Raw genomic sequence first — 144,179 nt, forward strand, 5'->3', positions numbered from 1 at the left:
TCTCAGTAACTGAGTCTGATTTCAGTACTATTATCGCCACAGTCACTGGCCATTGTACACACATTCTATGAAAATAAAATATATAAGAGATATTTTGGTTATAAGGTTGACGTATATATTTAATGGAAAAAAATAAATAGTTATTAATATACTGTATATTACGTATACATAGTGGTGTATGATGTCTCAACATTTTTCGCTAGTTTTGAACATAATAATTGGTATTAACCACGCTAATATAATACATTATAATACCACTTCCATATTTCATTTTACATAAATCTTTTGAACATTTACGACGGACTCTAAAGCCTGGGTCGTTGCTACATCGTTGTTTTATGGGGGTTTTCTCCCAGAAAAGAAGAAATAAGTACAGATGTAACTGGTGGTCGCTGTACTTACATGTGTATTCACAGGACCTAATGTCCTAATGGAATCGACAAACGATTGAATATTATTTTACCATTGATATCTGCTCTCACGTCACAGTTCGCGGCTCCCCTTTAACAAAGGCCAATGGTATGTATATCAAGGACCAATTTGATATGCTAAAACAGTATTAGGAAGGAAATTTGTTGTTTTTTTCTGCTTAGTTTTTGTTTCCAGTATTTATTATATTTCTAGTTATTTATCCAGATGTTAATGTTCTCTGGTAATTTTATTTTATTAAAGATGCTCCACTGCTCCGACAGAGCATCAATGATATTCATCAATTTGAACAATAATTGGTGTTTATTATTCGTGTATATATATGTCTATTTAACGCAAAAAATAATATTTAAAATAATTTATTTTGCCTTTGGTACAATGAGCAACATAGTAACACGGATCATAGTGTCACGGAATTTATTTTCGGATGATGCATTTAATTTTATTTCATGTTTTTAACTTGACGTAAAATCTAAGAAGCTCAAACTTTTCAATGGCGGTAATGGTGTAAAATTAAGTAACTTTTGTAAACTGAAGAAAAATACGAAATCGTCTGCTCCTGTTTTTAATAGTTGAAAAAATACATATACATCTGTCAGCGGTGGAGCATCTTCAAGATATCAATATAAACAATGGAACATAATGCAGGAAATACATATTAAGGTATCATACAACAGGTCAGATGCTATTTTGGAGTGGCAGGTGGCGATGACGATGATACAATTTACAAACTAAATTATTTCATAGTTATAAAGATTGTTTTATTCATCTCATTGACTAATTAATACATAATCTTAACTATTATGACAATTATATGTTGAAGTAACAGCTACATAGTCAAGCTAATGATTTCTTTTTCAAGCATTTAATACTTCCATATTTTTAAAAAAGGGACCGAGTGTGATAAATTGAAAACCACATGTTATTTTATCAGTATTCATTGAGTGTAATGAACATTTTCTTAAAGTTAAAGATATCAGAACATTTATACGACCATCCATGTAGGGTATGAATGCACAAAGAATACTGGGACCTACAATAGTCGTGAAGGAACAGTAGTCGTGATTTGAGAAAAACGGCTTTTTCAACAATATAATTTTATTCCCAAGAAAAAAAATACGGCTCATTCAAGGATGTTTATAAAAAAAAAAACCATCAATAAAAAAAATGAAAATTGAAAACCGTGCTTGGTTCTCAAATAATTCGTTAGGAGAAGAATTAATATTTTTAAAAATAAGTTTTAAGCTTGTTTCTAATCCTAGATTTAAATTGATTTGTTTATGAGAGTTTAGCAGATGTCGAAAAAAATATTGTTTAAACTAATAAAAAAATATGCAGAATTACTTGGACCTAACAATAGTCGTGAAGGAACAGCAGTCGTGAATTGGAAAAAACGGGGTTTTTTTTTCATATAATAACGAATCACCACTAATTATTCAAGTGATTCGTCAGCAGCTCCCCGACAATATGGTACACAGTATCAACCTCACTGTTCCATCATGACTAATGCTTGTAACCTAGGCATGCTTATCAAAACATGTTTGCTTTCAGGTACATATAGTGTTGTGTCGACGCAAAGGAAACATCTTAAAATGGTGGTGTTTTGTTCCTAGATAAACCGCAATGACCCAATATAATATGAAAATGCATTATATTAAACGCACATTCTATAATGAAAAGACAAATGGGGAAATAACTCGCGGTAAAATCTTATGAGATTTAATTAATTACGAAAGGTACACCAAAGGGCCCATTCCAACTAAGTAAATTAAAAAATAGACATTACGATATGGCCCCTTCTGTCCATGTAGTATATAAAACATTGACCCCTGGATACAATTTGACCAGATGGACCCGGCATTTGGTTGGCTGATGAATTATTATTTTCAACACAAATAATACTATGTTTTCCCGACATATCATCACCTCTAGATAACCATGTATATGAACCATTGGAAATCTAGGTCAGATTTCAAATAGGCTACATACCACTTGGATGAAGGTTTGAAATATAAGGACCCAAACGTTTTTTCTTATTTTCTATCTACTAGTGTTATAGTTGAGAAACCTATACTTCCAGTAATAGAAATTCAATAAACTAAAATATTCCTTTAGCTGTTTAAGTAATAATTAAACCAAAACCTTTTTACCACTGTTGTCTATGGTAAAACATTTATTTTGTATGGAGTTGGTTGATAATGTGAACGAACGAAAATAACGAATATACAAACGACTTTGCAGCTCTTGAGTATACATTACTACTCCTTACAAATGTATTACTTCTTCTAAAGCGAACATTTACAACCCATCGTCATCAGATTTTTAATATAGCCAGATGTCTGTTAAACACAATGGTGACGTCCATGTTACAGCGTAGCATTAAATAACATTTACATTCGATACAGTCGGTACGTCTTTGTCGGCCTCCATAGGTACATTGTATTTACATCCTATTATATTCGATACACTTCGGACGTTTTTGTCGGCTCTCCAATGGCTGATTAAGATGATAACGACTGGACAAAAAATGTGTTCCATGTGCCACAATGATACCAAAATTGCACAGCCAAAACAAACAAGATCAAAGATTTTCCGAAAAACGCATTCTACTCCGGCATTGGTATTATTTTTCTGTGTTGCCCGGTATTTGCGCTGTTGCCTGGGCTGAGGAGTTACCGGTTGCGGGGATTAACCGGTTGCGGGGTAACCGTTGTTTAGGGAGTGACCAGGTTTGGGAGTGGTCGGGCGTGGTGTACAAATGTGGTAGTGGGTGGTCGTCGTTGTAGTCAGTATGTTGTAGTAAGTTGCTGTTTGTAGTAGTTGTTGTTAGTTGTCGGTGGGGCCAATATGTCTGCTACTAGACTGGTAAGGTTATCCAACCAGATAAATTTATCCGGTTCGGCCATAAGCTCTTTTCTTCGGTCGAGAAACAATATCAAGCTCCAATAGGGAGGCCTTCTCTTTCATAAGTGTATTTTGGCCAAGTGACATTTGTATGTGGGCATCCGTTCGGGTATTTTCTGAAAACAGATACAACTGCAATATTATTGTAGTAATTAATAATGTACTTCTTACTTTTTCTATTTAAGAAAAATATTATTGGTAATTTATGAAATACATGGTCATAGCACAGTTGTAACGCCGCTAATCAATCCATGCAACTAATAAATAGATAATGTAAAAGAGACTGTAATAACAGAGAAGTGTCTTGACACCTTTGGATAGATAACTTGGGAAATTATATTAGATAAAATATTCTTATTGCATAACATTGAAGTTCTACTTTATGCATTCGTCTTCAGGTAATGTCCATGGTTAGTTTGTAAATAAACAAGTGTTATTTTTTTTTTTTGGTCTGTATTTTTTTTTTATAAATTCGAGATCCAGTTTTGATTTGGTCAGTTTGGCGTGACGATGAAGTCAATAAATGGGTAGCATAGTCACGTTCGATTGTGAGCCGTGTGTGTAAACAACATGTTTGGTATTGCTATCTCACACGCGAACACACTCAACTATGAGCCAACTACGGTTCACACGTAATGCTGTTTAGATGTGATCAAATAAACACAAGCGATTCAGAGTCTGCAATTTTACATCTGCACAAGGAACAAGCCCTGAACGGGTCGAATGCGATAAAACTTAATGAATACCAACAGTATCAAAAGCAGACACGGAGCTATAATAGAATAGATAACATATTTTAATCAGAGAGCGCCATATATGCATCATGCAAATATGGACACCCAGAATAATGTCATCGTCCATATCAAAACATTTTCTGTTATAAGGACAAAATGGATCAAGCACACGATTTCTCTAAACAAACTTAACGCAAAAAAAGAACTTAAGTTCAAAATTTTTCATACATAAGTTAACTAGAAGGAAAAACAAGTTTTCTTTGACTAAAGTCTACATATTTGTTTCGAGAAATCGGCACCTACAGCGACCAGTTTATCACAAACATATACTTAACTTTAAGTATTCATTAATTTAAATTTTTCTCATATGAGCATTACAGAATATCAGGAATGTTTCTAACTAACTTATTTTTTTCCCTTAATTTCTGTAATGCTTTTCACATAGAGAATTTTACAGGTAAGCGATTTCTTTAAAGTGTAATGAATATTATCTTTGTGAATTTATGGAAGTGTTTAAAAATATCTGCTAGGATGCATTATTTCCAGCATTCAAGGTAGCATGTCCTGTAATTGATGCGTCCTGAGATTAAAATATTCATCCACTTCCCTATTATTACGACATATCGGTTACTATGCGCTATTGTCAGTCGCCATACCCATAATTCTGTATAATTTCAACTTGAAGATAAAATATTATACTTTATGCATTGATGTCAAGATACTTTTTTATTTTATCGGGGTATGCAAAAAACAACAATGTTTTTTTCCAAACCCCGATAAAATTAAGAATTAGTGACATCAATACTTATAATTAATTTTATACTCTATTTGTAGATAAAATGATGTAAACATTATAGTGGTTGATTTCAAGGAATTCTCTTATTTTTTTTTTTCCAAATCAATACGCAACGTCGAATGTCTCTATTATGACGTCACGAAAACGTCGGGGTTTCGCGCCATTCTCGAATTTTTCTTTTTTTCAATAGTGGGTATGCAAAAAAAATATTGGCCAATCTGAAAGCCAGATTTGGAATGAAAAACAAAGGAAAATAATCAATTATATGATAATGTGAGACATTTTTTGGTCTGTATCCTATGGGTGGAGGAAATATTTCATTGAATACTCGGATTCAGTACCAATAACCATTTAATTAAAACATTGCAAGTATTCTGTCTATATGCATACCGTTTTTAGCAATTAAACATTATTAAAAAATATCTGTAACTACAAACTTCCGCATTCCAATCGTGTATCTGATAATTATAACATGTTAATACTCTTTATATATTGTAAATAACATTATGTATCTTATATATCTTGCTATGTACTAGATTAGTTACTTGAGGGCGAGGACATGTATACGATTATGCATGTTGTTCATTTTTTCAAATAATATTTTGAAATAAAATTTGTTGAAATTGATAGACTAAAAATATTTATGCAGCACTTATTATAATTACCCATTTCGTGCGAAGTGGCAAACCAGGTCAGGTACTTCAAGGACATGTCCAGGTCCTTTTGTACCATCATGACAAGGGGTAGGCGGTAGACATCGAAAAGGTTAGGAAAGATCCTGTCCCCTGCCCCGACACCCACCGTACTGCCGTCACGGCCACACGTCCCAAAGTAATAACCGTAACGGTGTACTCCTTCATAAACACATACTGATTGGGCAGACGTCCTCCTGATTGTCACGTGTGTGTGCACGCAGTCAACTCAACCATTGGGGCCACAAACAGGGCTGTCACCATACATGTTGGAGAACGCCAGACTTTGATTGACGATATTGACGTCATTTCCGCCTGGAACAGTGTAGGCGTCACATATAGCTTTCGTAAGGGCATTCACTGACGTCACATTGTACATCTCGTCGCCAGTACGGTTTTTTGCCAGCTCCGTACACATCATATCAGTAGAGAACTGTATGACCTCTGTGAGGTTCCACTTGACAGCCAGGTCCCCTATCAACAGTACCAGCAACCGTGGAGTGCCTTCCTGTTCCCACATTCCCAACCAAATATATCCAGCGATCGTATCATGTCATAGCCCGCAGACTTTCTGTTCGACATGGTTTTAGATGGATCTTCCGCTATATAATCCACCGTCTATAACAACGGTTATCAAACGGTGTAACCCGAATTACCATTTAGCTGTGTCATCAGTTTCTCGGCATTACGCTGTGAATTCCCTTACAAGCTGTTCAGGGGGCTCTTTTGTTTTATACATTCCATAAATGCCATTGCTGTCAAGTGTATCCTCTGTGAAGTCGCCACATTGCAGCTCTGAATTCAGGGCCACCAGGTCCCTACGTGGATTTGCGCTGTGTTCGATTTTATTCGTGGCAGACACACCCATAAGGATAATACGTTGGAATCGACCGATATTGTCCGGCATCATAGCGTGGTAGGATACAGCTGCGGCCGCCGTGGAGTGCCCGATTAGCGTTATACGGTTCGGATCCCCTCCAAATGCGTCAATGTACTTATGTACCCACTCGATCCCCATCTTTTGGTCCCACAAAGCGAAGTTTCCCGGACATTCGGGCGTCTCCAGTGGAAAGTAGTCCAAACAGGGGCCAAGGCGATAATTCATTGTGACGAAGATTGTGTTGGTCAGAATAATAGGAGGCGACGGAAGGATCTGTGTACCTAGCTCCTCCGAACGCATACCCCGCCCGCCGCCGTGGACCCAGATCATCACGGGAGTCTATTGGAGCTGGACACAATTGTGAGGTAACCCTGACTGTTTAGAGTGAGGCATGTCCATGGCTTCAGGGAACATCTCCGCCCCCGGACTTATTTTTATAACCCTGTACACACAACGGGCCGTCCACGCTAGCGTCACTCTAACCCCAGTCCAAGGACCGTATTTCCACGGGCTTCTTAAAAGCGAGGTCCCCCTCGGGAGATTTAGCGTAAGGGATATTCAAAAAGCTATGGACCACGCGCCCTCATCCTTCCATCGTTTATTTTTGGCGGGACACAGCCGCGAATCCTTTCCAAAGTTCCCATCTTTGTATTACACACTTGAGACGGACACTTGTTGGCAATCTACAAGTGTTTGCCATGGTGACACAGACTAGCCATTGCTAAGTACATGACTCACTGGTCCCTAGTGTGATAAGCTACCATACAAAACAGCAGAATCAGTGTAATGACCAGTACATAGATATCTAATATATTTAAACATAGATTATTTAACTATCATCAGATATTAGCGTGTTTCGTACCAGGCGCTTTCTCTGAAATATGAGTGCGTTATATTTGTTTTACTTCAGGAATTGTGCCCTATATACTATGGCTTGTATAGAATCCAGTATAGCCGTCCTATAAAACTCATATATTTGTACGCTATGGTATTTTATCATTTATTTCTTTAGAAAAGGAAGCGTTTTAATTACCTTTTTAAAAAAAAACCGATAGGCCATGATTTTCTAACCTACAGAATTTCTTATAATAACTGCATCTATACAAATTGTTCTTACATTTATAGATGCTCCGATATACTGAACAATTGAAAACATTCCTATTAAGATTTTAGTATGTAAGTTAGAAATTATTGGCCGCGTGTATTGCAACTAATTTACGCAATCGTCATTTAGCAATATTCCAAAAGGCACACATATAATTTCTAGTAATTCGTCCAGTGGCCGTGCCAAATATCTTCTTATTCTAACTTTCACATTGTCTAGTGATCGTAATTATATAACCATCTCACCTTCATATCAACGACAAATTTCTGTTATCATGAAAATAATATTTAATCATACAAACGATACATAGGCGTCTGACGGCTTAGACTTTGGGTACTCTACATACCAAAGGTGCATCAGCATGGCTGATATTTAAGCAATACACTGTTACCAGATTGGACACACAGTTGATATGATGCCCATCCGGAAGAAAGATAAATAGAATGACGCCCGCTTTATGTCCAAATGGTAACAGTTTATTATTTATATTTCCAATACAATCATTCAAATTCAAAATTATACACGTATACCGTTTGAATTTCCCGCTTATACTTGTTAACGCCACCAAGTTCAATAAATGGAACAGCGATATCATCAGCTCCTGAATATAGTCCAACACAAAATGGTTAGAAACTAGCGAACAAATGCAAACTATGTGATGATGTTTTTCAATACATGCTATTTCAAACACATTTTTATTTTCTTATCGTTGTGTATAGGCGTTAATATACATTATAAACATTGTCAGTGACGCGACGGAAGCGTTAAATATTCATACGCTTGATCAAATAGGATTACGTAGCCCGATATTTGCCCATCTGGTTTAACATATATTAAACGGTAAACTGAAAGTTGAATGGAAATATTTGATTTGATAAACGCTCCCACAAATGTGGACTGAACTGACATGGAGGACATCCTACAAAGTATAACGATTCGTTGTTTTATCGTGTTTTCACATATGTAAACAGTTTGCATTAATGGATAATCAAATTAACTACTGAAAGATATCAAAGTTAAATATCAATGAACACAAAACGTAGTTAACTGAGGACTACATTACTTACCTACTGTGGATAGTACTACCTATAGCCCTTTCTGTGGGCAGACACCCCTTGGACGCTGTGCCGACATTGGCCGGAGTGACCGGTCCAGCCAAAACTACACCTTGTTGGTCAGTGTTAGTGACCCTAATCCGCCCTAATGACCATCCTACCCCGTCCTTGTCCATGATTTGTTAGCCGATTTTCCATCGGTAGAAGCAGTGAAGCTTGATGGTGGCGAGTATGTTTAAGACGTCTATTGTAGCAGCTTTTACTAAGGTGTATGTACTGTGTTAGTGTTATATATAATAGCACGTATGTAACTGATGGCTATCAGAAATACTAGTCTGTACCCCCCCCCCCCCCCCCGTGACTTGTGAGATAATATAACGTACCGATATATGTTAATTAGAATTTAAACCGTTAGTTGTGTCTGTAGAAATATTCAGAAAACATTGAAAAACTTCCTCGTGAAAGATAACCAGCCATTTTAAATTGAAACTATAGACAACTTCAAGTAAAATCTGACCATTAAACTAACCATTCCTTTAACATTGAAGGTGTCCGACCTCATTAAGATGTATCAAGGTGTATGTAGCTTAATATGTGTGTTTATGTTGTACCTACACCACCTATTGTGTTTGATACGTTGGGTGGACAGAGTGATGATTAGGCGGGTACCATTTATATGGAATGTCAGTATCACTAATGGTGTTCATGAGTAGATAATATCCCCAGCCGTCACATGTACGCCTTGGTCATTTTAGATTATCATCATGGCTACGAAACTTGCGTCTAAAAATAATGTTTACGGAATATTGTTTTGGTCGCAGTTTCGGTCTGTGTGAGCAGTTTCACTCAATATCCCAATGATTTCTCCTCGACTTCAGTATCACGCTTCGTCTTTCTTCTAAATAAAAGTACCATTACCTCTTAACAATACGAATTTGAAACCTTAATATTTTCTAAAAGTGTTTTCGTGAATATTGGTTTGTCAGTCAAATCGTACATACTATAGTGGAATTGATAAAGCTAGACGACGTCGAGGCTGTTATTTTCGTACACGAATCTGAAATCATCATCAAATAGAACATCCGTATATGGTATGCTCGTAACGTTTAAGTCATTAACGTCGATGTTTTAAACACAGCCAACAATTCTATATTTTAGGTTCCTCGCAAACAACAAATACAAATGGGAACGAAAGTAAGGATAAAACCCAAAGCTAATGTCATGTGCGGGCGGAACTCATACGAAAACAAAAGCATGGATTACAAGGGAATCCCCATATAAATGTTACACATTTCTTGTTGTCCCCTTATGCTTAACTTCACTGCAAATGAAATAATTTTGTTGGAAGCATTGACTCTATGATATATCTATCAACGCTACAGACTCATTCATCAAACAAAAATATTGATTACTAGTACAGGGATTACCAATACTCCTTAATTTCTTAACCATCAGAGAGAACATTGTTTTGGTGACATTTTGCAAAACAAATAAATGTTTTATTTGATGAAAGAAAAATGTTGCAAAGGTAGCACAGAATTTCTTCTTGAAACACAACTTATTGAACAGTCTATATAAGGAATGGAATTCAAATAGGGATGGGTGTCAGGGACACACAGAAAAAAAACCATAAAACATGACGGGGATCTACATATAATTTGTTTATTGAAAAACACTGTAAGAAACCTGTTTCATTCCCGATAACAAAACAATAGTAGTGTTTATTTGCTGAAGTTAGATTCACACTGCGCTGCATCTGAGATTAATTTCGGTTTTGCATAGTCTCTCCTACTGGTGCCTGTTTTATAGTTCTAACTTACTGAAGTAAATCCCCGAAGTGTGCTTTTACATTTACAACATTTATTTTCCTTGGGAGTAGTCTGTGTGTAACATGTATTAGTACCTCTTTATCCCACTGATGGGATCCCAATCAGTGTGTTACCTGGATAAACTACTGTTGTCACCAATCAGAGACCCGACCCACTACGATGTCACCAATCAGAGGACCCGAAGCCCACTACTGATGTCACCAATCAGAGGACCCAGCCCACTACGATGTCACCAATCAGAGACCCGAGCCCACTACTGATGTCACCAATCAGAGGACCCGAGCCCACTACTGATGTCACCAATCAGAGGACCCGAGCCCACTACTGATGTCACCAATCAGAGGGACCCGAGCCCACTACTGATGTCACCAATCAGAGGACCCGAGCCCACTACTATGATGTCACCAATCAGAGGTCCCGAGCCCACTACTGATGTCACCAATCAGAGGACCGAGCCCACTACTGATGTCACCAATCAGAGGACCCGAGCCCACTACTGATGTCACCAATCCCAGAGGACCCGAGCCCACTACTGATGTCACCAATCAGAGGACCCGAGCCCACTACTGATGTCACCAATCAGAGTGACCTGAGCCCACTACTGGATGTCACCAATCAGAGGACCTGAGCCCACTACTGATGTCACCAATCAGAGGACCCGAGCCCACTACTGATGTCACCAATCAAGAGGACCCTGAGCCCACTACTGATTGTCACCAATCAGAGGACCCGAGCCCACTACTGATGTCACCAATCAGAGGACCCGAGCCCACTACTGATGTCCACCAATCAGAGGACCCGAGCCCACTACTGATGTCACCAATCAGAGGACCCGAGCCCACTACTGATGTCACCAATCAGAGGAGTGCCGAGCCCACTACTGAGATGTCACCAATCAGAGGACCTGGAGCCCACTACTGATGTCACCAATCAGAGGACACCGAGCCCACTACTGATGTCACCAATCAGAGGACCCGAGCCCACTACTGATGTCACCAATCAGAGGACCGAGCCCCACTACTGATGTCACCAATCAGAGGACCCGAGCCCACTACTGATGTCACCAATCAGAGGACCCGAGCCCACTACTGATGTCACAATCATAGGATCAGAGACACCCGAGCCCACTACTGATGTCACCAATCAGAGGACCGAGCCCACTACTGATGTCACCCAATCAGAGGACTGAGCCCACTACTGATTGTCACCAATCAGAGGACCGTGAGCCCACTACTGATGTCACCAATCAGATTGACCTGAGGCCCACTACTGATGCCACCAATCAGAGGACCTGAGCCACACTGATGTCACCAATCAGAGGACCCGAGCCCACTACTGATGTCACCAATCAGAGGACCCGAGCCCACTACTGATGTCACCAATCAGAGGACCCGAGCCCACTACTGATGTCACCAATCAGAGGACCCGAGCCCACTACTGATGTCACCAATCAGAGGACCCGAGCCCACTACTGATGTCACCAATCATTTGGACCCCGAGCCCACTATGTCACCAATCAGAGGACCCGAGCCCACTACTGATGTCACCAATCAGAGGACCCGAGCCCACTACTGATGTCACCAATCAGAGGACCCGAGCCCACTACTGATGTCACCAATCAGAGGACCCGAGCCCACTAATGATGTCACCATATCTACCCGAGCCCACATAATGTATGTCAGAATATTAATCAGGAGGATGTCACCACTAAAAACGAATCAGAGGACATTTGGAAACATTTGGAAGTATTAGGTAAGTATGGTTTAGAATATTAGTATAAACATTTGGAAGTATTAGGTAAGTATGGTGTAGAATATTAGTATAAACATTTGGAAGTGTTAGGTAAGTATGGTTTAGAATATTAGTATAAACATTTGGAAGTATTAGGTAAGTATGGTTTAGAATATTAGTATAAAACATTTGGAAGTGTTAGGTAAGTAAGTATGGTTTAGAATATTAGTATAAACATTTGGAAGTATTAGGTAAGTATGGTTTAGAAATATTAGTATAAACATTTGGAAGTATTAGGTAAGTATGGTTTAGAATATTAGTATAAACATTTGGAAGTATTAGGTAAGTATGGTTTAGAATATTAGTATAAACATTTGGAAGTATTAGGTAAGTATGGTTTAGAATATTAGTATAAACATTTGGAAGTATTAGGTAAGTATGGTTTAGAATATTAGTATAAACATTTGGAAGTATTAGGTAAGTATGGTTTTAGAATATTAGTATAAACATTTGGAAGTATTAGGTAAGTATGGTTTAGAATATTAGTATAAACATTTGGAAGTATTAGGTAAGTATGGTTTAGAATATTAGTATAAACATTTGGAAGTATTAGGTAAGTATGGTTTAGAATATTAGTATAAACATTTGGAAGTATTAGGTAAGTATGGTTTAGAATATTAGTATAAACATTTGGAAGTGTTAGGTAAGTATGGTTTAGAATATTAGTATAAACATTTGGAAGTATTAGGTAAGTATGGTTTAGAATATTAGTATAAACATTTGGAAGTTTAGGTAAGTATGGTTAGGTATTAGTATAAACATTTAGTTAGGTAAGTATGGTTTAGATATTAGTATAAACATTTGGAAGTATTAGGTAAGTATGGTTTAGAATATTAGTATAAACATTTGGAAGTATTAGGTAAGTATGGTTTAGAATATTAGTATAAACATTTGGAAGTATTAGGTAAGTATGGTTTAGAATATTAGTATAAACATTTGGAAGTTTAGGTAAGTATGGTTTAGAATATTAGTATAAACATTTGGAAGTATTAGGTAAGTATGGTTTAGAATATTAGTATAAACAGTATGGTTAGAATATTAGTTAAACATTTGGAAGTATTAGGTAAGTATGGTTTAGAATATTAGTATAAACATTTGGAAGTATTAGGTAAGTATGGTTTAGAATATTAGTATAAACATTTGGAAGTATTAGGTAAGTATGGTTTAGAATATTAGTATAAACATTTGGAAGTATTAGGTAAGTATGGTTTAGAATATTAGTATAAACATTTGGAAGTATTAGGTAAGTATGGTTTAGAATATTAGTATAAACATTTGGAAGTATTAGGTAAGTATGGTTTAGAATATTAGTATAAACATTTGGAAGTATTAGGTAAGTATGGTTTAGAATATTAGTATAAACATTTGGAAGTATTAGGTAAGTATGGTTTAGAATATTAGTATAAACATTTGGAAGTATTAGGTAAGTATGGTTTAGAATATTAGTATAAACATTTGGAAGTATTAGGTAAGTATGGTTTAGAATATTAGTATAAACATTTGGAAGTATTAGGTAAGTATGGTTTAGAATATTAGTATAAACATTTGGAAGTATTAGGTAAGTATGGTTTAGAATATTAGTATAAACATTTGGAAGTATTAGGTAAGTATGGTTTAGAATATTAGTATAAACATTTGGAAGTATTAGGTAAGTATGGTTTAGAATATTAGTATAAACATTTGGAAGTATTAGGTAAGTATGGTTTAGAATATTAGTATAAACATTTGGAAGTATTAGGTAAGTATGGTTTAGAATATTAGTATAAACATTTGGAAGTATTAGGTAAGTATGGTTTAGAATATTAGTATAAACATTTGGAAGTATTAGGTAAGTATGGTTTAGAATATTAGTATAAACATTTGGAAGTATTAGGTAAGTATGGTTTAGAATATTAGTATAAACATTTGGAAGTATTAGGTAAGTATGGTTTAGAATATTAGTATAAACATTTGGAAGTATTAGGTAAGTATGGTTTAGAATATTAGTATAAACATTTGGAAGTATTAGGTAAGTATGGTTTAGAATATTAGTATAAACATTTGGAAGTATTAGGTAAGTATGGTTTAGAATATTAGTATAAACATTTGGAAGTATTAGGTAAGTATGGTTTAGAATATTAGTATAAACATTTGGAAGTATTAGGTAAGTATGGTTTAGAATATTAGTATAAACATTTGGAAGTATTAGGTAAGTATGGTTTAGAATATTAGTATAAACATTTGGAAGTATTAGGTAAGTATGGTTTAGAATATTAGTATAAACATTTGGAAGTATTAGGTAAGTATGGTTTAGAATATTAGTATAAACATTTGGAAGTATTAGGTAAGTATGGTTTAGAATATTAGTATAAACATTTGGAAGTATTAGGTAAGTATGGTTTAGAATATTAGTATAAACATTTGGAAGTATTAGGTAAGTATGGTTTAGAATATTAGTATAAACATTTGGAAGTATTAGGTAAGTATGGTTTAGAATATTAGTATAAACATTTGGAAGTATTAGGTAAGTATGGTTTAGAATATTAGTATAAACATTTGGAAGTATTAGGTAAGTATGGTTTAGAATATTAGTATAAACATTTGGAAGTATTAGGTAAGTATGGTTTAGAATATTAGTATAAACATTTGGAAGTATTAGGTAAGTATGGTTTAGAATATTAGTATAAACATTTGGAAGTATTAGGTAAGTATGGTTTAGAATATTAGTATAAACATTTGGAAGTATTAGGTAAGTATGGTTTAGAATATTAGTATAAACATTTGGAAGTATTAGGTAAGTATGGTTTAGAATTGTTATGGTTTAGAATATTAGTATAAACATTTGGAAGTATTAGGTAAGTATGGTTTAGAATATTAGTATAAACATTTGGAAGTATTAGGTAAGTATGGTTTAGAATATTAGTATAAACATTTGGAAGTATTAGGTAAGTATGGTTTAGAATATTAGTATAAACATTTGGAAGTATTAGGTAAGTATGGTTTAGAATATTAGTATAAACATTTGGAAGTATTAGGTAAGTATGGTTTAGAATATTAGTATAAACATTTGGAAGTATTAGGTAAGTATGGTTTAGAATATTAGTATAAACATTTGGAAGTATTAGGTAAGTATGGTTTAGAATATTAGTATAAACATTTGGAAGTATTAGGTAAGTATGGTTTAGAATATTAGTATAAACATTTGGAAGTATTAGGTAAGTATGGTTTAGAATATTAGTATAAACATTTGGAAGTATTAGGTAAGTATGGTTTAGAATATTAGTATAAACATTTGGAAGTATTAGGTAAGTATGGTTTAGAATATTAGTATAAACATTTGGAAGTATTAGGTAAGTATGGTTTAGAATATTAGTATAAACATTTGGAAGTATTAGGTAAGTATGGTTTAGAATATTAGTATAAACATTTGGAAGTATTAGGTAAGTATGGTTTAGAATATTAGTATAAACATTTGGAAGTATTAGGTAAGTATGGTTTAGAATATTAGTATAAACATTTGGAAGTATTAGGTAAGTATGGTTTAGAATATTAGTATAAACATTTGGAAGTGTTAGGTAAGTATGGTTTAGAATATTAGTATAAACATTTGGAAGTATTAGGTAAGTATGGTTTAGAATATTAGTATAAACATTTGGAAGTATTAGGTAAGTATGGTTTAGAATATTAGTATAAACATTTGGAAGTATTAGGTAAGTATGGTTTAGAATATTAGTATAAACATTTGGAAGTATTAGGTAAGTATGGTTTAGAATATTAGTATAAACATTTGGAAGTGTTAGGTAAGTATGGTTTAGAATATTAGTATAAACATTTGGAAGTATTAGGTAAGTATGGTTTAGAATATTAGTATAAACATTTGGAAGTGTTAGGTAAGTATGGTTTAGAATATTAGTATAAACATTTGGAAGTATTAGGTAAGTATGGTTTAGAATATTAGTATAAACATTTGGAAGTATTAGGTAAGTATGGTTTAGAATATTAGTATAAACATTTGGAAGTATTAGGTAAGTATGGTTTAGAATATTAGTATAAACATTTGGAAGTATTAGGTAAGTATGGTTTAGAATATTAGTATAAACATTTGGAAGTATTAGGTAAGTATGGTTTAGAATATTAGTATAAACATTTGGAAGTATTAGGTAAGTATGGTTTAGAATATTAGTATAAACATTTGGAAGTATTAGGTAAGTATGGTTTAGAATATTAGTATAAACATTTGGAAGTATTAGGTAAGTATGGTTTAGAATATTAGTATAAACATTTGGAAGTATTAGGTAAGTATGGTTTAGAATATTAGTATAAACATTTGGAAGTATTTAGGTAAGTATGGTTTAGAATATTAGTATAAACATTTGGAAGTATTAGGTAAGTATGGTTTAGAATATTAGTATAAACATTTGGAAGTATTAGGTAAGTATGGTTTAGAATATTAGTATAAACATTTGGAAGTATTAGGTAAGTATGGTTTAGAATATTAGTATAAACATTTGGAAGTATTAGGTAAGTATGGTTTAGAATATTAGTATAAACATTTGGAAGTATTAGGTAAGTATGGTTTAGAATATTAGTATAAACATTTGGAAGTGTTAGGTAAGTATGGTTTAGAATATTAGTATAAACATTTGGAAGTATTAGGTAAGTATGGTTTAGAATATTAGTATAAACATTTGGAAGTATTAGGTAAGTATGGTTTAGAATATTAGTATAAACATTTGGAAGTATTAGGTAAGTATGGTTTAGAATATTAGTATAAACATTTGGAAGTATTAGGTAAGTATGGTTTAGAATATTAGTATAAACATTTGGAAGTGTTAGGTAAGTATGGTTTAGAATATTAGTATAAACATTTGGAAGTATTAGGTAAGTATGGTTTAGAATATTAGTATAAACATTTGGAAGTATTAGGTAAGTATGGTTTAGAATATTAGTATAAACATTTGGAAGTGTTAGGTAAGTATGGTTTAGAATATTAGTATAAACATTTGGAAGTATTAGGTAAGTATGGTTTAGAATATTAGTATAAACATTTGGAAGTATTAGGTAAGTATGGTTTAGAATATTAGTATAAACATTTGGAAGTATTAGGTAAGTATGGTGTAGAATATTAGTATAAACATTTGGAAGTGTTAGGTAAGTATGGTTTAGAATATTAGTATAAACATTTGGAAGTATTAGGTAAGTATGGTTTAGAATATTAGTATAAACATTTGGAAGTTTGTGGAGTTAATTAGGTAAGTATGGTTTAGAATATTAGTATAAACATTTGGAAGTATTTAGGTAAGTATGGTTTAGAAGTAGTAAGTGTGGTTTAGTGTACTATATTAAGTAATATAGGGCAATTTGGAGGGTATTGTGGGAAGTTTATGTAGGTAAATTTAAAATGTAGGAATTTGGGGGTGTATAGGTTGTGGTAGTTTAATGTAGGTAAGTTTCGTAGGAATTTGGTGGGTGTAGTTGTGGAGTTTAAACATGGTTAGGTAAGTATGTAGGAATTTGGGGGGTGTAGTTGTGGAGTTTAACAGAGCTGTTTAGGTAAGTTGTAAGGAATTTGGGGGTGTAGTTGTGGAGTTTATCAAAGTTTTTAGGTTACGTTGTAGGAGATTTACTAATGTAGGTAAACTTGGCAGGAGTTTGTATAAACCATTTGGAGTTTAATGTAGGTAAGTTGGTTTAGGAATTTGGGGGGGCTGTAGTTGTGGAGTTTTATATGGTAGTAAGTTTATAGGAACATTTGTTGTAATGTATAAGTTGTTGGGAATTAGTAAGTTCACCTGGGGGTTGTTAGTAACAACACCTGTGGCGTTTATATACTGTCGGTAAAATATACTTACATGAATTTTGGTGGTGTAGTATGGAGTTTAAAATAGGGTACGTTACTAGGACATTTGGGGTAATGGTAGTATGTGGAATATGTGGGGGAGGTGTACCGGAACACTTAAATATTTTGAAGGTTTGTGTTTACATAGGTTATGTTGTAGGAATTTTATACTGTATTACAATGGAGGTTAAATGTAGGAAGTTGTTAGGAATTTGGTAAATGTGTTTTATAAGTATGTAATTGTGTTTACAAGTAATGTAAAATGTAAACCTAGGAATTTGGGGGTGTTTGGCGTTGTGGAGTTTTTACGTGTAGGTTTGTACCATAAAGGGTGTTTATGTGGAGTTTAAACATGTAGGTAATTTTGTTTCATATCTATAACCACTAGCAACGAACCCCTCTGACATACGGTCAATTAAATTGTATAAAACTGTAGTTGTGGAGTTAATGTACGTAGCAGGTCAAATGTTGTAGGAATTTTTTGGGGGGTTGTCTTAAACCATAATTACTGTTTTCAATGTAGGTAAGTTGGGAACATTTAGGACAGGAGGATGTTTAGAATATTTGTAATTTGGACTTACCTACTTGTAGGGTTTTAGTACTTACCTTAGGTTACCTAGTAAGTTCACGGGGGTACAAGTATGACCATATTAATGGTAAGTACATTCCAACTGTTGTATACTTATTATGGTCGTTTGGAGTTTAAGTATGTAAAGTTGTAGGAACTTTAAACCTAATTCCCGTTGTGGTGAAGGTAAGTGTAAACCATTTGGGGTTTTAGGTAGTTGTGTTTAATGAGCTAATTTCTAAACATTTATTTCAAATTGTTTATAAGTTGTGGTATTACCTATACCCAGGTTAGACCGTATGTAGGAACACTTGGGGTGTAGGTTGTGGAGTTTATAATGGGGTAAGTTTGGACACTTTGGGGGTGTAGTTGTGGCGTTTCCTATGTACAAGTGTTAGGGTACTTCCAAAATGTTGTAGGCAAATTTTGGGGGTAGTTGTGGAGTTTCAAATGTAGGTAATATTTTTATGGAGGTATATTTGGGGTGATGTCCTGGAGTTTAAACTATTAGGTATAGTTGTAGGACCATTTTGGGGGTGTCTTGTGGAGTTTTGTATAAATTACCTAATTACTAGGTAAGTGTTTAGGTACTGGTATTTAATAACAAGGATGTTGCCTATTGTGGAAATGTTTAACTGTAGGTTACGAATAGAAATGTATCTTTAATGTAGTTGTGGAAACGTCATTTACCTAATACTTCAAAGGTGATGTACTTTGGGGGGTGTAGTGTAACACTTCAAATGTTTATACTAAGTTTAAATCCATTTTACCTAAGTACTTCCAAATGTTTATACTAGGTTCTTGTACCATTTGGGTTGATAGATTGTTCCAAATGTTTATTTGCTGGTATTTATAACATTTGGGGGTGTAAATGTTGTATACTAATTTCTAAACCATACACTTGTACCTAAATGTTTTACTTCGTTCTAGTTGTGGGAGTTTTAAATGTTTAGGTACGTTCAGGCCATACTTACCATAATAGTTTGTGGGAGTTTAATGTATTCTAAGGTTGTAGGAATTTGGGGGGGTGTTTATACTAATATTCTAAACCATACTTACCTAAATACTTCCAAATGTTTATACTAATATTCTAAACCATACTTACCTAATACTTCCAAATGTTTATACTAATATTCTAAACCATACTTACCTAATACTGTTCCAAATGTTTATACTAATATTTAAACCATACTTACCTAATACTTCCAAATGTTTATACTAATATTCTAAACCATACTTACCTAATACTATCCAAATGTTTATACTAATAATCTGATTCTAAACCATACTTACCTAATACTTCCAAATGTTTATACTAATATTCTAAACCATATACCTAATACTTCCCTAAATTCTAAACCATACTTACCTAAATACTTCCAAATGTTTATACTAATATTCTAAACCATACTTACCTAATACTTCCAAATGTTTATACTAATATTCTAAACCATACTTACCTAATACTTCCAAATGTTTATACTAATATTCTAAACCATACTTACCTAATACTTCCCAAATGTTTATACTAATATTCTAAACCATACTTACCTAATACTTCCAAATGTTTATACTAATATTCTAAACCATACTTACCTAATACTTCCAAATGTTTATACTAATATTCTAAACCATACTTACCTAACACTTCCAAATGTTTATACTAATATTCTAAACCATACTTACCTAATACTTCCAAATGTTTATACTAATATTCTAAACCATACTTACCTAATACTTCCAAATGTTTATACTAATATCTAAACCATACTTACCTAATACTTCCAAATGTTTATACTAATATTCTAAACCATACTTACCTAATACTTCCAAATGTTTATACTAATATTCTAAACCATACTTACCTAAGCTACTTCCAAATGTTTATACTAATATTCTAAACCATACTTACCTAATACTTCCAAATGTTTATACTAATATTCTAAACCATACTTACCTAATACTTCCAAATGTTTATACTAATATTCTAAACCATACTTACCTAATACTTCCAAATGTTTATACTAATATTCTAAACCATACTTACCTAATACTTCCAAATGTTTATACTAATATTCTAAACCATACTTACCTAATACTTCCAAATGTTTTATACTAATATTCTAAACCATACTTACTAATACTTCCTGTTTATACTAATATTCTAAACCATACTTACCTAATACTTCCAAATGTTTATACTAATATTCTAAACCATACTTACCTAATACTTCCAAATGTTTATATACTAATATTCTAAACCATACTTACCTAATACTTCCAAATGTTTATACTAATATTCTAAACCATACTTACCTAATACTTCCAAATGTTTATACTAATATTCTAAACCATACTTACCTAATACTTCCAAATGTTTATACTAATATTCTAAACCATACTTACCTAATACTTCCAAATGTTTATACTAATATTCTAAACCATACTTACCTAATACTTCCAAATGTTTATACTAATATTCTAAACCATACTTACCTAATACTTCCAAATGTTTATTATATTCTAAACCATACTTACCTAAAACTAATATTCTAACATACTTACCTAATACTTCCAAATGTTTTATACTAATATTCTAAACCATACTTACCTAATACTTCCAAATGTTTATACTAATATTCTAAACCATACTTACCTAATACTTCCAAATGTTTATACTAATATTCTAAACCATACTTACCTAATACTTCCAAATGTTTATACTAATATTCTAAACCATACTTACCTAATACTTCCAAATGTTTATACTAATATTCTAAACCATACTTACCTAATACTTCCAAATGTTTATACTAATATTCTAAACCATACTTACCTAATACTTCCAAATGTTTATACTAATATTCTAAACCATACTTACCTAATACTTCCAAATGTTTATACTAATATTCTAAACCATACTTACCTAATACTTCCAAATGTTTATACTAATATTCTAAACCATACTTACCTAATACTTCCAAATGTTTATACTAATATTCTAAACCATACTTACCTAATACTTCCAAATGTTTATACTAATATTCTAAACCATACTTACCTAATACTTCCAAATGTTTATACTAATATTCTAAACCATACTTACCTAATACTTCCAAATGTTTATACTAATATTCTAAACCATACTTACCTAATACTTCCAAATGTTTATACTAATATTCTAAACCATACTTACCTAATACTTCCAAATGTTTATACTAATATTCTAAACCATACTTACCTAATACTTCCAAATGTTTATACTAATATTCTAAACCATACTTACCTAATACTTCCAAATGTTTATACTAATATTCTAAACCATACTTACCTAATACTTCCAAATGTTTATACTAATATTCTAAACCATACTTACCTAATACTTCCAAATGTTTATACTAATATTCTAAACCATACTTACCTAATACTTCCAAATGTTTATACTAATATTCTAAACCATACTTACCTAATACTTCCAAATGTTTATACTAATATTCTAAACCATACTTACCTAATACTTCCAAATGTTTATACTAATATTCTAAACCATACTTACCTAATACTTCCAAATGTTTATACTAATATTCTAAACCATACTTACCTAATACTTCCAAATGTTTATACTAATATTCTAAACCATACTTACCTAATACTTCCAAATGTTTATACTAATATTCTAAACCATACTTACCTAATACTTCCAAATGTTTATACTAATATTCTAAACCATACTTACCTAATACCTCCAAATGTTTATACTAATATTCTAAACCATACTTACCTAATACTTCCTCCAAATGTTTATACTAATATTCTAAACCATACTTACCTAATACTTCCAAATGTTTATACTAATATTCTAAACCATACTTACCTAATACTTCCAAATGTTTATACTAATATTCTAAACCATACTTACCTAATACTTCCAAATGTTTATACTAATATTCTAAACCATACTTACCTAATACTTCCAAATGGTTTATACTAATATTCTAAACCATACTTACCTAATACTTCCAAATGTTTATATACTAATATTCTAAACCATACTTACCTAATACTTCCAAATGTTTATACTAATATTCTAAACCATACTTACCTAATACTTCCAAATGTTTATACTAATATTCTAAACCATACTTACCTAATACTTCCAAATGTTTATACTAATATTCTAAACCATACTTACCTAATACTTCCAAATGTTTATACTAATATTCTAAACCATACTTACCTAATACTTCCAAATGTTTATACTAATATTCTAAACCATACTTACCTAATACTTCCAAATGTTTATACTAATATTCTAAACCATACTTACCTAATACTTCCAAATGTTTATACTAATATTCTAAACCATACTTACCTAATACTTCCAAATGTTTATACTAATATTCTAAACCATACTTACCTAATACTTCCAAATGTTTATACTAATATTCTAAACCATACTTACCTAATACTTCCAAATGTTTATACTAATATTCTAAACCATACTTACCTAATACTTCCAAATGTTTATACTAATATTCTAAACCATACTTACCTAATACTTCCAAATGTTTATACTAATATTCTAAACCATACTTACCTAACACTTCCAAATGTTTATACTAATATTCTAAACCATACTTACCTAACACTTCCAAATGTTTATACTAATATTCTAAACCATACTTACCTAATACTTCCAAATGTTTATACTAATATTCTAAACCATACTTACCTAATACTTCCAAATGTTTATACTAATATTCTAAACCATACTTACCTAATACTTCCAAATGTTTATACTAATATTCTAAACCATACTTACCTAATACTTCCAAATGTTTATACTAATATTCTAAACCATACTTACCTAATACTTCCAAATGTTTATACTAATATTCTAAACCATACTTACCTAATACTTCCAAATGTTTATACTAATATTCTAAACCATACTTACCTAATACTTCCAAATGTTTATACTAATATTCTAAACTATAACTTACCTAATACTTCCAAATGTTTATACTAATATTCTAAAACCATACTTACCTAATACTTCCAAATGTTTATACTAATATTCTAAACCATACTTACCTAATACTTCCAAATGTTTATACTAATATTCTAAACCATACTTACCTAATACCTCCAAATATTTATACTAATATTCTAAACCATACTTACCTAATACCTCCAAATGTTTATACTAATATTCTAAACTATACTTACCTAATACTTCCAAAAGTTTATAGTAACTTATCTTATCTCTGTGTGCGGGTCATCCCAGTTTTAAGGCGTCCAATTTTTAAAAATGTTCAACTTGTTATCGTTTTAATGGCATGCTTTCCCAGCTGGAAAAATAGATTAAATATATATTTACATACAAAGAAATTACCATCAATATTTTAATAGGCGTTGCCAGGGATAGGATTGTCTGAGCTTAACTCCCCGAACAATAAACATGTCCTCACGTTATTGATTAAAGCAGAGAAGCATAAATTCCATTTTTAAACAAGATAGAAAAACAATGACTAAAAACTTGTTATATGGACTTGTTTTCGTTTTTTGGTAGTAAAACCTGCCTGAGGTACACATAAAGTCAGTGCCGATGAATGCCTATTAGGGGGTCCTCTGATTGGTGACATCAGTAGTGGGCTCAGGTCCTCTGATTGGTGGCATCAGTAGTGGGCTCGGGTCCTCTGATTGGTGACATCAGTAGTGGGCTCGGGTCCTCTGATTGGTGACATCAGTAGTGGGCTCGGGTCCTCTGATTGGTGACATCAGTAGTGGGCTCAGGTCATCTGATTGGTGACATCAGTAGTGGGCTCAGGTCCTCTGATTGGTGACATCAGTAGTGGGCTCGGGTCCTCTGATTGGTGACATCAGTAGTGGGCTCGGGTCCTCTGATTGGTGACATCAGTAGTGGGCTCGGGTCCTCTGATTGGTGACATCAGTAGTGGGCTCGGGTCCTCTGATTGGTGACATCAGTAGTGGGCTCGGGTCCTCTGATTGGTGACATCAGTAGTGGGCTCGGGTCCTCTGATTGGTGACATCAGTAGTGGGCTCGGGTCCTCTGATTGGTGACATCATTAGTGGGCTCGGGTCCTCTGATTGGTGACATCAGTAGTGGGCTCGGGTCCTCTGATTGGTGACATCATTAGTGGGCTCGGGTCCTCTGATTGGTGACATCAGTAGTGGGCTCGGGTCCTCTGATTGGTGACATCATTAGTGGGCTCGGGTCCTCTGATTGGTGACATCAGTAGTGGGCTCGGGTCCTCTGATTGGTGACATCAGTAGTGGGCTCGGGTCCTCTGATTGGTGACATCAGTAGTGGGCTCGGGTCCTCTGATTGGTGACATCAGTAGTGGGCTCGGGTCCTCCGATTGGTGACATCAGTAGTGGGCTCGGGTCCTCGGATTGGTGACATCAGTAGTGGGCTCGGGTCCTCTGATTGGTGACATCAGTAGTGGGCTCGGGTCCTCTGATTGGTGACATCAGTAGTGGGCTCGGGTCCTCTGATTGGTGACATCAGTAGTGGGCTCGGGTCCTCTGATTGGTGACATCAGTAGTGGGCTCGGGTCCTCTGATTGGTGACATCAGTAGTGGGCTCGGGTCCTCGGATTGGTGACATCAGTAGTGGGCTCGGGTCCTCGGATTGGTGACATCAGTAGTGGGCTCGGGTCCTCTGATTGGTGACATCAGTAGTGGGCTCGGGTCCTCTGATTGGTGACATCAGTAGTGGGCTCGGGTCCTCTGATTGGTGACATCAGTAGTGGGCTCGGGTCCTCTGATTGGTGACATCAGTAGTGGGCTCGGGTCCTCTGATTGGTGACATCAGTAGTGGGCTCGGGTCCTCTGATTGGTGACATCAGTAGTGGGCTCGGGTCCTCGGATTGGTGACATCAGTAGTGGGCTCGGGTCCTCTGATTGGTGACATCAGTAGTGGGCTCGGGTCCTCTGATTGGTGACATCAGTAGTGGGCTCGGGTCCTCGGATTGGTGACATCAGTAGTTGGCTCGGGTCCTCTGATTGGTGACATCAGTAGTGGGCTCGGGTCCTCGGATTGGTGACATCAGTAGTGGGCTCGGGTCCTCGGATTGGTGACATCAGTAGTGGGCTCGGGTCCTCGGATTGGTGACATCAGTAGTGGGCTCGGGTCCTCGGATTGGTGACATCAGTAGTGGGCTCGGGTCCTCGGATTGGTGACATCAGTAGTAGGCTCGGGTCCTCAGATTGGTGACATCAGTAGTGGGCTCGGGTCCTCTGATTGGTGACATCAGTAGTGGGCTCGGGTCCTCGGATTGGTGACATCAGAAGTGGGCTCGGGTCCTCGGATTGGTGACATCAGTAGTGGGCTCGGGTCCTCTGATTGGTGACATCAGTAGTTGGGCTCGGGTCCTCTGATTGGGACATCAGTAGTGGGCTCGGGTCCTCTGATTGGTGACATCAGTAGTGGGCTCGGGTCCTCTGATTGGTGACATCAGTAGTGGGCTCGGGTCCTCTGAATGGTGACATCAGTAGTGGGCTCGGGTCCTCGGATTGGTGACATCAGTAGTGGGCTCGGGTCCTCGGATTGGTGACATCAGTAGTGGGCTCGGGTCCTCGGATTGGTGACATCAGTAGTGGGCTCGGGTCCTCGGATTGGTGACATCAGTAGTGGGCTCGGGTCCTCTGATTGGTGACATCAGTAGTGGGCTCGGGTCCTCGGATTGGTGACATCAGTAGTTGGCTCGGGTCCTCTGATTGGTGACATCAGTAGTGGGCTTGGGTCCTCTGATTGGTGACATCAGTAGTGGGCACGGGTCACTCGATATTCGAGAAATATCACTTTTATTGTCCCCCTTGACACAATTATTTCCCTCGGCTTCGCCTCGGGAAATAGTTTATGTCTCGGGGGACAATAAAAGTGCTATTTCCCTCATACCCATTCAATAACTGTATACTATAGTTTTGTTATCGGGAATGAAACAGGTTTCTTAAAGTGTTTTTCAAAAAAACAAATTATATGTAGATTCCCCGTCATGTTTTATGGTTTTTATGGTCCCTATTTGAATTCCATTCCTTATATAGATTGTTCAATAAGTTATGTTTCAATGAAGAAATTCTGTGCTACCTTTGAAACATTTTTCTTTCATCAAATAAAACATTTATTTGTTTTGCAAAATGTCACCAAAACAATGTTCTCTCTGATGGTTAAGAAATTAAGGAGTATTAGTAATCCCTGAACTAGTAATCAATATTTTCGTTTGATGAATGAGTCTGTAGCGTTGATAGATATATCATAGAATCAATGCTTCCAACAAAATAATTTCATTTGCAGTGAAGTTAAGCATAAGGGGACAACAAGAAATGTGTAACATTTATATGGGGATTCCCTTGTAATCCATGCTGTTGTTTTCGTATGAGTTCCGCCCGCACATGACATTAGCTTTGGGTTTTATCCTTAGTTCCGTTCACATTTGTGTTTGGTGTTCGCGAAGAAGCTAAAAATAGAATTGTTGACTGTGTTTAAAACATCGACGTTAGTGACTTAAACGTTACGAGCATACCATATACGGATGTTCTATTTGATGATGATTTCAGATTCGTGTACGAAAATAACAGCCTCGACGTCGTCTAGCTTTATCAATTCCACTATAGTATGTACGATTTGACTGACAAACCAATATTCACGAAAACACTACGAGCATACCATATACGGATGTTCAAATTCGTATTGTTAAGAGAAAATTGTACATTTATTTAGAACAACTACGAAGCGTGATACAGAGGTCGAGGAGATATCATTGGGATATTGAGTGAAACTGTTTACCACAGACCAAAACTGCGACCAAAACAATATTCCGTAAACATTATTTTTAGACACAAGTTTCGTAGAAATGATGATAATCTAAAATGACCAAGGCGTACATGTGACGGCTGGGGATATTATCTACTCATAAACACCATTAGTGATACTGACATTCCATATAAATGGTACCCGCCTAATCATCACTCTGTCCACCCAACGTATCAAACACAATAGGTGGTGTAGGTACAACATAAACACACATATTAAGCTACATACACCTTGATACATCTTAATGAGGTCGGACACCTTCAATGTTAAAGGACTGGTTAGTTTAATGGTCAGATTTACTTGAAGTTGTCTCATAGTTTCGATTTAAAATGGCTGGTTATCTTTCACGAGGAAGTTTTTCAATGTTTTCTGAATGTTTCTACAGACACAACTAACGGTTTAAATTCTAATTAACATATATTGGTACGTTATATTATCTCACAAGTCACGGGGAGTACAGACTAGTATTTCTGATAGCCATCAGTTACATACGTGCTATTATATATAACACTAACACAGTACATACACCTTAGTAAGAGCTGCTACAATAGACGTCTTAAACATACTCGCCACCATCAAGCTTGACTGCCTCTACGGATGGACAAGCGGCTAACAAATCATGGGCAAGGACGGGTAGGATGGTCATTAGGGCGGATTAGGGTCACTAACACTGACCACAAGGTGTAGTTTGGCTGGACCGGTCACTCCGGCCAATGTCGGCACAGCGTCAGGGGGTGTCTGCCCACAGAAAGGCTAAAGGTAGTACTATCCACAGTAGGTAAGTAATGTAGTCTCAGTTTACTGCGTTTTGTGTTCATTGATATTTAACTTTGATATTTTTCAGTAGTTAATTTGATTATCCATTAATGCAAACTGTTACATATGTGAAAACACGATAAACAACGAATCGTATACTTTGTAGGATGCCCATGTTAGTTCAGTCCACATTTGTGGGAGCGTTTATAAACAAATATTTCCATTCAACTTTCAGTTTACCGTTTAATATATGTTAGACCAGATGGGCAATATCGGGCTATGAAATCCTATTTGATCAAGCGTATGAATATTTAACGCTTCCGTCGCGTCACTGACAATGTTTATAATGTATATATACGCCTATACAAAACGGTAAGAAAATAAAAAGTTGTTTGAAATAGCATGTATTGAAAAACATCATCACATAGTGTGCATTTGTTCGCTTGTTTCAAACCGTTTTGTGTTGAACCATATTCAGGAGCTGATGATATCGCTGTTCCATTTATTGAACTTGGTGGCGTTAACAAGTACAAGTGGGAAATTCAAACGATATACGTGTATAATTTTGAATTTGAATGATTGTAATGGAAATATAAATAATAAACTGCTACCATTTGGACATACAGCGGGCGCCATTATATTTATCTTTCTTCCGGATGGGCATCATATCAGCTGTATGTCCAATCTGGTAACAGTGTATTGCTTATATATCAGCCATGCTGATGCACCTTTGGTATGTAGAGTACCCAAAGTCTAAGCCGTCAGACGCCTATGTATCGTCTGTATTATTACACATTATTTTCATGATAACAGAAATTTGTCGTTGATATGAAGGTGAGATTGTTATATAATTACGATCACTAGACAATGTGTAAGTTATAGAATAAGAAGATATTTGGCACGGCCACTGGACTAATTACTAGAATGTTATATGTGTGCCTTTTGGAATATTGCTAAATGACGATTGCGTAAATTAGTTGCAATACACGCGGCCAATAATTTCTAACTTACATACTAAAATCTTAATAGGAATGTTTTCAATTGTTCAGTATATCGGAGCATCTATAAATGTAAGAACAATTTGTATAGATGCAGTTATTTAAGAAATTCTGTGGTAGAAAATCATGGCCTATCGGTTTTTTTTTATAAAAGGTAATTAAAACGCTTCCTTTTCTAAAGAAATAATGATAAAATCCATAGCGTACAAATATATGAGTTTTATAGGACGGATATACTGGATTCTATACAAGCCATAGTATAGGGCACATTCCTGAAGTAAAACAAATAACGCACTCATATTTCAGAGAAAAGCGCCTGGTACGAAACACGCTAATATCTGATGATAGTTAAATAATCTATGTTTAAATATATTAGATATCTATGTACTGGTCATTACTGATTCTGCTGTTTTGTATTGTAGCTTATCAACAGGGACCAGTGAGTCATGTACTTCGCAATGCTAGTCTGTGTCACCATGGCAACACTTGTAGATTGCCAACAAGTGTCGTCAATTGTGAATACAAAGATGGGAACTTTGGAAGGATTCGCTGTTCCCGCCAAAAATAACGAAGAAAGGGGCGTGGTCCACAGCTTTTTGAATATCCCTTACGCTAAATCTCCCGAGGGGGACCTCGCTTTTAAGAAGCCCGTGGAATACGGTCCTTGGACTGGGGTTAGAGACGCTAGCGTGGACGGCCCGTTGTGTGTACAGGGTATAAAAATTCCGGGGCCGGAGATGTTCCCTGAAGCCATGGACTGCCTCACTCTAAACATCAGGGTACCTCACAATGTGTCCAGCTCCAATAGACTCCCCGTGATGATCTGGGTCCACGGCGGCGGGTATGCGTTCGGAGGAGCTAGGTACACAGATCCTTCCGTCGCCTCTATTCTGACCAACACAATCTTCGTCACAATGAATTATCGCCTTGGCCTGTTTGGACTACTTTCCACTGGAGACGCCGAATGTCCGGGAAACTTCGCTTTGTGGGACCAAAAGATGGGGATCGAGTGGGTACATAAGTACATTGACGCATTTGGAGGGGATCCGAACCGTATAACGCTAATCGGGCACTCCACGGCGGCCGCAGCTGTATCCTACCACGCTATGATGCCGGACAATATCGGTCGATTCCAACGTATTATCCTTATGGGTGTGTCTGCCACGAATAAAATCGAACACAGCGCAAATCCACGTAGGGACCTGGTGGCCCTGAATTCAGAGCTGCAATGTGGCGACTTCACAGAGGATACACTTGACAGCAAGACATTTATGGAGTGTATAAAACAAAAGAGCCCTGAACAGCTTGTAAGGGAATTCACAGCGTATGCCGAGAAACTGATGACACAGCTAAATGGTATTCGGGTTACACCGTTGATAACCGTTGTTATAGACGGTGATTATATAGCGGAAGATCCATCTAAAACCATGTCGAACAGAAAGTCTGCGGGCTATGACATGATACGATCGCTGGATATATTGGTTGGGAATGTGGAACAGGAAGGCTCCACGGTTGCTGGTCTGTTGATAGGGGACCTGGCTGTCAAGTGGAACCTCACAGAGGTCATACAGTTCTCTACTGATATGATGTGTACGGAGCTGGCACCCGTACTGGCCGACGAGCTGTACAATGTGACGTCAGTGAATGCCACGAAAGCTATATGTGACGCCTACACTGTTCCAGGCGGAAATGACGTCAATATCGTCAATCAAAGTATGGCGTTCTCCAACATGTATGGTGACGCCCTGTTTGTGGCCCCAATGGTTGAGTTGCTGCGTGCACACGCACGTGACAATCTGGAGACGTCTGCCTATCAGTATGTGTTTATGAAGGAGTACCCGTACGGTTATTACTTTGGACGGTGGCCGTGGCAGTACGGTGTCGGGCAGGGACAGGATCTTTCCTACCTTTTCGATGTCTACGCCTACCCCTACATGATGGTACAAAAGGACCTGGACATGTCCTTGAAGTACCTGACCTGGTTTGCCAACTTCGCACGAAATGGGTAATTATATAAGTGCTGCATAAATATTTTATCTATCAATTTCAACAAATTTTATTTCAAAATATTATTTGAAAAATGAACAACAGGCATATCCTATACAAGTCCTCTCCCTAAGTAACAACTAGTACATAGCAAGATATATAAGATACATAATGTTATTTACAATATATAAAAGTATTAACATGTTATAATTATCAGATACACGATTTGAATGCGGAAGTTTGTAGTTACAGATATTTTTTAATAATGTTTAATTGCTAAAAACGGTATGTATATAGAAGATACTTGCAATGTTTTAAAAGGTTATTGGTACTGAATCCAGTATTCAATGAAATATTTCCCTCCACCCATAGGATACAGACCAAAAAATGTACATTATCATATAATTAATTTTCCTTTGTTTTCATACCAAATCTGGCTTTCTGATTGGCCAATATTTTTTTTGCATACCACTATGAAAAAAAGAAAATTCGAGAATGGCGCGAAACCCCGACGTTTTCGTGACGTCATAATAGAGACATTGACGTTGCGTATTGATTTGGAAAAAAAGAATTCCTTGAAAAACCACTATAATGTTACATCATTTTATCAAATAGAGTATAAAATTAATTATAAGTATTGATGTCACTATTTCTTAATTTTATCGGGGTATGGAAAAACATTGTTGTTTTTGCATACCCCGATAAAATTAAAAAGTAGTGACATCAATGCATAAGTATAATATTTTATCTTCAAGTTGAAATATACAGAATAGGGTATTGGACTGACAATAGCGCAAGTAACCGATATGTCGTAATAATAGGGAGTGGATGAATATTTCTCAGGACGCATCAATACAGACAGCTACCTTGAATGCGGAAATAATGCATCCTAGCAGAATTTTAACACTTCCATAAATTCACAAAATAATATTCATTACCTTTAAGAAATCGCTTACCTTAAAATTCTCTATAGAAAAGCATTACAGAAATTAAGGAAAAAATAAGTTAAGAAACATTCCTGATAATCTGTAATGCTCATATGGAAAAATTTAAATTAATGAATTCTTAAAGTTAAGTAATGTTTGTGAAACTGGTCGCTGTAGGTGCCGATTTCTCGAAACAAATATGTAGACTTTAGTCAAAACTTGTTTTCCTTCTTTAACTTATATGAAAAATTATGACTTAAGTCTTTTTTTGCGTTAAGTTTGTTTAGAGAAATCGGTGCTTGATCATTTTGTCCTTATACAGAAAATGTTGATGGACGATGACATTATTCTGGTGTCCATATTGCATGATGCTATATGGCTTCTCTGATTAAAACATGTTATCTATTCTATCTCGTGTCTGCTTTGATACTGTTTGTATTCATTAAGTTTCGCATTCGTACCCGTTCAGGGCTTGTCCTTGTGCAGATAAATTGCAGACTCTGAATCGCTTGTTTATTTGGATCACATCTAAACAGCATTACGTGTGACCGTAGTGAGTGTGTTGGTGTGAGATAGCAATACCAAACATGTTGTTTACAACACACGGCTCACAACGAACGTGACTATGCTACCCTTTATTGACTTCATCGTCACGCCAAACTGACCAATCAAAACTGGATCTCGAATTTATAAAAAAACAGACCAAAAACACTTGTTTATTTACAAACTAACCATGGAATTACCTGAAGACGAATGCATAAAGTAGAACTTCAATGTATCAATAAGAATATTTTATCTAATATAATACCCAAGTTATCTATCCAAAGGTGTCAAACACTTCTCTGTTATTACAGTCTCTTTTACATTATCTATTTATTAGTTTGATTGATTAGCGGGACAACTGTGCATGACCATGTATTTCATAAATTACCAATAATATTTTTCTTAAATAGAAAAATAAGAAGTCATTATTAATTACTATGATATATGTTGTATCTGTTTCAGAAACCCGAACGGCCCACATACAAATGTCACTTGGCCAAAATACACTTATGAAGAGAAGGCCTATTTGGAGCTTGATATTGTTTCTCGACCGAAGAAAGACTTATGGCCGAACCGGATAAATTTCTGGTTGGATAACCTTACCAGTCTAGTAGCAGACATATTGGCCCCACCGACAACTACAACTACTACAACAGCAACTACTACAACAACTACTACAACGACGACCACCACTACCACAACACCACGCCCGACCACTCCCAAACCGGTCACTCCTAAACCGGTTACCCCGCAACCGGTTACCCCGCAACCGGTAACACCTCAGCCCGGCAACAACGTAAATACCGGAAACACAGAAAATAATACCAATGCCGGAGGTAGAATGCGTTTTTCGGAAAATCTTTTCTTGTTTGTGTTTGCTGCAATTTTGGTATCCTTGTGGCACATGTAACACATTTTTGTCCAGTCGTTTGAATCATCTTAATCAGTCATTGGAGGCCGACAAAAACGTCCGAGTGTATCGAATATAAAGGTTGTAATACAATGTACCTTGGAGGCCGACAAAGACGTCCGAGTGTATCGAATGTAAAGGTTTTAATGCAATGTACATGGACGTCACCATTTTGTTACACAGACACTTCTATTAAACATCTGATGACGTGGTGTAATGGTGCTTTAGAAGAGTAATACATTTGTAAGGTTGTAATGTTATCAAGAGCTGCAAGTCTGTTGTATATTTTTTATTTTCGTTCGATCACATCAACAACACCAACAAAATAAATGTTTTACCATAGACAACAGTGTTAATAAGGTTTTGTTAAGTATTATTAAAACAGCTCAATGATATTTTAGTTATTGTATTTCTATAACTGGAGTCTAGGTTCTCATATAACACTAGGTAGAAAAACGTTTGGGTCCTATATTTCAAACTTCAACCAGTGTAGCCATTTTGAAATCTGACCTAGATTTCCAAGTTCATATCATGGTTATCTAGAGGTGATGATATGTCGGAAAACATATTTATTTTTGAAAATTATAATCATCAGCCAACCAATGCCGGGTCCATCTGGTCAAATTGTATCCAGGGGTCAATGTTTTATACACATGGACAGAGGGGCCATATCGAATGTCTATTTTTAATTTAGTTGGATGGTCCCTTTGGTGTACTTTCGTAATTAATTAAATCTCATAAGATTTTACGCGAGTTATTTCCCCATTTGTCTTTTCATTATAGAATGTGCGTATAATTGATTTTCATCTATATTGTGGTCATTGGTTTATCTGGAACAACACCACATGTTAAGTGTTCCTTTTGGTCGACACAACACTATATGTACCGAAAGCAAACCTGTTTTGATATGCATGCTGGTACCAAGCAGTAGTCATGATGGAACAGTAGTTGTTACTGTGTACATATTGTCGGGAGCTGCTGACGAATACTTTATAATAGTGTGTTTCGTTAGATGAAAAAAAAAAAACCCGTTTTTTCCCAAATCACGACTGCTGTTCCTTCACGACTATTGTTAGGTCCAAGTATTCTGCATTTTTTTTATTAGTTTAAACAATATTTTTTCCCGTAAACTCTCATAAACAAATCAATTTAAATCTAGGATTAGAAACAAGCTTAAAACTATTAAAAATATTAATTCTTCTCCTAACGAATTATTTGAACCAAGCACGGTTTTCAATTTTCATTTTTATTGTTGGTTTTTTTTTATAAACATCCTTGAATGAGCGTATTTTTTTCTTGGGAATAAATTATTGTTGAAAAAGCCGTTTTTCTCAAATCACGACTACTGTTCCTTCACGACTATTGGTAGGTCCCAGTATTCTTTGTGCATTCATACCCTACATGATGGTCGTATAAATGTTCTGATATCTTTAAGAAATGTTCATTACATCAATGAATACTGATAAAATATCATGTGGTTTCAATTTATCACACTCGGTCCTTTTTTTAAAAATATGGAAGTATTAAATGCTTGAAAAAGAAATCATTAGCTTGACTATGTAGCTGTTACTTCAACATATAATTGTCATGATAGTTAAGATTATGTATTAATTAGTCAATGAGATGAATAAAACAATCTTTATAACTATGAATAATTTGTTTGTAATTGTATCGCCCACTCCAAAATAGCATCTGACTTGTTGTATGATACCTTATATGTATTTCTGCATTTGTTCCATGTTTATATTGATATCTTGAAGATGCTCCACCGCTGACAGATGGTATTTTTTCACTATTAAAAACAGGAGCAGACGATTTCGTATTTTTCTTCAGTTACAAAAGTTACTTAATTTACACCATTACCGCCATTGAAAAGTTTGAGCTTCTTATTTTACGTCAAGTTAAAAACATGAAATAAAATTAATTGCATCCCGAAAAAAATCCGTGTTACTATATCCTATATGGAATGAAGTACTGTTTGCTCATGTACCAAAGGCAAAATAAATTATTTTAAATAATTTTTTGCGTTAAATAGACATATATATACACGATTAAACACCAATTATTGTTCAAATGATGAATATCATTGATGCTCTGTCGGAGGTGGAGCATCTTTAATAAAATAAATTACCAGGAACATTAACATCTGGATAAATAACTAGAAATAAATAATACTGGAAACAAAACTAAGCAGAAAAAACAACAAATTTCCTTCCTAATCTGTTTTAGCATATCAATTGGTCCTTGAATACATACCATTGGCCTTTGTTAAAGGGGAGCCACTGTGACAGATCTCAATGGTAAAATAATTCAATCGTTTGTCGATTCCATTAGCATTAGGTCCTGTAATACACATGTAAGTACAGCGACCACCAGTTACATCTGTCTTATTTCTTCTTTCTGGGAGAAAACCCCCATATGATGTAGCAACGACCCAGGCTTTAGTCCGTCGTAAATGTTCAAGATTTATGTAAAATGAAATATGGAGTGGTATTATAATGTATTATATGCGTGGTTAATACCATTATTTGTTCAAAACTAGCGAAAAATGTTGACATCATACACCACTATGTATACGTATATACAGTATATTAAAAACTATTATTTTTTCATTAAATATATACGGACCTTATAACCAAAATATCTCTTATTTATTTTATTTTCATAGAATGTGTGTACAATGGCCGTGACTGTGGCGATAATAGTACTGAAATCAGATCAGTACTGAGAACATCTCACTTTCCACAAAATCAGGACGTTTTCAAACTATAACAATAGCAATCGGTCAACAAATAAAATTATAAAAAAGCAATTATGTTGTATGTGTATATACCTAATCCTGATTACTCGAAAAAAAAATAAGGCAAAACCTGAGCCATTGAAGAAAATCTTAAGTTTGCACTTTTGTTTCGAGAAATCAGAGCCAGGTCTACTTTAGAAAAAATAACACACAGAAAAAAAGGCTTTAAAACATACAAGGTATGAACATTATTTTGCAGATGTAGAAAAAGAGCTTTTTCCCTAACACCAGATAGAGAAAAAAGTTCCACTTTTGTTAACTTTTAACTACTGTTGAATGCGGTACAATACATATCATCTTTGACCGGATTTATATAATATTACTTCAGAACACATATGATAGTTCACGTGTTATACTGATAATGTTGTGCCTTAGAGATACCTTCAATACTAAGTTAGTAATATAATCTTGAAATATAAACATTTTGAACAAATTAATGCAATCTGCTTTGTTATCCGAACTGGATACTGTTATCTTCAGCTGTTAGTCAAATGTTCTACTTCATGTCTAGTAAATCAGACACACTATGTATGTAAAACACTTCACAGCGATAATCCTCACTCTGGCTGCATGTTTCAGTGAGATAGCACTAGAAGAGGGCAAGCATTCCACTATCACAAGGAGACACAACACGATTATATATTTGTACTACAACCTCCCAAGGCATACCGATAATCACATACGTTACACATTGTACACAGTGGAGACTATCCTTTACTAAACTCAGCTGTTAATAGGACGTTGAACATATCCAACCAACCAACCAACCAACCAACCAACCAAAATATTTCTCAGCAAGCTAACACCACCACAGATCGGAGATACTGACAAGCATTTCCTTTAATGAAGCAATGTTGGGCTATACACGAGACAAGACAAGACGAAGGTTTTTTACACCGAATATGTTTTTTCTTTATTACACAAACTAAATGTTCTGTACATTTGAGTATTAAGAGGTACATGTCCCCAAAGTGTTCACTATGGGGTTCAAACAGAAAATTACACACGCTCTCTCAAAAACATATTATTATATCAGTTAGATACAACACACAAGTTCACACTCCACTAACGACATTACTCCTCCCAAACCTAATTATCCTGTTTTTGTATAGTACAGAGTTATCTCTCTTGGAAATTTAAACGTATCGATTGTTACGTCATCATTCTGTGAGCATAAACTACATCGTTTTGCCTGTAGAATATGACGTGACGGTCACAAAAGTATAACGTAACAAATGGATACTCACCCCAAGGGCAGGTAACTCTTTAAAATGCAAATTCAGAATTATCCCAATGGAATTATCTCTCTTGAAAAGGAACTACTTTCATGCAAGTTTTATACAAAGGTAAACTGAAGTACTGAGATTTATTTGTTTAGATTATGAATATTTTGTTGAGCATTGCCACAGTGGTTATAGGGCAGCAGACATAGCTGTACTCGTTTGTATGGAGAATACCACCCCAATGGTAGAGACAACGTTATATTGGTGGAGGGTATGTTTGCCGTCAGCTGGAACAACACATACAGGAATCAGTGGTCTTTATTAGAGAAGTACTAAGAAGCAGATCGTTTAGGAAGAGAGATAACTCCATATAGGGGTTTTATTACAAAATGTGCATGCTTGCATAATATATCTTACAATGGTGATTGATTCTAAAGCTACAGTAAGCAGTGAAATGTATACAATTGTACACAAATTATACAATACATGCCTATACAATGGCAGGGGAGACAAACTATACAATACAAGCGTGGTTGGTACAGAACTTTTACAAACGTATGTCACTTTTCCATGATGCTTAATCGTTCAAGACATATAATACTGTATAATGTAGTGCTATCGTAGGCATGCAAACTAATAATTACCAGGAAGCACCTTTTAATGAAGGGATAACACGTTCGGTGTTGGAGAAGTTGGAGAAGAAAAAGTGAGATACGTTGAGTTCATGTATGAATCACTATCACAATATAGCTTCGGTGGCTCCATTACAAATGGCGTTATTTACAAGGGGGACAACTCGTAAGCTTACATGGGAGAGGCAACAAATAAACAGAGGGTATTATTAACTCGTACGATTGCAGGGGGGGGGGGGGGCTAGTTAACATGGGAGCTAACCCGTACAATGGCAGAGAAAGTAATCTAATACACTAGGGCTATAACTCTTATAATGGCAGGGAAAGTGTGGTCACGGATTACACGGACTATGACTAATCAGGTTGGTGAATAACTATATAAAGCAGGTAAATATCTGGTAAAGGAGAATGAAATTAGAGAAATATAATTAAATAGTATTTACAAAATATGGTCGTATATCATGGTAATCCTTAGCTACCGAATGGCGGACGATCATGACTTATACAGAGGGATCCTAGATACTAGGTCGATAATAATATACGATATACGACACTAAAATGATTGGTTACAATTAATATTGTAAGTATATAGGGAGGGGATCTCTGATACACCTTTAGCAGTAATATCCTAACTACGTATTGCACTATGGCCTTGTCAGATATACCTTGTTATGGTATAGTAACATACTATGACATACAATATACACGATGCAAAAAATCAAAATATTAAGGCCGTTAAGACAACCCATCCAAACATACACGCACAAATTTTCACTAGATTCACGCACATCTTCTGTTATCATACAAGCTAAACAAACATTCAATTTCACTTACTAAAATTATTTTACATACACTTTCACTTCAAACAGACTAAAAAAGATTTACTTTCATTTTCATACTAATTAAAATATATTCACTCTCATTTTTCACTGAGTTTTTTTACGCTGACTAAAATAGCATTATTTTGAAATTAATATCATTTTTACCTCTAGAACTGAAATAGATTAAATGTTACTTCCCAGAGTAAGATGTTAATGATAAAAAACATCGTTTGTTTGATATCGCATAAAAAGGCATCCAAAAAAGATAAATCGTTTTAGAAGGTAAATCGACTTTTCTCTTAGACTTGGCACTGCGCGGAACAGACAAATATATTGAAATCAGTGCTATAGTATTTTTCTGTGTGTTTTAGGTAATATAACGGTACACATTTATCCCCCATAACGTTTTCCTTTTATACATAATCCCATTGCTTTGTCCATTGCGTATTAATATAGTTCTTAAATCCATAATTACATCTCTCTCGGGATTTTACTTGTGTGTGAACTGCATATTCTCCTCCAATTTTGCCATCTGACATTCCTTCGGAACAATGAAATCGTTCGGATTCGGAATACCCTCAACCAGATCGAAAAAGTTAGTGGTGACCGAATTAGTGACGTTGCTGTCTGATACTTCAATCATTTTGATAGGATAACAGTTCACCAATGAAAATTGAATGTAGAACATGGCATCTGAAATATAAAAATAATCAATAATAAGGTTTAAAACAAACTCTAAGATGCGCTATTGTTGGGAATGTTTCCACAGAATAAAATCTGACCTGACGCCATCAATGTAAATTTTATTTTTATATTTCTTATTCACAATTATTACACCACCAACGAATGAAAATTTGTATCTATTGAAATCAAATGTTGAAGAAAAGGAATGTTCAGTAAAAAAAGAAAAACAGAAAAAAAACTGCATAGTTGAAACGAATAGCCTAACTGAAAATATCAGTCTATCTTGGTATACTTCATACTAAATAGAAAAAAAAACACTCATTGCATCTCGAAACATCCCCGGTCACACTTTAATTCTGATATAATTATAATGATTATAATAATTGCGATTAAATTATTTCCTTACTTCGACGATATGGGATTTTGTCCGACCATTCTTGAACGACAAAACTCTCTCCTGGACCTCCTAGAGTCATTTCCCCTTCAAAAGTAGCATTTCCGGGAATTTCGACGGGTCTCCATGGCCGCGGCGTGCTCTTGGTACATTCCTTGCTCTTGATGTCAATTTTGTACATCACATTGTCATTGGCGAACTCCATGTACTCATAAAACCTGTACGTGAATGAAAATGTTATTAATATGATCATTTTTTTTTAAAATCTAGTTTTACTATTAAATTGTTTATAACATCTACAGTTGAAATTGTGTAATCTAAATTTTGAAATGGTGAAACCTTTCCTGACTTAGGTTCAACACGACTAAGTTCCGCCTGTGTATACAGTATGGGATTACTTTTGTCTGGAACTATTATTAAAGCAAAGTAAAAGAGATGAAAATTTACAAATACAATTTGACGATTTACCTTTTATTCTTAGAAACAAATTCTAATAATCTGTTAGTAAACTCTATGACTTTATAATGAAATATGGAAAAGTCTCTCTGTGATTGTTATTTTATTTGATTTATTGAAGAACACAAAATCTATGTACTTACTTCTGGCCTGGCATTCCAACATCCGTCTCCTCAAACAATACACGACGCTTATTAACGGCATCGTATATATACAAATAACGGTTCACAAAGTCCCGCTCGTGGTCGAACATGGCTGCTCGGGCCTGGAAGAAAAACATAAGACAAACATTTTTATGTTATTTTCCCTGTCGACTTCAATAATCGTAAATGCTGCTTTCTATGTCTTGATATGTTGCAGGGGCTAATATGAATAATCACAAAAGATGCAAAATACATACGCATGATGGTGCAAAATGTCATTCAACGCGGAGAAAATACATTCGATTTGAAACATAACCCCTAATGGAATGCTGTCAGATCCACTATGCAATGGAGTTGTAAAAAAGTATATTATTTAAATCAGATCGACAGGGTGGAGCTTAAAGGATCATGATATATTTCAGTCAATGTCATTGCTGCAAGGCCAGACAGGGAAATTGGGTACAAATATCAATAAATATATATCCGGCCTATTTCAATGGAATTATTCTTCAGCAATACGCTGATAAGATAAAGAGAAAGTTATTACATTAGTATAAGATATTCTCGTATTTTCAATTGAGGAGAGAAATTTATCGCAGATTGAAATGTATATCAATGTGCAGCGGTCAGTAAGAACCGTTAAACCAACTTGTTATCACGTGCGATAAAATATCTCGAACATGTATCGCCGCGAAACTGTTTTAAATGCAGGCAATGGCAGTAAAATAGAGGTCTCGATCGCGAAATTAGGTCGCTGTGGAAAAATCGTTAGGCATGAAAATGTAATATTAACACGAAAGTAAATGGATTTAAAATAAGCTACGTTATTTTACTTTCAGGAAAATCCAACATTATCCATACACATCAGACGTTAAAACCAATTATGTCTACATTCATAAAAAACCCACAAAAATAACCCAACAAAATAATATTCATGTTTCGAAACAAACACCATTTATGTCTGAGAATTGGTTGAATCATTATACTCTACAAGCCAAATTGCTGAAAACTGAAAATCGCCAAACTTGTTTTTTATTTTTATTTATATTTTTTTCGTGATTAGCTGAAATCGCAAAAAAAAATATTTTGTCGTGTTTAGCTGGAATCGCCAAAATTTCTACTTGCATAAATAACTGACTACACGGTAACCATATAGTTAATACCATTGAAACACGACACAATTAGAGAACAGTAATAAAACTATTTCGTCGGGTGCTTTTGTCATCTACATTTCTGTAGACGTGGACATTTTCGTGAGAGCTTAACTTCGCGATTTATATGTAAAAAAAGTTTGCGTTGCAATAATATTCGCAAGAAATACATCCTCACATGTTTAGAAATAACGAAATCATATTCACAGAATAAAATCGCAAATGGGAATGTTTTGCGATCGAGCGAATTGACATCTGGTTTCCCCATTTACCGAACCTTACACACACGCTGTCCTGGTTTTAAAAGGAAAACCAACATTGGTGATATAAAAAATGTTTTTTTTTTTTTTATATTTTCGTTTGCCCACAAAGAATTTGCTCATACTATGTTCGGATATTACCTAAAGAATAAATCCTTTCGACACGCGTTGTGGTCAATACTTACATGGAACTGTTGCGGAGCGATACATGGTGTTGGGTTTTGTGCTCGAACGTACACAAAGCACATCAAAACGGACAACAAAATAGTCCTCAACATGCTTGTCGTTCTTCAGGTCTAGAAATGAGATAAGATGATAATACATTAATGTTAGAATACAAAGCATTATACTAAATATTACATTTTGTTAATACCTATTCTTGCTTGTAACGAGCTTATGGTATGCCATACAGAACCATAAACAGAAACTGGTGTTGCCGTTAGTAACGTCGCTCCTGATTAGATGAAATAACGGCGTAATTATTTAATAGTTCCTCAATGAATTAGGATGTTTTCGTCATAATGTATTTAGTGAAAAGGATTAATTTGAATATATTTAATGTACTTGCATCCTCGAGGTTTATTCAGATTACTTTAACCGCAAATATTCAATTTGAAAATAAAAAAACACCATAAAAATCAGTTCCTGTCAGAAACAAAAGTGATATTGCCATTTCACAACTATGATCATTGGGGATTTCAAATCAATTGTAGAGGAAAAGGATACGATAAACCATTGTAACAAAGTATAATTTGACGTCAAGTTACAATGAATGAAGCGATGCTAGCTAATTAATGTTTCTTCTCGTAATCGTCTCATTTTCATATATTTGCAATATTTACGGTTATTTACCCAGTCATAGTATGTAGGTTTGAAGTATACATTCAATTAAATCTTCTTCAATAAACTAATTTATCGGAGAAAATACAATACAAAGCCTGGCAATAAACTTGATATATGACAATTGTCATATTATCGACAAAGCTTAAGTGAATAGTGATACAAAACAATAGTACTTACATGGTCGAATGGTGTAATTGTGATAGCTTCTGTGATTCGATGGGGTTGTAGATTTTATACTCACTTCACGTGACTCCCGTAGCCTGACCCTCAGAAACACTAAGGATGAGTCCAGTGGTTATAAGTCTACCCGGGCTGTTTCTGGAGTTATCCATAACGCTCCATATATAAACGACGAGAGGTCACTGATACAATGAAGTGCGTTATCTTGTATCATACGATGCTGAAGTAGCAATTATTATATATACACCTTTTATGATATTGAGTGTATAAACTTTGACCTGATCACAGATTGACAGATTACCCATACTGATGGTTTATCATAGTCGTTCTACCCGATAACGACCCAGACATACAGATTATCGTACCTTTATATAAGGGTACAATCATGATCAGTCGTACGTTCAGTAGGGGCTGGACTGGGTAACCTTTAAGTCCAGTCCTATCAGAGATAGATTATTAGGGGTCTGAGCATGTCCCCTACTCAGTACCGGTCTGGTCGTGTTGGGGGACATGCCCTGTACACAGTGTAAACAGATAGAGGCAATGCTACATCACATATCGCTGTGTCTACATGTGATTCTGTATGTAACTACTGTAGATAAATTCAGGATGTCGATGTGAATTATCTTTGTCGGATCGCACCAGTCCTATATATATGTGGCTCTATTTCTAATCACAATTGTAGTAAACTGGTGATCTACACGTATTTTAACCATTTAACCACTAACACGTGTCTGCAGTATCCAGAATTAGTAAAGTGTAAGAACTACTATAAGGCGGATACAAAACATTCGTTGTATGTGTCTCTGATAATATCCGAGTCGTTTTATTCATACTATATAAACAGTTATTTCCGTGTGGGTGGTGTGTTTTTTTCGATTTCGCGTGATATCGCAATGATCGCGGAAAATTGTTCCGCGAAAATGTTAAGATATTGTTCACTAATACATATGTATATATCATGTTAGCTTGATCGCGATGATTAAATTGAACTAAAACTTAATTATATATCATGTTAGCTTGATCGCGATGATTAAATTGAACTAAAACTTAATTATATATCATGTTAGCTTGATCGCGATGATTAAATTGAACTAAAACTTAATTATATATCATGTTAGCTTGATCGCGATGATTAAATTGAACTAAAACTTAATTATATATCATGTTAGCTTGATCGCGATGATTAAATTGAACTAAAACTTAATTATATATCATGTTAGCTTGATCGCGATAATTAAGAAATGGTTCACTAATATATCATGTTAGCTTGATTGCTATAATGAAGAAGAACTAAAACTTAATTGTATATCAGGTTAGCTTGATCGCGATAATTAAGAAATGGTTCACTAATATATCATGTTAGCTTGATTGCTATAATGAAGAAGAACTAAAACTTAATTGTATGTCATTTTAGCTTGACCGCGATAATTAAGAACTAAAACTTATATATAATTAAATACTTAGTAATATATAATGTTAATCTGATTAAAATACAGATCTTTATAACCACTCCGTTCAATAGAGGATCTGACAACAGATAAGGGGTCATGCTCGGATGACACTGTACTTTTCTACACATTGATTCGTCTATTGATAACGCTATTTCATCCCAGTATCCATAAACATTTAGCTTTGTGGTGCACTTCGGGCGAGATGACTTCGTACACGAAAATAATTCGGAAAACTTTTTCCAACTATTTCGTCCCCAGTCAAGATTTTGGCATTGCCAATTTGATTAGCCATTTCCCAAGGTCTTCTTGACATGACCCCTAATGTGATGTTGTCAGATCCTCTTATCAAGCGTAGTGGTAATAAGGATCTGTATTTTAATCAGATTGATATCATCTTAGCTATACGATTCAACAAACTTAAACTTATGTGTAGATATGTTAGAGGTATTCCGTATTTTTAATGCCTTCGCACAACCTCATTTATTTTGTCATATCTATATGTTAAGAGTTAGATGTAGCAATCAGTATTCAGTATTGCCTTGTTATCTGGGGCTGCGGTGGCCGAGTGGTTAAGATGCCCTCCACCAGTTGCCATGTACTGACTGCTCGATGGTTTTTCTCCGGGTACTCCGGCTTCCTCCACCAACAAATCTGGCACCTGTTTACATGACCCTGGCTGTTAATAGCACGTTAAACTAATAAAACCCAAAACCTACATTGCAGTCTGTTTTTACTTATTAATAACAATGTTACTAGCCGTTGGAATTTTCATTGTATAGAAATACTAATTAAACATTGAAGACAACATGACATAACATTATATAGCCAGAGGACTGAAGTTCACGATAAACGATTGTGCAACATTGCGCTGATAAATCAATAGTTCATGAGAACTAAAATATGTACAAACACGGTATGATCCCGTTCAGTATTGTATCTTACATCAACGAACTTTATAGGTATAGTTTATGTAGTCAGGGTTACCCATCACTGTCGCTCATCACTTTTTATCTTTGTTATCAGCATCCACATTGTATCCTGTCAGCTCGTGACGACAGCTCGTGCTGATAGCTCGTGATGAGATTATATCACGAGACGTGTTATATATAGATACTTTATTATCTTACATGTCCTAATATAGCGTTGTTTGGTAGTCTTTACAGGCTAAAACATTGACACACATTTAAAAGAAGTTTGCCATGAAATTTTTATTATATCAAGAGGTCCACTTAGCTGTTTACTGGATGTTTTCAGATAATTTTTATAAAACTCTGATTTGTTTGTTATTACATGAATGACACGATGCTTTTGTTGATATGTAAAGAAGGGACTTTTTATTTCATAGTTTTAAATAATATTTGTTACATATCCAATTGAAAGCACATTTGACTTATTTGTTTATGTCAATGAAATGTAATAATTTATCCATGCTTTAGGAATCTGGAATGTCCCTGACGACTTCAGTATGACCGACTGGCAGTGCAATTCCGGTTGGAGCTCCTCCTAGATGTATACCTTCATTTCGTTCTTCGGTTACTCTCTGAAAGTAAATGGTAATTCATCGCGAATAGATCAATTAATGTTCATATACATTTTGTATTGCATTGGGCAATGATAATTGTAGATAAAATATCTGTCTTCAACAATGCTTGTGAATACTAATAAAACATATAGGCACTAGATATCGATATGTATTGTCTATGACAAGTATATTCCCTGGCCATCCAGCTGAAAGTGTAGATAAATAACAGGCATTTCAGTTTCATCATTATATCGGGCTGTAGAATTACTAATTGTTCCTTAACTATCAAGGGAAGTTCTAAACATCAACCTCTTCATAGGCACACATAAGCTTACACAAGAAAACGAATTTTAAGTTTAAGGAAACGCTTTAAAGGGGAATATTTTGTGAATGAGTTTCCTAAAGTAAGGGAAGATTAAATATTTTAGTCTTAGTGGACATATCCACACTTCCTTAACACACCAACCACGTCTGGTACCAATGTATGGTAACAACAAGCAGAGAGCTAATAGGTAAACGTATTGTTGGAAATAACTGCTTTATATAATCCCTAATCATTTCCAAATTATGTAATATGCATCCGCTTGTTTGAGAGAAATATGTGGCTAATGCACTTGTCATTATAGAAAACATTAATTTAGAAATTTGAACTACCGTTGATTATGATTGAATAAGTATACAGTAGAAGAGTTTCCTTGATGACATCATTTGCATATTCATTTGAGGGTCATTTGTTTTATTTGTTTTAATGGTTTTAGTTTTACTTTGTAACTCCGTATTCCAAATGACATTTTTTTTGGAAAAAAAAATCATTGGAAAAATGGAGTCTATACCAAACCAGGTGAACTGAGTAGTGAGATCAGTAATATAGTTTCGACATTTCCTTTACACCAGACGTTTAGCAACAATCAACGTTTTTTTACAGTTTTGTTATAGAGTCTAAAGAAAAGATGTGTTGTAGCGTCTTTGGAACGTAGTATTTGACAAGAATCTTTAAAGAAATAAATTAGACAAAGTAATTAAATTGTATCACGAACATAAATGCCTAAGTACCTTCACTATGAATCAATAAAACAGAACATCCAGTAATCAGTAATATAAAACTTTTCAAGGAAAAGCGGTGAGTCGAAACAAATATTTTAGTAATTAAAAAAAATGCTCTTTGGAATCATTATTCATTAATGACAAGTCACTCACCTCCGTGTTCAGGTTATTCATCCTTTCTTTCAAGGCCTTATTCTCTGCTTTCAAGTCCATATTTTCTGCTACCAAGCGCTTAATTTCTGCTTCGAAGTCTCTATTTTCTAAGAAAAAGAAGAATACATAAATATATACACTTCTGACCACAAGATTAACATGGATCAAGGGTAATATTACGAAATCTACCACACTATACTTCCTGTTATTCTCAGTAATTTATGTCGACATTAACCGAATTTTATCTTATTTGGTATGTGCAATGCCGTCTTTCTCAATTTTTGCAGTAATTTGTTTAGAATGATAAGCGCTAATGAAACGTCAATAAATCAGGATAGAGTTTTGGGTAATTTCAATTCAGCTGTAATAGTGTTCTTGCATAGTCACCGATAATAATTTATTTTATATAAAAGGTGTTCAACTTAACAGACATAAAAGGATTAGAACATAGACCGATCAAACCTATTGTTAAAAATCTCGGGTTTTACCAAATCTCTTAGATCTCCTAGGTACCGTAACATGATGTTTATCATGCATGACGTTCGTATTCAAATTGATAAGTTAAATCTTGCAATATCAAACAATTACTTGAAAAGCTAATGAATGATGATTGTACAGAATGATATATATTTTCCCAATGACATACTTTTCATTATTTAGCTTTCCGATAACATTTTCAACATATCTTTCAATGTCCGGAATACTTCTGAAATAATTTATGTCAAAACAATAACACATAGTACAATGTATCTGTTAAGTGAATATTCCGAATTTGCATATTACAGAGTTATCTACACTTGCGGGTAGGTATTGATTGTGACGTGATGTGTTTGCAAGCGTAACGTCATACTTTTCTGAGAAAACGACGTGAACTGCTCTCACAAAACAATGACGTAACAATCGGTACCTACTCACATCACTCTGTAATAGGCAAAGACGGAATAGTGATATTCAAACCAATTAAAGCAATTGCATGAAGGGGGTAAAACCTTCGATCGTCCTTCTCATTGTTTTCTATGTTTTCTTTTCATTTAATTCTTTACTCTTTATTTTAAACTTGTCGTGCAGACTACTTTTTATTTCATGTATTTACTAGGGTCAATAGGAGCATAACACTAAAATCGTTTTGCTTGAATTACTAATTTCAGCAAAACCTGTTTTAGAACAAACCTAAAACTATTATCAGGTTAGAAACTCATAACATGGAGGTATTTACAGGTACCTAGTGTGTATAGAGTATAATAAGGTATCTACATATACATTTTTTTCTTCCTGAAACTTTGCTGAAATAAAATGAAAAAAATAACTACAGTTCGTGTACACTTTTGTTCATGGTCTAATGGAACAGGTGTTGCCAAAATAAATATGACAAAACATCCAATATCGCTATAGTTTTATTAAAGGCCCACTACCTTTCCGAAATGGTTTTTAATGATTTTTAAAATGGGAAAGCGAAACGAGATCGATAAAATTTGTGTAATCACAAAAGTTATGTGTGTTTACCGTTACTACTACACTTACATAATATCATCACCATCTGAACAATTTAGTCAAAACGAATAGCTATATATTATACAATTATAGCATTTTGATGAGGTCGATGCATGTTTTTTATTGACCAAAGAAACATTATCGACCGAGGACGTAGTCTGAGGTTGACAATTTTTTCTTTGGTCATTAAAACAATGCATCGACCGTATTCAAAATGCTATAATTGTTTTATTATTTGACTTGGTTTTTCTTTACATGCAATCACGGATTTAAAAGCGTCACCTAAGTCCTTGATGCAAAACATAAATCAAAGTACTGAAAGTACTGCTGCGGTAAAACTTCTGGATGATAGGAGTTGATTCGAGTGTTAAAGGTTGATAAGTCAATGGTTATATTATCAGTATAACTGCAAATTGGAAAACGATCCAAAGAAAACAGGACTTAAACTAAGGCTGAAAAACTAATACAAATAATTGTTGTTTTATTTGGTCGTAATAATTTATCACATTGATTTATTTTCTCATATTTTGTACAGGTCAAGTTATTCTAAATACACATAATGCATTTCAGTGCAGAACCTTCAATCAAAGAGGAAGTATTTATGTTGTCAAGTTTATATAAAGAAAAGTTTCAGCATTATGGTGACTTGTAATGTCAAATTAAATTGATTTTTTTTTTGTTAAAAACTAAACAGGCATTCTTCAGATATCAAGAAAAAACTTACTGGTTATATTATATAAAATCTCATATAATGTTTAAGCAATACCGTACACGTATTTGACCTTTAATGACTAATATGAATGACATCAAGGATTTCCTGTTTAACAAAAATGTATCTAGCAAGTTTAAGAACACCATACTATCTATAACTACAAAAATTAATGGTTGTCAGACCGTGTAACATATATAACTAACGTATATTGTCATAAAGGATGACTTTCATGCTTCATAACTTCACTAATACTACTTTGACAACATATCAGGGAGAAAGAGGGGAAAGAGAGGGAAAGAGAGAAAAAAATCTCTGTCAGCTATCAGCTGTTTACCGGTATATGCTTTATCAAGTTTCAAGTACATGAATGTATATATATCAACTATAAAACTAAATAACCTGAGTTAATTAACTAAACGACATGTAAATGGCACGAAGGATGTTTTTTGTCAAAACATGTTAATATTTTTTCTCTATGTCTATCAAGTTTGTAGTACATTACAACACATATTCTAACAAACGGTAACTGCACGAGTTACCTAGATGACAAATATTGTAATCAGTGTCCTTTTCTAACTACAATTTGTAAATATCTTCTTATTAAACATTATGGAAAGTTGTTCAGCAAAATTTGGAGCAAGGATAGGTCCAAAATTCGGATCGCAAATTCACTCAGAAATTTTACTTTGACATGATAATTTACTTTGAAGTTTGACTATTGGTTCCAAAACTGTTTTCATAAGGCTTGAACATGATAATTCACTTTGATTGGTAGAAAAACAGTTCTTATAAGGCTTGGTTCAAGAAAAACATAATTGTAGTATATGATTTAATGAAGGATAGTGACACGCTTACTTTTTACTGTTTTGATGAATTGATACAAATCTATCAGATTAGTACTAATTTTGTGGAATATCACGGTTTTATTATCTGCTATCAGAGAATACCTGAATTAGGCTGACTCTGAAATATGTCAAATTTGTTTCCTACTTACATTAAATATTTCATATTGATCTGTACAATGTAATGAAAAAATAACATACTCCTACCGGGAGGAGAAGATGGGAAGACTTAATTAGTTCAGTCCAATCATTTGAAATGGGTTGATATTTCTAAAATTTCCTTTACAGTAACGAAAATTATAAGCTTCAGTGGTTTCAATATATATTATAGCAGATTCACTCAGCAATTTTACTTTGACATGATAATCTACTCTGAAAAAAAACATTGTGTTACAAATTATATAAGTACATTTGCCTAGTACAGAATAGTACGTACATGTAATACAATTTCATTTATATTTTAAACACCTCCGAATTTTTTTCATTTAATTTGCATAAACAACCAAACGATAAGATATCGTTATAAAAATGACACCTTAATCCTCTAAACAATAGAACAGCCAACTCTAGATCACTGCTTATTGTTTTGATGTGGTCATGATCAATGTATCACACCTTCACGCTTGACTGCACACTGCTACAGATACGAAGAGATGTATATATGGGGTGGTTATCTATCCTTTAATCTTTGAAATATTTTTCTCGAAAACCCAGCTCCCTACCGCTCCGAACCGCTGTAAATGAAAATGTGTATGAGCAAGGGACGTCAGAAACATTATATAACATGTGTTGAGAATATGTATAACAGTATTTACATTAAAACCCCTCTATTAAAACCACCCAGTGGTCTGAGTAAAAGTGGTCTTAATAGCGAGGTGGTCTTAATTCTGAGGTGGACCAGGTTTCTTCTATGATCATGACGATCAAGAACAGAAACTCTTTTTTGTTTCAAAATTGAAATTTTATGAAAAATGCAATATACATGTATATATAAATGTATATTATATATATATATATTTTTTTTTATTTTTTTGTTCAATTTTTTGCATTTAACACATTTACAAATACATGGGACATCAACATAAACTTGACATGACATATACATTACATTTATATAAAAAAAAAAACATAAGAAACATAACATAGCATGCTGAGTATGTACATGTACGTGTGGGGAAAAAACCAGTTTGATATATTTTGGTTAAGATAAATTTGCAAATTACTATATTTGATCAATTAGTTTTGTCGGCCATTAGAATCTTAATCATATCATATTTTAATGCATGCGTATCTAATCAAAACCAATAATTTACAAATTTTTTTTAAAGTTTGATAAATTAGGGACATATAATGCTATACCATTTATTTCTAGAGCATAGACATATTGTTTTAAATTAAATAAAGTTAATGGTGTGTGCTTATTTAAATCTTAAACTGAATTTCACTGAAGTAATTGTTGACAATCTAAATGAAAAATACTTTTTCTAGACATTACTTTCTATTATGTTTTAATTATAATTCAAATACATATCGTTAGTTTAATCAGAGATTTAGATAGTTATTAAATTATCTATATCTCTGGTTTAATTATCACATAGTATCACCTGAGGTAAATGAGAATCTATGTGTTTTAAAAATTGGTATTGATCTGTGTAAATTATTATTAATATTTACGTAAATCGATTTTAATTATCCCGCCATGTGCAATGATTGGTCAAATAATAACTTACGATCACAATCGGTAAAGTGTTTGAAAGACTACTGTGCAATAGTCAAGCGTACTTTTAACTAATGCAAAACACCGATTGTTTACCGCAACAAAATAGATGACACATCTATTGAAATGAGATGATTGACGTACGGTACTTCATAAATATCTGAAATAAGATCAATATATATATCATACATTAAAGAATTTTAATTCCATTGGCGTTACACGTATGAGAAAGAACTGCCTAAATCGTTCGATCTCGCCACCAGGGCTATCGAAAGAACGTTGCATTACTTGTGGTTTCGATCACGTCAACTGCCAGTCACAAGTATGCAAATGATGGCGATTAACACTCTCCTAGCACAGGTAGATAATCTGATAATTAGGTCGACGGAAACAAAAGACTGACTGATGTACCTGCGGGTAGTTGTTCACGGGTTGCTGCGTGCGGGAAGGTGAGGCACAGCGAGGTGTGAAGTCACATGTGCCTGTTGTCATAATCAAAGGGTCAATTAGTGTTAATTTAGTGGTCGTTGGGACTATGAAAATCGGTCGTAAAACGGAATAGCGGTGTGATTGTATTTCTGAAGAGAAAAAAAATCGGAAATGAAAATAAGTGGCCGTAATAGTGGGATGTTCGTAATTTAGTGTATATGCTATACAGTACATGTCTATGTTTGGAATAAACTTTTGGAAAATAAAAAATAAAATAAAACAAAAATAAATATAAAGACAAAATAAAGAATATTTTCAAGCATGGTGAATTAACAACAAATAAAAATATGAAATAAAAAAAAAAATAAAAACAATCTGCCTCCGATAAGGGTTGAACCCGGGCCGTCAGCATGGAAAGCTCAGGACTTACCACGACACCACTTGTATCTGTTGAATGCATTGGGAATATTATTTTCTTTATAATCAAATGCAATTCACTATATTTTCTTATTTTCTTCGCAATCCACTTAAAATGATATTGATGCTGCTGAATAAGTTTACAGAATGATTCTAAACTAGTTTATATTGTATCTGGGTGCAAATTACAACTACATATACCACAAATGTGTGGTTATTCAGTTTATTCTTCACGACACCAGCCGGGGGGGGGGGGGGGGGGTAAAAAGCTAGTTCCGGAATTGCGATCCCAATACTGGTAAAACCAAGTTTTACCGTAAAAATCAATATAATTATCTGTCCCTGGCGCCCTTCATAACAAGCTTTGCCTGACAGTCATATAATTATCGTATTGTGTTTAAAAGGAAACAGTGGAGACGTTTAGAAAAGTACGCCGAAAGACTTCCATGGTTTATGAAATTGATGTTCCATTTCAAAGTAAGCGAAAAATAGCAATTCTCAAATGATTATGTGTAATATTGTAACAAGCTGGTTATGAAATATTAATCAGCAGTGAAACAAGCATGTATGGTTAACCTAAATCTATTGTAGATTTGGATGCTTCTGAGTTGGAATACACTTCAGAATTTGATGCAAATAACGCATTAATGAGAAAATTACCGAAAATAAATAAACTACTCAATACGAATTCTGAAAATCGAATTCCGGGAGCATGTCGGAAATTATTGCCGGCCAATTGACCAATGTGTAGGGAAAATGACGTGACAGTTTCCTTAGTGCGTTAGTCACAAAGCTTTTCTGTGACATCGATTGAGACTAAAAATGTTTCCCAGAGTGCCAAGTGCGATTGCTTGAATTCATATAGGAACGTAATAGTAACTTCCGTTCGATGTGAAGTTGAACATCATGTGATGATCGGTGATCGAGTAACTGCTTTTAGATTTGAGATAAGACACAGGTTGAAATAAAACTGTGATATTGTTAAAAAGTGTGAACAAGTGCACTTTTCCCTTAATCTAGGTACAATTTGCAGTGCAGGGAAAATCATAACATTTACTTTCAATTTACATACGTAATTCAGTGTTATGTAACAAACCTTGATTGGCAAGTGTCAACAAAAAGGTTTTTCAGACCGTTTAGTGTTTGCAGCATGAAGAAGGTAACAAACTTTTGGTAGGCCTACCTGTAGTTGCAGAAAAATTTCGCCGTCAAGCGTTTTTACTAAAAGATAGTTGAAAAGACAACAAATCGTAAGTTGTGTTACAAAGAAATCCCGTATTTTTTACACTATTTGCAAACCAAATAAGCCCATAAATCTTGTATGTACATTGTTGACCATAACATAACCTGAAAATCATAATTTACTGTAGCGTGATTTGAATCGATCATGAAAGTGTAACTGAGTACACTAAGAACTCGGCTAGTGTTTAAAGGATCTAATAAATTACCAGGGTGTCAAATCTGGTAAGTTTTAAATTAATTTTCTCACTTAGGGTCCCGTTACAATAGATATTACTCAAGTATTGTTATTGACCAAATAACACTTTGGTCAATTACGTTCTGTCCCCTAACAGTTCTTGTATTTCATGCCATCAAAATGTATCTTACAAAATCGTACTTTTAGAAGTTTGACACTGGAGCTATACCTGATCAAAACAGTTCTATCTAACTGTTATATCTTCTCAAAGTAATTGTGAACATAGGTCTTAAACAAATTACTTTTCATCTACATTTTGCAGAAACTTGGTACAAATCTAGAGGTCACATACCATTGTTTTTACACAGGACTCATGAATCTCGTCAAAACCATGATTTTAGTTAGGTATTTATGTTTATTGCACTAAATACAAACATACCTGATACATGGCGTTTTATGGAAAGTTCCAATGGGTTCAATGGTTTGAGTTATGAGAAACAAGAAAAGTATTTCTGTAGGATGTTCTATCTGTTATGTTGTTTTGCAGATTTCAATAAACTTGAACTGAATGGAAGGCATTATCCCAATGTTCAATTTTATTGAAACAGGATTATAGTAGACAGAATTTAAATAGGCTAAAGACTTTGCACTTTCAAATTTATTTGAATTGGATGAAATAAGTAAAAGTGGTAAAAGTTTACAAATGGGATATTTCTAAGTAACTTAAATAAAACCAATGTGAATTTGTTATATAAATACCTTAACGACATGTATATTACAGGAAAAAGTATCCCACTGAAATTGAACTATGAATTTGGGTACCACTACACAATTGATTGAATCGGTAAACTTGTTGTTACAAAGTTAATTGGGCCAAAAATTCTTCTAAGAATACTTTAGAAGCCTATGATTTGCGACTAACGTTAAGGTTAACCGTTGAATTCCTGAATGCAGAAGGCCTATAAAATTTTGACGCTTCATGGTTTGAAGCAAATTGTCATTGTAATTGTCATACGTTTAGTAATCTTAGGGTACTCGACACAGATCCCCGGGTACTGCTTTTGTAACAAATTGGGACACAGATCTACTGCTTTTCAAATTTGTGTTTTGTGCTGTTTGGAAAGATTGATTGATCGATGGAGATTTGATGAAATCGTATGTGAGTTCAGTAAAGATAGCTTCAGTCGTTAATTGTCTACTTCATTTCTATTTGACATTCATAATTGCTAATGAGCTGCCGTAAAGTGTCAGTCTAGCTATACCAGTCCCAGAGGAAATGTTTTTTGCACATGCACAACAGGAAGTACTACATTCGGACGGTCTCTTGTGTTATCCGATATGACTATAGTGTGACCTATTTAAGTGTACATGTCCGTCAAGTAGATTGTTCTCGCTTCAAAAGACGGTCATGAAAATTAAAATGTATTGAAAAGAAAAGGTTTCATCCTTGGTGAGTGAAAACAAAAACAAATGAGTTGGATTTTGTAATACTTTTAATATAAGTTCTAGACTTGTTTACGTACATCCAGACGAATTGTCCTATTTTGACGGGTACCGGGTACACATTTTTTGACCCGGTTACATCCCCAACCCGACCCGTAACCGGGTATTCAGGTACTCGTAACAGCCCTATGTCTAACCTCGTCGATATTGCATGCCCATCAGAAGTTTCTCAATATCGACATCTAATATTACTGGATAAGCTGATACATGAACAGTTACTATCTAACGTTAGGCCTATCTAGCCATGATAAAATATTTCTTAGTCTTAAACATCATGTATCTTCCTATTTGCAGATTTCAGAAGCTTGACCATGTCAAAGGTTCATCACCTCGCCTCGTCGCTGGTCATTATTTTATGTATAGGAGTGATCAGTAGCACTAAATACACACCCGACTGGGCTTCACTGGATACCAGACCACTGCCGGCATGGTTCGACGAAGGAAAGATAGGAATAATGCTCCATGTAGGAGTGTTTTCTGTCCCCTCCTTTGGCAGTGAATGGTTTTGGGATGAATGGAAGGCAAATGTCCCATCTTATGTCAATTTTATGAAGCATAATTATCCACCAGAATTTACCTATCCTGACTTTGCACCAAAATTTACATTTGAATTCTTCAACCCAGATGAGTGGGCAAAGTTCTTGAGTGATGCTGGTGCTAAGTAAGTATAACGTCAATGACTTATATAAATATTGTGTAATGTGTAGTTGGAGGAATCATCAGCAAATGAAATCAATCAGAGTTTGGGATACCTCTACACATCGATATCCGTGTCAGTATATGTACTGTTAACAAAAAGACACAAATATTTTCTAATGATGATTTAGGTAATAACATTTGACTCACCTATTTTAAAATCTGGTCTGGACTGACAGTCTGAAATATTACGCAGGTACCAAATATGGCAAAACTTATGACAAAACATAAACTCCATAAGATAATCTTGAAAACAGCTGCCTAGATACAGATAGCAGAAAGTTTATTATTACTTCAAAAATTCACATTAATATTCGGTCTGGCAAAATCTTGTTTGGTCCGGATTACTCACAGTCCTTACCAGTGCGAATGTCCTGCCATTTTTTTTTCAACTTTTGTGATGTCTGTAAAACAAAGAGAGGTCAATGAAAACAAGATACATTTATAATGGAAGCATTATGTTGTGTCCATACTCAGCAAAGTAATGTCTAGATCAATATATCGATGAATAATATATTGGATTAAGGGGGTGAGAGCTTATTTTCTAATCAATTGATATATTATATAATTAACTGCTGTTGAGAGGGTGATATTTTTCCGCTACAACAGTTACAGTAGCTATTGATACACTGATTTTAAACAATACCATGAATCCTATTGAATTGCATTAATGTCTCAGCTTGGTCATAATGAGTGATGTTTTTATATTTTAATAGATATGTAATCCTTACCACAAAACATCATGAAGGTTTTACGAACTGGCCATCCAAGTTTTCATTCAACTGGAACTCCATGGACGTTGGACCAAAACGGGATATTGTTGGTAATTAAGTTACACATACACAAAACTTCTTCAAATCTCTACTTTTCAATCTGTGCGTCTCAGTTTAAACTTTATTTATTCAAATATCTTAGAACAAAATAAATGTTTGTAAAGTTTCCAATTCTTTTTTAAAATTCACAGGTGAACTAGCTGCAGCTGTGAGGAAGAGGGGTGATGTGCATTTCGGAGTTTATCATTCACTGTACGAGTGGTTTAATCCATTATACTTGGAGGACAAAGCCAATCATTACAAGTCGCAGAATTTCATCAAGGTACTGGCAGGGTATTTACTGCTGTCATTATATCACTATTAGTGTTGGACCGATTCTCGATTTTAATTTGATGATCGACCGATTATGAATTTCCTAAAGACCATTGATTATGAAAGTCAGTAATCAATTGTTAAAATGGGAGATATGTTGTGCTGATTGTTTACTGATCTGAAGTTTTATTATGTGTATTTTTTTGGTGCAAAACCACATTTCAAAATGTCCTAGACAAATAAAGTTAGATAAACACTATCTTTAATTTAAAAAAAAATACTTCTTTGTACTGTTGCATTTTTGGTTCATATTATATCTTTTTAAATATCTTTAGAGAAACTTCTCGGTTAAATATATAAATAACGGAGAGTTTTCTGTAAATGGTATCCATAAAATCGATAATTATTAGGTTGTCCTAAACCTATCATTGATTATAATTTTACAACCGTTTCCCAACACTAATTACTATTTTCATAGAACTACCATCTCATTTTGTATTCAGTATTTGTATATTACAGAGTTACCTCCCTTGCAGGTTCTATTACAGAGTTACCTCCCTTGCAGGTCTATTACAGAGTTACCTCCTTGCAGGTTCTATTACAGAGTTACCTCCCTTGCAGGTTCTATTACAGAGTTACCTCCCTTGCAGGTTCTATTACAGAGTTACCTCCCTTGCAGGTTCTATTACAGAGTTACCGCCCTTGCGGGTTCTTATCCACTGTAATGCCATTATTTTGTGCCTTATATAACTGGTCTCTGTAATGAATTGTTAATAAGATCCTTCTCAAACCAAACCAAAAACTTACAATTTAAAAAAAAAAAAGAAAAACAGCCTAACTCTTTTGATGTAATGTAATTATTTCGTCAATATATTATCTTGATTTTAAAATATTTTGATTTTATCTGATTTTTCTGTACCTTAAGGAGAAGCTCATGCCAGAGATGTATGAATTGGTCAACAATTACAAGCCTGAGATTTTCTGGTCGGACGGAGACTGGGACGCCAAGGATGTGTATTGGAACTCGACAGAGTTTGTTGCTTGGCTCTACAACGAAAGGTTGGTGTGATGACGTAGCTGTTCTAGGTGTGGGGCCATGGTGGCCGAGTGGTTAAGATGTCCCGACACATTACCACAAGCCCTCCACCTCTGGGATGCGGGTTCAAATCCCATGTGGGGCAGTTGCCAGGTACTGACCGCTGGTCGGTGGTTTTTCTCCGGGTACTCCGGCTTTCCTCCACCAACAAACCTGGCACGTCCTTACATGACCCTGGCTGTTAATAGGACGTAAAAATAAACAAACCAAAGTTCTAGGTGTACTTTTGGTTTTTTGATTGAGAGAAGATATAGATTCTGAGCCAAAAACTGGCAGATTCAAATTGTTAAATTAAAAAACTCTCAACTGAGTAGATGAAAATTTGCATGTACCTTGATATTGCTGACTCGTACATTAATAGTGTGTGCCATGCATATCAAGATGTTTAATATATTTTGGATGTGGTATTTGTTTTTCTTTGGTTATACGAGAATTTTGAGATCCAAAAATGACGTGTGGTAAAGTACAATTAATCGTCAAAAAGTCTTTGGGTGATTGTGAAGTCATATTTTGACATGATTTTTGTAATGTCATAATCACAGGAAGGTCAATCATGCTTTACCCACATATTTTTGGTATCTTGAAAGCCCTGTATTATACCTATCTATTACAGCTAGTTTACAGTATATGTATGTATATACCTGTATATATATGTATGTATGACTGAGTATATGCCTGTATTTGTCTTTTATAGCCCAGTGAAGGACACAGTGATAGTGAATGACCGATGGGGAAACAATACAAGATGTATCCATGGTGGCTACTGGAACTGTAAAGACAGATACAACCCCAGTAAGTATTTAGTCTACAGTTTCATTTCAGTCGTTTTATGCTAAAAAGCTGGACATTTTTAACCTAATTATAAGAATTGATTCTGAACAAATCTACTATTATTAATGGGTTTTTTTTTCTTCTATAATAGTGATATTTAAACAAATTTAAAAGAAATTGTGATTCTCTCTCTCTCTCTGTATGTAATAAGGCTTCGATAGGGATCTAGTTCAGATTTTTAACTGCTCATCTACCCATGTCAAATACATAAGTTTGGATAGTAACATCCCCACCTCACAGGTACCTTTTGTTTCTACAGGAGTCCTACTGAAGCACAAATGGGAGAACATTATGACAATGGACAAGAAAGCCGGGGCATACCGCCGCGAAGCCACACTCAGGGATTACTACACCATGGAGGAACTGATAGAGAACCTGGTCTCCACCGTTAGGTATACACCAAATCAATGATTTCTGTTCATTTAGGTTTTCATACATATATAACTCAATCTAATTAAAATTTAACAGCTTTTTATTCACTTCAGCATGGCCTAGAATCGGAACATTAAATTAGCATGGGGTATTTGTAGCTCTTTCGAGAGAATCAATCGCACCAGTTTTCATTGGCGACACTCCATTAGGGATCATGCTGACACCAAATAAGGAGTTGTTAGATCTTGTATTGGAACGTATCATAGAGTATCGTAGTGGAGCGGAATTACAAATCTAATTTTAATTAGATTGGTACATGTATATTACTTTGTTGTAAAATTGATTTATAAATCTTAAAATTCTTTTGTTGATATTTGAGAACAAAACTTCTTTTTGGAATATCAAGTTGAAATATTAATAGGTATTTTGCTGGAGTAGACCTAAAATTTCCTAATATATCCCATATATCTTTGCTGATAGTATCAATCGCTTTCCTGATTGGTATTTGTTTGAACATTTTTCAACTTCCATGATGTAATATGACTGAATAAAAGTGCCTACTGATTGTTTTGTAGTTGTGGTGGTAACCTGCTGATCAACGTTGGTATCACCCATGATGGACGTGTAATTCCAGTCTTTGAGGAGCGTCTCATGAAGATGAGAAAATGGCTAGATGTGAATGGCGAGGCTATCTATTCTACAAAACCATGGACTCACCAGAACGATACTCTCACTCCTGGAGTCTGGTATGGTTTTTATCGGCAAAAATCAAGAAATTTAGATAAACGCATGAATTTTAAATTAGAACCTTCACTAATGATATTGGGGCATATATGTACTATACAATATAGCTGGCTTTTTTAGAAGGGGGACATTTTTGCAGCGATCTTCGAAATGTTGAGAAATTGTTTTAATACTTGCAGTCAGACAGCAAAAAATTAAACCCACAAAATTTTATATTTAAAGTCATGAAAATTTTGACCTGGGTAATTACCTGGTTTTACAAGCTATTCTTAGACCAATACCTTTAACTTAATATCATTTTTAGCTCGCCTATTCGAAGAATAGGGGGAGCTAATGTTGTCACCCCGGCGTCAGCGTTGGCGTCCTATTTCACGTTAAAGTTTTTGAGCAAGTTTCTGTTTCGTCAATTGTTTAAGCTTAAGTCACCATAAATGTTTATGATTTTATTTTCCTAATGTGTATGGATGCTGAAAGTGATAATACAACCAAATTATGGGCCCTTTAGGGGTTTTTTGAGTCTGTTAATTTGTCATATTTCCATGTTAAAGTTTTTGAGCAAGTTTCTATTTTGTCGATTGTTTAAGCATAAGTCATCATAAATGTTTATGATTTTATTTTCCGAATGTGTATGGATGCTGAACGTGATAATACAACCAATTTGAGTCTGTTAATTTGTCATATTTCCATGTTTAAATAGTAAATACTTGAACATCAACTTCTTCTGAATAGGCGAGCTTTGCTGTTCTCCAACAGCTCTTGTTCATTTCTCTCAAATCAAAGATCTCATAGTCCCCTATATCCATTGTTTTCCAGGTACACTTCGAAGGAAACTGTGAATGGGACAGTAGTATACGCCATTGTGCTGGACTGGCCAAAGATTAACCTACTGTTGCTCGGCGCACCAGACATGGCCAACGACACAACTGTAAGCATGGTCGGGTACCCGGGGGAGCTGAAATGGGTGCCAGGAACAATCTCAGGAGTCGTCGTAGAGATCCCACCCATTCCTTATGGCAAACTGCCATGCCAGTATGCATGGGTCTTCAAGTTTACAAATCTGAAAAAATGGTGATTCTGGGATACCTTGTTGAGGTCGATAGCAGAGGCTGACTGAGGGTGGGTGGGAGGGGAATTATAATCTTTTCTACACTATTATAAGTTAGAGGTTTCTTTTACAGCATTCCTTTATATTCTTCCACCTCTATTTTAGTCATTACACAATATACACATGTCAATATTGTTTGTTTTCAGCATTTTTCCAAAATATAAATTTTATTTCAGAATTTCTTGTGCAATAACCGTCTGATTTGATCTGCTTTTGTTACTATTTCATATTCTTAAATTGCCAGACAGTGATTATTAGTTCTTTTATACTATATTTTTGCTATTTATTCTATATTTTTTTTTCTTCTTCTATATACATTTGTATTTCATATGGCTTTTAAATAACATTCCGATATTATAGAAAAATCAAATCTCAGCTGACATGCTGGCATGTCATATGCCATTACTTATTAGTATAGATTGAGGTGTTTGCTACAAAAGGAAGTCATATCAGCTAGGTTTGGAAATTCTTGTATTTAAAGAGATTTTAATAATAATGTTGTTATGGAGAGAGAACAGCAGGTACTTTTAAAACCTATATTGAGTTATTGATGATATTTGTGTTCTCCACATATACATTCTAGTTACATACGGTAATTATATTGTCCCACTGTCATTGTGATCTATTAGAGTTACTTCCCTTTGTTGGTGGAGTGAAACGAAAGAAGGACATGTAACTCTTGATAGATCAGAATGCAAAACGATCTACCCACCAATATATAAAGACTCCCGAGTTTTGTTAAGAAATCAATAATATCATCTTCAGAATGGGTATATTCAATTATTGATGGAGTAAACAGTTAATAAATGTGATCAGAGTTAAAAAAATTCAAATAGAATTATGAGGTTCTGCTATTTAGTATCATTTATGATAATGGTGGAACTTACTTTTTCTGTATTAAATTGTAAACTGAACTTTTGATAATGTCATGTTGAAATACAAACAAAATACTTCGGCATTTCTGTATTATTATTGACCTGTTACCATCCGGGTTTCTGGTGTGTTAAGGTCAGGGGGAAGAGGTCAGGGGAAAGAGGTCAAGGGGAAGAGATTTATACATTGTACATGTATACATGTTATTAATTGGAAGTTATTTTTTATAGAACTTAGTATTTCAAAGCCGTTTGTTTTTATTCTAATACAGTTTGTGAATATTTATACACTTTATGTATTGTTTAAATCTCAAAATATGGTATATGATATAAATACACAATGTAGATCCATTTTGATTGTGTACTGTGTTGAATGCATATTGTAACATGCCACGTTGTTTGTCAAGACAACCTCACTGAAATGTTCATACTTTAATTAGTTTTCTAGATCGTATGATTATGCCTTTCTACATGCCCTGAAAATATTTCCAAGGCCAATTTCAATTTAATTACCTCTATGCAATCATTCTATACCAAGTCAATAGAAATGGCAATTATTCTATGATAAGAATTGTACAGCAAGAAATTTTACTTTCTAAATCACATAATTATCTAGTCAACTGTACAGGTGCCTAAGTGAGTGCCTGTATGTAGAGATGTTTTGTTACTGTATCAGTTCTCCATCTTCTGATAAATGACCTTGACCTATTTTCAAAATGAAAGTGTTTATGTGTGTTAAATTGTTTGCATTATTTGTTAGAGATACAAATGTGGCCAAGCTAGGTTGTACATGTTCTTTTATAAGATTTGGATTCCGTAATTAATTGAATTTGTACAAAAATTAACACATATTATCCACTTAAAAAGTTTCAAGGTCATATAAATAAGCTAGAACTCAACCAATATAAAGAGTTTAAACATGATAAAATATTTTTTGAACTACAACCATGACATATACATCGAATAATAAATCAGCTGATCAGTCATCTATGATGCGTGTTGTAGAAATAGGGGGTGAGAATTGTAAAAACTCATTTATATTGAAATATCAAATGTTATATTTCTAGTGGCCCATGTCCTTCTTTGTTCCTTTTACTCTTATTTACAGGGTGATGTTCTTTATTGAGTTCTTGTAGACAAATTAGGCTGTTTACATTAACAAAAGTTCATTTTTTTCTTACACAAATGTGTTCTCCAAACCCTTTCATATGAACTGACAAATCTTTAAAATAAAAATTTATGGTATTTAAATAGTGTTAGTGTTGAAGTAAAAAACTTTTTATTTGTATTGTTTATGATTTTTTTTTGTATATTGATGCTATTTTTAAATTAAATCTTGGATTTTGTTTCTTAAAAACCTATTTTGCTTGTTAACATTTTTACAATATATGAAATCCATCTTGTTAACTTGAACATTCCATTGTATGTGTAATGTGTTAAATCACTTTCATCTTGAAAGTGCTCCATTTAACTTGTTTGTAATTACGGTACATACATGTTGTGTAGCATTCTTTTGGTCCTTAATTTTTCAAAAGCCTGTCCATATGCATTAATTTTGTATTTAAAGTGAATAGTCGGGCAAAAAATTCCAGTCTAAATGCGTTAATTGGCCTTCCAAAAGTTCTCACATATTAATACAACAGTCAAGTTCTGCTTAGTTTCCCAGTTCTGGCCATTGAAATAAAGAAAAGTTGAAAGCATTGAAAGCTAGGCTGCGTGTAAATGTAACCACGGACATAGTCAGCCGGGAGGACGTTTTAGGACTCCTATACTTTAAATTAATTTCTACGTTCGCAGACAGATTTTGACGAGAAAGTTTATTTTTCTATTCCATAAGAAATTATACTGGATACATTCACACCATTTTTTAGCTACTTTAGCCATCCTTGCCCAACTGTTCACTTTAAGCATTGATGTCACTGTAGTCTGTTTTTTAATTGTATCAGGGTATGAAAAAAATTTGTTTGCAAACTGTGAATCCGCTACGCGGATTCTCACAAAAGTTTGCAAACATTTTTTTTTCATAACCCGATAAAATTAAAAAATAGTGACATCAATACTTATAATTAATTTTATACTCCATTTGATGAAATGAAGTATGTGTAAATGTAACATTATAGTGGTTTTTCAAGGGATTTTTTTTCCCGAATCAATACGCAACGTCAATGTCTCGATAGTGACGTCACGATAACGTCGGGGTTTCGCGCCATTCTCAGATTTTTTTTTCATAGTGGTATGCAAAAAAAATATTGGCCAATCAGAAAGCCAGATTTGGTATGAAAACAAAGAAAAATTAATTATATAAATAAGTAAACAAATTTTACGTGAAGGCACGGTAGAGCTTCTTATCCTGTCTGTTCAGCTAGTCATGCAATACCTTTGAATAAGGTGACAGACAATCAAATGACTTCATTGATTTCAACTACTAGTAAAATTCCTATTAGCATTTGTGTGGAGACGCTGATATATACATGTAGGTTGTTATCGTCACTCAGGTATGTAGATCTAACATTACAAAGCCAATTATCATGTACGTCTGTGTATAAAATATAAAAAAAAAATATGTAAACATAGATTCTCATTTTATACGCTTACAATGAATTTGTCCGAATCTTATTACAATACATATCTTTACTTCATAGAAGATATGACAACATTCCACTAGGGGTCACATTCTCGTGATCTTTTGAATTGGCCATCAAATTGCTACTTCCACAATCTCAAATTTTATGGGACGAAATAGTTTGCAAGAGCTGTTGGAATAATTTTCATGTACAATGTAGTCATCTTTCCCCAAAGAGCACACCATACATGGTTAAATGGTGGTATGAAATGTTGTTTTCAGTTTTGAAGTACAGGGAGTATAAAGGTTACCAGAACATGACCCCAAAGGTGATGTTGTCAGATCCTTTATGAAACAGTGTAATGGATATTTATTTTGATCAGATGGAATTTTCCTAATAACTTATTATGCTGGTTCTTCCAGTGCCTTCACAGGAGCAATATACATGTAGTCTGTTCAAAATTCACAAAGTTTTATCGTTACGAAAAGTTGTGACGATCTTAAATATGTATGTGATATATAATGTTTATATACAATATGTATTTGTATTTACGTGTGATATTATACTCAGAGCAAGTCTGAACTTGAATTAAACTTATCTTTACTTTTATTCATTCGGAAATTTCTTTGAAGTGTCATCTTATTAACTATTGACTACTATTTAATGATTAACACCAATAAAATCGATCAAACACAGGGACTTGGCACAAATTTTAGCTACTGTTGTAGCAGAAAAGATATCACCTTCTGAAGGTGATATCTTTTCTGCTACAACAGTAGCTACACAAATTTCTAACCAACAGTATTTATATTACTATAATACATATATACTGTTGGTAAGAAATTTTTGTCAGGTCCCTGTGGTACCAAACACTTTAATCAAATCTGAGAATAATACTCTGGTATGAGCATAATATTTACATTTCTTTTTCATATTTGGATCAGACTTCTTACCAGAAAATTTCTTGAATTATACTCAAATTGATATGATGCTCAATTTATTACAGATTATTTAATCACAATATATTTTATGCTCGAATATGTTTGAAATCAATAAACTTTACTTTCACTTAAAAATTTAATCTGGTTTGTACTCAATATATCTTTTCCATCTTGTTCAGTACAGACGGAGGGAAGGGGAAATAACTCTGATACTGACGGAGCGAAGGAAAGTAACTCTTCTACTGACATAGTGAAACTAAGGGAAGTAACTCTTCTACTGACATAATGAAACTAAGGGAAGTAACTCTGATACTGACTTAGTGAAACTAAGGGAAGTAACTCTTCTACTGACATAACTGACTTACAGACATAGTGAAACTAAGGGAAGTAACTCTTCTACTGACATAATGAAACTAAGGGAAGTAACTCTTCTACTGACATAATGAAACTAAGGGAAGTAACTCTTCTACTGACAGAGTGAAACTAAGAGAAGTAACTCTAATACTGACGGAGCGAAGGGAAGTTACTCTGATACTGACGGAGTGAAACAGAGGGAAGTAACCGATACTGACAGTGAAATCTACATATAGGAAGTTAGCAAGTACCCAACATGGACTTCGAACTCACAACCCAGATGTGGTGGGTTTGCGGTAATATGTCATGATCTTAACCGCTCGGTCACCATAGTTATGTACACTTTGCCAAAGGTGTTTATGATTGTGTCTGGAAGTCATCAAAATATTCACCAAAGATAAAAACTATTGGCTACACTGAAGGTTTCAGGGGTCAATGATATAAGGATGTTTTTTGTTTTGTTTTGGTTTTTAGCTCACCTGGTCCCAAGGACTGAGGTGAGCTTATGGGATACCGCAGCGTCCGGCGTCCGTCCTCAGGCGTCCGGCATCCGTCGTCCGTCAACAATCGACTTCTTCTCCATAACCGCTGGTCGGATTTCAACAAAATTTGACTGGTAGCATCCTTATGGGCTACTAACTGAAAATTGTACAAATGATGGGGCTGATCCCCCGGGGGCCTGAGGGGCGGGGCCAAAAGGGGTCAATTTGGCTATTTCCATATAAACGACTTCTTCTCTGAAACCAAGCATGGGATAGCACCCATAATGCAATGGTAGTATCGTTATAGGGTGGGGATTCAAAATTGTACAAATGATGGGGCTGACCCCCCGGGGGCCTGAGGGGCGGGGTCAAAAGGGGTCAATTTGGCTATTTCCATATAAACGACTTCTTCTCTGAAACCAAGCATGGGATAGCACCCATAATGCAATGGTAGCATCCTTATAGGGTGGGGATTCAAAATTGTACAAATGATGGGGCTGACCTCCCGGGGGCCTGAGGGGCGGGGTCAAAAGGGGTCAATTTGGCTATTTCCATATAAACGACTTCTTCTCTGAAACTAAGCATGGTATAGCACCCATAATGCAATGGTAGCATCCTTATAGGGTGGGGATTCAAAATTTTGCAAATGATGGGGCTGACTCCCCGGGGGCTTGAGGGGCGGGGTCAAAAGGGGTTAATTTGGCTTTTTCCATATAAACGACTTCTTCTCTGCAACTAAGGGTGGTATAGCACCCATAATGCAATGGTAGCATCCTTATAGGGTGGGGATTTCAAATTGTGCAAATGATGGGGCTGACCCCCCGGGGGCCTGAGGGGCGGGGTCAAAAGGGGCCAATTTGGCTATTTCCATATAAACGACTTCTTCTCTGAAACTAAGCATGGTTCAGCACCCACAATACAATGGTAGCATCCTTATAGTGTGGGGATTCCAAATTGTGCAAAAAAACAGGTGAGCGATACAGGCTCTGGGCCTCTTGGGGTTTTTTTTTTTTTTTGGGGGGGAGGCTTTATTTAAAATCTGAAACGTAAATGTTAAACTACTGGGATGAAATCTTATCTAGGTTTTCTCCACCCCAATTTAAATATTTTTGTGTCAAAAAAGTCATCGAAATGTCAGCAATGGTGCAAAGTTTTTTCAGACGGAAGATACACATGGCGCAACTACCAGGTCCTCAAGGAGGTATAGCAGCAAGCCTAGACCGTGCAAGGAGGAAAAAGCGGACGATATCGAAAGGGCCAAAGTTTGTCACATTTGTGAAGTCTGGTACCCGGCCTACAGGAAGCGTAGAGGTTGGTGGGATACTCGCAACAGCAAGAGACTGAGAAATGAGGGCAGACATCCGACAGAGGATGGGTTTCCCAGCAGAGGTGGCTTCAACACCACTCCGCCCCGATGTTGTGTTATGGTCCCGCGGCTCTAAGCAAGTAGTCTTGGTGGAACTAACAGTACCATAGGAAGACAGGATGGAGGAGGCCAACGAACGGAAGCAGCAGAAATACCAGCAGCTGGTGGAAGAATGCCAACATCGAGGATGGAAGAGACATGGTGCCTACCGATAGAGGTCGGATGCAGGGGTTTCCCCGGCCAATCAGTATGGAGAGCCCAACGCCTATTAGGAGTAACCGGAGCAGACCGGAGGAATCTGATAGCAGCAGTTAGCAGGCAGGCAGAAGTTGCATCCAGTTGGATCTGGAGGAAGAGGGAGGAGAAGTGGATTGGTCACCAGCAACAGTGCTAGCCACAAGGTAACGAATGGCAGAAGGACAGACATCGTTGCCGTGGCGATGAACAGGCAGAAATAAGACAACTACCCGCAATAACATCAAGCGGATGCGATAGCCGACCGGTCCCTGGTTGGGCCTGATCAACCCAGCCGGCGCACCTCTGGAGGACGTCGTGGAAAGCGCCGAAACGTCTAAGGAAGGAGGATCCACCTGATGAGGGGACCGGCCAGCATTGGAGTCATCCGATGTATTTAAGGTATCTTGAGAATTATATCGATCTCAGTGCATTACGAGAATAGGAGACTTAGCAGGACGAAAATTAGGACCTTGCCGTAAATATCGGGCTTCTTTGCCTCTTTGTTAATGGAAAGACGTCCTTTATGGTTTAATAATAGTATACATGTATAAAAATACCCCTATATACTATATATAGTATGCAGGGGTATTTTTTTTATATATGTATACTATATATATGACAGAACGTCAAATTTCTGTGCCCTAATTGATGACCTCTAACCATGATTGATGGTAAAATTCCTTCATTTAAGAATTTCACAATCCTGCGTCACGTCGTACGTATCCGGTTTCTCGTCCCTCGACTGTCATACGACACTTGGCGGCGCTAGTCAGATCAAGAGACGACTGCAAACAAGTAGATATAAAACATGCAAGAAGAGAAAAAAAATCCAAATTTGCTTCAGAATTATGTTGGTCATGGAGAAGAAAACAGAAGAAATCGAAGAAATCAGTTCCCATCTGTCTGCTTTTTAACCTTGTGCTGAGGTGTGCTGTTTCAATGTCAAAGGCTTCCAGATCTTTTACAAAATTTCAAAAAAGGTTAAGGCTATGTTACCAGATATTTAGAATGGGTTATCTCAATGTTGACGATTCTGCATTGTCTGGATATATCTGTTGAATTTCTTGAATATAGCTTAAAGTGAACAGTCGGGCAAGGATGGCTACAGTCGGTAAAAATGGCGTGAATGTATCCAGTATAATTTCTTATGGAATAGAAAAATAAACTTTCTCGTCAAGATCTGTCTGCGTAAGTAGAAATTAATTTAAAGTATAAGAATCCTAAAACGTCCTCCCGGCTGACTATGTCCGTGGTTACATTTCCACGCAGCCTCGCTTTCAATGCTTTCAACTTTTCTTTATTTCAATGGTCAGAACTGGGAAACGTAAGCAGAACTTGACCGTCGTATTAATATGCGAGAACTTTTGGAAGGCCAATGAACGCATTTAGACTGGTTTTCTTTGCCCGACTATTCACTTTAAAGTTATATCAAGGATTTATAAGTGAGATATACGTCCAAGGTTGCGTCACACATATACAGGACGTTTTCGCGTGGAATTTCAAAAGCTGCACAGTTATTGGCCAAAGCGAAATAAATTGGATAAGATAACTCTATATTGTAAAAGTAAAATCATGGCAATGTATGCCTAATTAGTGCCTGATTCAGTTATCTGAATTGAATTATTTAAGCATTATTCTCAATATCTTTTGAGGTTATGAAGTCATAGACAAAAAAGGACGGAAATGCTTCGCGTCTGTGAACTATGTTCTTTCGGTTTTTTTGTTTGTTTGTTTGTTGTTTTTTTTCTATGACGTTACAACTCCAAAAGATATTGAGAATAATGCTTCTTCAAGTACAAACATTTTTTTTATTTCACGTTTTCAGCGTGCTTAAAACGGCCGCAACTGTGCGAACATTTTGGCATTGTATACCTTCTTCTGTAATATCTAGAAAACCATTAAGTTTGGTGTGAAAATCACATAGAGGCATATTTTCAAAGCGGGAATAAGAAAGTGTACCTCGTTCATTTCCGCCAGGTGCCCGGAAAATCCCGGAGATTCACGGAAATAATGCAAGCATCTCATTGACACTGATTTTCCATCACGTGAGGGATCCATAAAATGTAAACAGTGAATGAACTTGTTTGTGTTGTTTGTTGCATAATCTATTTTGCTGAAGACTGCAGAGGCCTTCTGCATTTAATTCAACATAGTCTCTTGGAGATGTGAGTTGACCATATTACTTATAGAAATTGATAACATGAAGTTGCGATCGATCCAGGCATAGGCCTAACCTGTTTTTACATTAATTATTCACCAGCTTCGTTTTTACCACTGGCTTACAAGTAGTGAAGTATAATAACATGTACATTGTCATTGTTACGCAAACTGGCAAACTGTAGTTTAATTGGAGTATGGATTTGTTACTGAAGCTTTAATCGTTTAAAGCTCAACTTTTGTCAAATCCTATTCATAGATTGCATTAATTAATTAATTCCAAGATAAAGAACAATTTATTAAAATTTGCAATAGGAGCGTTTTGTCTAGGAATTTCATGCAGCTTCAATATGCAAATTATAAAAAATATGATTGCAAATTTATCTATTATTAGTAACAAATCAATCGATCTATTTTATTGTATAACCTCGGTAGACTTTTAGTATAATTTAATGTTATAAAATTTCTATATTTTGATATTTTTCTGGCAGTTCCATCCATGGCTGTGTCTCTTCACCACCTCGCCCTACTCCTGTTCATTTGTACATGTATTGGGTTGATCAGTGGCACTAAATACACACCCGACTGGGCTTCACTGGACTCCAGACCCCTCCCACCATGGTATGATGAAGCAAAGATAGGAATCTTCATCCACTGGGGTGTGTTTTCTGTACCCAGTTATATGAATGAATGGTTCTGGTATGACTGGAAGACTTTCAAAAATCCCTCCGTTATCAATTTCATGAAGCAGAATTATCCACCTGACTTTACCTATGCTGATTTTGGACCGAAGTTCACAGCTGAATTTTACAACCCAGATCAATGGGCTGATATCTTCAGTGCCTCAGGTGCTAAGTAAGTAGATCCAACATGTAATAAGTCAGTAATGTGTGTAGTTAAGCAATCTTATAATTAGCTAGACAAGTCACCAAACCAAATCTGTGGTTGGTCTGTATGCAAATCTATGTCTATGAACAATTCTGCTTTCACAGCAACTTCTCAGAAAGTGTTGAAGGGATCTTTTGAAATTTTCATTATTATGTAGGTTCCTATTCTTTAATTTCTCTGAAAAAATTTGCGCTAGCTTGATCTCCCATTTGTAGTTTGAAACTTTTAATCAAAAGTTTTGGAAAGGTATTGGTGCCTTAAGATATTTATAAGTTATAGTTGTAATGCCAATATACAGTAGTATGAGATGGTATTTTAATTCTACACCTGAACTACTGAATTCAACACTCTTTATATGTAATTCTCTGTGACTATTATACAAAGTATATACATGTATATTGTACGTGTAACTCTATGATTTATAGATATATTGTCCTGGTTACCAAGCACCATGAAGGTTTCACTAACTGGCCTTCCAAGTACTCATGGAACTGGAATGCAATGGATGTCGGGCCTAAAAAGGATCTTGTGGGTACGTGTAATATACCATATTTGGCTGTAATTAGCTACCATTCCCTCACCTTGATTTAACAATGCACCCTATTACATGAATTTGAGAGTCTGTCTCGTGTGAATCATGATGTAAAATTGCTTCTCATAGGAAATAATGTGCATGTTTATTATGACAGATTAATGTGCACACGAGTTCAGTAAGAGTTAGAATATGGCTCTTAAGGGGAGGGCCGCTGAAGACACTATTAGATTATTCTAGTTCAAAAGCTTGAATAGTATATTTTGGAATTTCGGGGAAGAATGCATGAGAATATTGCACTTTATAATGGGAGGGCCGCTTATATGGACGGAGGTGCTTATTTGGGAAAATATGGTATATATCTCTATAAGTGAGAGAAGAAAACTCAAACTTGTAAAATATAACACAAGCTTTTCCATGAAATAGAAATGTGTCTTTAACCTATTTACCCCTGAAGATGCAATTAGATTCATCTAGTTCAAAGGTTGGAATAGTCCATTTTGGAATTCTAAGATCCATTATACCAACAGTTTTCTCAAGCTAAAAATGTTGTATTTCTAATTTTAGTTAACTATTCTTAGGTAATCATGTTTCAGTACTTAGATGTTGTGCAAGTCCAATAAAATGAATTTTTACAAACATTTTTGATACTTTAGGCGAGCTTGCCACAGCAGTGAGGAAGAAGCCTGGTTTACACTTTGGAATTTATCATTCCTTGTTTGAGTTCTATCATCCTCTTTACCTCAACGACAAAGCCAACGGGTACAGGACACAGGATTTTGTCAAGGTAAGAATGGATACAGGACACAGGATATTGTCAAGGTAAGAATGGATACAGGACACAGAATATTGTCAAGGTAAGAATGGATACAGGACACAGGACTTTGTCCAGGTAAGAATGTATACAGGACGCATGATTTTGTCCAGGTAAGAATGGATACAGGACACAGGATTTTGTCCAGGTAAGAATGGATACAGGGCACAGGATTTTGTCCAGGTAAGAATGGATAGCCGATATACAGAGCACAGGACTTCGTCAAGGTAAAAATGGATATACAGGACACAGGACTTCATCAAGGTAAAAATTGATAAACAGGACATTGTCAAGGTAAGAAGGGATACAGGGTACAGGATTTTGTCAAGGTAAGAATGGAAACAGAACACAGGATTTTGTCAAGGTAAGAATGGAAACAGAACACAGGATTTTGTCAAGGTTAAAATGGATTCAGAACACAGGATATTGTCAAGGTAAGAATGGATACAGGACACAGGACTTTGTCCAGGTAAGAATGTATACAGGACGCAGGATTTTGTCCAGGTAAGAATGGATACAGGACGCAGGATTTTGTCCAGGTAAGAATGGATACAGGGCACAGGATTTTGTCCAGGTAAGAATGGATAGCCGATATACAGAGCACAGGACTTCGTCAAGGTAAAAATGGATATACAGGACACAGGACTTCGTCAAGGTAAAAATTGATAAACAGGACATTGTCAAGGTAAGAAGGGATACAGGGTACAGGATTTTGTCAAGGTAAGAATGGAAACAGAACACAGGATTTTGTCAAGGTAAGAATGGAAACAGAACACAGGATTTTGTCAAGGTAAAAATGGATACAGAACACAGGATTTTGTCAAGGTAAGAATGGAAACAGAACACAGGATTTTGTCAAGGTAAGAATGGATATACAGGACACAGGACTTCGTCAAGGTAAAAATTGATAAACAGGACATTGTCAAGGTAAGAAGGGATACAGGGTACAGGATTTTGTCAAGGTAAGAATGGAAACAGAACACAGGATTTTGTCAAATTAAGAATGGATATAGGACACAGGATTTTGTCAAGGTAAGAATGAAAACAGAACACAGGACTTTGTCAAATTAAGAATGGATATAGGACACAGGATTTTGTCAAGGTAAGAATGAAAACAGAACACAGGACTTTGTCAAATTAAGAATGGATATAGGACACAGGATTTTGTCAAGGTAAGAATGGAAACAGAACACAGGACTTTGACAAGGTAAGAATGGAAACAGAACACAGGACTTTGTCAAATTAAGAATGGAAACAGAACACAGGAATTTGTCAAATTAAGAATGGATATAGGACACAGGACTTTGTCAAGGTAAGAATGGAAACAGAACACAGGACTTTGTCAAGGTAAGAATAGATACAGAACACAGGATTTTGTCAAGGTAAGAATAGATACAGAACACAGGATTTTGTCAAGGTAAGAATTGATATACAGGATACAGCACTTTGTCAAATTCAAAATTGACATGTATTTTTTTATCAAGAATATTTTACTTAGGAAGTGCTAGTATCAATAGGAAAGTCATTTCTTTAGCTAGCTGTATAGATATGGAACTTAATCAATTTGGATTCAACTTTATATAGATATATCAGCTATTATACTATTTAGCCGAGGTTTCGGCTATTTTCATGTGAACATTTAGAAATATTGAATAAATGATTCCATTATTATTAAAATAACCTAGATGAGAGATACAGACCCTCTGAGCCTCTTAGGTTTTAAGAAAACTTTTTTTAAGCACTCCAGACTAGCCATTTCAGTCTGAAAGACCAGCTATATATACTTCTGTGATATGATGGAGAAATTGTCATCCTACAGGATAAAATTCTCTATCCAACCAGAGGTCCTGTCTGGAATCAGACAATTAGATTATAACATACTGTACATTTTGTGTTTATCAAGAAATTTTATTTACCCTTATATACTGTATATAGTTACAGATGTTAAATTTTGCGGATGTAAAATTTCCCGATTTACTCTTTTGGCATTATTCGTTGGAGTTTATTTTTGCGAATTATCTTAGTAGCCTTTGAAAGCCTCATTTAGACAACAGGCTTTAATATGTAAACAGTGATTTTGATTAATTTTACAAAGTATTTAACTTCACGAATTTGGGTGGATCCACGAAAATAAAACACAGGCGAATATTAGAAACTACATGTATACAGTAGTCGGACCCCAAAGCAAGAGAAGATACCTTCAGTCTTTTATTGCCTATGGTAATTAATTAAATTAATGAATGATACAATGTATTTCATAATTTGTATATTACATCAATATCCGATATCAATAATTTTTGTTGTTTTTCCATTAGTCCAAGACAATGCCTGAATTGTATGAACTAGTGAACAACTACAAACCCGAGGTGATCTGGTCCGACGGAGACTGGGAGGCCCCGGATACTTACTGGAATTCGACAGAGTTTATAGCCTGGCTCTACAACGAAAGGTGGGTATCATCACGACTGAAAAAGAACAACTTCATTGGTTTGATGAAATTAAATATGTCCTCATTATTAAACCTAAATGAGATGTATACATATTACATTATGTACATCCCTATATATATTTTTCTTTTAAAAAATGTTTTAAATTCATTATAGGCTAACATTTGTTCATATAATGAAGCCCAAAGGTTGTTTTTGTTTATAAGAAAATACTTCAATTAGAATATCTTAAACAGGAAAAGATACAAGTTCTTTACATGTGTACATAGTAATTTGAATATTATAGTACATTTGCAGTAGTGTTACAGATACTTAGAGAAGTGTATGCAAACACATAATAAGCAAAATATGAAAGCCATACCGCAATTTTTTTTCAAAAGCTATAAAATTGCTTAGAAACTAGCTATGATTTTAATCATTAAATTATTCTGTACAGCCCAGTGAAGGACACAGTTTTGGTTAACGACCGATGGGGAAGCAACACTAGGTGTGCCCATGGTGGATTCTGGAATTGTCACGACAAGTTCAACCCAGGTAACACTAGTTCAGTAATAGAAACACAAGTAGAACTATAGTCACATGATGATGTAATGTATTTAATTACCATATTTTCCAGATTATAAGATGCTACTTTTCCCCCTGGCTTATAATCCAGTGCAGTAATATGTGCACAAAAACTAAAATTAGACGATGTTATGAAAAAAAGGCAAAAATGGAATTTGAAAGGCATGAGACATACCTTAAATTTTCTAGTCCAGAAAATTACATTTTATACAAACTCTCGAATATCAAAGGTCTTTTTGAAACTCATTTCAATGGTGAAAAATTATACATTTGGTGTTTGGATGAATCTTGAATCTTGTACTATTTTTTGTGGCAAAAGTTTTAATTGAAAAGAATTGAAAGGTTTTCAATTGGTTAGAAGTTGTGTTGATGTTTCATAAATTTCAACGGATCTCTTTTGAAACTTGAGAAAGTTATTGTTTACCAACTGTGCTTCATGTTTTCTTGTTATTCAGCTGTTGCATATATACATGTACTTAAACAGGGGTTCTCCAGAAACACAAGTGGGAGAATGCTATGACTATAGACAAAGGCTCCTGGGGATATCGTAGAACATCTCAGCTGAACAGCTACCTAACCATGGAAGAAGTTGTGAAGACCATCGCTTCAACTGTCAGGTAACTTTTAATTAAAGGGACAATTCACTCAGGATAATTCTTTTACATAAACAAGAAGCAAAATATGGCATAGATGTATTGTTCTACATTTCTTATGGAACATTTAACACAATATATTGACAAATTCCACGTCATTGTTAGGTATTTTAATTGATACCGTTGTAATTACAAATCGTTGATCAATACGATTAAGCAGGTACAGTATGTACGCTGTACCCATATCCGAGCCAAAGTCACGCACGCTAAACAAATGAACTACATAACCACTGAGAAGGTAATAAAATGATTTTTAGGCAAGACAATTCACCTTATAATGTAAACCACTAGTGTCAGAGTGATTTGAGCAGTTCTAGACAAAAGTTGCATTACTCTACGAGCAAGGGACAAGGTTCGACATACAAGATATAACAATGTGTAATGGCGGACAGCGAGCGAGTTTGAACATTTCACACGCATTTCACCACCATGGGCTTTTCTAGCATATCACAGTGAAACCGACTGATCAAATTTCCATTAGAACTGGTTTTTTCCCGATATATGTACAAATTTTAATGTTCTCTTAGATTGAATTGTCCCTTTAAGGTCTCTAAATATTAATTGTATTGTTAATAATTCAGATCTCTTAATCTTGATAGGATCAAATAACAACAATCAAATTTTTAAAGATGCTCCACTGCCAACACAGCATAAACAATATTCATCAGTTTAACAAAAATTGGTGTTTAATCGTGTATATACATGTCTAATTTACACAAACATTAATATGAAATAATTTTTGCTTTTGGTGCATGCACAATCAACACTTCATTTTGTATAGGATGTTGTGCAACATATTTTATTCGGGATCCAATTAATTATTTTCGATATTTTTGTCTTGAAATAAAATTAGAAGCTTAAACTTTTTAATTGTGGTAATGGTGTAAAGTAATCGACTTTTGTAACTGAAGAAAAATATTAATTCGTCTGCTCCTATTTTTGATTGTGGAAAATGCCATTTTTCAGCGATGGAGCATCTTTATATTCATGGTGTATTTTACAGTCTACATTAATTTTCTTGATGTATTGAAAAATTTACATACTTTGATAGACTTTAAATCAATGTTAGCTTTTGTAGGATATATTTAAATATGTTACAAAATATTCCGTTTTTGCATATAAAAAGGTTATCTGCTCTTGGTAGGTATTAATTGTGACATCACGCACATGTATATGTGAGTGTAAAGTCATATATTTGTTAGAGAATAGGATGTGAGATTAGTTCACAAAATAACGACGTCATAATAGATACCTCCTGGCAAGGGAGATAACTGCATGTATGTAATAGACAAAGATGGAATATTTCTGTTTCAGTGAAACTTAGAATCTTACTTTCCATGCAATATTCAAATAAGCTAGGCCAGCCTAAATAAATTGATTGTTTCCCATTTTCCCTTTTAATACCTACCCATTTTGGTAGGTAGGTGGGAAAGGGGAAACAAGCAATATTTTATTTTAAGCATTATCATAACATAATATGTGAGAAAATAAACATTTAAATTTTCTAGTTGTGGTGGAAACTTACTGATCAACATTGGGCCGACCCATGATGGACGAGTGATTCCTATCTTTGAGGAGAGACTTCGTCAGATGGGACAGTGGCTTGGTGTAAACGGCGAGGCTATCTACTCATCGAAACCTTGGACTCATCAGAATGATACCATTACACCCAACGTTTGGTAGGAATTAGAACTGAGCAATGATTCTTTTCAAATTCTCTTATCTTTTTCAAATTGCTGAAAATTATTGAAAACAAATACTATATGTAGAAAATGGACTTGTGAAACTATTTTCTGAAGAAAAAAAAAATCTCCTCCACTGATCAGTCAATTTTTAATCAGACTTAATATTTCTTCAGGCCGTTTCTTATTGTGCTTTACCCCTGACATTGTTGGAATAAAATTGATATACCATATTTTACCAAATTAGCGCCCCCATCCCTATAAACAACCCTCCCCCTTTTTAAGGCCTCAATTTCACTGACCTTGAACTAAATGCACCTCCTGAAAATATGAAAACCAAAATAATTTATGGCTAACCTCTTGCAATAATTTAATGACAGGCTAGCTAATCCAAAATTGGTTCAATTACAGAACTGCCCTTGAATACAGTAGGTGCCTGGACCCAGTTTCATGAATATTCCTTAACTTTAAGGAATTCCGTAATTTAAAATTCCCCTTAAGAAAGCATGGCAGAAGTTAAGGAAAACAACTTAACTTAAGAAATACTCCTTAAAATCCTTAATGCTTTCCTATGAAGAATTTTAAGTTAAGGGATTCCTTAAAATTAAGGAATGTTCATGAAACTGGGCCCTGATGCCCAAAACATATAATTGACACAATTTCCAGCCAAAACACTACAGATCATTTTTCAATGTTTGATGTTTTCCAGGTATACTTCAAAGAAAACAGTGAATGGGACAGCGGTGTATGCCATTGTGTTGAACTGGCCGAAGAACAACGAACTGATCCTTGGGGCTCCAGTGGGGACCTCTGGTACTGTGGTTAACCTCGTCGGGTATGCTGACAAACTGAGCTGGACACCAGGAAACCCGTCTGGAATTACAATACAGATACCCCCTATTCCCTTCAACAAAATGCCGTGCGAGTGGGGTTGGGTTTTCAAATTCTCAAATCTGCAATTTTAAAAATTGATTTTACCCTCAGATGCCCACTAGCTGTTGTGTATTTTCCCTCATAGCATTGTAAGATTTGAACAAAATTTTGTTATGACAATCTTTAAAGAATGCTAGTCCTATTTTGTTATGTAATTTTTGTTTGTTTACATATTGTAATCAGATTGTGAGCTTATAACAATTCACCAGCAATTCTAAATCAAACCCATCATAAATTTTTCTTGGAAAAAACAATTGTTTAAAAAACAATTGTTTAATCATTTTTAAAATAATGTGTTCACTATATCATATGTAAATCTTGTAAATGTCAATGATGTATAATGTGTAGGTAAAGGAGTTTGCTAAATGTCTCTACAATGGAAGTTGTTTAACCTCTATCTTTTCGTATCAAAATTTTTACAAATTTTTAGGTCATCTGACCGAAGGTCGGGATAACCTATTGTCATCGTGTTTCGTCCGTCATCGTGCGCCGTGCGTAAAACCATTTATACCTTTGGCATCGGGGAATATCACCTTTCTCATGTTTAACAATTTCTTGTATTAACCTACAAAAAGTCAACATTTGTATAATCTTATGGTTAAATTTTAACAACAAACAAATGATAAAATATGCCTCAATTTGATTACAATCTAAGGTACAGTAAGACTAATCTGAATACAGGCCGTTCCTGTATGACCTGCCTTAGTGACCACCTCTGTATAAAGACAACTTAATTAATAAGACCACTTTTCTTATCAATTTTAACACAATTCAACCTGTACTAATACACCACTTGGCTATAAAGACAATTTTTCATCTGTACATAAGGTGGTCTACAGACAGGTATGACTGTATATTAACTTAGGAATATTTATATTTTGCTAGTGTATTGCTAATTAATTTTTACTATCATCATACGTATCTTTATGTGTTTGTTGTACCCATATGGTTTCAAAATCATAATGTGCATTTCTGTTTTCTGAGATTTTTTTTTCTCCAATTTTTATGAATTCTTTTTTATCTCAATTAAACAAGATGTTGTTTATAAACTGTATTTTTTATTACCAGTATATCTAATTTGCTAAAGTTTTATTTCATTGCTTATCTTTAAATTTCACAACCTTTTTACCCCATGGCATGTTTTATAACATATTGTACTATATAGTTTGAAATGAATTATTGTATACGTATGTAAAGCTCAAGTTCTATTGAAAACCCTTACATGTAATTGTCTCAAAATGCATCACATTCTATATACTTAAGTGACAGTACCAATCTAACTAAAATATTAAATTAAGTTTTATTGTAATTCAACTCTGCTCCAAGATCTAACAACTTCCCGTTTGGGGTCACCACTTAATGACCCCTGGCCTAGAATCAGAAAATCTTGGGAGATACTATATATAGCTAGTAACTGTTTTCACACCGAAGATTTTGTAGACGACCCCATAGGGATCTTTAGTAGACGACCCCATAGGGATCATGCTGAGTTGACCCCGAAAGGGGAGTTGTTAGATCTTGTATTGGAGCATAACCTTGAGCATCGTAGTGGAGCAATAATTTAATCTAATTTAATTAGATTGGTGACGGTCCATGGTACTTGCATTTTGTGAATATTTATTGCAAATATGAATGTTGTTTACTTTTAAGTAACACATGGCTCAAAAGTTGGTGTGTGGTACAGTACACCAATCTTTTAACCTATTATTTAACGAAGCTCAAATATTTTAAGATAACAATACATTTTTGTTGATGATTAATACTTTGAATTGATATCGTTGTTTGAAAGTTTATCATCTGAAGAGTAGTGAAGTGGCCTTAATTTCAAGAGACAGATTGATAAATAGATGTGTTAATTTTAATGAATGGTGACTGTAAGATGATGGACCAGATAGAACTACATTTTGGTCTACCTGAGTTACGTCCCTTTGTACCATTCCATTATATGAATCTGCATGTACATGTAATATTGATTTTGTTATGCATTCCATTCATTCTAGTTGTACGAGAGTGTGTTAAACTAAAAAGAAACAATATTTCTGTAATTGTAGATAATACTGTTGATGTGTAATTTTGTTCTTATGAGAAAACTGCAGCTGTGCTTAATTTTTAACTATTTGCTTGTGAGTTGAGGTCTATGGTTTAGTACAAAATTACCCCTTGGAAACTCAGTGTATAAACTCTTATCTGCTCTGTTTAGAATGAAACCCAGGTGGATGACTTTGGTAATCGACGATGTTTGAGACTAAGCTGTGATACATAACCCTCATTCAAATATTTTGTACTTGAATGTTTAAATTAAGATAGTGTGATACATTATAATACCATAAAATTTTTAAAAAGGGGAGATAATTACAAGAACCTTTGAATATCTAATTGTAATTTTTAACTGAATTTCTATTATGTTTCTCTTTAAACTATTGTTAAACATTATGGGCCCAATCATTTTATAAAAAGGATAGATTAGAAGGTATATAAATGACATTCAATAACTTAAATATTTGATGTTTGTGTTCTGAAAGATCGAAGAGGAAATTACTCAAATTTCCTGTGGTTTTACCTTTTTTACAGGTATATAAATTACTTGCATTTGTGTGAAATATTTTTATATAACAATCTCAGAAGGTATGTGATCTATATCTGCATAAAATCCATCTTCAAAGCTATTCCTGACCATGAAGATTAATTTTGTCATAATCAAATTTATTTTTATGCACAAATTATCTTTTTAGATATTATATATATTTCTGATATATTTTTTATGTACCTTAATTTCAATTATTGTTTTAAATAAATATACACAGAAATGTGTGGATTTGGTTTTATTTTACATTAGGCCAATAAAAAAAACAAGAGGCCCATGGGTCTTAACGATCAGCGATACAAAATGTATACAGAATGAAACAAAGACATTACCACTATATATTGGCCCATCAGGCCCTCAAAGTCAGTCAGTGATTTTATATATTTGACTTTTTAATCTATGAAGAGTATTTGGTTCCATCAAATCTGCGAATTCAGAAGAAAGATTTTTGAAATGTTAATCCATTTTGACCCCTTTTCGCCCCGGCCCTCTGGCCCCTGGGGGTCGGCCAGGACCAATACGGAAATGACATTAAAATCCTAGCTCGGGCTAATAATTCTAACCCTGATTGACTAATTTCCTATCCGTTCTTGCAATTTGAATAATCTTGATAATCAGATTGAGAGGTTTAAGGTAAATATTTTCTAGAACTTCACTAAACCAGGTTTTTAAAACTTCGTGTTCTGTAAGCGTACACATTTTAGTGATATTTTTTTTTTATTTTTGCCTTTGTTACAAGGTAATCCACTTCATTTTCGCAGGATACAAATTTAAGTGAGAGGTCGAACGCGAATTTAAATATTTCGCGAATAATTGTATAAGATATTGAATTGAATACACTATTACCGGAGACATTTCTTGACCGCGAATTCATGTATTACCGAATATGTTAACATAGCGAAGACGCAAAAACTGTGTACGCAAATGTTGTAGTTTACATTATAGCGCTAAAATTTGAATAACATCTTTTTTTTAGTTTGTAATCAATATTGATTTATTAATTACCACAAATTTTCTACTTTCTCGGTTTTTTTATATAGCAAATGTATGGTTTTATTTTTGAGAGAATTGTCTTCGTTCGCTTATATAAACAGACATTCTTCCAACACGAAACTGTTACTTTTCATGTTCATCAAACTCGAAGTTTAGGGAGTGCCTTTTAAAGATTTGAAAATTAACGTAAGAACTAACGAGATTTCAGATAAACATGATGAATAATAGTCACGCTTTGGGGAACTTGTTTATCTCATAACGCTAATTCAATCTTACACACCGCAACGATCATTGGTTTCTCTTCAACATTTAGGGAAACAAACCACCACATATTGCCATATATTGCGCATACAATATATTATCTTTCTGCGGTAAAATATAGTTCCTATATAGAGAGCCAATTTACTGTTGTTGATAAGTTAAATAAGTAATTCAAGCGGTGAAACATGCATTGTGGCGAGATAAACATTATTTTACCACGCAAACACCATATAATAATCGCAGATTTATTGAACAATTAGTTTCGTGTTTTTGGCTGAACCATCAAACGATTTCTTTTTTTATCAATATTTGTGTATAATCATCATAAGATAAATAGGAGCTAGCTGGTTTACCAAGGAAGTTTTCCTTTAATTAAGTCGCCATCATTAAATCTCCATGAATATATCTTCGTGCGAAATGTATCAACATGTGCGATTTTTGACATGTGGATACTCATTTTATCGATTGACAGCGCCAAAAACATAACACTGCAAACTGTCTGAAATGACAGCGCAAAAATAAAAACAGCGCAAATAGTCTGAAAGCTGGCACAGGCGACGATATCAACGCCTACGGTAGTCCATAATGCTTTCTAGCTGTTAACGCCATTTTAACAGTTTTGGATATCTCATGAAACTGGACAGAATAAATGCATTAAAACAACCTCGATACTCAGATCTTACTATCACTGTCGTTATATCCACCCTTGGACTATCTCATAGTAAAACTGGAGGCAATTATAAAGAAAAAAACCTGACCAATTACAGACCCGAAGAGACGTTCTTTGAAGATTACTTCAAAGCAACACAGTCAACCATTATGTTCCGTTTTACAATTTCTTTGATAAACATCAGAGGATCAAATGACCTGTGTCTTCTGCTGTCTTTAGTTTTACTATGTGAAATTCCAGGAGTGGTTTAACGACAGTGATAGTAACCCATGAAGTATCGAGATTCGAGGATGGCATTAAATCAAAATAGCAAACACTTCCCACGCAAGACCAATATATTTATGTATACAATTATATATATTGACAATTAGTTGGAAATTCGTGCCAAGTCCCTGTGGTTGTCCGTCTTCCACTTAACAGTCGAACCTATGCATAAAAGTAATTCATGACCTCCGAATCAAATGGATGCCTCCACGTTGTCACGGTAAGTTTCTTCGGAGTCGTCAACAATCACTTGGTGGTGTCTTAACACCAAGTAAGACGTAAATCCTTTTAAAAATTCTCATTAGAAATATCCAAGATGGCCTCGAGCTCAACAAACAACTTCAGAAATCACAGCACATTTGGTATAGAACGAATCAGACGCACTGATTTGATAATATGTATCTGAGAATGAAAAGCGACCAGGAAATGGAATTAAAGGGACGTGATGGTTTGTCGAAATGCATTTGATCTTATTACGGTGTATGCGTCCGTAACTGGCACGTACGGAAATGGCTCAATAGTGATTCCAATTATACGCCATTATCGGCCGATTCCATTGCCGTATTGGACCAGATAAGTGGCAGACGGAAATATAACAAATTTTCTCTTTTTTTTATTTGATTCAGAATTCGTGTTTTCGCCCCAAACAGGCATATTAAGCAGACAATTGATACCCGCGTTACACTATGTAGATACATGGTGTGAATGATAATGCTGTAATGCCACTTAGTACCAACGAACCAAGTCTAACCAAAATTACCGAAATTAGATATTAAGATTTACTTGAATTCAATGTGTTCAATCTTAAGTGGAGATTATCATTAAATTTATTTGACGATCAATGCAGCTAACTTAAACATGTGTACTACTAGTACCTCAATTAGATAATTAGTATCAAGCTACTATTATATAGTAATTAGTATATTCAATATAAACTATGAAAATACTACTGGATAATGTTATTATGAATAATCATATAATGTATAAATATATCGAAAAAGAAATATAAGGCAAATTGTTATCTTGGCATCCAAACCTTTTTTTTCTGACCAGCAAGCACAAGTACCTCTTATGAAGTCAGAAAAGTGAGTGAGAAAGTGATTTCTTTAGTATTCCGTCTTTGTACTGTTATATATGTGAAAAATACAACAGAAAAAAATTCAAATGACAAAAAAAGTCAAATTTTTGCACGTCACAAAGTTATTTCCCTTTCGTGAAGGAATCAACTTTGATATCAATGTTAGTATGCATGAGAAAAAATACCAATGTCTCCAAGAGTACCCCGATTTCACAATATCTCCCTGGGTTCATTGCGGTCTCCACAGTTATGAAAATTGAAATGTGGGAACCGCAATGCACTCGAGGGGAGATTACTGAATGTGAGGACCGTAATGCACCCTGGGAGATATTACTGAATGTGAGGACCGTAATGCACCCTGGGAGAGATTGCTGACGTCGATTTTAATGGATGTGGGGACCACAATGGACCATGACAGATATTGGATAAAGACGAGGATTTCTCTGGGAAAAAAACCCCGTTTAACTCTCACAAAAACATGAAGTAACAACCGATACCTACCCGCATGAGAAAATAATTTCTTTGATATGCAAATGCAGACAGTAAAAAGAATTATTCTCTCAGTGATATGTGTTGCTAGGTGTCTTTGATGGCATGCTTCAGTAATATATTCGGATTGAATGTATTTTTCTAATTTTTATAGCAGTTATGCATAGCAGAAGTTATCTACATATCCCGTGGAGCGCGTTAGTGCTACTCGGAAGATAAGTGCATAGCTTCTGCTATTCATACCCGCTATGAAAATGAGAAAAATCCATTCAATCCATATATTTACATCTGAATAATTTATGAAAATATTAATTATTGAAAGGTTATTATATTATGTTTAAAATTTTGACACACATATACGACGAGATACGAGATTAATGCTGGATGACAAAGTCGTTCCACAAAGTCGTGTTTTCAAGCTTCCGCCTTACAGTCGAACTTTTTTCGCAAATAACAAACGATTATAAGAAGAAAATTAAAAAGTTAAAATAAGATTTGATTGACTTAATACAGTAAATCTTAATTGATTCTACTTCAAGAAACACCACATGAAAGAGTACTAGTATACATTAAAATATTGCAGGGGCCTATTTTTTATTGATATGAAACTGGCGTAATGTTTGAAATCAGCTGATCAATGCACGAGAATCGTTGTATTCATAGTGTATTCATAGTGTTGTCATAGGCAAATGTTTGTTTTCGTCAGTTGGTTAATTCATATAGTGACGAAACACTCAGAAGGTAAATATAACACTCTTTAAAGGGGCAAGAGTTCCACTTTACAAAAAGACACAACACGAATATAACACGGTCTCCCAAAACACACATATGCATTTCATACACACAACTCACCGCATACATGGGAGACCGTCTTTATATGACCCTGGCCTGTAATAAGACGTTTAATTTAATCAAATAAACAAAACAATCATTATTTCAGCGTACTATTTCTAGGTAAACATTTCAACGCATTATTCACTATGAAATCTATCGGTGTTGTATTCTTCGTATTGCGTCTTTCAGTCAACGTTTTGTCCAGCAGTCATTTTTTTCAGTGCCTTAAAACAGTTCTTTCTGCTATCGTAACGTAATTTTTCCCTGTATTGTCTTTTGATGGTACTTTATTTGCCCGGTAAAGTGTTTAATGCTGTATATTCATCTCTCCTCTTTCGGTAAACTTTTGAACTCTTATTATTATTATTTTTTAATATGTGGTTTTATACAGCTACTCCAGGACAATAAATCCCTGTGTCCTCAGCTAGTGCAACAAGGCAATACCTAATTTAGTTTCATACTTTTGAAATTTATGTGACCATTAAATTGCCAGTAGTCATAACCGGTGGCGTTATTAACAATAACCGGTCATATGAAATGGAAAGAAAAACGACGAATCTTAGAAATAGCAATATAAGTAATTATAATGTATAAGTATCGGTATTAATGACGTACAATATTCTATTATTTCCATGCCATTATAGGGTACACAAAGATTTGTTTGGATTGTCTTTTATCGTTAGTGACAGTACCTAGACATGACCACTGACGTTCGTATAATGGACCAGAAAATATATGAATCCAATATCAAACTCACTGTGTTATAACTTCGAAGATTATGATAGTAAATGATTGAGGTATGAAATTTGACATCTGATCGGGTGGATCTTGTGTCTTTGATCTGAACTGTTTTTCACCTTTGATGAGGCGCGTAACTAGAGAAAGACAAATTCGGTAAGGCTTCCACGTGCGAAACTCATGTATGTATAAACATCATTATTTACGAGCGAGATTCATGTCAACCTCGTATGTGTGGCTCTTTTGTCTGCATATAGTATATAACGTTCGCTGCAATATTTCCGTTTCGTTGAATTAACTGTTTGCGACGTCAGCAGCGTTTTATGAAACCGTGAAAAATATAATCCTGAAGGTAGATCAAGGATTATACGATTATTTGAATGACAGTTATATTCTGCAATTATTAAAATGCTGTTGTGTCTTTAATACGCCGGGTAAAAGGATTTAATAAACAGCGAAATGAGTACAAATCGAGTCATGATTCGTAATGTTTTTTTCTTCTGAATTTAGATTTAAAAAGTGACGCGCGGTAGTTAACTATCACTGCGCAGATGGCGAAATTGTGGAATGAATCTTCGCTTCAACTTGCATTTGTTTGGTACTGTAACTGCAATGTAGGTATCGATATAATTTTCTTACGCTGTACTTGTTTTAAGAAACTTTTTTTTTTTTTTTTTTGGGGGGGGGGGGTGTCGGTAAGCGATCAGACCAGTCCCAATATCCTCTTTGACCCTGACCTAGATTTTCATCCCCACTTCAGCTTATTCTCTGGTGTGAAGTTTAAAACGATTACGCGAACAATTTCCTTTTTAATGTCTGTTTTATCATTTTATGAACACGCCACAACCTTAGCTGTTGGGTTCACATAAAACCAAACTGATCGCCACAGTCAGCGAAATAAATCGTGATAAAATGCCAGAACTTACGTTCCAATATCTAGTTTTCCTCGACTACGATTGATAAAGACTTGTGTAAGAAACTATACTATTACTTCATCCGCAACATCGAATCTCTATCTGCATGACTTTACACGCAAAGGGGTCTAGCATAAAGATTTTCTATCTCTTGAACAGATTACATTATGGTTTTTTCTTCTGTTTTTAAATTAAAAACAAATAAAAGCAATCTATCCTTAAACGTGATAAGCATCTTTGTATTGATAGGATACAGGCATGCCTCTCGGCTATCAATTTTGTTATATTTTACACTTCCCGGTATTGAGAATATAAACAACCGTGAACGCGGTTAGTCTTTGTCTTGCTATATTTATTCGTCAGGCAATGGGAAACAATAAATAAACCAACTATCAGACTGCGGTGACGTGTATTTTAATTGTGTGAAGACATTTACTGTAGAACTACTCATTTTCATGGCTACTTATTTTCGAGATTTCCGCATCAAAACAAGTTCGCACACATTACTGTAGACTAAGTTTCTTTCGCGTTCGATTTATTTTCGCAAATTTCGCGATCTAGGTAAATTCGCATTCGTATTTATATGCGAATTGATATCTTCCACTATTCCTGCACAATTAAATTCAAATGTATGTCCATTCGATTTTGAATACGCGAAACTTAATCACCGCAAAAATATTTTGAAACGGAAACATTTAATAGCCACGAAAAAAGTCGGTTATAGTTACTTTCGAGCACTAAAGATTTTTATAGAATCACATTTCAATGTAAGCTTGGTATTAATTGCGTAAACTTATTCGTGGAGATAAATTTTCGCAAATTTACTATAATCGCTAAATCTGCTAAACAAAATCGCGCGTGAAAGGGAGCTGGTTGACAGCTATTTGTTGTTGAATATCAGCAAAGTTTCCGATTTCTTGTTAGATTATAACTATCGTATAAATCGCGTCGATGGTTTGTTGCCCGGTCATTATCTAGAAGTATTATGTAATCGGGAAGAATGTGTCCAAATGATCCTTTGTGAGAAAGCCTTGAGTGTTTTCCTTGGCTCCACTAACAATGTCATAATAACACAGTATGATGAACGGATTTCCAATTATCTTGCTCTTTAGACGTCAGAAAAACAGGAATAATCACGAAGAGAAAGTACAGGGAAAATAAGCTGGTGAGAAAAATGAAATACTGCATAGTTGTTGAATTTCGCGGGTGTAAAATTGCGTGATTTATTGTTTTGTTTTTATTCGCCGGGTGTTATTTTCGCTAATTATCTTTGTAGCATTTAAAAGTGTCATTCACACGACAGGCTATAATATTTCAAACTATTAATTTGATAAATTTCGCGGTTTTCGATGGATCCGCGATTTCAGCGAAATTTAAACCCCGCAAATATTACCGACTATCGAGTACTACCAAATCTAGCGAATTTATACCATTAACTTTCAGGACGTGTTGAAAGTACACAGCATACTGAAGCATGGTATAAAGCTACCAAGTTAACTGTTTATATTTTACATTATTGTAAACATTAACCTAAATATATGGGGAAAACCATTGTCAAGTTTTGGCAAATCTGGGACAAGGGGGAAACAATATAGAATGAGTCAATATGACATTTGAAAAAACATATTTTACTATAGCAATATTTATGGTTCCTTTTTGTCTTTATGGCTTACTAAACAAAAGTACATTTGCATCAAACATTGGTTTTAGAGTGGTAGTATAACACAGTTTTACAGTATTACAGTGCATTTGCGAAAGAAACATAATTTATCCTTTTGCAAAGAAATGCATTATCAAAAAAAGGAAAACTTAAAAGCAAAGACGTATTGGTGTTGTGTTTCTACTTATCAACGTAACACAATATTGTACAGGATTTGCAATGCATCAAATAAATGTTCACCGTTGTGGTATTTGTTACTTGCTCCAGATTTTGTTTTCGTAGATAGAAAAAAAGTACCAGAGTCCTGTATATACGAAAGACCTTAACAAATTGAAAAAAGGAAAATCTTTTTATTAATTTTGAATCAAATATTTGCCATCAGCTGGCAAAGATGTGATAAATGTGATTGCTGTATTACGATATGTGCAAAGTTGTTATTTATCGATCTTGCGTTTTAATTTGTTAATTTCCTATGTTTTTAGCTTTATTGTGATTTTCTTCGTTAAAATGATAATTTAAGAGAGGAATCAATATATATATATTTATTTATTTTATAATTTGTTTACACCAATCTATTTATGAAGAAATAAATTATTTCCAACTATTACCCTGACCGTTCAATAAAACCTTGTTATATTGCACAATTTGAAGTTATATTGCACGCTTCCATGGAACCGTTATATTGCACAGTTCGAGATGTTATGTAGACTGGATTGCCTGCCTTAGTTTTTCTACTCTCTGCTACGCTTCGCTCCGAAAATACATAAATATAAATAGAATTTATGAGCGCAGCCTATCGGAGAAAATTGGTACTAAGGCAGGTAATCCAGTCTAGATCTTATATTGCACGGCTTTTGGAACACCTCGCCGTTGTTTTCTAGCTTTGTAGAAAACCTCCGAGGAATCATGCTTAACAGTGAGTTACATTATTATGACGTCACAAAGGTTCACGCTCAGTTTCGCAGTAGCTTTATAGATCTCGAAATAGGCACGTTATGTAGACGTTTATCGAGTAGAGGACGGACACGGCGAATGTATTAGATTAAAAGGTTGCATGCAGGTCTGATAATGTTAAAGAAGACAATGAGACATCCAAACCGGAGTTACAACGTGACGTACGTGGTTATACGTCAATCTTCAATAGGACTTGAAGCTTCTCGGTGCTGATGATATTGTTAAGTGATTTTCCTTTTCGTTTTATGAAAAATATTCAACTGAAAACCGATAATTATGTAATAAAACAAATATTTCATGGGTCACTGTGCTCTAGTTCATAATATTTACCCCTCGGTGGTGGTAATCAACAAATCGGCCATCGACCTCGTGCAATATAACATTTGTTGATTACTACCACCCCTGGATAAATATTATGAACTAGAACACAGTTACCCATGCAATATTTGTATAATATTTATGAATAAATTGGAAACAAGCTATAACCTATTATCGATCCAATCGACTAGAACATGCAATCTTATATTACATCGGATATATATCATTGACAAAAAAAAACTTGTTGGCTGATTTTGGTCATGTCGCTTTGTCGCATTTGCGACCCCGCTTTGCGACAATTCGCCAAGTGGAAAACGCAGGACATTTTGAAGAGCGACGGTGCGGCAATGCGCATTGTTGTACTGTCGTATGGTGCTTTATCGCACTGTAGCGATGTGTAGCATGACGCATTGCTGCACTGTCGCATGACGCACGCATTATCACAATGTCACATGACATGATCGCCAATGCGACAGTGCGACATGGCCGAAATCAGTCACCATGAAAAGTATCAACTCTCAGAAACAACAAAATAACTCTATCGTCCTAGCTTTCGCTGTAGACAGCATTGAAGAGATCTTTTCTTATCTACATTCAGCGGTAGCTTATCGCAATCAATAACTTTACAGGGAGTTATTACGGAATTGACAGATTTCTCGAAAGCCAGGAAATATAGTGTGCTAAGATTAATCCACTTTACATCGACTACAACGCCTGATTCGGTTGTTTTTTCCTTGTGCATAACGCGAAGCCATATACTAGTCGTGGGTATGGAATGCTACGTGATGTTTGAGTACGTTTCTAACAGAACCACTTACCTTATTATATTTCTGACATAGCATGTTTTTGTAAAATGTTACAAATATTATATTTTACAAATGGAATGCAATAAAATGTTATATTTATAAGGGTTCACATCTATGAGGTTTCACTTTCGCTGAAATCTTGTTTTGACCTAGACAAAAAAAAAGTTTGAGGTTTTTCAAATAAAATTTATCAATATCTGTAGCAAGTCATCTTCGCTAGTCAAGGCTTGGTTATTATAATCGACTTCTGTTGTGGAATATTTTATGCTGGAATTTTAAGAAACGACCCATTTGGCGACCATTTTGAAAATATGTCTTTTTCACGTTTTGTAAAGCCAAAATTTCGCCATTTTTTTTTTTTTTTTTTTTTTTTGCTTAATTTATTTTTATTTTAATAATCACAGCTGCGACAGCTAGCTGTATCGAGGTAAATGTTACTGTAGAAATATCAAAGACTAATACGGGGAATGATAAACACTTATCTCGTTATTTTAATATTTTAGGGTAATTTCAGCATGATGCTATTCTGAGATAATATTAAAGTGTTATTATTAATAATTGTTATATTTTTAACCCTGAAATTGTACATAGATGATCATAGAAGTACTTTATAGTATATTTGTTGTTGGTTTTTGATAAATGTCGATCGGACTTCAATATTGATATATGTTTTATTAAAATAAGGAAAATATGAAAGCATTCTGTACCATAACTTCCAAAATAGCAAAAGTGTCATGCAGTAACACATATGGTCTTTGACTGTTATCAATATTGTTAGAATTCAAAATTTAAGACCGGTATCAAAAAGTCATTGAATTTAATTATTAGCACCGGATTTAAGCATTCCTGCCTTTTTTATTGTATAATGTTACCGATACATTAATTTTGCACTATCATGGTTCGTAGGAAGCCGTTCTTTTTGCTGATTGTCTTTGAATGTGTTAATTGCGTGAAATGTAATTTGTGACCGTACCGGGGTTGTGTTTCTCTTGGTTGTACCATCATTTCCGTTACTAGTGCGTGTTATCAACACCTTGTCTTACACCGCATCTTTGTATCAGAATTCAATTTGAAAGTCAATTACGGCTTGGTGCAACTGATATAAATACTGTTTATGGCGCAATGTATTGTATGCTGTCTGGCTTTCTCTATATAGTTACCCTCATTCGGGGCACCACGACAACATGTAATAGACCGATAAATATACAGATAAAATGTTTTTTTACGACAATACAGCCTAATCAGATCCATCAATGCAGATGATTAGCATTTTATCGCATGTAATTCGAGTATTTTCTACATTTCATGATTCCTACAAATTTACATACATCACTGGTTTAATTTATTATTTTAGGGCTTAATGTTCTGGTAGGGAAATTTTGATCAGCAAGGGATTCCGGATTTCCCGGAAGTGACGTCATTGGAATTGCTTAACCATAATTTTTAATTAATTGACAGACAACGATTAATTGTACCGAATTAATTTTATCATTTCCAACTGACTTACAGATTAGGTCTAACTCTAACTGATCAAATCACGCGAAAAAATCCTTTCCGCTTGTTGTAAATAAAACGTAATAATGGAATTGTGGAAAACATTGTCTTTAAAAGTTAATTAGATGTGTAGGATGGATGTCTGTTATCACACACAAAAGATTAATTGTATTTACTGTTCATCGATTCCATTTTATGTCGTCGCGAATATAAATCTACACGAAAACAGCTTTTTTTTGCCGAAAGTTAATTAACTCATCTTAATATAAACAGAAAATTACTTTTGTAATCCAGTTTTCAATAAAAAATATCTTTATTTTTAATGAAAACTGTTTCTTTTTTTAAACTGTAATTGTAATTAATCGAATTTGTGGCAACTTACCATTTATTCGAAAATACAAAACGGCGGCGATGTGTGTATGCTTCTATCTATAGCAGCCCACCATCTACGAGTCTCAAGTTTGGAGTATTTTGACCATCGATTTTTCTAGAATGCTTTATACCATTATAACCTGTCAGACCTTCAAACGACACATGCTGTAATAAGAGTCATTACGAAAAAGATTCTTTAGCCTAAAGGCGTTGGAATATTTGCAATGTAAAAGCATTTTTAGGAATGAAGAAATCATGTCAGCTGTATGTGCCATTTTAAGGGGAATAGGGAGCCTTTCTGTCAAAATGCTTCCCCTATGTCTGTGATGATTCATAAGATATTTTATTTTGACTTACAAAATATCCCTTAGTACATACTAATTAAACAAAAAAAAGTTATAGCGCAAAAGGCAAATTTTCTACATCATTATGGCTAATTTATTCGATAGTCGTCAAAGCTAAATATGATATATTCCTTGCGTTGTAATAATTGGGCCAATTATTTTCTTACAAATTAAAAATAGATATACAGTATATTGCGGTACAAGTATGTAAATCGACTCCATATCATATCAAGATAAGATATCAGAATGCAAAAAAAACTCGGTTGTTTTAACCAAACGCCAAGTTACTATCAAATATGCGGTAAAAACAACTTATTGTTAGGCAACTTACTTTCGCGTTTGAAGGCATGTTGACTTTTTATTTCGAGATCCAGACTTCTATTATTCCACTTTAACCGTATTTTATTTTTTACGCGGATTTTATTTTCATGAATTCTCATCACCCGCCAAGTACGCCGAATTTAATCACAGATGCAGAGTGCTTCAACATTCTACAGATACATGTATATCTATTGTCTCCGTTTTGTATAGACTTAGAACACTACTTATGACCAAAACGTCAAACCTATGGCTACAAAGGGCAATAATATTCATTAGTCACCTAATGAGGCTAATTAAGGCTAATAAGTCGCACCACATCTTAGGCACAATGGAATCGCGGTCAGCGCTTTCTATATCCGTTATATTAACCCCCCGACAGACTCAATCTGCCTCGCTGTCGTGTCTATGGACATTGCTGTACGTGTTATTTACGATTTTTCTGCCGTCAGCTGGCCTAAAGCTAGGTCATTAAATTGGCCAAGAATTGTTTATATCGTCTATAGTTAATATCATTCATACCATTGAAGGATATGAAAATCTACATCGTCACCTGCTGTTTTCCAGTGGGCATCAAAATGCCGCGCTTAAGTGGAACGCCGTGGGCTGTGAGAACGCTGTTGGTCAAACAGCGAGACAAATATTACACTCCAAATAAAAACAATTACCCTGCTCTGTATTCTGATTGTAGAAGTATTTTTAGGGTTACTTTTAGTCTAAATTACTAAAATTGCCGGCAGGCCAAACGAACTATCACCCTATAATAGAACACTGATTATGCTTCTTTCGAGAACGAAGTGTCACGTGACCTAAATTTTTACGTTGTTAAAATAGCTGGTTATGTTCGATTTCCTTTTAAAATCTAATGTAATTATTAGGAACACCTTTCTCTCTATGCAATATGTTTTAAATTTGGGTGTAATTATGTTTTTGGGATACAGCAACATGTATTGTGGCTCCTTCTGAAAGTAGGGTTTTTTACCATTTTATAGTATTATCCCACTGCAACATGCTGACGTAGACACAGAATACCACACCCCATCCGGTCACATTATAATAGTACTGGCAACGTGTAAACCAATCGTCCCGCTTCCTTTGTATTGAATGCTAAACAGGATCTCTTTTTTTAAATATTTTATATAAATCTAATTATGCATCCTACCCCAAACTCGATCGAAAACGAGGCAATGACAATAGAATTATTTTAAATACTACGAAGAAAAAAGCTTTTTGGGAAGAAAAATCATCCCAAATTTAGTTGCCTTTTACGAGCATGTCATTTAGTTTAAACATTCTTTATTTATATATCAATATATGAGTATACAAAATATAGAATAGCTGAGATTGGAAAACAAGCTTTAAACTTACATCAATTCCATAGCATATTATATGGGCGGCAGATGATATTGACAACCTTTACAAATCAATTTATTTTGCTAAACTTCCAAATGAAAATATTACATTGACACAACACGTAACTGAATGATCGTACTGCGCCTAATGTATATGTCATCTGTGTTTAGCAGCATCGGGCTTCTCTATAGGATGGCAACTTTTATTTCACAATTGTCAGCTAGTTCCACTTCTTTGTTTGGATTCACGCTTAGGATAAAACTGCATTAACTAATTTTTAAATCATTTTATTCATTAATAATCCTAAATATAAATACCAGCATTCGTTATCATATTTTGACATGCACTGGTGTCGAATATGCATAGGATTACGTTCATATTAATCGTGGTGTTATACTATATATGCGTAGGATTACGTTCATATTAATCGTGGTGTTATACTATATATGCGTAGGATTACGTTCATATTAATCATGGTGTTATACTATATATGCGTAGGATTACGTTCATATTAATCATGGTGTTATACTATATATGCGTAGGATTACGTTCATATTATCATGGTGTTTACTATATATGCGTATGATTACGTTCATGGTGCTCATTGTATATGCGTAGGATTACGCTCATATTCATCATGGGGCGCTCCTGTATACATGTATGCGTAGGATTACGTTCATATTGATCATGGGGCGCTACTGTATACATGTATGCGTAGGATTACGTTCATATTGATCATGGGGCGCTACTGTATACATGTATGCGTCAGATTGCGTTCATATTCATTATGGTGCGCTTCCGTGCACTATGCTATATATAGGTCGCCCAATGTATGTTACACACCGATGCATGACCAACATATGACAACCTATCCCCTAATACAATTAACAAAATGCATATTAGCAAACTGTCTTCATGTCAAATTCAATTTCAAGTGCAACCAAATTTTATTTCAATGATAAATTGAAAAAATAAAGAACTCCAATCATTCCAAGTTCATGTAGACTTGTCAAATTTAACTGAAAATAGCCAAAGCTTGAGTTATGGTGACGTTTGCCTGATATTGATCTAAGATTGACTTTTGATAATATTATACTTTTCTACTAAATAAGGAAATCAATTTTGTTCAAGGGTGGTACAAGTGTAAGGTGTGTAACTTTTGTAACTGAAAAAACCACAATGTTCGGTTTCCATGTTTTAATTGATAAAATAATTATATGAGGACGCCTACATTAAGTAATGGTTGTGGTAATTACGTGTCTTTCGGGAAATTTTATAATGCTGGTGTTGTATTATCACTAGGACTTTTTCTTTTTAATGGATCATTCTATCAAGAATATTTCATAAAGTTCCCCTGCTTACAAAAAAGGCGACTGTATCCCTGAGTCCTGAACTAAAGGAAAGACTCCCAATTTAAGGCAAAAGTGATGGGTCATTAAGAAGAAGAAAAAGAAAATTAAGGAAGAAAGCAAATAAAGTTTCCCCAAAACAACTTGCCTTATTTTATTCACGACGAATTATTCTTAACTAAACAAAGCATGTAGTGCTGTGTGCTATGGTTTCATGGGGAATTTCTTTGAGTAAAATCGAAAGAAAAATAATGTTCACTTTATTTCTTAAAGTTGTATTGTCTATGATTTGCTCTGTTTTTGTCATAGAAAACATTTAAATTTGACCGACTTTTGTAAAGTACGTATTATGTCGTTCACGTAATGCGACCCGGATTTCGATATTACCGAATGTTTTTTAAACATGGCGTTGATCTGTGTTCACTTTTAAAATGCATGGCATCCCTTTCATTTATCTGATTTATATGTTGTTGCTTTTATGATATGAAGCATCATATATATGCATCCATATTCACACATTGTATGTTTTACAACTTTACAACAATTTGTTAAAGTGACAATTACAGGAAATAAAATTCTAATAGCCTTTCTATTTGTTCTACTTCTGTTTATTTCTTTGCGCAATTTACTCTAAGTGACTCCACATTAAATACTGCGATGGATATAACATGTCTGCCTAGTGAAACCATTTTTGATAGATAATCGACTGTTGTTTTAGTATGTTGTGTTTGATTTAAATTCTAAAGATGAAGTTTCTGGAATTTTATCTTAATTAATTTCAAAATTAAATTACAGTATCTATTCATGTTTTGAAAATTCCATTATGTTCATCAATTTATATGAGATACGTAATGTGCTGAAATTTTAATTGTGAAGTTACCCTTATATATCTGACAATGTCAAGTTCAATAGTAGATATTAATATAGCATCACAATTTGACAAAACTATACAACAATACTGTTAACCCCCGAAACTGACGGATGATTAATTACTTTACGCAAAAGGAAAGGTGACGCCTGTTCATCTACATCTATAGAAAAAAAATAACAATACCTTCACTATTGATTAAAGCACTAGCGGGATTAATAAACCTCATAAAAACATCTTTTACGTAAAATAAACCAAAGGATTTCTTCTCATATTAGACACCGATGTTATATTTGGCTGTATTCTTTTTTGGTTCCATCATATTTGTAAAGGAAGTCTTTTTGGGCTACGTTTAACCATGTAGTTACGGAAGGTTAGCGGGTCGGTCGCGAAGATAGATGAGTACCTTTACGGTTTTAGCCGATCTGATTATGATCCATCTATTGATGTATAATTATCTTGTCAATATGTCTTGTGGAGAACGAAGCTGGAGCCGGTGTACACCTGATCGCCGGTAATAAACAGGGCTTGTTTGTTCTACTGTCATGTGATTGGTCGTGCCCACACATCTTTGTCGCTTTACATGCTGGTAAATGTAATGTGCCGATCAGTATTGGTACGACGGCTGGGCCTGGTGTACCAACAGTAATGACAGCAGTGGTATTATCACAGGATCGTAGCGTTGGTGACAAGCACGGTGCTACGCACAGCTTTGACTTTCCCATGACTGAAATAATTGTCGTCTGCTCGATATCAATAATGTGATATTTAATCATCAAACAATTTTTAAGGATGTTTTATTTGAATCAGTATAATATATAATAGTCTGTTCGAAGTAACTTTGTTGAATACAACATAAGAAAAAATGGCGTTAAATAATACTACGGACTTGCTGGATTGTGACTACATTGACAATGGTTCAAGTGTTTCAGGAGGAATGCGGGTTGCAGTTTCTACATACGTTGTTGTCGTTTCTTATGCGTGCATATTTCTTTGTGGTATTATTGGAAATGGCCTGGTCATCTACGTGGTTTTACGATTCTCCAAAATGAAAACAGTAACCAACTTATACATTCTGAACTTAGCAGTGTCGGATTTTCTTTATCTTCTTCACTTGCCGTTAATCTCGACGACAACGTATCTTCAATATTGGATGTTCAGCAATGCCGTTTGTAAGATAAATTTTGTCTTGTATTCCATCAGCTTTTTCGCCGGAGTCTTCACATTAACATCTCTTGGAGGAGATCGCTATATCGCCGTATGTCATGCCATAAAGTCGCAGGAATACCGAACGCCAAGGTACGCAACTCTTGTCATCACGGGTATTTGGTCTTTGTCGTTCTTTGTCATGCTGCCTACCATTCTCTATTCGAAAACGGTGCCAAACCACAACTTTCCTGGGAAATTAACGTGCACGATTGAGTGGCCATCTGGTCAATTAATACCGACTGAAAAGGCATACACGTGGTATACATTCCTGCTTGGATTCGGAATTCCAATTTCTTTGATTTCGGTTTTCTATCTTCTTGTGGTTTTGCGACTGAGAACAGTAGGACCGGTTAATAAATCCAAAGAAACCCGAAAGGCTCATAAGAAGGTAACCCGAATGGTGCTGACAGTGATATCTGTTTATATCGTGTGCTGGCTGCCATATTGGTGTTTTCAGGTAAACCTTACACTAAGACCTAAAGACAAAAGTCTGGAGGAATGGGAGATACTAATGTTCAATTTCTTCACTGTGTTGACATCTTCAAACAGTATGCTCAATCCTATTTTGTATGCTTTTCTCAGTGACAATTTCAGGCGAAGTTTTTTGAAATCTTTCCACTGCACAAGTTTACCGGACGCCAATCGTAGTTTGTATGCGGAGACGAGTTTACCAACGAAACATAGGCGGAGTCGAGATTACGCTTTTGGAAAGGGCAAAGACACAGAGAACATAGAACTTAAAGAACCCGAGAAAAAATCGCCGTCTCAAAATAATGATTATCCCAACCATACCAATGGACATGTTACTGAGAAGTGTCGCCTGCTTCAAATGAACAAATTCGCAAAACATACAGAGGAGAAAATAGATCAAAAAGATGGCATGGATGCAGACGATTTCGACGAAGTTGTCGACCACTCCGATGTTGCTGCTTTATATGCCGACAAACAGATTCAAACAAGGGAAATTGTGTGAATACGTGCCAGCCGATGTTCCTTGTCGATTAGACATTTCAGGATACGTGACTAAACTAGTGTTTTAAACAGGAGTGTTTACTCATGCGATACCACGATCAGACGCATCAGATATTTTATATGTTGTAAGTACTTCATCGTTTCATTTATATAAATGTCATAAATATGTCTCTTGACAGGAGGAAAATGATAAAATGATACCAAACCAACAAATACTAGAACTCACAGCTATTGTTGCTTTAAGTATGTCCCTTGTATTAAAAGAATGTACGACTTATATCTGTGGAAACCAATTAAAACGTGTAAATCAGTCTTATAGTGTGTCCTTATTGGTTGGTATTTAAGAATTAAATTGTAGATTTTTATTTATCACATAATCCGCCTGATATCCAGTGATTCCCCCGTGTAATATTTTCGCATATGTCACTAGTGTAATATGACCTGGAGAGGTTTTCAATGGCTGAAAAAATTCATTGTGACGTCAAATAGAAACAATAAAATGACGTTAGGGAAAATGACGTGACGTCATAATTACGATTACTGCGGGACAAAATGGCGGTCTCTGCTGGATTTTCGGTCATGTTTTTACGTGAAATTCTTTGTTACTTAGGTATTTGTAGTTATGTGATAAAAAGGATTTTAAATTTGTGGTAATTTCATAAGCGATTTTATGAAACTCGTCTCGAAGTTTTAAATTTTGCTCGCCAAAGCTCGCAAAATAAAACTTCTTAGACTCGTTTTATAAAATCTCGTATGAAATGAACACTCAATGAGGATCCTATTTGAAATTGATACATACAGACAGACCTGTCTATAATGACCACCTAAGTAGCAAGAGAAACTGTATTATATTTTTGTATAGTCAAGTGGTCTTTACACAGGTCAAATTGCGTTGTATACATTGTCATTTAGGACCATATGAACAATAATCAGGTGGTCTTTATACAGAGGTGGTCGTTAAGGCAGGTTTTACTGTATAATAAAACGCGGAGTGTACTCTAAAAGCAGCGGTTTATGATGAAAGTACACTATGTTTTTATGTCATTATCTAATACCATAAAATATTTATCCAAGCTAATCCTTATTATTATTCCATCCAGTAAAATATTAGATCTCTTGATGGTATGTCGTTACGGTGTTATGGCAGACAACATTGAAATCCGATACAGCATTTTTATGTTTTGAGATAATAACATATATCTTAAGCCAATGGAAATTATCGTAAATATCAAGATTGAGTTAAAACGTTTTGTTTTGCTTCCATTGACATAATTCGACCAACATATTCCTCAACAACTTGTCTTCTTACCTGGTTAGCATATTTTCCATTTTCTATATCATTAAAAACGATAATTATGACTTTTTTCTTTTTAACGTATAATATATAAAACCATATCTAGATCCTGTCTCTTAGTGGACGCTTCACAATCTATCTCAAAGGTAGCGCAATCGAGGACTGTAACTTTACCAGTACACAAGTATACCACAGTCTCCCAAATCCAAAACCATGACCGCATATATAAGCATCATTAAATCAAATGAGTCATGCTGTTGATCGGACGTAATGTGAATACCAAATATGAACATAAGACTCTTTCATATGTGGATAATTCTACCCTAGGGTCACAAAATGTTGTAATTCCGAGGCTTGCTAAGGGTTTTAGGACAGTTTGTGATCCCGAGGGTAGAATATCAACATCCTTCATATCTATGTATGAAAGAGTATTTTTTTTTCTCATACCTCAAAGTTTTATTGCAATTTCTTGCTAAAAATTTCCGCCATTTTGAAATAAACTTGAATATATTTTGATATTTTCAACGCAAATCCCCTTATTTGTATCTTTTAAAGTAAATCCAGCCTAATTTTTGAAAAAAAAGTTAAAATTGTACCAAAAATAGTAATTTTGTTTACGCTGTGACGTTAAGGGGCTTTATTGCATTGGTAGCCACGCAATACAGTCTCAGGCGACATAAGTGTATTACCCTAGACCAGCCAGTATTACGTGTACACGTGTAGGTATGAGATAATAGAGAAGCCTACATGGGTGACTTTGCCATATATTTATTAAGCGAGTTCAATGATTTGATATGTCATGAGCCTTAAAAGTGTAAGATTCTATTTATCCCATTACTAGTATTAATGGAAATCTAGGCTAGACTTTGAATATGACACATGTGAAATCTATTAGACGCGAGTTTGATATATATCGTTGTCTGCCGCAAATCCATTTTTATACGAATAGACCTGAGATTGGACTATTCATAATCGATTTTATGCATGTTTTTATTTGTGAATTTGATATCAACATTAATTACGTCAACACATCTATATTTCAACAATGAAGTGATATGAGTTAGAGAATCACAGAAATAAAACAAACCACCAGTGACCTACCCAGGATAGTAAATACGAATTTATATAAAATCTTTTGAATTCGTATGAATGCGTGAGAAAAAAATCGTGTTATAAGTCCATTCTAACGACAATGATTTACCCAGCAATTCATAAACTAATGGACTAAATAAGAAGCATAGAGATACATATTTTTTATCGATATATATTCGTGGAAATTTATTTCAAATTAACAATGGATATTAAATTGTGGTTGATATGAAAACAGGTAATAAATCATTTAATAACAATAAATACAACCGTGAATTAGGCTAAAATATGATATGTCTGTTTAAAGTTACCCGACCAACTCTTATTATTTATCCCGACCCTAATTTTTCTTTCCACTTTTCGAAAAAAATAAAAGTCGGGATTTCGACCACAAACTCTGGTTCTGGCCATTATTTTAGAGTGAAAGACAAAAAAATAATCCCGCCCTACAGACCCTATTTTTTGCCAATGTAACCCTAAACAGACATTTTTTTTAGGCCTTAGCAATCTCTGTTTCATCGTCGATATCCTCCGGTGAATTTATCCTTGTGTCAGGATTAGGTCAGAATATCAAATTTAAGTAAAGGGATTTGGCACCAAAGACAAGGGATGCAACAAGAAAAGGAATATCATGTTGTTATAAATAGATATACTACGATATATTCAGGTGAGTTATTGATCTCATTGTTTCATCTTCGGCATCCCATTATCCTTTGAGAACATTTAATGTCAAATCTTGGATCTTGGTCAGAATATCGAATTAAAGTCAAGGTATTTGATACCAAAAACTATTATTAACATCCAAATCTTCGAATATAATGAGAGATTGAGAGAGACACACACACGATGCAATACTAGTTATTGACAACCATGGAAGAATAACAGTGGCGAAAATAATACAATATGTCAATAAGGTGTTGTTTTACAAACTCTTCCACAAGAAGGAATCTTCATACATAATTGTATTCCGGTTCTACCAGGAGTGTCTGTGACACACGGAATTTAACAGGCGAGTTTAGTAATGTGATATGCCGCCCGCCTTCTAGCGAGGGACTGAACAAACAAGATAATTCGGCGAATTACTGATATCGGATATGACATTATATAGGGTAAGAATGCACTAATGATGGAATTGTGGAACCCAGAAAATAGAATATCGGTCGTCGTGACCTACTTTCAGAAAAAGACACAGATATCTTTTATGTATCGCACCTAGTATCATATACTTAATTACATTTACCCCTAGTAGATAGATATAGGTTTGATAAAGGTTTCTTTGTGCAGGTAAAAAGTTTTTAAAAAATATGCAACAAAAAATATTTGTGCAATAACGAACAAAGATAAATTCATGCATCAACAAACTTATTTTGACAAAGAAAACTGCGAAACAACATGCAATTAATGCAAAAGTGTTGCCTCGAAAAAGCGCACTGTTATAGCATGCACGTTTACGAGAATTCAAATTAATATAAAATAGTACGTTTGTAGAAATAAGTTATAAATGACATCGATTTAATAATTTTAAGAAACGATGTGTTTATTTAACGTATATTTGCATGTATGGTTAGCGGTGTGAACTTTGAACTTGTTATCATTTTAGTCTTGCTGCATCCTCGATACTCTAGGGGTTATTATTACTGCCGTTATATACACCCCTGGCCTATCTCATTGTAAAACTGGAGGCAACAGAATAGTGTAGGTAATTTAGTCCTTTGACGTATATCAAAAGAATCGTATAAAGCTACACTGTGGTTGATTGTGTGGCTTTAAAGTCGGGGTGGGGGTGGATGGTGGAGTCGTTCTTTCTGTAATCATTTCAAAGAAAGACTTTGCAGGCCTGTGATTGGTCAGATGTTTTCTTCTGATCTGCTTTCAGTTTTACTATGAGACAAACCAGGGATGGGTTTAACGTTAGTGATAGTAACCCCTGGAGTATCGAGTATGGTCTTGCTAGGTTTCATTATCGTCATGAACCGGTTGTTAGAAAGTGCTTAGTCTATTCACATTTTAATGAAAATTTTCAAATCAATATAAATTCATTTCTTGTCATACTAAACTAACTTATCAAAATACATTGAGAATTTTAAAGAACTTTATTCTTGATTTGCTTGCTACTTTTTTATACAAGACCTAACGTCGAAGTTTTTCGGCAAATGAGAAGCACAAAACTCATGTAATTAAGCAAATTACCTTTTGAGCAATTGAGCCTAGATGATTATCATTGCAGATTGTGTCACGTGAACATATATGTGTTGCATCTAGTTTAACCACTTACATCGTATCAACATCTAGCAGACTTAATCCTAACTTATAGTATAATTTCACTGCGTTAGCTATGAGCAAAAATTACCATTCATACAGACAAATCCATTACTTGGCCAGATGAAAGAAACCATATCCTTCCTTATAGAGGATCAACCAAAAAGCATAATAGTTTGTCAGGAAAACACCAGAAAGAAAACTGTGGTGAAGAAAATAGGCTTTTACGGCTGGCGTCTTCAATGATTGTGGGAAGTTTTCTCTCATGGGGCTTCTGGTCGTATTTTCAATTTACCTTGCTGAATATCTTCGCATGTCTTTTTTTGAAAATCTACTACAAACCGCTGTACTTTTGCGTCTACAGTATTTCTTGTCTTCGTTATTTTCAACATATTCGCAAATACATAAATTTGCGATCGAACGTTCATACTTACAATAATGCATGCATGTACACGTTTCATATAACTTTATTCGTAAAATATTCAAATTTCGCGTTGGAAATAACGCGAAAATTTGTATTTCGCCCTCATTATCAGGAAATATTTGCGTGTTATGAAACACTTTATCAGAATAAAGTTAAGATATGAAATCGATCAGTATTGCGATTAATGACTTTACCATTGATGTATGTGAACGTTATATGTTATTTTGGATGTATCACGCACATTTTCTTTAGCATTCAATAAATAAAATCTTCCTCAGTTTGACGTTTCTTTTGAAAATTACATTAATGATTTTTATGTTTTATGAGTCATGGGATTGGCAGGAACATATCTACCCTGTCATATCTAGTGTATCGTTAAGTCGTATCAATAATAGCCCCATGCGGATAATAACGCATATGCTATTAAACTACATGATGTTGTAAAAATATTCAAGTGACGGGAGAAACAGACATTTACTTGGATTATTGACAGTTCTCTTACCACACGGACAACTGTAAGAGATACGCTTGAAGAGTTTCTGTGCAATTGGCAGCATATAATGTCTGATTTACATTTGAATTATTTATGATGGGCTTAATTAAATCCTAAAATACTGAAAGCGATGACCCTATAACTCAAATGTCATGTCCGTGTATTTCCGTTTGGTTTACGTCCTCAAAGCCTACAGAGTATGGAAATCATTATACTTATCGTACCGTATAGCTGAACACCTAATTGAAATCCGATATAGAATCGGATAAGAATTGTGGAAATATCGACACTTCTACATCCAAACAATCGCTCCTGATCGAAAATCCAGTAATCCGTCCCAGAGCGTTAGAGATACTTTGTTGATATATTCAGAGATCCCTTTAAAAGGTTACCGTCCATAATTATTTTCCTATTCATTAAGTCTCCTTTGGCATTGCAGTAACTATAATAACAAAGCACAATAATTAAACGACAAAATGCTTTTTTTCCCCAAATTATTACTTAAAACATTCGTTCTACAACAAGATGAAAAAAATACTTATTGTTAGCAATTTTAATTGATATCGGTCAACTTCCTGGTTGTATAAGCTATACGATTAAGCAGGTCTGATGTGCATGCTATACTTATAACCCAATCAAACTCTTGTAAGGTATGAAATTGTAGCAAATAACTACGTGTGAAAATACAAAACAACCTGAACACATAAAAATCCTCAGGAAACATAACTCAACTTGACAACGAACATTTTCTTGGGATAAGAAAGGGTTTGAAAAAATGGCGGAAATCCAAACGTTCATGTTTTGAAGAACATACCTTAATTTCACTTAAAACAACATTAAATGAATAGAAATGTGAACATGACAACATTGATTAATTCAAAGTCTGAAAATTACTCCGACGGCAACAATCATCTGTTATTACGTCATTGTGAACCTCATATTTGTTATTAAATATAAAGAATTTCTCACGTTTCATCAATGGACACATCTTAAACTTTCAGATGCATAACAAATGCAAGCATGTTAATTACTTTAAGTGTTTACATCATGTATATTCTTTGTGATTTCAAAACATATTTAGTGTGAAGACTGCCGCCAAGTACAAACCAATAACATTGTATCATTCTTACCGGTTGGTTGCCATCTGAGACGGCGATCGTGTTTTCGTGTTTTGTAGACCATCGACAGACAAGGAACTATCTGATTGAAGCCTTCTTTTGCAGCAAGAAGACAAGTATTGTGTATTATTTCGTATGAATCGCATGCCTTTGCAGTCGATACACGATTGTAAACAATGTTGACAATAAAAAATCTAAAACAGTTAACATAAGCATTGTGAAGTATGTGAATTCCTTCATTAATTTCTATGAATATTTATGAAGCATTTTATTTTGTTTTGGTCGTAAGACTATCTAACGGGAAAAGAAGTGTTCTCTGAACAATGTGTTACAAGATAAAAAATAACTTTCGCTAAAAGATAATGAGATTTGCAAAGCAACATTTAAAGTCTGTGTCTTTTGAAGACACCTTCACCTGAATACGTGATGTGAGTTTTGTAAATGCACGTGTCGTTCAATGTTTCATCATTAAATTCATTAAAGTTGGAATTAATCACGGCGTGAAAATGTTCTGAAGGATACTTATACACACATGAACATATTAATAACTGCAAATAATGCGTGTGAACAATTTCAATATAAATCTACAACGCGGAAACTATCACGCAGCGAAAAGTTGTTTTATTCTATCTAGTTTAACGTCCTATGAACAGACAGGGTCTTTTAAGGACATGCAAGGTTGGTTGGTGGAGAAAGGTCGAATAGAGTACTCGGAGAAAAATCATCGACCAGCGGTCAGTACCCAGCAACTGCTTCAAATTGGATTCGAACTTGTAACCTAGAGATGGAGTGCTAGCTTGTTGTAATAAAAATAAAAAATAAATATTTATTTTACATCGATTGAGAAAGTTATACAACTTATGTAAATCGCTGTCGATGGCCCGTAAGGGTTGTAAGTGCGCGGGGGGTCTTAGTGTGGGAGGAAACCGGAATGCCCGGAAAAAACTCACGTGATCGGGTAGGTGACCCCTAACCTTTTCACGTCCGTGCCGGGGATCGAACCCCGGTCGGCTAGGTGAAAGGCGAGCGACTTAACCACTACACCACCCGACCAAGTTTGAAAGCTACCCGCATAAATGAATATATATGGTAAGCTTTGCTTGTATGTACTAATATTTGGACTTTTAGCACTGCTCTTGAGTGAGCTTGTACTTTTCAGGCAATGTCGGTACCACAAATGTATTAACATCGACCTACCGAATACTGCAACAATGGTGACTGTCAGAGACAAATATGGCGATTGTCGCTGCCATGTGTTATGCTGTGAACGCAGCACTATGAAAATACACATAAGTCAATATTGGCTCAGCCACATCAAACCAGCTGACACAACCGCTGTCACCAAAAACACCTGTTAACATTGGGTACGTTTCTAGAATTCTTCGGGAATAATCGAATAAACATAAAATTTTATTTTTGCAATTCCTGTAAAAAAACTATTCTACTACCAGTCAGTTTAAAATTGATTTCGAGAAATCAGTCAAAGCACCGAATGAGCGAGAAAATAGAACCAGATTAAGCTTTTTAATGTTGCAATGGGGGTTACGGAACAATTTAAAACGCATCAAATGGAATTAATTTGAAAATCAATTATCCATTTTTTTCTGATCATTACTGGAGGATGTTCAATAATGAACGTCTCATTAAGGTCATTTCCATCCAGATTGCATGTATAGTTAGAATTTCAGGTTATGGTAACGTTCGCGCAAATGAAAACGGAGATATGGTATTGCGTCTAGGTCTTATTGCTGGGAAGACATCGAGCAACGAATCCCGAGATTGCACTACATAAAACTCATTAAACCAAATGCTGATATACAAAGGACAATTGTAAACAAATGAGAATGTTTAAAATAATTTGTGTTTATCATAAATCAGAATTTAAAAAAAATATTAACCTGAAGCTCCAGAAGAGTTTAGATTTTATGTTTTAATTTAAATCCTTGACCACTTACAACTCAAAATATATGCTATAGTTTAGAATTTTCTACCGTCATCTTTGATACATGCCGTCATTTTTCCACATCATTTACATCATGTCATGACAACTTGAAAGAGCATGTCATGTAAAAATATCATTAACGAACTGAGCGATTGATTGGATTAATGGAGATATATGTACCACTGTCAGTTGTTGTCTTTTGCTTTGCGTTCAGCTTAGACTATGAATGTACGTCGTTTCCGGTGACTGCATAAGGCATTTGTGCTGTAAGTGGTTTTGAGATTGTCGTAGCAATCTAACGTTGGCAAGACACCATATCCCAAGGAGACACAACCCAAATTACCAATAACTACTTAAAATTCAATAATAACACTGCTACAACTGTTTGCCTTATTTATGGAGCTGTTGTTTTTTTTTGTCAAATAACTTTCTTTTGACAGCCAACATCATTTAATGAAGTGAAAACCGGAGTACCTGGAGTAACTTTGAGACAGGCTTTAAATTAATAATACCGTTTGTAGAATGCAACATAAAATAAAACTTTGTATTGTAATGTTTGCCACGAGATTAATGCAGGATCCATGATTGTACCCATATATAAATTTCCACACTGTAACTCGCACATGGCATCAATGAAGATAAAGACAACCAAATCGCAAATTCCAGGAGAGAGCTATCATAGACTTGACCTTTTGCCCCATTCCCGGTGTCATGACATCAGACAATAAACTAATCTGAAAAGACTGAAATATCAGGATGATATAAATATTCACACTACATACAACATACTAAACCGTTGATGCTACGGACATTCACCTAGTACGTGCGTACCAGTGTAATAGTACAAGATCATTGGTAACAAGAGAAGGCTGCCTTCACAAACCAGATGACATTTGAATTATACCCTTAGTGCACTAACGATCCAGGATCTAGATGATGGATACAAGCTCATGGACATATAAAAGGCTTAGGACACGCGATGTAACTATTCATATTGACTAAGATTGGATTTGTTTGGTTTGGTATTTTAATAGCCTCCCGTGCGCGTCGCGGTGTCTGAATGTCTATGTTTTGGGAGGCTGCGGTGAATTCGTATTTTGTCTTCTTGTTATAGTAGAACTGTTGCGTTTTTGTAGTGCTATCCCACTCCAGCTCACCTCACACGTTTACATTACACTGACAACGGACAAACCAGTCGTCTCACTCCCTTAATGCTGAGCGCTAAGCAAAGGCAACAACTACCACTTTTATAGACTTTGGTGTGTCTAGGTCCGGAAAAAGTATCTACCTCACAGGGATGAGCGCTTAACTGAAGGCCAGAAATGAGAATATAAGATCCCAAATAGAACTACAATTGTTTCGTGGCTTAAATTACTAAAATTGGTTCGTGACTTATATAACTAAAACTGGTTCGCTCTCTATCATACAAAAACTGATGTTCAAGCTATTGTTAAAAATCTAATAGAAACTGCTCACAGCTTGATTTTGTTTTAACTTTGCATACAAAAAATACAACTATAGTTGTCGCTCCAAAATAATTTTAAGAAGACCACAATTTGAACCCAAATGTACATTAAGAATACTTTCTGGGCATGTTCTGTGTATTAGCAAAACAGGTTTTGGATAACTTCAACATGCTAGTAGCAAATGTAAGTTTATTTCATGAACGTTCGTTGTACATTCCAGATATCGATAACATATTGATCTCTCAATAGAACTGTCTGACCGATACATTAATCCTTAAATAAATTTGTATTTCCATTCCCATACGGATATTAGGACAATACCAGTATACCATAATACTGAGTTTTATGAAGTACTACTGTTGTGGTAATCGGAACACCCGGTCTGACGTCATCGACTCAGAATGAGACAACATGGCTGATGCGGAACCCTTGAGGTAAATAATGTTTTACTTAGTGACTTTTCACTGTGTACTCATCTCACGCAACACGTCACATAGAGGTAACACCGTCGTTAAAGAACTTTAGATGTTTGCAGGACTTTCAATACAATATCGAGCTAAGCTAAAGACATTATGCTTAAACATCGATAGTTTTTTTCATATTGTATTTTCCCATGGCTTCAAATTTCAAGTTCGTGCAAGTGTTAACATGCCTCCGTATAGGTTCTGTACGCTTCTTTTCATCTCAAAGATAGTATATGACCTTTAAACAACTAAATCACCATCGATCTTTTTTATAGCACCCGAGTCATGACAAAGATCAAGGTGCTATTCGATCAAGCACTTCTATCTATCTCACACATTGCCAATCAATTCCTCTTTGATGTAAGTCCGACAGCATGTTTACAAAGCACCCATCGTGCGGATTGCTTCTTTGATGGTAAGCGCGGAATTAGCTAATCGCTTAAACATTCCACCAAATTATGTTATTGTGACCCTTTGGTATGACCTAAATAAAAATAAAACAACTCGTAGATGCAAAGCCACCATTCCCTGAACATACAACGTGTGCTCAGCAACAACACCATTGGTGTTAAACCCAGCATAAGCTGCTATTTCTATTTTTTTTACAAATTCATGTACCACTGCTATTCTAAAGGATATAGATATGGTGTCCTTTTAGAATTCAATGGAAAATATGGCGAATATTCTTATTTTGCTTCATTTTTTTAGATATTGTTTAACTTGTTTAATAACAGATCAAACATTTAAAAAAGGTATCTAAAGTCATACTATTCTGGTTTTATTTATTTATTTATTTATTTATTTATTATTTATCTATTTAAATTATTTTTATTATTTATCTATTTATTTATTTATTTAATTATTTATCTTTTCTATTCATTTATTTATTTATATTTATTTATTATTATTATTATTTTATTATTTATTTATCTATTTTTATTATTTATTATTTATTTATTTTTTTATTATTTATTTATATTTATTTTACTTATTTATTTATTTATTTATTTATTCATTTATTTATCTTTAAAATTACTAACCGTATGAAAGAGACATCATATATATAAACATGAGTTTGTTTATTTATAGCCTTTGTTAAAGAACTTTGTTTTTCACAAAACATCAAAACGGTCTCTATATTAAAGTCGTATTTGATCGTTATATATCTGAGTACCTAATTTTTTTCAATTGTAACTACTCGTATTCTAGATATCTGGAACAATGATTTAACAAAACAAAAATGAATATAAAGATGTCTTTTCTGATTACCCCTCTATGGCTGAAGGTAGAAAATTACAGTAAAGCATTGCAGGGGTTTACATAACGAGATATAAAACCTCGTAGCCTAATGCTACATGACATTTGAGTTTCCTGTTTACCATCTGATAACAATCAATAATCACAGCTTCAGCGAAATAAATACCTAATACGATGTCATCCAAACTGGTCTCTCGTCTCCTCAATGTTTTTACAGTAAGGATGATTTCGCGCAGACCTGAATATTAAGAGTTGGTTATTTTCACGTTAATGGTATTTTTGTAATTAAGCGAGGCATCGACATTGTTTCGAAAACCTTAACATTATTATATATAACAGAAAATTTACGAAATAAAGTATCATTATTATGAAACAGGGCGAGAATAGTATGCTTCCAACCGGGCTCGAACCTGCGACCCGAACTGGTACGCCGCTCTACCGACTGAGCTAAACGGAAGGCACAAAACTAGAAAAAGACCGTATCACGATGTTCGATTTATTGAAATAATTTTTTCTTGCTTTAGATACAATTTTGACCAACCCAATTCCCATTTATACAGTATTTCACATTGTTCTTCGACGCATCACTACTAATTTGTACAAAATGTCTTTGAAGAGTATTAGGGGCCACGGTGGCAGAGTGGTTAAGATGTCTCGACATATTACCACAAGCCCTACACCTCAGGGCCGTGAGTTCGAATTCTATGTTGGACTGTTGCCAGGTACTGACCGCTGGCCGTTGGTTTTTCTCCGGGTACTCCGGCTTTCCTCCACCAACAAACCTGACACGTCTTTAAATGACCATGGCTGTTAAAACCACGTTAAACTAATAAAATAGACTTCGTAGAATCGAATGAAGTCCTACAGTATTCACTACCATTGGACATATCCGAATTCACCAAGCTGATCCGTAGGCATTTAAACATAAAGCTGATGATGGTTATTGTCAACATAAATGTATCCTATTCAAAGTGTCTCATAAATAAATTGGCGACCGTTAGACGTATTCATCTGAATCTCTTAGTGCATTTATAATGAAAATTAAAAAAATGCTTGTCTGCATCTACACACGTTAAATACCGTGCTTTCCTAAACAAATTAAAAGTTTACATTTCCATATACATTTGTATAAACATTAGAATGAATATTTGCGAGTACCGGATGTGCTTCCGGTCCGGCGCATTCGAATAGTGTTGGTAAACCAGATGAATTATTGAATGTTTGATTCGTGCAGGTAGGCATGGGGATTGAAGTAAACCGAATGTAATATCTGAAATAGTTTCCTTTCTATAACCGATATGCAATCCAAGTGACCCGTAACATTTTGTAAGGTTGTCGTTCAGCATAATAAGCAGTTATTTGGCGTATTGTTAGGGTATTCGATAGTACACCACGCGAGACCTTAAATTCTGAAGATTTCATAACATTTGTAAATTCGTCAGGTTTCGAGTGTTAAAGTACAAAGGTTACATGTGGATAAATCAAATAAAAAATATCCACCAATCAAATGTACTCGTGTTACTGGGTATCTTCAATGAGTCCAGCATTATAGTTGTAAGACTTTGGCATTTTTCCTTTATTCTGAACAACCGGTTCGACCATTTTTTAAAGTCATTATGCAGTTTTTGATTTAGGCATGTAAGGGTTTTGTCAAGGCTTGCCTAAAAACAATGTAAAATAACCAGATCCGCCATAATTCATAAACGAACAACTTGGCCAAACCTGTCAAAGCGTATAATCGAAAACGGCCATGGAAACTAAAGCTATGACAACAGAATAATCAACCGTTTGGTTGATATGGCACAGTGGGCACTTGACGTCACGACAAATCGCACATACGTGGTATTATGCGGAGGATGTTCCCCGACGTCTGTGCGACATCCGACGAAAATAGACATCTCTGCGAGACTGCGACGTTAGGTTGCAAACATACGACATATCAGATTTTATGGTCAAATTATTTTTTAAAATGCAATTTATTTGAAGCTTCCATGCAAATGGACACATTCCATTTACAGTTAATTGCTAATGAATTTTATTCATTGATAGGGAGATAATCTACAGTTTAAGCATGGTTGTTATCGTGAACCAGTGTTATATCATAAATCGTCATTAGAATACAATATACAAAAATGTACCAATCACAACATCTCGGAGAATTCCGACAATCTTCGGAAAGATTCCGAAGATAGCCGAAAATTGTTCGAGACGTTGCAATTGACACTGTACCAGTGTATGCTTGCATGGTTTTGCTGACCTTGTCACTTGTAACGTCAATAAGTCTGCAAATTGTATTTGGTAGCTACTCTTGTGACCGAAAGCTTCGGAATAGTTCCGTAACGATTTTCTTTTGTCGCTTCCTTGTCCAGAAGTCTAAGGGGATTTCAATAATTCAACATAAACGATGACCTCTTCTACCTAGGGGTTTCTGTCTCCTTCAAAATGGCCGTACCAGCATTTCACAAAAGGCTTTATTCAGTGTAGAATGATACTTGACCGGTCAGGCGAAAGAAAATACATTATTGATACTGGTCGCTGCAAATTACATATACTGGAATCGACTGCAACCGCGTTGATTCAATTTTGATTTGGTGATAATCCCATAGCAAGTTTCTGTAATTGACCATCAATGTTCTTTATACGTTCATTTTGCGTTCCACTCTTCATAAATATATCCAATTGCATGCCTTTCTATGGAGTGTCCGTGTCACTTTTTATTAATAGCTATCTTCCAGTAATCAAATAACAAAAAAGTGAATCTTCAGGTTTCGAGTGTTGCTGATGTAGAAAGGTTACGTGTGAAGAGAATATCCTTATACGATAGGTCATTCGTTGGCCATCGATACCTCAGAAACATTCCCACAACGCATTTTGCGTGTTCATACAGACATAACTCACTGTGGACTCATTAGATAGTGGTCTGCAAGCTAACAACAGCATCTAACGACTTATTTTATTTCCATCTGTGGGGAGACAAGTAGACCTCAGATATACATCAATGTACTGTTACGTATCAATAACAATAGAAAACCTATAATCAAGGGAACAAATTTCAGGATTTATTCATCAATATTGTAATCCCATTGGATGGTCAATGGTGTATGTATTCTTTTAGAGTCAATCCTGCTTTAGAAACCATCTTTGTATAGAGACAACCTGCTTCATAAAACCATTTTTCTAGGATCACAAACGACCAACCAACATTAAGACAAGTTGACCTATGCATGAAGACCACTTGGCTACAATGACCATTTTTCATCCCTTAGGTGGCCTTTATAGAAAGGTATTTCTTTTCTTAACTTATGTAAAATTATGAAAAATATTCAGAGTAGCTCACCTTTAACCTAGGGGGCCGTGGTGGCCGATTTATCAAAATATCCCGACATACTATCACAAGCTCTGCACACCTGTGTTTCGAGTTCGAATATCGAATGAAACAATTTCCATGTATTGACTGCCGCTTTTTCCTATAGTACTCCCGCTTTCCTCCAACAACAAACCTGGTACGTCCTTAACTGAGTCTGGACGTTAATAGGATTTTAAAATAATAAACCCAAAACCTAGGAATATTTCTATCAACACCGTAGCGCTATATATTAGCGCATCTGTTTTACTTTTTCCTCCATACCTTAACGCCAATGGAAAGTTAAAATTCATGGGGGAATGAACAAAATTTTGCAAACAAAATTTCTGTCATACCCCGATGAAATTAAAAAATGATGACGTCAATGCTTAAATAACATTATCAGAAGAAGCTTGTCTTTACAACTGTTAACTTTCCATTGACGTTTTATTATCCTCTCTAACAACACCCACAGTCCTCAAACATGGGCATAATGGACTGGCTGCTGTTTTGATATTGATCAAAATTGTTTGAAATTCTGGATGTTGATTGTCTTATGGGTCGAAGAATTTGTATCAACGGTATGCTCCGGGTAGTACGATTAATCCTTATTAACATATGCCTGTGGGAATTAATCCTTATTAACATATGCCTGTGGGGTATACATTACTTCAAATAGTAAATAAATATGAGACAAAGAAATAATTCTAACCAAATAGACTTACCATCCCAACCAAGACAAAATAGATTGTCATTTTTCCATGGCAGTCCGCTCCTTTATCAAGACACTGAAATAGAAATAACGATAGAAAATGAAACAAGACAAAGGAAACAAATAATATAATTCAATAAAACACAGTCGATTCTTTCGATTGATTATCTTAAACATAGAGTTAGTAAGAGAATGAAGCCATGTTGTTGCTTTAAGATTCTACTAGAGGGCTTTGATTTTGCACATTCAAAGTGAAATAAATAAGGACTCGAATTCAAGACAGTAGTCTCATTATCTCAAGTGATCTGTTGTCTGCTAAGGCCGCCAAGATAATTTTTCGATCAATCAACGACATCTTCTCAAACCAAGGCGTTAGAACCTCTGTAGACAATACGTGCATGCCAATCCTTCAGAGCTAGTCATGTGAAAACAAATATTTGATCTCATTTGTAAATCACTTCCTATCATTATTGTTTAATAAGGATATAACTTTTTAACCGATGTAAAAGTAATTAATCATCCATTTTTTTTATTTCTGATAATCAATGGAGCTCCTCAGCGTTAAATGTGCTGGAAAATTGAATATCGACTTTTTGTGATCAGCGCCTTGTTAGAAGCATGTTTTCTTGTCTCCGAGACAGATATTCACAAGGACGTTATCGTATTAGGATTGTAATCTAAATGTCAATAGTGATTGAAGGGACCATGCTGTCATGTACGTTCTTTGTATCACCAATCAATGTTTTATGAACATTAATCTACTATGTAAGACGCTAATCACGTAAACATGATAAACAACGTCGCATATTCGTCATACATATATTGACTTTTCATCCAATTATTATAAATTGTTCGCAATGGCAACCTTCATAGGAGAATTTCATACATCTTAACTGATAACTGTCACTAGCTCATTAGCCGGATTAGATATAATTAGTTTGATTGAATCATATAGCTGATGACCTCACCTTATAATTTGTCATTTTGACATAGCTATCGAGTAAACTACTGCTATCGATAGGTTTTTGTATATATAGTAAAACAGTAAAAAGTATTGCAATTTTACTACTATAATGGTCCGCCATTTTGATGTAAATTCGAAAAAAACCGCGACTGCAAGTCAATTCTCAATACATGAAAATATGCGTGATATTATTAACGCAAATCCCGTTGTTTGCATCTTTTAAAGTAAATCCAGCCTACTTTCTAAAAAATTGTTCAAATTGCACCTAAAAAATAGTAATTTTGTTGACGCTGTGACGTCACGAGGCTTTATTGCGAGGGTAGCCATGCAATACAGCTTCAGACGACATGAATGTATTGCCCTGGACCAGCCATTATTACACGTGTAGGTAAAAGAGAAACCTTCATAACACACTGTCAGCGGGGCCATAAATGCATACCATAAACATAGACTGATATATGTATGATTTGACATTTTCCATGTTGAATCATTGAATGTGCACTGAAACAATACGTTAATTCTGAGTATAGAACACAGACAACGAAAATTTCCATCCATTGAATAATCTAAACACACGAAAGAAATTATCCAAAGTTATTTAATGCTTACACTGGCATTTTTTTACGTGATGTTTTTATCACGTGAATTTCACGTGAAGTAATTGTTGCTGTGCTGTGTACATTTTATCAATTTTTTTTCTTCGAATTTTAACCACAGTATAATTATTTGCTTCATTTATTTTTACTTTTACTTCTGCTTCTTTATTTATCCTTTTATTTGTTCAACCGTTGTGGACCAAAACAATCTATGTGTACCAAAGCAGATACTTGAAAAACAAATGAGTCTCCAACTTCGTTTTAGAAACTTAATAAGACTTAACCCGGGGGGATTAGAAACTTTCCTAAATCGATATTTCATTAAATGCATATGTTGAGATGGATGTTACCTGGCAGCTATTAATGTAAAAAGCTTCCTTCCGAACAATCATCTTTTAAATCTATTTTCCTATCGGAAATGCTAGGATAAATCGGCAGGGCAGGGATTTCCGTGAAATCTGATCTCATCGGATGAGCTTAAAGTAGGTGGTATTTTAAAAGATCGTTCTGAAGATTACGTCACAAAGCGTGAAATCTACACGTGGCTTCCATTACAGGTTGACCATTACGCGTGTGCTCGTTATGTAGGGATTTGTCTGGGAGTTAGCATATTTACCAGTGTCGACTGTCACATATAGACGTTTTCTCGTTATAAGACTTTCCGGTGATGCTGATTTTAAAATAGAATCGATGGCGTAAAATGAATTAATCTGTTTCATACGTCATTCCTAATCCTAATCACTATAGATAAAGCTGTTTTTAACTAATCTCGATAATGGATATATCAAAAGTTGCAGAAAAGGAAATAATACATTAATATGCATTGTCACACGTTATTCATAATGCTCATCACTATACTCGGTATGTAGATGAAGATGTTTTTACCTAATCCCGATAATGGATATCACGCATTTCAGAAAAGGAAATGATAAATTAGTATGCCTTGTCATGTTGTAATGTTACATATATTTTTTAATGTATTATATACAAAAAAAATGTGTAAAATCATCTGTCTTGTTTACATTTTCTAGAAATATCTCAGGTAGATATAAGTAGCTATGACCGAGTCATTAAGATGTACATAGTACCACAAACCCTCCACCTCTAGGTCGCAAGTTCGAATCCCAGGTAGGGCAGTTGGTAGGTACTGACCGCTGGTCGATGGTTGTTCTCCGGGTAATAAGGCTTTTCTCCACCATAAATCTTGGACGTCCTTACATGACCCTGGCTGTTAATAGGACGTTTAGACTAATAAAACCCAAGCCCCCGTTTTTACCTGTTACAGAACTACCTCCCTTGCTCGTATCCATTGTAGAGGTATCCATTGTAGTGACGTCATTATTTAATGAGCGAAATTCACGTCGTTTCACTGACATGACGCTCGCAAACGCATGAAGTTATAATTTAAACCTACCGGCAAGGTTAAATAAATATGCAGTATGCAAATTAAGAATAATGGCTTTACATAATACATATTTCCCTACTTTGCTTTCCATTGTGACGGCATTATTTAGTGAACAAAATTCATGTCGTTTTCATTAAAAATATGACGTGACGTTCGCAAACAGATGGCGTCATAATCAATTCCTATCCGCAAGGGCATATAACTCCGTAATTTGCAAATGAAGAATAATGGCCAGGACATTGTCCTCATGTGGTGGAGACTGATGATTCGGGAAAAAATGTTGTAAATGAACAAAGACAACTCATTGCTGAGTTATAAGCCTCATTTGCCGCGATGAAATGCCCCAGATACCTATTTATCTAAGCCCGAATAGGGTTAACCATTGTACACGGCTGTGTACGTAAATAGGATGATGTGTTGTTCAGCTGTTAGCGGTAACATTGTGTGCCCTTTAGGACCCCTTCACAAAAAATAACAACATTACATATACATTTCGTGACCATTATGATAATTGCATTTTGCAGTTTTCATCATAAACCAGATTCCAAAAGTCGTATGTGAGTAAGACTCGGGACCGAGACTTGCACACCATAGTCTATAGAAATAAAGGATTTTACATGAATGGGTATGTGATAAGACAAATCCAACGAGTTTAATATATTAGTAAAACGTTCAATATTTTCTCTAATTACAAGCAAAACAAAAATCGACATTCCATCTGCTCCATTTAGCGAGACAGTCGTTTTGCGTCATATATTGATTTTCACATTATAAAACCATATGATATCACATAAATTTTATAATACATGTGTTAAAACGATACTTGTGACATGAATGAATGACTTAGATGAACGGGTTAGTTATGTGGTATATGTAGTTTCTGGTTCGGATTAATGTTCAGCTTAAGGTACAGGGACGACTGGTTTGTTTGCTGTCAGTGTGTTTTTAATATGTGTTGTGTACTGCTCGGTGTATTTGGCAGCATGAGTCACTGAAATAAAATGGAGAAGTTTTCAATATTACAAGAAGACGCAACATGAGCATACCACAGTTTCCTAAAATACATCAGCAGTCATTACAAATCCCATACAGCAGAGATTATATTTAAACGACCCTAGAACGTTAAGCCAAATCAATCACCTAGCCAGCCATTCCCTAAGCTGGACATCATCCTGGAACTAGCTGTTTACTAGTGTAAACCGATATAAAGCTGAGCTTAGTATTGGGGTTTTTTTTTAATTCAAAATAGAGGTTTTATGTCCGAATGCTAAATCATGTGTCATGGACAAGACTGAAAGCATTCGGCTGTCATAATCCCAAGCGCGTGACCGAGCAATCTCTTTTAACAATTCCAGGAAGAATGTATCTAACTTTGATTGTGTTTCTAGGTATCATCGTTTTACATAATGTAACATTTTGACTAATCCCCTCCAAGAATGAGTTTCAATGGCGTCAGCAAAGTCATGACACGGTTCAATAAACTGCTTAAGAGATGTGCTTAATTGTTGAAAGGTAATGACCAGACGCGAAGTCCATCAAGTAAATGTCTTGGTTTATATAGCCTTGTTGACGCGTTGGACGCATTCCACCTTTATTCATGAGAAGTCATTCGTCCAAAAGAGGTAGATTAATACAATAATTTGTATGTCATCGAACTTACATGGATAGAAATTGTGATATATTGTTATGAAGGTATCCTCGGATTTCTGGTAAATGAATCGTTATGTGCAAAACCTTTTTAGATTTGACATTTAAACCATGTTGTTGGTTGGCGGGTTGATAAAAGATAACATTACGGATGGGCTATCGTGCTTGCAGTGTGTTGTGTGTATGTGAATCGTGTGCGTTTTTGGGAGACTGCAGTATGTTAGTATTTTGACTCGTTGAAAGAGAGGAGTTGTTGCCCTTTGTATAGCACTATCCCACGGAAACATGCCATCAAAGACACATGTACACCCCAACCCGGTCAAATTAAACGGGTTAATCGGGTTTTTTTCTTTTTTTTCCGAAGACATTTATTTTGAATAATCTATTTTCGTTATTAAGGATGCCTTATTAGTTCGTATTCATTAAGGAAGTTTTGATTAAATGGCTAGTGTAGAAATAAATAGTTCCTATTAACAAACTTTAACGAAAATTGTATTTTATCACTTAAAGTTCTTTAAGATTTCGACATTAAAAGACTTTTGTAACCATTTGAAAATTTTGTTAACCCTTGTCTTAATGTCTGAGTCTGGAAAATGCGAAATCTTTTTTTCAACATATGAATCCTTTTCTTTGTCGAGAGAAGATTTAAGAAAGTAAAATATGTCTCCTTCTCCTATGTGATATTAAGACAATTCAATAAGAATATTACCCAACAGAGACAGTCAACATAAAATGTTTATCGCTGTTTTTGTGATATTTTGTGCAGCACGATATATGAAAGTGATATATCTTTGTCATGTGGTTAACCACCATCTATCATATTTTAAGAATTTTCCTGAAATAGATTGTAAAGAAATAGATATATATATACATTTCGGAATTGTCTGAAGAAGATAGATTAAATAATAATGCGTACTGGATCGCAATGGCAGGCTCAATGGCAATTGAAATATATCAACCAAAATATTTTTGCGTGCGATCAAATTTCACGTAATTCACGCAGAAATAGAAATTGAGAAACTAAATAACCGCGGAGATGTATCGGTAACAGATAACGCTGAGTCATAATTACGGTTCTAAATTATGAATTCAAATCGCGAGGAAAATTAACTTATCATGAAATCACGAGATGATATCACCGTGAAAATTACTAGACACCTACCTCGACTATACCGTTAACCAACTCTATTTCGCATGCGATTTATTTTCGCGAATTTCGAGATCAAGTTTAGGTGGCGAAAGTTTATCTCCGCGGATTGATCTCTTCCACAATTCTTGCACAGTTAAATTCAAATATATCTCCATTCAGTTTTATTTCCGTGAACCTTCATTTTTGAAGCAGAAATCGCAAAATTTAGAAGCCTCGAAAGAAAGTTGATTTACAGTAGACCAAACAAAATTAATACAACATAATTGTTAAATTTCATCGGTGTAAAAATTCACTATTATCTGTTTCGAAATTAGTCGCGGGTAATTATTTTCGTAAGTCCTTTCTGTTGCCTTTGAAAGCGTCATATACTGATTGTGTTCGAAATCAAAATAAGAACATGCCATGTGAAAATTTTTATATTTATCATATTTCGCAAATTTGGTTAAATCCGCATATTTAACGAAATTAAAAAACCCGCAAATTTAAGCAAGTATACAGTTATTGGAAAGTTATGCTATATGCGTAATTATTGTAGCTTAATCAAATTTTAGAGCTTAATTGGTTTTGAACATGTAATCGAAGTAATGAACCATGAATGAACTACGAATTCATAATAATTGTTATAATATCAACATTCAGTAAATGTAATTAGTCCAATACTATTTCAGCCTTAAATATGCAAAAAGTGCCAGAATATGACTACCGCTAATTTATCACAGTATTAGTCTGATGTCGTGTTAACAGAGGTCACAAACAAAACCACAGCCATAAGTCTATGTTTAATGACATTAGGTTATCCATCATTAACGCTTTGTAATGTTCAGAATATGTGACAATGTTCTCATAGACTACACGTAAAGCAAATCAATATTTCTCATGCGAGGATATCTAACACTGTCCTTATAGACATGCAGATACATCACCGACATAGCCAGAGTATACTGGTACAATACGATTATTTTGAAAAGAAATGAGAGTATGACATTGTAAAAGGTTATACTGTATATCCGATTATTTACGCATGTCAAACTTTCCGTGATTTTCTAATGAAAAAAAATACTAGAAAACTTAATTTCAGTTGTTGTGAATTTTTTTTGCATTTGATTTACGTAGTATTTATTAGCAAAGCAGTTCTCAATTTATACGAATCAAATTTGCGCGATCGTCACAATGTCACACGCACTTGCGAAAGTATCATCCTTGCGAAACCATCCTGCTGTACGGTAGCGAAATTCCGATGTATTTATAAGTCATTGCTTGCTGTTCATTTTTTAACAATGAATTATGGATCTTTCGATGTTTTAACCAGTCACATGTTTTTTAGATTATGCTGCTATTTCTTTTTAGAGGTCGCTGTGACATTATCACAAGCGCTCCATTTCTGACTGCTCCCATTTCCCTCTACCCACAAACCAAACAAGGCCTTTACTGACCATGGCTGTAAATAAGACGCAAAATAACCAAGCTTAAATTTTCTTATTTGATTGATTTCAATTGTCAAAAGGTACAAAATATTTGTAACCTACAATCTAACATTAACTTATGTATTAAAATGAAGTCATAGGTCATTGTTTTCGTATTCTAGAAAGAACTGTCCGTTATTTTACTGAAGTAAGCAGTAGATTCCTTGTGATTTGAGAATCTACTAACAAAATCCACTTCTGGATATCCGAATAATGAATCCGTTTTGGTACCGACAACGGATTAAATCTTCGAATAACTAATCCGCTTCCGCTGCCTGCAGCGGATTAGAGATTCGAATCACGAGTTCGCTTCCGTTGCCAGCAGAGGATTGGCGATTCAGCATTTACTAAATAGCAAGTCAATCTTTTTTTGTCCTTGAATGATTTTTCTTGAATAAATACTTTTCAGTACCTGGGATAAGACTGAGGAGCTGAATCCTGGGGTAAGAATCTCGTTACCTGTCAAACACAACACGGGCCTCGAATCTGACAACTCGGGGGAATTGGGTGATTCAAGAAGAGAATGGCTTGCTCAGAAGGGAATAGTTATCTTTTGTGATGATGTAAAACAGATCACACGCAAGAAGATGATTACGCAATCGACAGACAATGCATTTATTACCTTACTCATGGCGTGCATTGTCGATAATGTAATCGAGTATGATGTATATTCAATTGGCCTTTGTAGACGACGTGGGAAATAGTCTTCTCAAAGACAGTACCAAGCCATAAGTATGGATACAACGTCATGTTCTCCATTGGATCCAGTGCTTTTCACATTTTTAATAGTGATAAGGATTACTATCCAATAACAAAGAAGTTGCTATCGGGTAAAATAACTTTTTTTCATAGTACATACATATTCCTCTATCAATTGGTTGCAGAGTTGACGATCTTTGAATGTGGAAGTCACACTTTTTGAAGTGTGGTATGGATAAAGAAGCAAATGACGTCATAAAAATATTCTTATGAAGTTTGCCATCTTGAACACGAAAAGAAAATATATTAAAAAGAAAATTCAGAATGTCTCTGTTTATCGGAGTAATTTTTCTAGATTATTGCATGGCAAACCCACTTGAAATCGAAAGCACTGAACCTAATGAGAAATATAACGTTGTTTTAATACCTATGACATTGTAATGTAGTCTAAAAATCAAAAATGGAGGACTGACCATTCAAAATCTTTCAGGAAAGCTATTTCATAGATTCATGGATTGGATTCTATTTTGCAATGGCGTCGATAACCATATTAACTTGTTTTTGTAAGAGACATATATGTGTATAACATACAACTTGTGTCCAACATGGCCTGACAGAGAATGTCTTGGAATTTCACATGCAGTTCCGCCATAGATATTCCTCCAGAAATCATAAATCTTAGCATCTAACTAAACCATTTCTCAAGAACATAATCCAATCTATTTGAAAGCAAACTATCAATTACTAGTAGTTGTTGTGAAAGACAGACCAATATAATTTGACAAATTGAACATCGAAGAAAAACTAGTGCTATCAGATGCCTGCTACAGCATCCTTTATTCCTGTGGCCATGGCCGACGAATCATCTGAGCTTGATAAGCAGCCATTCAACAGGCTTACTTTGACGATGGGGTTTATGTATAGACAATAGTTCGATAAGGAATGGATGTACCATTAGCTGAGAGAAACAAGGTCAACCCGAACATATTTCATTTTTGAATGTTACCCTAAAGGCACGAGAAAAAAGCATTCAGTCAAAAAGATAGATTCGTTTTTGGTTTTTTAAAGATACGGTGGCTTTATGGTAAATGTTTGTTATCGATTTTTATATTATTCATATTTCTTTTATTTTTTCTTCTTTCTTTTGATTTCTATAACATATCATCTATATGTTTACAATAAATAGATAGGGTTGACAGAGAAAGTGTGATGAATGCTTTGGACTTGCAAGTGTCGCCACAAGCATCATTCATGTTCTTCTCAAATGCACTAAAATCGCCGTCCATTTCCAACATAACGTTCGCAATAAACACCATCTTGTGAGAGTAAATTATCGCCTGCACACGCTTATTGTCTATGCTGAAAGTTTTTAACGTGTTCTTCAAGTCCAATAAGATTTCACATAACTCTTCTCAAAATTCATTTCGCTACGATTTAGTGTTTCGCCATCAACTGGTAGAAGATAAAAACATTAAAGGCGCAGTTACAGAAAACATGCACTCTTGTACAAAAGCCAATAAGTTTTGAAAAATAAAATGATACACTTTTCTCGTTAAAACGCGATAATTACCCCGTTTAAACGCGTTAATTATATCGTTATAACGAGATACAAAATAATTATCTCGTTTTAACGCATAAGTTATCTCGTTTTTACTTGACAATATGTTTTTGGACTTTTGCTTTTTTATATATATTTTATTTTTTAATTAATTTTTTTTCTTTTTTTTTTCTTTTTGTATTCATTTTTTTGTTTGTTACACTTTAACACTGTAGTCCATGTTGAAAGTATACATATGGTACATAAATAATCCACGTCCATAGAAATGGTTCAATGTCGCACACATATTGTTTTGTCGAGATCAAAGGTGACATCTTGTTTGATAACACACCGACCGCGGGTAACGTGGGGTAATTATACACCTAAACTTAATTAAGGTGCGTGACACATTGACGTCACATGAAACAAATATGGCACATAGGCGTATTTGGGAAGTGATTAATACACAAGGAGTATAACAACTATTGTTCTCCAGTTTGAGGACATAATCAATCAAATAAATCCTGATTATCGTGATTTGACGTGCTCTATCATTTATGTCGAATGCCTGCCATACAATGTCGGTCTTGCATTATCCCCTCGTGTAGTTGAAATTGGTAGTTTTGGTCACTTACATGTTTCTCTACTGCTAGAAACACAATGATTGAGTCTCTACATTGCACTTTTTGACTTCGTTAGCATTTGTTCAAATTCCTAATATGGATTTTTGAGGCATTATTGGTTGTTGGTTGGTTGATTATTTGTGGTGGGTTTTTTTCGTGTGTTTTCTTCTTTTTTCACTTTAATGTCCTATGAAAAGATGAAGTTATTCAGAAGTGGTTTCCTCTGTATGAGATCGATGTAATGGAAGACTGTGATATATTCGTGCTGTGTTGGTAACAACAGAAACTCCTGTCCGTTTTGTAGTGCTATCCTACAGAAACATACAATAAAAGGCTTAAAGACAGCGTTCCATAGTTGGCGTAGTGTTAAGTCATTTGCTTTACGTAATCAAAACGAATGGCCCTTTTTGCAAATTTTCAACCAACTTTAACGCCCCTTGGCCATCTTCATGCACAATGAATCAAAAGTCAGTTTAGTAAAATCCCTATAGAGGTCACTTGCCCAGTAACGTTGGGTTTTTCCAAGCTCCACACTTTTATCACACTCTAAGACTACGAGCATCCGGCCTATTGAAAGAGATTTATGTAAGTTGTATCCCGGCCTATTGAAAGAGATTTATGTAAGTTGTATAACTTGTTTTGCACTCTTGTTTTTCTTTAAAAAGTGACGTGACCTCGAACCAGGTCAATATTGTTAGTATATAGGTACATGGTTGACCTTTTCACAGTATGAATCTGATCCCCATATTAATGTTCTGGACAATAAACGTAACTTGACACAGGGCGAACGGATGGAAGAACGGACGGATCTCCTATCCCATCATACAAGCTAAAAGGAACGTCCATAATCCTGTCATAAATGAAGTAATCAATGTGTTTTCTACCTTTCCGGTGGATTCGTCGTTCTTATTGGAAATCAGGTTCAATATTGATTTCAATGTGATGTCATTGACCTGAACTCGCCCAGCAAAAGAAGAGTACTTTTCCCAGCAAATGTTGACATTAGACAGGTATTTAAGCTCAATCAATAAAGAGGAGTGATGATTCGTTTGGTTTGGTTTTGATTTTCTTAGCGTTCCAACCAAAGCTTAGGTAATTTCAGAACGACCTCTTAAGTACAAGCTTCCTGAAGGCATGGTTGGCTATCTGTAATTTGGAAGACAAAATGTTGTTATGTATTGATATATTGGAAATTTGTGTGTTTACAGTATCATCTTACTAAAGGAATTGCTGGGATTTATGGTGGAAAACCGGAGAAAAAACATCGACCAACGGTCAGTACCTGGCAACTGCTCCACATGATATTCGAACTCGCAACACAGAGGTGGAAGGTTAGTAGTAATATGTCGGAACATCTTAACCGTTCAGCCACCACGGGACAACATGCGACCGGCTTCACTTAAGTTCATTTAGTTGAACACTTTTTTCAAGATGTTATTGCCTAAGGAAAATTGTGATATTATTCTGGTTTATCAACCATAGCAATCGGTGCGGTAATCATTGTTCATCTGATAAAAGTGGGTTTTTTTTCCATTACATATCTAGTCACCATCATGTGTTCGAGTTGATAGGAAGTTAGAACTACAACTGCAGTAACGATGAACATGATTGAGTCACACACCCGGGAACCACCGGGTGGACAGATACGAGCTATTTGGATTATGAAATTGAATAGGGTATACATTTCGCACTTTAGATTTTTTTCTGTCTTTAGCAAACATTTCAGTGTAGTTAGTGGTACTAGAACTTCAAAAACATTTTATGTAATACATAGAAAAAAATATATTGCATTAAGTAAATGTATGTATATTTTAAATGTACTGTATGAAATAAGCATTTTTTGTCAAGGTGTAAAATGCTTAGAATAACTAACGAATACACTCAGAAACAAGATATTTCATCGATAAAATGCCATCGATTTGACCATACAAATAACAAAAAAATTAAAAAGTTTCTTATCTTGTTATCTAGATTAATTTCGAACGTACATATACATCTGTATGCAGAATTATATTGTGTACCAGGTCATTATTTAAATAAAATTAGATATATTTTAAGCTCTTTACTTTTATATTTCAATGTTTTGAGATGCAAATGCAACCCTTTGGATTTGTTTTGAATCTGAATTTGTTACTTTGAATAAAATCAAGGTGATGTTTAAGATTTTGTCGTCATGGCGACGCATATTTGGTCGTCATAGCGACTCATCTTTGTTCGTCATGGTTACCAGACTATTCTAACAACCTCTGATGCTACTGAGTGTTTCGGTCCCGATATATATTTACTTTCCATGCATCTTCACACGTTTGTTGTAAATATAACAACCAATATAATGATTTTTTTTTCAAAATTATATCACAGAACGTCGCGCTGGAAATTTGATGATAATTTATCAAGGGGCATTTACTGTAATTCAACTGATTTTCACGGTGACTTCATTTTGCGTTTTGCTACCTAATGACTTATTCACGGCGATTTAATTTTGCGATCCTGACTCATGATTCTTCATTACATGTGTTGGAAACAATTTCGCGAAGATTTATTTTTGCGATTTTTCTTCGGTTCACGAAATACGCGAAATGGATCGTAAGTTGGTTTAGAGTATAATTGGGCGAGAACGCTGATAAGAAATATATCGTCTTTGATAAATCTGGAAATGTTCATTCGCTATCGGCGTGATTCATACCTCTATGTCTACAGCATTGTCTCTATACATACCGTAATGATGATTGCGTACTTCAAGAACGGATAATTAGTTTCTACACTGGTCACAAAAAGTCAATTGTTTTACAGAAATAATCTAGTGTTTCATCAAATAACGTATTTGGCAATAACATTCGTCATTTGATATTCCAAATTATTAGATATTGCTGTAATTTATCATTTGCGTCCCTATATTGAATGTCTGGTTGAGTATTTCTACAAGAAATGAATACTGATGCCAATAGCTGGTTTTGTACTAGTTGTCCAGGATAAGATTGATTAAATACTGTATGCTAAACGAACCAGAAACCTATCTTGTAATAAATGCTTTTGTGAATAACAAAAAACCCAACAAAAAACAAATCTTCCTTAACAATAAAGATGTTCCATCGCCGACAGACTACAAACGATACACATCATTTGAACAATAAATGGTGTTAACCAAGGATTTATAAGTGATAAGTCATATATGTCCTTGGTATTTACTCATATACATGTACAGGGTATCCAAAACATGTCCATAATTTGACGCTTTATAAACATGTTTTGATAGACATAATACTTTGATCTATATACCATAAGAAAAGTAATTATCCGCTCTGTACAACGATATATAACAACCCGGTAAAATATCGTTTTGTTATTACTTAATTGAAATTCGAGAGAAAATTACATTTCGCTAATTTTACAATTTGTTCAGAACATTACTTTCAGTTAAAGAGAGTGTGCGATATCTTTGCCATTCTTTTCGATGACATGGTGAATTCTGTCCCTGAAATTCCTCATGACCTCACAATTCTGTAAATCTGCTTCCTGGATATGGACTGCATACTGGAGTGACATTTTCATAGCAATTCATTCACATAAGTAGGGAATTTCTGGCCGCATAGTAGAGTTAATTAATTTCCGCCTGATTCTCCATGTTGGTGCTCATGTATATCTAATTAACACAAAAGCTAATGTAAAATAACTTTTTTTGCTTTAGGATTCATAATCAGTTCATGGACTTCTTTTCGGGACGTAATTAAATATATTTAATATTTTTATCTTGAAGTAAAATGAAAAACTCAGATTTTTCAATGGTGGTAATAGTGTAAAGTATGTAACTTTTGTATCTGAAGAAAAATATTAAATCGTCTACTCTTGTTCTTGATAGAGAAAAAATTATATTCGTCAGCGGTGATACATCTTTAAAGTTCTCGCTGTCAAAATTAGAAAAAGTGGTCTGTATGTCGATTCGCTGACTGACTCTCAAAATTTGTAGCATTTTACGATGAAATCCTCCATCAACGATTTTGTTTTTTTCTTTGAATAATTCCAATCTGTCTTCATGTCTATGTTTGGCTACTTTTGACTCACGAAACTCATTTATATTTTCTATGTAGACTCTAGAGGATCGCGGTGGTCTGATGATTACGGTGGTAACACGTTCCTCGATATTCCAGTGGTTGCAATCACTGTCATGATATCCATATCTGGAATTTTTCATAGCTAAATTGAATAATTTTTTATACGACAACAGATGAGCACGCCATTTGCTCCTTTGATGTACATGAAAATAATTGAATAAAATTATATTGTTTGGCTTGATGTTGTGCGTTGCTTTCTGTAAATCTTCAAAGAAAGTCCATGCACTCTTGTGATTGGTCAGTTTTTTTCACCTGATCTGTCCTAAGTTGTACAATGATATAGTCCAGTGGTGTATATATCGACAGTGAATTAACCCCTGGAGTAACGAGGATACTGGAACTGTTGAAATCGAGATGAGAAAATTGCTAGACACAGATCAAACATAAGTTTTTCCTCAACGAATCCTGGCTTTTTCAAACCGTTGACAGATAATGTTTGTTATGAAAATAAGGTTTCCCATTGCTTCGACACATGTTGGATTAAGTTTTTTTACATTACTTCATATACATTCCCATTAATTATTACACTGTAAGTGTGTTCAAGACCTGTGTTTATTCGGTTAATTATGTAAAATATGTATGGATACCGTTAACTAAACTAGGAATTATAGGAAACTATAATTATAATCGAATCAGAGATTATCATTTTTTTTTTCAAAAACAAAAACGTAATTTCTTTACATGTTGAAAATTATTGATGGATTTGGGTCCAAAAAGAGTTTAACCCATATATTGTCTTTCATTTCCATTTCGCTTATTTGGCTTCGAAGCAAAAAATAATATATTCATATTGTAAAATGAATCCTAACCCCTGCAGCATTAATTATATTCCCTTACTACGATCGTTCTTAATAACCCTGACTTTGTTTAGGACGTAAAACAAAATTTAATCATAGAGACAATGTCGCCATACTATAACTTTCAAATGACGATTTTCCATTTGAGACACGATGGTTTCTTAGCTAAATTGTTTATCACGAATATGTAAATTGCGATATCTTTTGCAGACGAGTTGCTTAGTTTGTCTGTAGAATTAACATGATAATGCCAGGAGCAAATCCACATATTATGTATGTTTATACTAGATGTCAGATAATGGTTTGCCATGGTTTGTTCTCATAGCTAAGGAAGCGTATTAGTAGCATATTGTCATCCCTATATTACAGTTTTACATATAAAAGGCCCATTACATTTTCGAAACTATTTATTTATTTTTTAAGTAAGAATGTAAAAGTTATTCGCTTACAGTTAATACCACACTTATCATTCTCTTCTGAACAATTCACTAAAATAAATCAAATGTTAGTACGCCGTTTTCCAGACATAAGAATGTTTTTGGGAAAAAAAATAAGCCAATGATTTTTATACATGAAAACACTATTCCACAATCGCCGTTTTAATCGTAAAAAAAAACCAAAGAATAAAGCTATTTTCGGAACTATTTTGTGTTGCCTTGGTGACGAGAAGATGTGACTGGCGGCTGTTCTGCGGGTGTACATAGGTGTAGATAACTGATGCAATGTTGCAAATTTATACAATAATGTTATACCGAATACATAAAATTTGACCTTTTTCACTAGCGCAAATTTTAATTTGGTTAACGTAAATACAAGGATTGATTATCAACTTTGTTGCTTGCATTGACTGACGAAGAAAGTTAATCTCGTGCAAATGGTACATGAATAGCTTCACAGTTCACTTCATTTGCACGAGATTTATCTTCTTCATCAGTCAATGCAAGCAACAAAATTGACAATCAATCCTTAATTAAAATAGGATTGGTGAAAAAAGTTTCGGATTAAAGTGCAAACTTTATAGACTGAAGTGTTAAATTAAAATATTTAATTGTAGATTTATTTTTTGACTAATTTTCGATAGCTTTTGCAATTTTTCTTGTTAGAAACTTGGTGTATATACCCAACAACGTTATTGAGGCTAATCAGAACTGTTTTTATAATAGTTGTTGATTTTGAGAGAGATTTTGTGACTTAAACTGTGGATTGTTGCAATAGTGATAGTGCGTGGGTAGATTAATTGTCTGGAGCTAAATCAACGATCTGTGGATATTTGTACTCCTCAGCATGGATTTGTGAAATTAAATTCTTTTTTTTTTTTTTTTTTTTTTTTGAATCTGAAAGGATCAAGAATTATACAAATGACATTCGCTATACAGATTAGCAACAATTTAAACCTCAGTATTGTTCTTGTATCACCACCGACACTATGTTTGATATTGTAAACTGCGTATAGTTTTGTGTCTAATAATTTGTGTTTTGGAATTCAGACTTCTATCTCTGTTTCGCCCAATATTTATCAATAGTCAACTCCTGACATTATAGGTATCGGAACTCCCGCCCATTAATTTCGCTCAAGAGGAAAAATATATATATAATGCTCTTCATTTCTCTAATTGGTTGATATAATTGACTGTAATTTTGGTAGCAATGAAGCTATGTGTATTACCTCGCTGTAAATATGCCACATTAATCATCTTTAGCGGCAATTGGTATGATAAAAAACAGCGTTCACAGAACCCAAACAAATATACTGAAGTTTGGTAATATGATATTCATTTAAAACAATGCTTAAATAATTTTACCTTTTTTCAGATTGATACGATTATTTAACAACCGTCAAAAGAGATAAGACACTTGATCTTTGGCGCGGGTATATCACTTTTCGGGATGATAATGCATCATATTCACCTGAAAACAAGTTGTATAAGATAATACAAAATGGCATATTTTTCATTCAGAATTAATGACGTTAATTTGTACCCATAGAAAATGCCCTGAAAGATCCTATTGTTTTTGCAGTGACAACATAAGTCTCTAGGTCGACGAAAGTAGGTTGGACACGTATGTTTTGACCCTTTGTATCTAAACAAATTACGGCTTCTTTATAGGACAAAGAGAAATTAATATATATCTGACAATCTGTCAATTACTATTCATTGTATTGTTTTGTATACTGATAAAAAACGATGACAGTTGTCAAGACAAGACCCTAATTTCTTTTGCTGTCTAGACAAGACTAGAATATTCCTGATTTCTTTGTTAATTGTTTCGTTTTGTTTCAATACAAAAATGCAACTATCTATATTCTCTAAAGATTTCCTAATGACAATATCGTAAAGTAAGACATTACATTTGACAAATATATTCGATTGATAATAAAATGAATATGTCCAATTAATACGACTATTATGTATACGTATATTGCTGAAGGTGAATTCTTATGTAAAAAAATTGTCACTTGACGTCGAAGATGCTCCACCGCCGACAGATCATAAACGATACTCATTATTTAAATAATAATTGGTGTTTAATCATGTTTATTTACATGTGTCTAATTAACACACAAATAATTAAAGATTGATATTAATTCTGATTACGTATACAGTAGTATGAACGCTGCTGACGAAGATCATTTTATAAGAAGAGCGTTAGCTATCCATTAATGAATATCGATTTGTTCGTTTACCGCTCAGTTGAATATGTCCATTACCAAGTGCGTTTAAACCACTGTATGTGTTGACAATTCTTAAGTAAAGTTACTTTCTCGTTTTAGTCTTTGACACAGTAAATTTGGTAACTGCTATTGCCGTGGTTACTAGGCTAAACAGTCTGTACATACGCTAATTCCTTTTACAAAGACGACAAAAATATAAATATTATCATATGATTTTTATGATGTCCACTCAAAAACAAGGTCAACTATATCGCTTGATAGCTAAGCCGTATATATAATATCATGTTTTTAATTAAGAAGAAGCTATTTTTCCAAGGTCAAATCCAAATGAAGTATATTATCTTTTCTGGTGGATGCACAAGGGTATGGTAATCAAGTAAATCTGTTCTTGGCAGTTTGCCTCTTCTTTCTTTTCATAGAATCAAATCGTTGCTAGAGCATCACCCCGCGTTGCATCTGTAATAACCAAGCATGGAATTGAAAATCAGTCTATCGTCAATGATCGTTACCTTCATACGTATAATTTATAATCAACAACTATTAATTATATATCTGGCGTCTTTCCTGTGTGTGGGAAGTGTAAATAATTGTCGAAAAGCGATTCTAATTACATCGTCTTGTCTGGATCCTTCTCGCAATTTAGGAGATGAAGTTATACAGCCATCTTGAAGTCTGCATTGCAGATGTTACACTATCGGATCATCACGTTTTCTTACGCTTAGACATAAGAATGCAATTAATCCTAATGTTATCATATTCGCTCCGTAAGTACACACGGGGTGTAGTGTATTTGCGATGACGTAGCTCTGAACGACGGACGGAAAATTTCTGACAGATGGTCGTCGTTAGAGCTACGATTCCGTCCTATTGACCGTAGTGTTGCAAAATATCCAGCTGTGAAAATGTTATAATTCACGTGTGTAATGTAAATTTGTAATGAAATCAAACAATATTTAACCTTTTTTAACATAAAATGATTATTTATTTACCCACATGTATGTCTAAATTTTGTTTGTAAGCACATTTGAATGACTCACGTCTCCGACAAGGCTCACTTAGCCGCCATGACACTTCTCGTTTTAAAGTCTTGCGCTCCAAACATGGCAACTATATATACCATATATGAAATGACAATTTTTTTTTTCTACAAAAGAAATTTAATGTCAGAGTTTTTAACTTACATTTTTACAATTCTTCTTTAAAGTCGAAATAATATTTATTTTGTTCCGTATCACAATGTTTATTCTTAGTTTTTTGTTGTTGTTGTTGTTGGTTTTTTTTAACTTCAAAACATTTTATCTGTTGAGTGTTTCATTTACTCACGGTTTCCGGTAATTCAAACATGGCGGCGAATTTGAACAAAATCATATGTGTGTTGTGTTTGCCTTGGATTTTACCACTTATAGTTGATAAAAAATTATAATCGAAAGGTTTGTGAATGGAATATCGATCATAGTTGTCAGAACAATACAGTTACATATGGATATTATCCGAAAAATATATTTCTATCAGCCTAAAAGTGTCCGATGTGGTTCACATTGGAGTTTGCAACACTATCGGTAACGGGTTGGAATTCATACCCTGCCGGGAACAGAGTGGAGCCAGAGTATGATAATTCGTTCTATTCTATTGAATAAAATATGTTTCTTTATTGGTATTTTATCTTTGATCGTATCAATAACATTTGAAAAAAAAAGTATTATTGTGTTACTATGGTATAAAAAAAAACAATCACTTATGTATGTTCAGTTTTTGTAAAACTAAAGGTCATGATAGTAAGGAAAAATTTGGCAGTTTAAATTTAAGCCTCTAATTTGTTCCAATTGTTCTACCACGCACATCCTTAAATGTCCTGGTTGTAATTAGGACGTTTAACTCGTAATACTTATCAAACTAAACCAATTAAATGACACAGGAAATCTGGAGTTCCCGGTAAAAAACAACAAGTAAGAACCAGTAACTGACAACTACATGTACAATGTATGTGCCCGTAGGACAAAATTGAAGAAGCTATTATGAAACGTTTTGTGCCAACTGTCATTCACTATACACCCACATAACAATTCGAATAAAACATGAAACAGATATGAGGAAAACCAGAGGATTGACTTCTTTATTGGAATTATCCTCGTTGCCTGTTAGGTTCGTACTCATGCGTCGGCATTTTAGCGCTAAATGAACCTATGAACCATGTTTTTCAGGAACTGATTTTGAATTACCGATGGGATTCCTAGATCAAAGAAACGACCCAGACGGATCTATTTAGAATCATGAAATTAGGTTGTACATATTAACTTCCTTATTCAAAGATGAAAACGTATGGGAGTTGTTCTGTTCGTACCTTCATCTGATTCTATTTTATTACTTGTATAGTTAAATTATATCTCTAAATATCCTCAAATACAAGAAAGTAGCAAATTGCAAGAACACGACAATTCTGTGTAACATTAAATGGAATGGCGTATAATCAATAAAACCATATTATTTCTTTAGAAAGCGTAATGCTAAATGCCATGGACGATTATAAAATATGCTGAGACATATGTATAAAGCTATGGTTTTTTGTTGGGCCCATATCTTGTATCTGATTATTTGTGGTCCAACGTCTGAACCTCTAGGACACCGAAAGCTTTAATTCACTTAATCGACAAGTCTTTAAATTACCCACGACTTGTCAAATTTGTCGGCTTGTTCGTTTCGTGTCAATATATATATGTTTGTCACATAAACAAATATGTCTAGGAAACAGTATCGCTCTCCGCTTAGTTTCTTGTAGCTAGCGGAGCGGGGGATTTTCCTGATTGGTGTAGCTGTTATTTCTAATAAAAGTATCGTTATTAAATCAACGTTGTGCCGCTGTCTGCGTCATGCGGGCTTTTAAATTGATTAAGTAGCTGCGCGTCTATGTAGGGATGCACGGCGTGTTTTTACGAAAATACCACAATAAAAGCACATCAGCAACAACCCCGTCAATCAGAGACGGCAGTATCACCGGGAGACTATCATTTCAGGGCTTATTGGTAAGCAGTGTTTCTAGTCGTATGACAATTATCAGAATATTGACAGCTTCTCAGAGGGGGAGATAGCACTTGAGCTTTCGCTTTGGGCTAGACTACAACGTTATACATTCATAGCTTTTCGTAATATTGAAATTTTATATCTATATCTTTGTTTTATTGTATTATAGTATCTCAGAGACACAATTGACGAAGAAAGACAACTTTATCACTCGTGTGTTATCCTGACCTTAAGCCTTAAGCTCACGATATGTGACAGTTAATCGCCTAGAAAAAAAAAACATCCTTTCAGTTTACACCACTATTACATATCCACATTCACAAAAAAGGGCCCACTTTGCGAAGCGATGGTCGGTCTGATATCATGACATGATCTCAGTGACAAATCATCCATTACATGAATATCTGGGTCGTTGTAGTCTTGTCGATGGGAAACATACTGTGATAAATACCGAATTGGTTGTACATTGAACATCCGATAATCCGGACGCCTATAGTCCGAAAACTCGCAGTCCGGACAGAAATGTCAGGGAACGGATTATCGTTACGTTCTACATGTTGTCTAAGAACACAAAATAAGGCAGTCTGGAAAATTCGTAATCCGGACGATTTAGGCTGGAAATGAAAGAGTTCTTATCATCGAGGGTTCACCGTGGATAAGAAACGCATGATATTAAGATCATTTTTGAAAAGTATTAACATGGGCTTTGTTTTTCAGGAACCTATCAGTGAATCGTATACGATTAAATGCAATTAAAAAGGAGAATGACTTTGAAGATGATTAAGTCAACAAAAAAAACTGTCGGTTTTTGATACTGAATCACCGCCATGAACCTTTTAAAAATACATAATGTGTCTTAATTTAAAACATATCACTTTTTGTTCGTTTTTGGTTTCCAGAGTTCTAGACGATATTCATATATATTTTAAAGTCCATTCGTTACTTAAGAATTTACGAGGTTTTTAAGCTGTATGTCGTTAAAGACAACAACTCAGAGAAAAACATTTACCTCGTAAGATGATCTCAGAGAGTTTCTAACTTAGCAGCCAAAGAGGAAGGAGGGCGTCAGATGTAATGGCGTAATACCTTCACCAACAGACTAGTGGGCCCTAAAGTACGATAACAGGACAATACTTCAGTCAATGTTCGAAATGATATCCAGATCTACAGAATCAATCCATGCATAGACCGATAACGCCAGTGAACAAAACATGTGTCCCGAGATACCATTTTTATAGAGCTGTAAGGTGTATTGTAATAAAATGGTGCTTCGATCTGCTGTATAAAGATGTTAAAGACTTTGGCTCCAATGTCGTTGTTATGACAACGGCACTTTGTTACCTTGTCTTGTCTTCAAATCATATCCAAAACCCTTAAAAATTCAGGCACACTTAAAGATGCTCCACCGCTGACGAATGATATGTTTTTCTCTAACAAAAAAGGAGCGAACGAATTAGTGTTTTTCTTCAGTTACAAAAATTACTTTATTGCGCCCGAAAAAAATCCTCGGTACTTAGCCCTATATGGATATACACTGATTGCGTATGTACCAAATGTAAAATGAAATATTTCATTTTTTTTTTTTTGTTAATTAGACACCTATATACACCATTAAACATCAGTTATTGTTCAAATGATGGATATAATTCATGCTCTGTCTGCGGTGGAACATCTTTTATAGTCTTATGGTTTATTTACGCCATTATGATATGGTCGTATCACAATCATAGCTATAAAATAATTATTTGATTAGCTGCAATATTGTTCGTGTAGCTCAAAAGACTTCTATTCTAGACGGATAATGGTGTCGTCTTAAGAAAAGCACGGCAGACCAGGTACGTATATTCTACTATGCACAGACTTGCCTATTAATTCACTCCATTGTGCGTAATCCCATCCTCGGATACCCCAGTATCTAAATTCCACTACGCTCCAGCTGATACGTGGGTATACGATGATGGCGTTACCAATGTTTATTTATTTATGTTTTTTGGGGTTTTTTTGTCTTTAAAAAGGTTAACAAAGGTTAATGCAACTGAATGCAAATGATAAATGTCTAGATATACGAAATATATTTTATACATCCTTTCCACCTGTTGCACTGTATTTAATGAACTAGTCGTCGTATCCTTTAACGAGAACTGGCAGACATGAAGAGCCACATTGATGAAAGATAACAAAGACAGAAAATCAATCTCGATTAGTTGTCTTCGTGTTGTAAGACATATTTTATGAGATTGACTATCTAGGTTATCGGTGATTCTATTTACGACCATCATTAGAGAGAGCCTTATATCAGTTCATCTGTACTGTCCTCGCGGTCTTACCTATCATTATGTCTAGTAATACACATGTTGGACGGAAGAACAACGACAATGCTTTAGTCTGATGCTTCCAAGGCTACACAACAGTGTCACGTACAGCCTTCAAATACAACTAAACATAAGTCATTCGCGTTTATATTCCATGTTAATTCATGATTAATTTTCGGCGTCATTTTCTGAAAATTCTGTTATTTTATGTAAAGGAAGATAATAAAAAAATGAAAAAAAAATGTTTAACAATTGTTGTGGTTTATTTAGAAATACGTTTATGGGGAACTTCGTGGGTTTTTTTTAAATTGCTTTTAAAAAGTATTATGAAAGGGGGAAAAATAAGTATCACAGAAAAAAATCAAATTGGTGATTTTGAAATAAGCTTGCGTGGAATTTGGCATCAACTCATGATTATTTTACACCGTCAGCTGTTTAAAATATTATGATTAAAAATGGAAAATGATTAATATCCCAGAAAATGGCTGTGTGTGATTTTTAAATAAGCATGTGTGGAATTTTGCATCAATTCATGGTTATTTTACACCGTCAGCTTGTGATATTATAAAAAGAAAAAAATGCAAAAAAAATCTGGAAAAAAAAATGTTTTAGCAATGCTGAATGTGATTTTAAAATAACCTTGCGAGGAATTCTGCATCAATTCGTGGTTATTTTTCCGCGTCAACTGCTTAAAGTATTATGATATTATAAAAAGGAAATTGGTGAAAATTTGAAAAATATTTATTCAAATTGCTGTGTTTGATTTTGAAATAAGTTTGTGTGGAACTTTGCATGAATTTGTGGTTATTTTTCCGCGTCAACTGCATAATGTATCATGATTTAAATCGGAAAATAATAAATATCCTACACAAAAAAAATCAAATAGCTTTGTGTGATGTTGAAATAAGCATGTGTGGACTTCCTTACATGAAATAGAGACATAACACGTTCTGTTTTATCCCCTTTGGGCAGGACATAAAAGTGCTCTCCTCATATTTTATAAGTTCTATAGAAAATAAAATTCTACCCTATATATCCCTTGGCGCATGTCTTCACTGTTGGCAGTATCATGAGTGCGGTATTTTATTCCTACATTTAAGTGACACTAGGCGGTAAAAACAGTATACCTTGAGTATTGTAAATTTACTTATATATATATTGTCAGCATCATAGTGATTTGTGGAGATTTCTTTTTACTATCTGACAAGTCACTTGTAACTGTGGGTTTTTTTTCAGAAACGAGATAATGGTTAGGAAATGCGATTCTTCGTTCCTTTCTCCTTTAAGGTACAAACACTTCTATCAGCTGTTGTCATAACCATAATCTGAAGTGCCTACGCGGTTAAAATCTCACCAAAGTTTATTGACCAATATGTACATTGGCTGCATTTTCTATGTTCATATCATTGCGACGGCCGGCAGTATTCGAACCTGGCTTATTTTTATAGTAGGTTATATATAACAAATGTCATTAACGAAAGCAATTTGCATCTAGATTTCGGGCTATATTCATGATAGTAACAAAAACAATGTAGTGCTCACGGAATACCAGGTAAAAACTTTCACCGGAAGTCTCCGAAAGGTCACTGCGCACGGGTAATTAGGGAAGATACCTGCGCGTTTGGGAGTTTTTTGGTTTTTTCTTCTTTTTTTAATAAATGTTATTTTTACATTCTTTACCCCCTTTTTTCTATTTTCCATTTCTTTGATGTATCTTCTATCGTTTGAGATTATCTGCATATCTGCATCTGGGCAATAAAGGTGCTTTTTGACGTCATTAATACAATGACCGTATCGATATTGATACGATATATAGTGATGAACATCTCCTTTTCATCAAAACAGTGTTCAATATTCAAAGGGTCTCAGTGGGGCTCTGGAGGAGTATGAAATGGGGCAAATACATAGTTGCGCATTAATACGTTACGGCCGCCAAAAGTAGGAATTTCTTCCGATTAATGTTTGAAAACATCGTCTCTGATTGGTTAATATGTCTGCCTAGCGCCTTAGTTATCCAATCAAATAATGTTTCTCATTCTGCAGTGTGAAGCGTTTTATTACACAGCACAGATGTTGGTTACTAACATTCCAATCGTCGTTTGACTATAAGTCAAAATTATTTTAATGAATTGAAAAAAAGCATGAAATCAGGTCCATATTTCATCAACGTACCTCAACGTCTAGTAATTTTTTACTGGAAATTCTACGTAGGGAAGAATCACAAAACTATATCAGGCTAAGAGAGTTTATTAACTTCTATAGTGCGTTTATATGGAATATTGTATGTCGGTGAGGTTCTTTTTTTAAGTCAATGATTATTGCTGAAACTTGGTCCAGGTGGTTGGTACTCTTTTGAAAATAAAAATCACTATGCAGATTATTGCCAGTATTGCTAAAGGCTAAAAGACAAAAGTAGGTGACAGAAACTGAACACTTCTATTTATTGAGAATGAATAGAGATTTCACAACAAGTGGTTGTTTGATATGGAATTTATTTCATACGCGCGAGTTATTTTTCTAAAGGTTACTGAATACGCCTGATTTAGCAGTGTTTTGTAACTTTAAATAAATAACTCACAAGTGTGAAGTAAATTCCATATCAAAATGTTTATGTGACCTGTTTCTACTACAATAAAACTTCATTTCGAGGATCAATTAAACTTACCATATCATGAGTAAGTTAGGGTTTTTTCAGTTTGTGACATGGTCATAAATAAATTAATACACTTTAATTATGTAATACTGAAGCAAATCGAAAATCAATTTACTAATCAAAGCCAGGGGCTGAAAACACTTTTTCACATTTGGACTACATTTGTGTGCGTCCTCGCTTAGTGTCTGAGTGATCTGTAAAACTCAACTGATCGGAAGCTGTATGGAATCACGCGATCAACACATATTCGCGGTCAAAGGGAAAGCTATAAACCGATCAAAACGCTTTTAGAGTAAATATACTATTAATCAACGATTACAATGTTTAGTTGATACCCCGAGAGTTGAATAAATCTCTTCTTTTGTGGTAGAACATCATGTAAGTCAAAATCTTATCAACAAAATCAATAAACAAAAGTGTTGGTCAATACATGAAGATGGTCTGAGGAAAATGTCTAAAGAAAACGGAAACTCCATCTGAAAGAACACTTTACTTAATGTTAAAAGGTCAAAGTCAGAGAAACATCCTGGTTTAATGGTAGTGGTATGGCGTTATATTCGGTCATTAGTGTACCAAAGGAAATATCAATTCCAAGGACAAATAAATAAAAACTTAACTGTAACAGCCAGTGAAAGGAGGATAGACACAGTGGAAAAGAAAAAAAGCTACATTGTATGTTATAATGAAATCTAAAACAGCTACATTGTATGTCATAATGAACTCTGAAATATCTACATTGTTTGTAATAATGAAAAATAAATTAGCTTCATTGTATGTCATGCTGAAATCTGAAATAGCAACATAATATTTCATAATGAAATCTAAATAGCTACATTGTATTCCTAAATGAAATCTTAAATAGCTTCATATAATGTTATATAGGAATCTAAAATAGCTACATTGTATGTCATAGTAAAATCTAAAATAGCTACATTGTATGTCATAACGAAATCTAAATAGCTACTTTGTGTCATGGTAAAATCTAAATAGCCACATTGTATGTCATAATGAAATCTGAAATAGCTACATTGTATGTCAAAGAGAAATAAATATGAAATAGCTACATTGTACATCGTAATAAAATCTAATTAGCTACATTGTATTCCTAAACGAAATCTTAAACAGCTACATTGTATGTTACAGAGAAATCTTAAATAGCTACATCATATGTCCTAGAGAAATCTAAAATAGATGCATTGTATGTTATAGTAAAATCTAAAATAGCTACATTGTATGTCATAATGAAATCTTAATAGCTACTTTGTGTGTCATATCAAAATCTGAATAGCTACATTGCATGTCATTATGAAATCTGAAAATGCTACATTGTATGTCATAGAGATATTTTACAAAGCTACATAGTATGTCATAACGAAATCTAAAACAGCTACATTGTACATCGTTAGGAAATATAACATAGCTACATTGTATGCCTTAATGAAATCTAAAATAGCTACATCATATGTCATGTAGGAATGTAAAATAGCTACATTGAATGTCGTAGAGAAATCTGAAATAGTTGCATTACATTGTATATGTCATAATGAAATCTTAAACAACTATATTGTACATCGTAATGAAATCTAAAATAGCTATATTGTATGACTTAATGGAATCTAAAACAGCTACATTGTATGTCATAATCTAAAATAGCTTCATTGTATGTCATAATGAAAACTGAAGTAGCGACAGTACATTGTATGTCATAGTGAAATCTAAAATAGCTACATTGTACTTCATAGAAATATCTAAAATAGCTACATTGTATGGTATAATGAAATTTAAAATAGCTACATTGTATGGTATAATGAAATTTAAAATAGCTACATTGTATGGTATAATGAAATTTAAAATAGCTACATTGTATGCCCGAAAGATATCTATAATTTCTATATTGTATGCCATAGCGAAATCTAAATAGCTACATTTTATGTCACAGTAAACATTAAATAGGTACATTGTATGGCATAGTGAAATATAAGATAGCTACATTGTATGTTATATAGAAATATGATATAGCTATAGCGTGTGTGTCATAGAGAAATCTAAAATATCTACATTGTATATCATAGAGATCTCTAAAATAGTCACATTGTATGTCAAAGTAAAATCTAAATAATAGCTACATTGTACTATATTTCATAATGTATAGTTGTAAGTATTCAAGAGGGTTTTAATTGCGCAGATACATTCTTTGCGAAATATAATAATTATTTCACCTACTATAACCTGTTATCAGAATTTCGCAAAAATAAAACCCCGCGAATAAGTTCCAAACAGAAAATCGCGAAAATTTACGCTCGCAAAATTTAGGAACTATTCAGCAAAATTAAAAATCACATAACAAAACATACAAGCTCGTGTTTCCAATTATGAGATGACAGTTTAAATAAATTCAAATAGGGAGATTGATGTACAATGTTATGATGGAAAATGAAAGGATAGCCTTATAGCAAAAAAAAAAGGTTTTACTGTATCTGTTGGCGTTTTGTTATTAATCTGTTTTGTTCCATGTTTTTTTTATATAGAAATAGATTCTTAATCACGTTTCAAGATTTTTTGAG

At 34.5% G+C, this 144,179-nt stretch overlaps 5 protein-coding genes and 1 pseudogene across 7 annotated transcripts; 4 read left to right on the forward strand and 2 right to left on the reverse strand.

The window, feature by feature from the left end:
- Positions 1 to 3,318: 3,318 nt before the first annotated feature.
- LOC138324456 (neuroligin-3-like) lies at positions 3,319 to 8,771 on the reverse strand (annotated as a pseudogene).
- Positions 8,772 to 28,107: 19,336 nt separating this feature from the next.
- On the forward strand, positions 28,108 to 33,954 carry LOC138324014 (cocaine esterase-like). The gene is made up of 3 exons (XM_069268992.1): positions 28,108 to 28,218; positions 29,617 to 31,199; positions 33,112 to 33,954. Exons 2-3 carry the CDS (start codon positions 29,641 to 29,643, stop codon positions 33,557 to 33,559), a joined length of 2,007 nt encoding a protein of 668 aa, XP_069125093.1. The 5' UTR covers positions 28,108 to 28,218; positions 29,617 to 29,640; the 3' UTR covers positions 33,560 to 33,954.
- A 3,291-nt stretch (positions 33,955 to 37,245) lies between these two features.
- Positions 37,246 to 43,681, reverse strand: LOC138324017 (mammalian ependymin-related protein 1-like). Of its 2 annotated transcripts, none has more exons than XM_069268995.1 (5): positions 43,208 to 43,681; positions 42,309 to 42,419; positions 40,713 to 40,834; positions 40,126 to 40,331; positions 37,246 to 39,728 (listed from the first exon to the last, which is right to left on the reverse strand). In XM_069268995.1, the coding sequence occupies exons 2-5, from the start codon at positions 42,399 to 42,401 to the stop codon at positions 39,526 to 39,528; spliced, it is 624 nt and encodes a 207-aa protein (XP_069125096.1). In that variant the 5' UTR covers positions 42,402 to 42,419; positions 43,208 to 43,681; the 3' UTR covers positions 37,246 to 39,525. The 2 variants fall into 2 exon arrangements, with proteins under 2 accessions (XP_069125096.1, XP_069125095.1); XM_069268994.1 differs by having other exon boundaries at positions 43,144 to 43,680.
- A 10,149-nt stretch (positions 43,682 to 53,830) lies between these two features.
- LOC138324016 (alpha-L-fucosidase-like) lies at positions 53,831 to 66,293 on the forward strand. Of its 2 annotated transcripts, XR_011208608.1 has the most exons (10): positions 53,831 to 53,885; positions 56,142 to 56,508; positions 57,260 to 57,366; positions 57,508 to 57,638; positions 58,554 to 58,687; positions 59,419 to 59,516; positions 59,815 to 59,947; positions 60,503 to 60,673; positions 61,485 to 64,214; positions 64,557 to 64,569. XR_011208608.1 is itself a non-coding variant. In XM_069268993.1 (9 exons), exons 2-9 carry the CDS (start codon positions 56,159 to 56,161, stop codon positions 61,741 to 61,743), a joined length of 1,383 nt encoding a protein of 460 aa, XP_069125094.1. In that variant the 5' UTR covers positions 53,831 to 53,885; positions 56,142 to 56,158; the 3' UTR covers positions 61,744 to 66,293. The 2 variants fall into 2 exon arrangements, 1 of the variants encoding a protein (XP_069125094.1); XM_069268993.1 differs by having other exon boundaries at positions 61,485 to 66,293.
- A 4,309-nt stretch (positions 66,294 to 70,602) lies between these two features.
- Positions 70,603 to 80,932, forward strand: LOC138324018 (alpha-L-fucosidase-like). The gene is made up of 9 exons (XM_069268997.1): positions 70,603 to 70,757; positions 71,241 to 71,604; positions 72,063 to 72,169; positions 72,826 to 72,956; positions 75,299 to 75,432; positions 75,867 to 75,964; positions 76,479 to 76,611; positions 78,156 to 78,326; positions 79,039 to 80,932. The coding sequence occupies exons 2-9, from the start codon at positions 71,249 to 71,251 to the stop codon at positions 79,292 to 79,294; spliced, it is 1,386 nt and encodes a 461-aa protein (XP_069125098.1). The 5' UTR covers positions 70,603 to 70,757; positions 71,241 to 71,248; the 3' UTR covers positions 79,295 to 80,932.
- A 17,595-nt stretch (positions 80,933 to 98,527) lies between these two features.
- Positions 98,528 to 100,409, forward strand: LOC138324606 (somatostatin receptor type 2-like). The gene has a single exon (XM_069269658.1). The coding sequence runs from the start codon at positions 98,789 to 98,791 to the stop codon at positions 100,103 to 100,105; it is 1,317 nt and encodes a 438-aa protein (XP_069125759.1). The 5' UTR covers positions 98,528 to 98,788; the 3' UTR covers positions 100,106 to 100,409.
- Positions 100,410 to 144,179: the final 43,770 nt, after the last annotated feature.

This window comes from Argopecten irradians, chromosome 5, assembly GCF_041381155.1.
Source record: "Argopecten irradians isolate NY chromosome 5, Ai_NY, whole genome shotgun sequence".
In the NCBI taxonomy this organism is placed as follows: domain Eukaryota; kingdom Metazoa; phylum Mollusca; class Bivalvia; order Pectinida; family Pectinidae; genus Argopecten; species Argopecten irradians.

Coding starts and splice junctions, on each gene's coding strand:
- LOC138324014 (XM_069268992.1), top strand. CDS start 29,641: ATGTACTTCGCAATGCTAGTCTGTGTCACCATGGCAACACTTGTAGAT. Junction 31,200..33,111: donor GCCAACTTCGCACGAAATGG/GTAATTATATAA, acceptor TATCTGTTTCAG/AAACCCGAACGGCCCACATA.
- LOC138324017 (XM_069268995.1), bottom strand. CDS start 42,401: ATGTTGAGGACTATTTTGTTGTCCGTTTTGATGTGCTTTGTGTACGTT. Junction 40,835..42,308: donor TCGCTCCGCAACAGTTCCAT/GTAAGTATTGAC, acceptor TTTTTCTTCCAG/GCCCGAGCAGCCATGTTCGA. Junction 39,729..40,125: donor CAAAATCCCATATCGTCGAA/GTAAGGAAATAA, acceptor TTTATATTTCAG/ATGCCATGTTCTACATTCAA.
- LOC138324016 (XM_069268993.1), top strand. CDS start 56,159: ATGTCAAAGGTTCATCACCTCGCCTCGTCGCTGGTCATTATTTTATGT. Junction 58,688..59,418: donor GCTTGGCTCTACAACGAAAG/GTTGGTGTGATG, acceptor TGTCTTTTATAG/CCCAGTGAAGGACACAGTGA. Junction 59,517..59,814: donor TAAAGACAGATACAACCCCA/GTAAGTATTTAG, acceptor TTGTTTCTACAG/GAGTCCTACTGAAGCACAAA.
- LOC138324018 (XM_069268997.1), top strand. CDS start 71,249: ATGGCTGTGTCTCTTCACCACCTCGCCCTACTCCTGTTCATTTGTACA. Junction 72,170..72,825: donor GCCTAAAAAGGATCTTGTGG/GTACGTGTAATA, acceptor TTGATACTTTAG/GCGAGCTTGCCACAGCAGTG. Junction 75,433..75,866: donor GCCTGGCTCTACAACGAAAG/GTGGGTATCATC, acceptor TATTCTGTACAG/CCCAGTGAAGGACACAGTTT.
- LOC138324606 (XM_069269658.1), top strand. CDS start 98,789: ATGGCGTTAAATAATACTACGGACTTGCTGGATTGTGACTACATTGAC.